General features: G+C 49.3%; 4 protein-coding genes across 17 annotated transcripts; 1 reads left to right on the top strand and 3 right to left on the bottom strand.

Annotated features, from left to right (window-relative positions):
* Positions 1-1,270: 1,270 nt before the first annotated feature.
* IMPA2 (inositol monophosphatase 2) lies at positions 1,271-22,857 on the bottom strand. Of its 3 annotated transcripts, XM_042239291.1 has the most exons (9): positions 22,687-22,857; positions 15,830-15,963; positions 12,814-12,918; positions 10,874-10,919; positions 8,978-9,086; positions 4,037-4,127; positions 3,728-3,836; positions 3,098-3,249; positions 1,271-1,766 (listed from the first exon to the last, which is right to left on the bottom strand). In XM_042239291.1, exons 1-9 carry the CDS (start codon positions 22,780-22,782, stop codon positions 1,676-1,678), a joined length of 933 nt encoding a protein of 310 aa, XP_042095225.1. In that variant the 5' UTR covers positions 22,783-22,857; the 3' UTR covers positions 1,271-1,675. The 3 variants fall into 3 exon arrangements, with proteins under 3 accessions (XP_042095225.1, XP_027816544.1, XP_060261232.1); XM_027960743.2 differs by lacking the exon at positions 4,037-4,127; XM_060405249.1 differs by lacking the exon at positions 4,037-4,127 and having other exon boundaries at positions 1,271-3,249.
* An 11,692-nt stretch (positions 22,858-34,549) lies between these two features.
* Positions 34,550-48,915, top strand: MPPE1 (metallophosphoesterase 1). Of its 11 annotated transcripts, XM_060405257.1 has the most exons (14): positions 34,550-34,836; positions 35,163-35,225; positions 37,756-37,863; positions 40,472-40,545; positions 40,970-41,103; positions 42,153-42,535; positions 42,955-43,063; positions 44,919-45,022; positions 45,558-45,632; positions 46,280-46,388; positions 46,501-46,566; positions 46,651-46,773; positions 47,258-47,398; positions 48,303-48,915. In XM_060405257.1, the coding sequence occupies exons 5-14, from the start codon at positions 41,065-41,067 to the stop codon at positions 48,483-48,485; spliced, it is 1,332 nt and encodes a 443-aa protein (XP_060261240.1). In that variant the 5' UTR covers positions 34,550-34,836; positions 35,163-35,225; positions 37,756-37,863; positions 40,472-40,545; positions 40,970-41,064; the 3' UTR covers positions 48,486-48,915. The 11 variants fall into 11 exon arrangements, with proteins under 11 accessions (XP_060261240.1, XP_060261241.1, XP_027816786.2 ...); XM_060405258.1 differs by lacking the exon at positions 35,163-35,225; XM_027960985.2 differs by lacking the exon at positions 40,472-40,545.
* GNAL (G protein subunit alpha L) lies at positions 47,389-116,919 on the bottom strand. 2 transcript variants are annotated; one of them, XM_042239290.2, is made up of 13 exons: positions 96,868-96,927; positions 96,052-96,295; positions 95,765-95,837; positions 95,043-95,097; positions 94,645-94,764; positions 68,264-68,361; positions 55,182-55,236; positions 54,326-54,399; positions 53,853-53,911; positions 53,474-53,594; positions 52,630-52,760; positions 51,386-51,453; positions 47,389-50,905 (listed from the first exon to the last, which is right to left on the bottom strand). In XM_042239290.2, exons 2-13 carry the CDS (start codon positions 96,191-96,193, stop codon positions 50,759-50,761), a joined length of 1,143 nt encoding a protein of 380 aa, XP_042095224.1. In that variant the 5' UTR covers positions 96,194-96,295; positions 96,868-96,927; the 3' UTR covers positions 47,389-50,758. The 2 variants fall into 2 exon arrangements, with proteins under 2 accessions (XP_042095224.1, XP_060261244.1); XM_060405261.1 differs by lacking the exons at positions 96,052-96,295; positions 96,868-96,927 and adding an exon at positions 116,728-116,919.
* Positions 59,566-62,520, bottom strand: CHMP1B (charged multivesicular body protein 1B). Its single transcript, XM_004023505.5, has one exon. It carries the CDS (start codon positions 62,421-62,423, stop codon positions 61,824-61,826), a length of 600 nt encoding a protein of 199 aa, XP_004023554.2. The 5' UTR covers positions 62,424-62,520; the 3' UTR covers positions 59,566-61,823.
* Positions 116,920-121,896: the final 4,977 nt, after the last annotated feature.

Here is a 121,896-nt window from a genome sequence, read left to right as displayed (position 1 = left end):
GCCAGGTGGCCCAGGCCTTTTCCTTCCTTTTCTGCAATGACCTCATTGCCAACTAGAAGTCTGTTGTAGCCAGAGCAGAAACAGGGCACCCACACCAGCATCAAGCTGTGGCAGTGAGCCAGGTAAGTAGAAACTCAGGCTTTTCTCCAAGTCGAGAGATGGCAAAAGCCCAGGGATGCGACCCTGGACTGTCAGGAGTGAGGGTCCAAACCTCTTTCCCCACACATCTACCCTGGCCCTATCTGGCTCTGCATGTGGTCTCCACCCCAGGGATGGGGAGGGGACCAGCCCCCAGCTCCAACAGCAGTAAATGGCCCTTTATCCAGCTGCTGAGGCCTCCACGCCCCCACACAGCCTGTGGCTGTCACAGGTGGGTCTTTGTGCACAGGAGTGGGAGATTCTTTAGCCCCAAAAGAGACCCCAGTCCTCACGTGTCTAGGCCTTTGACCATTGTATCTTTTGGGGGTTCACCTGGCAACCCATTCAGATAGGGAAACTCCTTCCTAAAGATACAAACTTATCAATCCACCACCCAAGGGCAGGTGGAGATAAGCCCCCTGGGGATTGACTAGGGAGGGGATTTCCCGGGAAACCCTCTGGGGTCCATCCTCCAGAGGTCTGAGTGGGCACCTGCCCTGTGAGTGGAGGGCAGTGGATGGTGAGGGGGAGTCAGCGTGCAGGGTTGCGAGGCTCCGCGGAGTTCGCAGAGCTCTCTGGGCGTGGTTTGGTGACAAGGCCTGTGTCATCATAAGGGCTGAGCCCCGGAGTTCAGGTGCCAGAGGCAGCAGCTGTCAGGCGGCTCTAAATGCTCTGTAAGTATTGTTGACGGCAAATTAGGAGGACACGAGGGAGGAAGTTAAGCATGACTGGAACTTCCTCTGTCCTAAGACTGACTTTCTTGATTCTCAAACCTCAGTGAATGTTTAAGTTCATCCAGAGAACATCCTCATTAGAATTGTTGTTATATAGAATTCCTCTTCCTAAAGAGGAAAAAAACAAGGCCAAGAAAATACTTTTCTTCATTAAACTGATCACAAAAACAACAGGATTTTAGAGGTTTGATTTTGGTTAGGTTTTCTTCAGTCTGACCCACGCCCTGGATTTTAAATACAGACACGATAATGACTGAAGTTGTCCTCACCAGTGGCAGGCAGACAAAAAACCACGTGTGGACTCTGGGCTGTAATGTGCCAACAACTTCCCTAAAGGGCCTGTGGATTTTGGGGTCATTAGGGGAAACAGGAGATACACTTGTGGAGGGAAACATAAGCAGAGTGGCGTCACTTGGTTTATTGTATTCTGAAGTGTCATGGGGGGCCGGGGAGGGGTGCTGAGAACAAGCCTGCTTTATCAGCAGTTCTAAAGCCTTATCACCTGAGATTTGCATTCTAGAAACAAAATCATGATTGCAATATCAGCACATATGTCCTGTGAGATCTGGGTTCCGGTCCTGGTGGACGGCTGGACTAACCTGACGTGAGGTCATAAAGAGAAGACACCAGACAGCAAAGGCACCCAGACAGGCTCAGCCGGACAGCCAGGCTCGGCCTGATGGCTCCTCTGGGGATCAGGAAATCCTGCTGTTTAGGGTCTTGCCAGCTCCAGGCTCCCGGTAGGCCCCCATCCAGGGTGGCCCTGTGTCTGCTCCCCTCACCGCTCATCGTCCCGCCCGTAGTTAATTGTCTGCAGGGCCTGGGCAATGAGCACCGCCATCTCCCGTGTGCCTGCAGCAACCACCCTGCATGACATGAGGTCCAGTGGCCCACCTGTGGACAGAGGGACAGGGTGTCGGGTGAGGGGTGAGCCCCAGCCCTGCTCTGCTTGACCCGGTCCATTCAGCCTGCAGGCCCAGCATGTCCTAAGGCTGTGCTAGGGGATACCAGCTTCAGGTGCAGTGCCTGAGGCTCAAGACAGGAGGCAGTTCTCACCCTCCGTGTGCTTGGGGCTCCGGGGACCCCGCAGGCCTGGGGAGTCTGGGGGTATCCTTTCTGACAGGCCCCTGAAATGGATGCTCTAGGCACTGGATATCTAGGGCAGGCTGAAGGACCTCAACCTCCTAGAGGTGTGAACAGGCCTAAAGGACTCGTTGGCGACCTTGGTGCACACATGTGTTTGTGTGTGTTCACGTCCAGGAGCCCCTGGTGCACGTGGGTATTTTCAAGTGCATGTGCTCATGTGGTCACATCCAGGAGACCTTGGTACACACACATTTGTATGTGTCTGTGTTTGTGGTCACGTCTGGGAGACCTTGGTGCACATGCATGTTCGTGTGTGCTCACATGGTCATATCTGGGAGACCTTGGTGCACATACATTAGTGTGTGTGTGTGCGTGTGCACATGTGTATGTGTGTGTGTGCTCACATGGTCATATTCGAGACCTTGGTGCACACACGTGTTTGTGTGTGTTCACGCTCATGTGGTCACACCCAGGAGACCTCGGTGTACACGTATGTCTGTGTGTATGCATGCTCGTGTACTCACATCCAGCACCAGACAAGTCTTCAGCTGAGATGGACCTGCCTGTCCTTGATGCCCAAAGCCAAAGTGTCTTCACGTCCTGCCTCACCCCCCTGCAGTTCCACCAGGCCCCGAGGAGAAGGAGCAACAGGGAAAGGGCAGAGCAGGCCCCAGAGGTTATTTGGGAGGCTGGCATGTCCACAACAGGCTCTGGAGCAAAGGTAGGGGAGAACAGGCTCCACAAGAACCCTGACGTAAGAGGTGGCTGCATGGGCATCCCTGGGGTAGGACTTGCCCCTGTGGGGCCAATCACTAGGGTGGTGACCTCCAGGCAGAGGGATAGGTCACCTCTTGGATCACCACCTAAAACCTCGTCATTAGACTGGGGTGCACATGGCCAGCTCTGCAGTCTTGGTGGACATTAGAGCTTAGAAAACACTGCCCACCCTCCCCCAACCCCACCCGAGTCCTGACCCTGGGTCCATTTTCACACCAGGAAGAGGGAGAAGCCCTCTGGCCTGGCCCACTGTCCTCCCGACCTGTCTGTCAGGAGAGGTGGGAGGATGTCTGTCTGAGCTTGCGGGTCTGTCTGGGGGACACACCCCTGGGGAAGGAGAGCAACCTGACGGCCAAGCTCACCTGATGTGTCCATCACAATGCCCCCGGCTTCCCTGATGATGACCGTGGCTGCGGCCAGGTCCCAGCAGTGCAGGCCAAACTGGTAGTAGGCGTCGGCGGTGCCTGCAGCCAGGTGGCAGAGCGCCAGGGTGGAGCTGCCGATGACACGAACCCTGTCAGAGAGAGAGGGGGTGAACACACTGAATGGCCCTGCTCCAGTACTGCCCCCTGAAGGTCCCCTGACTCAGAAGCTGAACAGGAGCCCAGGGCCTCTTCCCACAAGCTCTACTCTGAGCTCTGAGCCCAGAGCGGTGCTGCCCAACAGAACCACCTGTGCTGACGGACCAGCCTCAGTTGTGTAGCCTTAAGTGTGGCTGGTGCTGCAACGGAAAAACTCAGCCTGCACTCTGTGGACCCTTGATGACCTTCGATTTAGACCACGTGGAACGGCTGCTGTCAGGGCAGACCCAGGGGAGACTGAGGGGGAAGGGCATCACTGATGTCACGGAGGACGCTGAGCCTGGGGCCCTGCCCCCACCCGGGGCTTAGGAGCTCCAGGCTGTGGACTGGCTGGCATGTGTGTCCCCTGCTCCCGCCCAGGGGGTAGCTGGCTGCTGTGCCTGCCCGGAGGTCCTGGGAGGGGAGGCGTACCCGTGGGCACCCGCGTGGAGTAGCCTCTCCATGTTGCTCAGGAACAGCTTCAGGGTTGCGGGGTCTCTTCTGGGTCCGATTTCTGTTAGAACCAAGGCCTTGGACAGGTCTGCATGGAGAGAATATCCCCCCCATTAGAAATGTCACGGTGTGGCTCCCACCACACAGTCAGGGTGCTCCCCGAAAGGAACGTTGCACCCGCCTTCTAATCCTGCTCACACTCCATGTCCTCCCTGTGTGGCTGACACTGCAGAGGTTTCTGACCTGGAAAAGGGAGGTCAGGCTGACCAGTCACACCCTGACTCTTACCTCCCAGGCCCCAGAAAGGCCTGATGCCAGGGGAGCAACCTCCCAGTCCTCTCGTTCCAGGGACGCATAGCATGGAGGAACTCGGAAGGGTCTGGGGGTGGTTACAAAACCAGCATCACTCAATCACAAACAAAAACAAAGTGACTCCAAATGGGGAGGAAAAAAATGCCTCATCAAATAAATCTGCCTTAAAAGCCTTTCTCCTGCTGCTGTGATGACAAAGATGGAAACATCATCCCCGAAGAGGAAGTGACATCTAAACAACATCTTTGGAAAGGGGTCCCCAAGAATAACCCCCCCATACACCCCCACATGAGGGAACGCTGCTGTGTGGTCACCAGATGTAGGCAATTGGCTGACTCCCTGTGGGGCTGTAGCACTGTCCCTACTTGGCTACAGACCCTCTCACACCCAGATTTCATGTCCTGTGCCCTCAGGCCTCGGGGCTTGCCTGCCTGTGTGTTCGGTTGAGAGAATGAAGCCCCTCCATGAAGTGGAGGAAAAACCTGCCCGCAGGTAACCTCACTCCTGCAGTCACCTCGCACCAGGGACAGACCGCCTGCAGGAGACACTGATACTGTTGTCGTCGTCCAGTCTCTCAGTCATGTCGGACTCTTTGCGACCCCACGGACTGTAGCCCACTAGGCTCCCGTCCTCCACTGTCTCCTGGAGTTTGCTCAAATTCTTTTTGCCTTTTCATACTGTTCATGGGGCTCTCGTGGCAAGAATGCCGGAGTGATGTGCCATTCCGCCCTCCAGTGGACCATGCTTTGTCAGGACTCTCCACTATGACCCATCCCTCTTGGGTGGCCCTGCTGGGCATGGTTCATAGCTTCAGAGAGTGACACAAGCCCCTTCGGCACGACAAGGCTGTAATCCACGAAGTGGCCATGACTTCTAACCATTTGAAAACCTTTTTCTGGCTGAGGATCAGAGTGAGGGTGTCTTGAGAGAGGTTTCACAGCCTAGAGGCGAGGGAGGCAAGTCCTCTGCCCTGAAACGCGGCCTTACTACTCCGAGCCTTTACCTCTGGGCAGCGAGCACAGGCCTGGCAGTTCCCCGTGGTGCCTTGGACCATCGCCTCTCACACACATGCTCCTGCCTCCAGATCCTTACAGGCCATGAGCCCCTCACGTGAAAATAAATGTTAGCCGTACTACCTCACTGAAAAGCCCAGAACTAGACAGAAAGCACGCGGGGGGCTGGGAGGAGGGCCACCCAGACTGAGCCCAGGACCACAGAACTGCTCAGTTTATAGCAGTTACTTTCATGCCACGTGACCGTCATCGCAATGCTTTCTGTTCTAAAGAAACAAGTAACTGAGGGGAAAAAACGCTGTTGAGAATCCTAGAAAGACGGTCGTGGACACCCACGTGACTTCTTCCAAATACCCTCTGACAGAAACAGCAGCTTGGAAAAAGTAGACGAAACCATCCACAAAACCTGGCCACCCGGCACTTCCCCACCCCGACACCAGGGGGCGGCAGACGCCCGTCGGCGACACGGCCCCGCGGCCGGAGTGGGGGCGGGGGAGTTGAGAAGGTGGCGGGTCTCCTGGACCCCAAGCAGTGAGTGCCCTGAAAGTCGCTCAGTCATGTCCGGCTCTTTGCGACCCCATGGCTCCGGGCCAGAATACTTGAGTGGGTAGCCTTTCCCTTTTCCAAGGGATCTTGCCGACCCAGGGATAGAATCCAGGTCTCCCGCATGGCGGGCGGATTCTTTACTAGCTGAGCCACAAGGGAAGCCCAAGAACACTGGAGTGGGTAGCCTGTCCCTTCTCCAGAGGATCTTCCCGACCCAGGGATCGAACCGGGCAGGACCCCGAGCAGGAGACCCTCAAAATCTGCAATAGACTGAGGGGCTGGGGGAGCCCCTGGCAGGGGACGAGGTCTGAAGAGCGGGAGTCGACAGCCCCACAACTTCTTGTAACTGACGTTCCAGGGCCTCTCCGGGCAGGACCCAAGGAGCAGACACTCATGGGAGTGAACCCCACGCTCACTGGGCTGGAATCAGCGGCGCAGGACCGAGGAGATGACGGCCGCCGTGGGGAAGGGGCAGAGCCAAGAGTCCAAGGAAGAGCCAACTTTGCAGACAGTTCACAAACACACCAGGAGAGGGAGCCCCAAAGCCACTAAATGACAGAAAGTGCCTTCCCCGCCTACCCCATTCCCTCAACTTCTAGAGCTCATGACTACAAATTTCAAGTAGCAAGAATGTAAAAGAATGATATTTGAATCTCATACGCCATTATCACAAGAAGAAAGAGCACAGGAAGCAGAATAACATCTCTCCAGTCTGAAAGATCTGCCAACAAAACAGAAGCAGCTGTAAGTAAAAAATGGAGAATGCACAGGAGAGCATCATTCACAAATAGAGGGGAGGGGTCCCAGGAGAAATCAGGGAAGAAAACTTTCATAAAAGAAAGTCAGACTAAATGAATAAGATAAACACAAATGATGGGGCTTCCCTGGTAGCTCAGATGGTTAAGAATCTGCCTGCCATGCAGGAGACCTGGGTTAGATTCCTGGGTCGGCAAGATCCCCTAGAGAAGGGAATGGCTACCCACTCCAGTATTCTTGCCTGGAGAATTCCATGGACAATTCCATGGAGAATCCCATAGGGTTGCAAAGAGTCAGAGATGACTTTGAGTGACTAAACACAAACAAACACGATAGATCATGCTTTACAAGAAACGGACTGTGAAAAGGAGAAAATTTTCAAAAATTAAAAAATTGGTAGAAAAGGTGAAAAGGTTTAACAGAAAGTGACATATTGGAATGGACATGTACACACTGATATATTTTAAATGGATAACCAACGAGGACCTACTGTATAGTACAGGAAACTCTGCTCAGTGGCAGCCTGGATGGGAGGGGAGTTTGGAGGAGAATGGATACATGTATATGTATGGCTGAATCCCTTCACTGTTCACCTGAAACTATCACAACCGTGTTGATCGGCTATACTCCACTATAAAATAAAAAGTTTAAGAAAAAACAATGCTTAGATAAAAAGTGACAAAAAGATGTGTATTGAAATGTTGGCTAAGGGGCTTCCCTGGTGGCACACTGGTAAAGATTCTACCTGCCAATACAGGAGACAGTATTGATCTCTGGTCCAGGAAGATCCCAAGTGCCACAGAGCAACTTAGCCCGTGCGCCCCAACTATTGAGCCTGGGCTCTAGAGCCCAGGAACCACAGCTATTGAGCCCACACACCCTAGAGCCTGAGCTCTGCAATAAGAGAAACCACCACAATGCCCACGCACCGGAACGAAGAAAAGCCCCTACTTGCTGCAACTAGAGAAAGCCCGTAGAGCAATGAAGACCCAGCACAGCCAAAGACAAATATTTTAGAAAACGTTGGCTACAAAGTGCCTGCAGAAATGCATCCCAGCCTCAGCAACAGGTCACAGCTGGCTGATTCTGTGCAAAGACTCAAGTTCCTCCTTTGATTACGACTCTCATTCTGGGCACCAGCCCCAGGGCTGTTCTCCAGTGCTAGGATGCAGGATGTAACGTAACCCTCACAGCTGTCGTCGCGCCTCCCTGCATGTATGAACACCGAGGTTCCAGGAACACAGCTGACCAGTCACACACGTAAGGCATCACAGTTGGGACAAAGCCAGGTGTGTAGATATCCAAGGGTTGTGCAGCTGAGAGGAACATCCCGTCACCTCTGGGGTGGAAACCAAGTCACCCGGCACACAGAGGACAAGCAGGGCGGAAGCTGTCACCCTGGACTGTATGAATCAGAGTCTTAAAACAATTGCGGGAGGGCTTTGGAACAGAGCATGGAGAGACTTGGGCTTCCGTGTTGCCGAGGGGGTGGATGGTGGGTGTGAGCCGTGGGAGGAGGGCTGGATACGGAAGGGTCTAGGAGGGTCGTGAGTGAGGGGACTGAGCCGCCTGTCATAGCACATGAATGTGGAACAAAGTTCACCCACGAGTTTAACAACACGCTCCCTCACCCCAGCGTTACACAACCGACTGCCTGGCTGCCTCTGGCAGGCGAGGCTGTAATTAACGCTGCTGTCTACGCAGGCCAAACCAAACTGTCCTGGGGCGGGAGCCGGGGGCCAGGCAGCAGAGGCAGTGGGCGGTCCGTGGTCCTACCCCACCCACCCTGCCCAGCCCCTGTAATGTTTCTCCCATCCCCACCCACACTCTGGGCACTCATGACCTCTAGGCCGCCTGCCTGCCCTTGGTCCTGCTTGGCCCCTTCTCCATGTGGTGGTCATCTCCCCTGCAGACCTGCTGCTTATGGTCATGGTCATGGGGCTGCCACTCCCTCTCCCCTAGTCTGGGGATCCACATGGTCTGCTCTCACTGGAGCTCAGCCTGGTGGACCTGGCCTGCGCTGGAGGCCCATCTCCCCACTACTGTGGGGAGCCGCGGGCAGGGACACCTCTGATCCCTCTCACTGCCTCTCAGGCCAGCTTGCCACACAGACTGTAACTGTAGCAGCAGCCCCTCTGTAAAGGCCACTGCGTCCTCTGTCCTGCTCCAGGAATGACAAGGGCTGGCAGCACCTGTGCAGTGTATGACACGGCTCGTGATAAGGCTTCCTCGGCCATCCGTGTTCTCACAGGAACCAAAGTCAACTGCATCTGGGAGCCACAGCCCCTACCCAGGTGATGTCACCTGGGCCACCGAGAGGTGCTGAATGCCAGAGCATGCCTCCGACTCTGCCCTCGTCCTTGCCGGCTCACTGGGACCACTCGGGAACAGGTGGCTGGGTTCCTTCCCTCGTTTGGGAAAAAAGGTGAGTGAAGAACAGACCTGGCCCATCAAAGGGAAACACAGAGACCCAGGCTAGCTCGACGTCCAGTCCCCCAGGGATGCGCGGTCCCCAATGACACTAGACCTCAGCCAGGGACCCCCGTGGCTGCCCGGAGGAGCAGTGACTCTTGACAAGTCCCTTTCCCATGAGAGGGCCCACCTGTCTCCCCGGAGACGCGCAGTCGCTGACCGTTGCAGAAGGCACCCTGGCCCCTCCGGCCTGTGTACAGCCGCTCCTCCGTGCAGTGGTAAATCACCCCAAACTCCAGCTGTGGACAGGCAGGTGGGACAGAAAACAAAGAACGACACAGTGACCAAAGGCCATGAAGCCCCAGCTGTGACACAAACGCAAGGGGTGTGGGTGAAAATTAGCTTTCAAAAGGGAGCTCAACAAATCAGCGTCCGCAGTCAAACCTAGACCTGAATGTGAAAGCAACTGTTCTTTTCTTAAATCACTACATTTAAAGATATATTTAAAGGAATAAAGACTATATTTTAAATTGATATCATAATTGAGCATTTCATTTTGATATGCTCATAACTAAGCGTATCATTTCAGCATTACTCAAAGTAACTGGAAAGGCTTCATTATTCAAAAAGATCTCGTTTTTTTCCTGGGAGGTGAAAAAAGGCTCTTGAGACTCCAATCAAACCCCACAAGAAACTCAAAATTGCTGACATGTGAAGAACTCAGAATGTCTCTGGACAGCTGAGGGCATGACAGAACCCAGAGTTGCGGGGAGGGGAAGCCCAGGAAGAAATGTGGATCCCCGGAGGGGCTGGCCGCCCCCCCACACACATCGGGGCACACAGCCTCGGTCCCCAACAAGCTGGTGTGCAGAGGAGGTGAGCCTCCTTACGTCTCTTTCCCTACCTCTCTGTTCTGGGTTAAGAACAGCATGTGTGCCTGTCCTAAGGTGAGGAGGGCAGCCAACAGAGAGAGAAAATGGGAGAGCTGCTGGCAGATGCCCAAGAGGAATCTGGGCTGCAGGAAAAGGACCCACTCCTGGAGGACCCCCAGTCAGTGCCCACCCAGAGCCAGCAGCAAGTGACGTCCCCCCTCCCCTTTCCTAGGACCCTGGCCTTATAGGGCTCCCCAAGTTCAAGTCAGTCCTGGAACTGGGCTGGCCTCCCTGCACCCATCAGAGGCCAAGGCCTGGCTGGTCAGTGACCCTGAGGCTAGAATGAACCCTCCACTCCTCTGTGCCTACCGCTCCACATGCACATCTCAGTGACCACGTTTAACACAGAAATAACGTGAGTGGCTGATTCCCTAACCAGTATCAACATTAAGACTCTCGCTTATTGTCACCTCCAAAACTAAGCTCTTTCTCACAGGCAGGACGCCCTTCCTGCCGGCCATCCGCACTCATGCCGAGACTGAAGACAGGACACAAGACTCGAACAAGGGCTCCTTCTGCACAGCTCGAGCCCTCGACATAGGCAAGGGTAACTGTGCAGAAAGAAAGGTCCTTCCTGCCTGTAATCTCTGCAGTTAACTAATGAAGCTAAAGCCTGCATCCCGGCCTTTCCCGCAGGTCCCACAGTATGGCCCAGTTCCAGGGTCTGTGGGAACGGAGCGACAGCCACGCTCTCACCCAACAGCGAGAGGAGGATGAAGGCCTAACAGAATATTGGGACTAGAGATGTCCTCCCAAAATAGGAGCTTCTTTATTGTGTGACTTGATCACACGCCCCAGGGGTCAGATGGAGACTAACTGGGAACATGTGCCCAGAATGTTCCCTACACTGGGCCCTGCTGAAAGCCCTGGGGGGTGGGGCCGGTGGAGCCCCGAACCCTCACAGCCCAAACCTTCAAACCACAAACCCTCTCGCCCCAACTCCTCACACCCCAACCCCTTATGCTCCAAACCCTCATGCCCCAATCCCTCATGGCCCAAACCGCTTTGCACCTGTTTCCTTTCTTGGATTTGAAATCAATACCAGTCACAATGAAGGCTTAGGACAAGAACAGGAAAAAAGGTTAGAACCATGAAGTGAGATAAAGGAACAGCAGCCAAGGGCCCAGGCAGCCAGGGCCCCATTCACTACATACCTCCTGGTTCACAGCAAAGCCAATGCTCACCGCCACAGTTGGGAACCTGCAGAGGAGACAGATGGTTGACGCTGTGACATCATGGACTCATGCAAACTCAGCAGCCTCTGTGCAGCTGGAGGCACAGAAGACCTTTCTACAGAGTGGCTGGGTTTGTTTTGTCAGAAGCTACTTCCCACAATGGCACCGAGTGCTTCCAAGACAAGCAGGCCAAGCTGACCTGTGGGACAGCGACCTTGACAGACAGCTGCACTGACAGTTGTTAGGACGGACAGTGACCACAGAGGACCCGGTTGAGAGATTTTAATAATCAGCTTTCTGGTTCTCAGTGGCCAGTGAGATGGAGGGTCCAGGTCTGCGACAACCAGGCCCTCCTGACATGAATCCTGGGTGAGCCTCACACAGGACAGCAGGCATGGTCATGGCACGGAAGGCAGGCAGTGACCTCGCAGCCTGCCTGTGGGTTTATGTCTCCAGAACAATCTCTCCTTTATGTGAAGACTGTCAGAGCTGAACAGGCAGGAACAAGGAAGGGCTGGTTCTAACCCAGGAGTCTTGGGACCAACCATTCCCAGGCTGTGAGGTGCTGTCCCCATGGGACCACTCATGACACCCCATGGCCCAGCAGGGGTCCCCACCCTCAGAAGGCCCTTCCCCACTTTCTTTACCCCTGACACTGCAGGACACGAGCAGGATAGGTCCTGTGAGAGCTGCAGGGTGAGGAGTCACCACGGCCCTGTGGCCCTGGACAGTGTCTGGAGACTAAGAGTCAGCTGCAAAGCTTGTTTCCTAAATGACACTCTAGTCCAGGTTCTCTCTCTGGTCCTGGGGTAGACATGTGGCCTTTGTCCACCATGGGGCTTGGCCCCTTCTGTCCCCAATACCCACACACGGGCTCTACTCGGTGACCCACAACTTGATTCATGTGCCCCAGTCCCACACGACTCCCCAGGGTGTCACATGCTAGTTAGAATTAGAGTCTGGTGGCACTGCTGGGGTCACCAGATCGCTCTGTTCCACTGCCTCCAATAGGGCCATGACCAAATTCTCAAGGTGACCCTCATGCAGGAAAGGGTGACGATTCATGTGATGGGCAAAATCACTTTCCACACTTACATGTAAACACTCCAAGTGAAGGCTCCACACCCCAGCCCAATCACCTCCTTACTGTAAGGAAGGAAGTGGGGTGTCTGGGGTCATCTATAGGAGGCCCTCCCTAAGCATTCAGCTGAGGGGGATGTAGGTCACGGGACACCCCCCAACGCCCCGACTGCAGGACGGGGACCTGGGCCCTCCCTGAGTGTCTGGCTGGGGCGATGCAGGTCATGGGAGCCCCCACTGCAGGACAGGGGCCTGGGACAGGGCAGGAGCTCTGAGAGCTGCACGCATGTCCTTGTGGGAGAGCCACCCTCTGTGGAAACCACGGCAACCTCAGTGTCATTAAGCCCCTGACCAGCTGCACAACCCTGACACCTGCCCCCGGTCAGTGCTTCTAGGGCCAGGTTGCGCCATCATTGCCCCAGCCCACTCCCCTCCCCACCAGGGCCTCTGACCCCCCGAAAACCTGCTGTTTGGGGCCGATATTTGCCATCAGATCAAGCTGGCAGCTGGCAGGCTCCTCACCCCCAAGGCCACTGTCCACACTGCGTGTTCCTGAGGCTACTGGACCAGACACCTTGTGTTACTTACAACCCTGTCTGTCTCTCCAGGGAACTCCTTAAGGGTTCTTCTTAATTCAACCCAACGTTTAAATGTGATAAACAACAATTTTTAAACAAGTGAAGATTTCCTACATGCCTTGAATGAATCTCACAAATGGGAAACCTTAAAGTATCAGGATTTGATCACCTTGTGAGTGAGATCAAAGCCCGCTAGAGGTCTGCTGACCGGCTGCTGCCTCAAAAAATGCCGCTTCTGAAAAGATGGGTGTGCCTGCTCACCTGTGCACAAAGTTGCAGGTGCCGTCAATGGGGTCCACGATCCATGTGGGGCTGGGTGTGAGCACGCACTTGGCCCCGGCGGCCGCAGCCTCCTCAGCAATGAACCTGCAGTGGACAGAGCTCAGCCTGGGAAAACGCGCCAGGTACCCAAGACACAGCATTTCAAAGCCCAGCTGTGAGACCAGCAGGCTTCTCTGGGTCAAACAGGGGCAGGATCTAGTGAGCTCTAGTTCTCTGACCAGGGATTGAACCCCAGGGCCCTTTGCACTGGGAGCTTGGAGTCTTAGCCCCTGGACCACCAGGAAAGTCCCTCATAGGCCTGTGGGAGGTACAGAAGGAAATAGCCCAGGAATAAGGTTCACCGCTCGAGACAAATTAGACCAACCCATTTTACTTTATTAGTTTTCTCTGAGAGTCGTAAAACTCTCCTTGTGATTTTTGACGGCCCAGTGCACCCCGGCCTTCCCTCTGGCCAGTTTGTTGACTCTGTGACAAGGTCACCTTCGGTCCACCAGGGAGCCAGCTCATGGTCCTCGGCCTCAACTGTCAGGCCACAGCCCAGCTCCGCTGCCTGATGACACAGCGTAAAACCAGGGAGCCCATATCAGGTTGTTTCTTATTTTATCAAAGTCAAAACAGCTGCAATCTATCTTTAATACTGTTTTGTGAAAGACTAAAAATGAGGAAGAGCAAACGCTCCAAAAGAAAGTCCTTCTTAAGAAAGAGTGACAATCTTACACCAACTTGGTTAAGGGACATATTTAAATACTTATATATGCAGAAAAATGACAACATACCATTTTATCTTACAATACATATGCAACTTTTCTCTCATCACAGATTTTTCAATTTGTCTCTGATCTAAAATACATTTAAATGCCCCCAAATTCTGATGTTTAGCTAAGTGCTAAGTCACTTCAGTTGTGTCCAACTCTTTGCGATCCTATGGACTGTAACCCACCAGGCTTCTCTGTCCCTAGGGGATTCTCCAGGCAAGAATACTGGAGTGGGTGCCCTCCTCTAGGGAATCTTCCTGACCCAGGGGTGGAACCTACACCTCTTACCTCTCCTGCATTGGCAGGCGAGTTCTTTACCACTAGTGCCAGTTCTGGACTTTCTCTTAAATCTTAGTCATTGGGAAAAGACCAAGCCTGGCTTCGAGCTGCTGAAAGATGATCTCAGATATCTGAATCTTCTAGGCAACAGAGCAGAGAGCAGTGTCCTGGAGCTATCCCAGAGCTGAGGAGGGGGCAGGCAGAGCCGGCTGACCTGGGCAGCCAGCCCCCACCCCTTGCAGCCTGCAGCTGGGTTCAGGGGGCACTTGCATCCCCCAGGGCTTTGTCAGGGGGGCTGGAAAAGCTCCAGGGAGCTTGACACCCACTGTGGGTGGGGGCCACTGCTCTGGGTGGACCAGATAGTCTTCTGAAGAGGATCCCCCATGTGACATGCTGACTTCTGCCCTGATACTCGGCAAGGAGTATGGAAATTCACATCGTGCAAATGGATACCAGGCCCCACATCAACACAACAGTGGATCCAAACCACCAGGAGCTGGAGCGTGATTCCAGGATTCGGCCTGTCAGAGCAGTCTGACCACAAAGTGCCAGAAGCCCTGGTACCATCTCTATGCGGAGCCCTGGTGCCATTACCACACAGAGCACTGCAACGGCCAGAGCCTCTACCTGGACCCCTGGAGGCCCAGCCCAGACGCCTCACTGCTGTTGGAGCCTCTGGACGACACATGGATGGAAGGAGCCCCTGGACCAGAACTGGTGGTGGTTCCTGAGCTGCACTCTCTCGGACTCCAACCCCCGGAACATGGCGGGGCTGGGGCGCTGACCTGCCGGCACCTCTGCCTGCATCTGCAGTGTTAATACTGAGTGACTGACTCCACGTCTGCGTGGACCTGCATGGCTCAAACCCATACTGCTTAAGTGTCAACTATGATTCCTTGGAGGCTGCCAGTTAATTTAGATTTTTATAAACTAAGAAATCAAACATTTCAGAGCCTGTAACTATTATAACAGATGTCAAGGTCCTGGCTTTACATCAAACAAGGAAACAGGAAGAGACGCTGAAACACAAGAGCTGCCAACAAGAATATGCATGTACACACCTGCATATACACATCACACAAACACACTCACACAACACACACACACACATACCATACACGCACACACACCATACACACATACACATTTACACATACCACACACACACAAAACATACATATACCAGACACACACAACATACATACACACCCAACACACACACAACATACAACATACATACACATACCACACACACACCACACAAACATACACACACCAAACACACACAAACACACCATACACACATACCATACACACACACCACACACATGCACACCACACACACCACACATGTACACACACACCATACACACACTCACACACATACATATATACACACATACATACACACACAATACAAACACATGCACACATAGTACACACCACACACACACAAACCCTAGGTGACGCAGGTTAAAGGGAAGCAGCAAGGAAAAGGTGCGAGTATGGACTGGCCTGTCCCTGAACCTTGGTCACTCGCTGGGCAGCTGAGGAGGGAGCCCCTCACTGGTCCAGATGGACAGCGGCCAGGCTGACACATCGTCTATACCCAGGAACCCGGTGACTGAGCTCTAGGATAAGTGATTCCCTAAGGAAGGAGAGGACCTTCCTGCTCAGGAAGCCCCCCTCCCTCCCCAAGGTCCAAGCATCCCCTGGGGCCCCAGGTTCCCCCGGAACTAGATGCACAGCATTGGACGAGTGCTAGTCTTTCTCAAGGAAAGGATGAACAGTTGCATCAGATTCTTCACGCAGTGACTTATAAGGTCGGGGACACCTGTCCTGGAGAGCAGGTAGCCCTGGGGGACAGCCTTCCCTGGCTCGGGCTTGGTGCTGCGTCCAGGCAAGTCTGTGCAGCCTGGGGGGACCTCGGGGGTGGGGTGGGGGGGGCGGGGTGCGCCTACCTGTGGGAGGGAAATCTGGTCTGCAGCTCCTGCAGGATCAGGGCCTCCACCACGTGATCCGTCTCTGTCACCAGGTCTGCGGCTGACGTCTTGGTTGAGACACGTTTTTCCTCAGAAAGGGCTTTTCTGATGATCTGCAATGAAGGGTGGGAGGTGGGTGACACTGGCCACCCCCTCCTGCTCCAGGGTTGGGCCCCTCCCCCATTGCCAGTGGACACACAGGACAGATAGGCAGATGGGCAGTGCCAGGCTCTCTGTGGGCTCTTGGGAGCCTTCACTGCAGCGCCCCCTTCTCACGAGAAAGCACCTCATGGCTCCCATCACCCCTGATGGTGGCTCACAGTGGCCTCAAGGACTGGCCTGGAGCAGAGACAACCGGGCCTGAGAAGCCGGCCCTCCTTCCAGGAACAGAGCCCAGCCCAAGGCTGGCAGGCACCGAGCCACCTGGCAGCCCTGCCTTGGCCTCCTGTGAAGGCAGGTGTGGCCCTGGGCCCAAGGTTGGCCGAGAGGACATGAAGGGCATCGATGTGTGACCTCTGAGTCACATCCTCAAAGGGCCACGATTCGCTCAGTGCTTCCTCCAGCCCATTACACTCCTCTCTTGCCGTGATACGGGCGTGCTAGGGGGTCGGCTTCTGTCTCCTGGGTCAGTGCCATGGAGATGGGGCCCTGGGAGGCTTCAGGAAGCAGAGCCTGCCCCCAGACTCTAATTGGATGGGGGTGAGGAAGGACCCCCACCTCTGACCCCCTCTCTGCAGGAGCCAGGCCACCCTCCCACCTCTGCGTCCTCAACTTCCCTGTCCCTTCTGCTCCACTGAGTCATCACTCACTCTCCAGCCCTCTCCCATGGGGGTCCTGTGGTCATCTGGGCTTTTTCTTTTTTGATGGGGGGGCGGTGGTGGAGTCAGGCCCCGGGCCACAGATCACGCAAAGGACTGTGAGTCGAGGAGGATGCCAAGCCTGTCCTTCTGTAAGGACTTCTTTTCCATTTCTACTAGCGTTTACTATTGCCATCCTGTGATCGTTTCACTGCGGGCCCCTGTCCTTCAGCGCAGGGCAGGCCATGCCACACCTGCATCCTCCGCCACCCGTGGTGCTGCTCTGGCCAGCCCTCTTCACCGGCTGCTGCTCCCCAGGGCCCTGGACGTGTCCTCTCATCCAGTTACACTCCCAGATATTCAGACCTCATTTCTGAATCATTGCCCCAAACTACACTGCCCTTCAGACAAGCTGGCCACCACTAGCCCCAGGTGTCCTCTGTCTCCCTCCTCTGAAGGTCCATCCACCCAAGGGGCTGAGGCCTCACAAAACTTAACAACTTATGGCAAAACCCCCAAATCTACCGTACACACGATGTACAAACCTTAATACTAGGTTAACAAAGTTCAATTTCAGACATTTTCTACACGGAGAGGAGAGGTGGGGACAGTGTCTTAGAACATAAATCCTTATCAGGCTCGATCAGTCTTGCCCTTTAGTGACAGTCCCATCCTTGGGGGATAATCTGTGGTATTCCAGGTGAGTTACCCACCAAAACCCTTGACCACATCTGCTTCCTCCCTGTCTAAAGGATTTTAAACATGCCCATTCTGCCAGTAATAAGTTAGTGTGTGCTGTTTTTTAATTGATGTTTTTCAGCTACTCACTAACTAAGCCTGCACTTCACAGACCTCCTGGCCTGGGTCTCTCCCTCCAAATAACATTCTGTTAATGTTTAATAGATAAAATATGGGCCTTAAGTCACTGAAGCCTGATTTTCAAACCCCATCAGCTCCAGCATCTGGGGCTATTATTCAGAGCCACGTCCAGACATCTCTTTCTTGTCTGTGCACCATCTTGGTTCTGTGCTAATGTCTCCAAGTTGACCATACGGTTATCACCCATCCCCAAGGAGCAACTCATATGAGCTCCAGAACTGTAAAGTATACTCACAGAAGCCTGAGCAAGCGGGGTTTGGGCCTGGCAGTACCATCACATTTCAGGTTCCAGACTTATGAGTGTGATGAGATGGTTAATCTTATGTGTCAGCTGGATACCCAGATACTGTGTCAAATGTTATTCCGGGTGTTTCTATAAGGGTGTTTTTGGATGAGATGAGCATATAAATCAGTAAAACAGCTTGCCCTTTGGAACATGGGTGGGCCTCATCCAGTTAGTTGAAGGCCTGAACAGACAGAAAACACAAACCCTTCTCTGTGTGAGAGAGCTCTCTACAGACTGCCCCTGGGCCCTTGGCCCACATGTGCCAATAGGGCTGCTGCTGCTTCTGTCAATAGCTAGCTCACAAATTCTGTTTTGGCTGAGTCTTCAAATGTTGGCCAAAGTGTTATAATTGTCAATGTGGGTCACCCCTCACCCTGTGGAAGCTGGGGGTGCCAGTGCAGGTGGGGCCAGCCGAGGCCAGAACTGGCAGCAGAAACACTGAACTCACCAGCTGCCCCCTCCATCTGCAGACAGGACAGATGGGGATCTCCCAGAGGAAATGCCAGGGCTCAACCTGTGATCCACCTAAGGAGAGCTTGGGGAGGACAAACCTGCTCATCCCTGTTCCGGGGCAGGACCCGGCATAAGACACCAGCCCAGGCTGACAGCTCCCAAACTCTACCCTCAGCCTCTCCCATGAACTCCCCACAAACAGGGCTCTACACAAGAAGAGATCCACTGGCAATTCAAGTTCAACTGCTTACGGCTTGGAACACAATATCTGACCTCCACCTCCAAACCTGCTCCCCACCCCCCCACAGTTCCAACAAATCCATGGACCAGTTTTTCAGGCCGAACCTTGCAGGCACCCCTGGCTCTTTTCACATCCACCTCCCATCTGGCAGCAAATCTCCCTACAAAATTCAACTGCTTTACTGCCTTCTTCATCATCTGCAGTCAGACCCACCCTCACCCCTCACTTGGACAATTCTCATAGCTTCCATCGGAAGCTTCTGCCCGCAACCCCTTTGGTGTTGTAGGCCCCCCACCCAGCATCAGTCAGGGTGAACTCCCCTTCACCTTGTAGGACTCCACACAGAACTCCAAACTGAACCTCAGTCACACTCAGAGTAAAGGTTAAAGTTCTTTCCAGAGTTACTGAAATATTTGTTAAGTGAATGAATATATTTCTAATTAGTTTAGCACCATTATTTTAAAACAGAGGATCTCTAGGAAGTCAGTAAACACATAAAAAGGCACTTAAGTTCTTTAGTCATATAGCATATACAGTTAAAACTACCATAAAATACCACCTCAAACCCATCACAGAGGCTAAAATGGAAAGACAGACAACACCAAGTGTTGTCAGAGAACCCCCAACTGCTGCTGGGGAAGCGGGAACCCATGCAGCCGCCTTGGAAAAGCACCTGGTGGAATTTCCTACCCCATGACACAGCAATTTCACTCTTAGTGTTAATCCAGCTCCAGCATAAATGCATATGGACGTAACCAAAAGACACATGCAAGAGTGCTGGATGAGCAACGTCATTCCTAGTAATTCCAAACTGGACACTGTACAAAGTCTCAAGAGTTGAGTGAATGAACTGTCATATCCTCACTCACACAACAACGTACTACGTACAGCAGAGCCTCTCAACCAAGAACACCAGCTGGGGATTTGGTGGAGGTGCTTATTCCTGGCCCCTCTCAGGACCGAGCAGGTAGGAACCTGGGGGTGGACTCAGCTGGCCACAAAGGCCCTCCTGGTGCTTCTGATGCACTTGAAGGTGTGAGGACCACATCTCCCCGGGAGCGAGACCCATGAGTATCTACACCGAGGAGACCATCAGAAATTCTGTTGGAAGATGGAAGTTGGTAGGTACACAGAAAACTAAGCAAAAGAAAAAACCCCACTTTTTTTTAACTTTAAGGGAAAACACAAGTTGAGTAAGAAAGCAAAGAATGTGTAATACAACTATGCTGCTCGGCTTGACCTTGCGATACGTGTGGTCACGGCATGTGAGCCCAGGCACCAATGGGACTGACAGGGAATGCAGCTACACGACACAAGAGCGTCTAATGTGGATGATGCAGAAAAGAGCTACTATTTAGAAGACGGGTGTAACTATCAGAAAACTGAAGACAGCGAGCTCTGGGGAAAAGGATGAGGATGACATGGGACAAGACACTGTCCTGTCCACTCTATGACAGTCCCCTTAGTAGTATCTCACTTATCAAATGCCCCCATGTGAATAACTGATAAAAAATACAGTCACAAACCAGACAAATGGGGCTGCTGGGTGAGAGTCCCCGCTGTGCCCCTGTGCTCCAGGCAGCTTGAGGTGGACAGGGGGCACCCCACCTCAGAGTACACCAGCAAAGTTTTCCCTGTCTGACAACTAGAATGTTAAAGGAAACAGGATTCTCAAATTTGAGGGCAAGCCTAAACATTTATAGGAACCCACCAGTGACAAGTCTGAAGCCTAAATAAACTTTTCAAAGCTATTAGTAATCAATTTCAATGAGCCACCTTACAGAAAAGCTTGAATTTATCTTTCTAGTCTCTGCACAGAATGTACTACTAACTCATCGTCGTTTGAAGATGCACAGTATGAAGCCAAAATGTGAAAAAATATTACAGAACGTTTTGAGAAGCAGTTAAAAAGTTATTTGTATGTATTCTGTTATATTTGGGAGCATCATAAAATGTATACTGTTGTGACCTTTTTTATTCTAAATAAACAATTTTTATGTTGAATTTTGTATATTTTTTCTTATAGAAGGCCCCTAAATTATTTAAATTTCAGCTTCAACAAAACCTGGATCTATGCTGCAGGACAACTTAAAAAACATAGTTTTCTTAGATACTTTTGCTCACACATCACATAAAAGATGATAAATACTCATTTCGATGAATATCCCTCTCTGTACTTGCGGTGGTGATGGGGGGGGCGGCTGACGTCACTCTGTCCCCCAAAGCCTAGCAGCCAGGGCAGGGCTCCTGCAGCTGTGGGGCGGTTGGACTGGCCAGGATGCCCCCAACCCGAGGCACCCCAGGACTGGGCGGTGGAGAGGCAAGGACACAGGGGGTCCAGGAAACCTCTCGGGATGGGCAGAGGGGAGACAGCAGCAAAGGGTTCAGGCTGCCGTGACCTGAACCCATGACTGAGAGACGGAGGGCCACACAGTCTCCTGGGAACCAGTCCTTCCTCTGGCTCAGGACCTGAGCACACAGAGCTGCGTCAGGGCAGCAGGATGGGAGGGGCAGGCACCCCTGTGCTAGGAGGCCCTGGGACCTACACCAAACATACCTCTAGCTGAGGAGGACTCAAGGGTGAGCGCTCAGCACCCTCTGTCCTCCCCACCCCAGGCTCACTGGCTACAGGCCAGGCTTTCTCCACTCAACGCCTTGTGATGTTACTGTCAGAGCATCACTAAGGCACTCTGTCCCTCTTCACACAGGACAGGATGACCCTGTGTGGCTTCTGTCTAGTCCCAGCCCCAGATCAGACCACTGGCCCCTCTCTACCCCCCTCCTCTAGTCAGGGAGGCAGAGAGCAACAGCATAAAGCCCAGGAGGGAGGCTGCAGTCCTGGGCCTCCTGACTAGACCCCTAAGGGCAGAATCCTTACTGCACCCTCACCCTACTGTCAAAAAATGCTTTTTCTGTTGTTCTTGGCAAGTTGCAAAAGCAGAAGAGATCTCTTAGATAAGTTAAAGTTCCCAAGACCCTTAGAACGGGGCCTGCTATGTTGCAAGTTTTGTGTAAGCATTTGCAAATTTATTAAAAAAAAAAAAAGGGTTTCAAAAACCCTTCTGTTTCCTCAAGGATCTAAATTTGAAAAACCACAGAAACCCTGTAACAGCCCAGCAGGGTTTACACAGTGGTGTCTGAATTCTAGACTGGCTTCTTCTCCAAGGTTGAAGGAAGAAAGTTGTATGGTGGAACCTAAAAGTTACCATTATACCCGGAGGACGCGCCTCCGGAGAGGAAGTGAGGGTTGGGGAGGGGCGGGGCAGTGCCCCCGCACGCCGGGGACCTGCTCTCCAGGAAGGACGTTGGCCCTGCAACCCCGAGCTTCCTCAGGGTAGCAGGCGGGGTTGGGGTCCTCCTTCTCCCCAAGGATCAAGGCTCACAGCGCCCCTTTGAGTCTTGAGTCCTTCAAACTGCAGAAGGAGGGCCCCCAACACAGAAGGCGTCAGGGGGCCGGGGGACCGCACGGTGACTGTGCTCTGGGGACGCACTTCTACTGCAAAACTGGCGACAGCCTGCCTTTAGAAAAGGAACTGCCGCAGGGACAGGGCTCCTCCTCTGTCCACCTTCCATTCGGATCGCCGGAACTCAGCCGTGCGCCTCGACGCGCGAAGGGGGACCTAGCCTTCCCTGCGTCCGGCATCCCCCAGCGCCCCTAACTTGGCGCCGCACGTGGCCTGAGGACCCCAGGCGCGGGGCACCGAGGAAGGGAAGAGCAGAACATAACGAGAGCGCGAAAAGAGCGCTGCCCTCCGCAGGTTTCTTCGGCTCCGCAGCTCTATTTCATCCTTCTGGTGCGGGCAACAGTTCCTCCATTCGCTCAGCGGAACCCTCTCGACTACCGACACTCGAGGACAGACGGTCCGCCCTATCTCCACGCGCCGGGTTCGAACTCCGGGCAACCGCAGCGCGTCCAGCCCCCTGGGTCAAATCCGAGGCCGTCCGCGCGCCTGGACCCCGTTCCCCTCGCCAGGCCGTCCTGCGCCCCTAGCCCGAGGGGCCCCGGACGCCAACCCCGGCGCGGAAGCGGCAGGTGCACAGGTGTGCCGGAGGCGCTGCAGCACCCCTCGGCGGCTCGCGCCCAGCGCCTTCCTGCCCGCAGGGTCTCCATCCGCCACGCCCTACACCCGCTGTGCCCCAAGTCCCCGTGCGCCCGCCGTGCGCCTTGGGCCGCTCTCACCTGTCCCGCCCGCAAAGCCAGCTGCACCGCCGCCTCGAAGCACTCCTCCCATGGGCCCCCGGCCGGCGCCTTCCCGTCTTCGCCGCTCGCCTTCATCGCGGCCTCCGGGCCAGCCGGCGCTCCCGGCCCCGACGCCAGGCTCCACGCTCGCCCAGCGCCTCTGGCCGCTCCGCTCCTGGGCCGCGCCCGCCCGCGGGTGCGGACCTGCAGGGGGCGGGGAGCGGGCGGGGGCCGAGCTGGACCGGCGCCTGGCTGGGGAGCAGTGCCCAGAGCCCCGCCCCGCCCCGAAACGCGCCGGGCCCCGCTCTTTCACGGCTCCGCCCCAAGCCCCGCCCCGCCCAGACCCCGGCCCCGCCCTCCTCCCCGAGCGCCACCTCACCCTGTTCCATCTCATCTGAATCCCAGTAGTGGGCCCAGGGTGACCTCTGGCCATTATCTCAGCCTCGGGTGTGCCTGGTCGTCATCTGGACCACCCTCCTCCACACTGACCTGTGGACAGTGTATCCCAGAGACACTGAGACCATCCTAGGGAAGTGTTTGTTTGATATAGAAGCCGTGCAATGACAGGGTGGGCTGTCAGGTGGGCGTGGAGGAGGGGGTGACGTGTGGTCCGGGAAGGCCTCATAGAGGAGGGGGAAGGGTAGAGGACCGGAGTTGGGAGGGGTACAGGAGGCATCCACAGATGGAAAAGGGGAGAGTGTTGTTTCCAGGCAGAAGACATATTCTAAAGGCGATGCCGAAAGGTAGCAGAAGCAGACCCGCACACAGGGTTCTGAGCATCTCTATTTCAGCGCTGTCATCTTGGCAGAGCTGCCCCCAGGGGACATTTGGCAATATCTTGGGACTTTCCAGACTGTTGCAACTGCTAGCACCTAGTGGATGGAGGCCAGGGAAGCTGCCAAATACCCACCGATGTACAGGACACCATAGCAAGGAATTGTTCAGCCCAAAAGGATAATAACCCCAGGGTTGAGAGATCATGTCCTACTTTAACTCTCTTCCCAGGAGTTTGGCTCCAGGTTAAAATTCCATGTGTGATGTTTCAGACCTGGCCACAGGCAACTACAAAGCTTTACCTGGCAAGTCTCATGAGGGTGGGGTCTACCTTCCTCGCACTGGGACCCAGCCAGCACACTACCATTTTCTGGAGGGAGTTCAACCCAAGACTCAGAAGCCTCCCCCCAATTCCCCCATCCCAGCCATGCTCTGGGGCACGTCTCCATGTCCGGCTCAGGCACTTCCCGTCCCTGGGGGTGGGGCCTCACATGAGGCCTCTCCCAGGGTCTCTGCCAAGACCACCTTGTCCAGGGGCCTTGAAAGTGTCTCCTCCCCTCTGACTGAGGTTCAGTACTTTTCCACTCCAAGCCTTCCCAGGCCCCCAGGTCCCAGCAGCTCACCTACTGGCTGCAGACCTAGTCACGTTGTGCAATTATTTGCTTTTCTTTGTCTTTGAATCTAGTAGGTACTTGATTTTAGAACTGAATGAACAAAAGCATCTGTCAGTTTTGGCTGACAAACCAAAGAGAGATAATCCACAGTAGATGACAGAATAAGGCCTCAAGGAATTTTGTGGACAGCTTTTCGTGGCAAAGGAGAATGCACCTGGAATTGAAGTTAGTCTCTGTTTTGATCTCAGAGAGTCACTGCAAGTGTGAAGCCTGGGCTGAGGAGTAGGCATTAGGACCCTCGATATTAGAGCCACATCAGCTAGCATCTGGGGTTCGCTGGTAGCTCAGCTGGTAAAGAATCTGCCTGCAATATAGGAGACCCTGGTTCAATTCCTGGGTTGGGACAATCCCGGAGGAGGGATAGGCTACCCACTCCAGTATTCTTGGATTCCCTGGTGGCTCAGATGGTAAAGAATCCGCCTGCAATGCAGGAGACCTGGGTTCGATCCCTGGGTTGGGAAGATCCCCTGGAGGAAGGCATGGCTACCCACTCCAGTATTCTTGACTGGAGAATCCCCATGGACAGAGGAACCTGGTGGGCTACAGCCCATGGGGTCCCAAAGAGTCAGGAACGAATAAGCACAGCACAGCACAGGTTAGTGTCTAGCTGTGCTCTGGCAGTCCTCCTAGGGTATCTTGTTCAGTTTTTAGTGTGTTCCAATAGTTATTTACTTAAACATGTGATTAAGGGCATTTCGGAATGGGCTTCCTCGCACATATTCAAACCAGGAGGAAGATAGTTGGTTTAGTTTGCAGAGGACTCTGGGCCCTTGCATGTTGACTTCTCAAACTCAGCTGCAGGGCCCCCACTGCCCACCTGGGAATGTTCGTTGCTGCCCTAATGGTCAAGGGCCACAGCCACTTGATCCTTGAGACAGGCTTATTGACACTTCATCACAAGGAAGCAGGGGTGGTCATCTGCCTGACAGTGATGCCACTAAATGCCATGGTCACTGAGGACCACTTCTCAGCATCAGGGAGCCCTGCACTGCACTCAAGGCCCAACATGCCCACATCAGTCCTGTGACTTGACCCACAAGTCCGCTTCCTGGGATCAGTACTCCCAGCAGAACATCAGTCAGGGTCAATCAGGACAATAGAAACCACCCTGAGTGTTTCAACAGAGAAAATTGAATGTAAGAAATTGAATAAGCAGAGAAAAAGGCAAAAACAGAAAACCAAGGCCACAGAGATAGTAAGTGCAGGCAGCAGCTGCCACTCTCAGGGTTGGGGTTGCCAGAACATGTCAGCCGGAAGGGGTGCCAGGATTCACGGCCAAGAGGGGCCTGGAGGCAAGGCTGCTGCTGTGGGTGCTACTGCCTCTGCCAGGTGCAGGCAGGCTGGTTCAGGGTGCAGTGCTGTCAAGACCAGCAGACAAGTGGGTCCTGCTCCTGCCTCCAGCCGCCCAGTTCCTCCGGGCCTCCTGTGGGTGGAGCCTAATGGAGCCAGCTGGCAAAGGGGCCTGCAGAGCCTTAGCCCCATGTAAAGCTGCAGAGCAGAGAAGGTGGCTCTGACAGTAGCTCATTGTCCAGCACAGCCTCCCTATCCACCTTCCTCAAGGATTGCCTACACTCACCATTGGGGTCCCCTACTCCCCTGGGAAGCAGCTCCCCATGGCTCAGGTGGAACTGGTGGTACACCCTCCCTCACGCTGCTCTGAATCTGCAGGGGGAACCAGGAAAGTCCCTGAAGACTTATGTTTATGTTGACATGTCTGTTCCCTCAATTAAAGTTCCTAAGCCCTTGAGGAAAAGAATGACTTATCATTATTGAATCTCCAAAGCCAGCGCTATGGTTGGCACATAGTAGGTGCTTGAAGACCATTTGTTGAATGAATGTCTCTTAAGTGTTTGCCCAATTATAGCACTGATATTCTCATCCTGAGAGGCCTTTTAAAACATCCATACACAAATTGAAAGTCTTCAAAGGAAAGTAACGGATATGGGACTTTAATTAAAAATAAAAAGACTTCCCCTGTTAGCCATCCAGTGCAGTGGACAGCTCTTCAGGAAGCTTGATTCTCTGGGCATCTAAAAGCCTCCCTCTCTGCATGAGATGATTAACACATGGAAAATGCTGGCGGTCTGAAAGAAGGAGGTGTTTCTGTATAGGGTAAGTCTTTTTTTCACATTCCTTTGGGAAAGATGATAGAAACAGCCCAGCCCTACTAAATTTCCAGGAAAGGCAAGACCTTCTCTTGTCTGCTCCCTAGAGAAGGACTCTGATGTCTTTGGGCTCAAGACTGTCTCAGCTACAGCTGTGGAGGCAAAAATATGCTGACTTAGTAATATTTTGGAAGGCATGCTTGTCAAGGGGTACGGATCCTTTAAGGAGAATGCTTCTGCCCATTCGGGCCAGGAGGCCAGGCAAAGGACTGGACCGCACAGGGAGCAGGTGTGGGTGATGGGCAGTAGGTGGTAAAGCTGCGTCGGGTGAGCATAGGTCTCCAGCAGGAAGCAGGTGTGAGCGAGTCAGGGCTGGCCATGCAGCCCGATCTCGGGCTGAAATTCCCAGCCAGGAACCAGTCTGCCCACAGAGACACCCACCCCACACAACAGTAACATGGCCACGCCTAGGAGACGTCCACTCAGCTAAGTGTCATGCAAAACACTGTCCTTAGCTAAGGTAATGTCCTTTCTGCATTTGAGTGATAAAATATTGTTTCTGTAATAAAATGATTCTGGGGGGAGATGGCAGGTTTTATTCTGTTTTTCCTTCTCACTTGGCCACATGAATGAACAAATTGACAAATCTATGTAGGTCACCAATAAAAAAAATTTTTTTGAAGCAGTTGTTTGTGTGTGGGATTGAGAAGTCTGGAAATCATGGAAAAGGGCTCGTCCCCAGGGCCCTGTCATGTGTCTTTTCTTAACCAGGATGGGAGGGATCTGAGGGTCCAGGAAGGGTGCGCTGCATCTGTGTCTGCTGAGAGGAGAAAAACAAGTTGCTGAGAGTCCCCAGAATGCAATTAGCTTTTCCAAGAACTGAAGAGGGAATGCTCTTACTCTCAAAATGCCTTTTCAGCAGGAAAGAAAACACCCATTGGAAAACATGACTGTTACATAAATGTTTCCAAAATTGTCTTAATCAGAAAAAATCAATCATGCGATCATCAGGAAGCGGGAGCCTGTGCCTTTTCTGGGGCGTGAGTGGTTCCATCTCCTCTGCTTGTCTCAAATGTGGCCAGAGGCCTGTCCAATGCATGTGTGGTAGAGAGGGGGTGTTGTGCTCAGAAAAGAAAAGAAAAGAAGCTGGTGTTTTGTATCAGTGCTTAATGAACTAAAATCATAAAATTCAGGGAATTCTCCTGTCACCTAGGGGTTAGAGCTCTGGTCCAGTTCAATTCCTGGTTGGGGTATTGAGATCCTGCAAGCTGTGTGGCATGGCCTATGTTCTTCAAGCTTTTTTGGGGGTGGCATGTGGCATGCAGGATCTTAGTCTGCAACCAGGGATTGAACCCGTGCCCATGCCTGCTGCAGTGGAAGCATGGAGTCCTAACCCCTGGACCTCCTGGGAAGTCCTCTTCGAGCTTTATGAAACAAGACTCATTTTGTGAGTCTTGTTAATCTATCCGATGGCCTGATAATGTCAGCAAGTCCAATGACTGTTTTGTAATCAACCCTCAACTTGTGCATAAATTAGATAGAGGACATTCTCCCAGACAACAGCATTTCTAAACTTGACCAAGTTACTGTCAAGTAGTTCAGGCTGTAATGATGAATGTAGCACCTGATTCTTTCAAACACTTCCATGGGGCATGTTATAAACGTCAGGGTGGAAAACCCCTGTACACGTCCCTGTTCTTTTCCACCTGATGAATCAGACTTAAAAACCCACCAAGTCAGGTGCCCTGATGCTATCAAACAAGCTAACAGCAGTTGAAGCAGCATAAAACAGCATGTGACTTGACAACTGGCTACCACAACTGTACAGACATAACTGAAACTAGTCCCATATAATATGGGCTAGACTCCTTTCTTCATCCCAGAGTTAAGTCCCAGAGTTAAGCCTCTAGCCCAGGGATGGGGTCCCAGACTCAGGTCCTAGACCTGAGCCAGTATCTGCTGAATCTTGGGTAATTCTCCTCTACAACTTTTCAGTATTTTCAAACGTCTTGTGGTTAACATATTACTTTTACATTTTAAAAAATCTTTAGAAAGAAGTTTCAGGGGCGAGCTGACAGTAAAGGCAGCTGCAGAGAGTTAGCTACATCAGTAGATGGGAGGGGACAAAGGCTGCTGGTGACGACAGCTTAGCTGTTCACTGAAATTAGTCACAGTCATCAGCTTCCGAACTTTCTCTGGAAACTCATGAGGATAGATGTTTAAGAAGTGGATTAACAAAGCTCTACTTTCCAGCTCAGATTTGAGGATGATTCCAAAGAATACACGTCATGTTCCCTGCCTCCTGTGCAGAGATGTCAATCTTTCCATTCTGCTGTCTGCTTGCTCATAGACAACGCACAGCCCAGAGCTCAGGATGCAATAGCCAGGGAAGCAGCAGGAACACTGACTGGTCCCAGTAACCCCCAGTTAGTGTCACCTGCCCTGAGGTTTCCTTCAGAACTGGTTTATCTGTTACGGGAAACCTCTCTTCACTATGAGCCCTGCACCAACTATCCTGCCAGGAAAAACTATTTTCAGATGTCTTAACTCCTAGTACTTTGCTGTTCTTTGGGGCTTAATTTAAAGCTGTATTCTGGAAGAATTCTTAACTTTTCCAGAGCCCCAAATGATGTGAATGGAACAGATTATTGGTGCGGTCAGTACATGTTTTTAACAGTTTAACATGAGAAATAAGTGTAAAAGCCTCCAGGTTTTGTCTTCTCTACTTGGTGTTTCCTGGGGTCCTGCTGACCAATTTCTTTCCTAACCCAGCCTCTTACCTGGTTAGGGTCCATTGTCTCCTCCATCTCAAGAGGAGAGAACATGTTTTGATACTAACCGAGCGCAAGGTGAGGTCCCATCTTGGCAGAGGGCAGCTTGCGCCATCTGCTGGAGACACTGAGTCTTTCCTTTTGGTCGTGAAGTAATGGGCTCCCAACTAGTAAGTTCATGACCTGATCGCCTTACTGCTTCTAACAGACTATTACTGGTCTTGAACCCCACTGTCTTTCAGAATATGTTTCAGAGAAAAGCAAAGAATAGTTGAGCCTAGTGAAAGTGAAAGCTAGTCCCACAGTCATGTCCGACTCTTTGCAACTCCATGGACTGCAGCCTACCCTACTCCTCTGTCCATGGAATTCTCCAGGTAAGGGTAATGGAGTGGGTTGCCATTTCCTTCTCTAGGGGATCTTTCCAACCTGGGGATCAAACCCAGGTCTCCTGCACTGCAGGCAGATTCTTTACCAACTGTGCACTAGTGGCAATCTCTAGCTGAGCCTAGAGATACAAATAATTCTAACCCCAAATATGCAGAGTTATCCCAACCATTGTCTTTGGTTACCCTAAAGGATGTTTCAGGAAGGGCTAAGATAGTAAGTGTAGCTGGAAAATAGCTGATTTATTTAGGGTGATCGTAATGTGGTGTGTGAGGTGTGTGCAGTGTGTGGGGTATGTGAGATATGTGTGTGTGTGGTGTGTGGTGTGTGTGGTGTGTGGTGTGTGTGGTGTGTGGTGTGTGTGGTATGTGTGGTGTATATGGTGTGTGCATTGTGTATGCGTGGTGTGTGTGGTTTGTGTATGGTGTGTGTGTTCGAATCAGAATGATGTCCCTCCCTCCCTCTCTTTTTTTCAGCTGTCTCTCTTTCATTTCTTTCCATTCTTCCTTGCTTTAATCGGTCTACTGTTTTCTCTCCCCATCCCCCTCCTCCCACCCCTCCTCCTCTCTGTCTGTCAGTCTTTCCCTCTCCTTTCTAATTAACAAAAAACATTTCTGGAGAATCTGCTGTGCACCCAGAAGAAAGGTGTGAGTGAGAGAGCTATGTGAGTGTCCTTCTGTTGACAAACATCCCACCTTCACAGGTGGCAGAGGGTGGTGATGTGCTCTGAAGAAGGACACCTGCCAAGGGACTCAGGCCTCTTGTGGTTCCAGTGCTGGGCTGGGAACACCTGTCACTGCCCAGTCTGGCGGGGCCTCTGCTCCCTAAAGAGACAGCACAGGTTCGGGCTGGGACCTGTATTGATCAACTGTTCCCCTGATGACTATCCAGTCTGCAGAGATGCTGAGCTCCTGACCTGCCTGCTGTCACCTAGATCCCTGCCCCCACCCTGCCTTGGGAGCAGCCCCTAGTGGCAGTGTGGACACTGCCTTCACTGCTCGGCCTTCCCTGCTCCCCCATCCCAGGCCTTGGCCAGCCCCTGCGCCATGGACCAAGTTAGCTCCCTGTTCCTCACAGAGGGATTTGGCCAGGGTGTGACACCCTATGGGTGCTGGGTCCACTGGTGTTTCTGTTTGTTCCCAAGCGGTTGCCCTTCTCAGCCCATGCAGCTGCTCTGGCTGAGAGAATTCGAACCCTTGCTCTTCTCCGGATGTCACGGCAGTGTTTCCACAATGATGACACCGGCAATTTCTACCTACAGAGATTTTAGAAAATTGTCTAATATGACCTGGAAATGCAGTGAACCAAGCCTAGAAGCTCTGGGTCTGCTTCTGGATTGTTTGTGTCTGTTTATAAAAGTATAATCTACCAAATTGCTATAAATTATAGAAAGGTTAAGAGAGAAGAGAAAAAGTTTCCCTGGATCTTTAAAGAAAACATTAAAGAACCAATTACACTCATTTTTCATCAGGGCCTAATAGAATTACAATGAAATTGAAAGTGGTAGTTGCTCAGTTGCGTCAGACTCTTTGAGACCCCATGGGCTGTAGCCCACCAGGCTCCTCTGTCCATGGAATTCTCCAGGCAAGAATAATGGAGTGGGTTGCCATTGCCTTCTCCAGGGGATCTTCCCAACCCAGGGATAGAACCCGGATATCCTGCATTGCAGGCAGATTCTTTATCAACTGAGCCACCAGAGAAACCCTCAATATCCCATAGTTATAATCTGCTTCATCCCCTTATACAAGCAACAGTGTTAGAATAACACTATTAATAACATTGCTACCAATATGCTATTGAAAGTAGGAATTTGTTTCTGCATTTTTGCTCTCCATTCTTCCTCTGTCAATAAAGAGCTGTATACATCTATTTTGTCAGAGCGGATTTCTTTGGAAGGAATGATGCTAAAGCTGAAACTCCAGTACTTTGGCCATCTCATGCGAAGAGTTGACTCATTGGAAAAGACTCTGATGCTGGGAGGGATTGGAGGCAGGAGGAGAAGGGGACAACAGAGGATGAGATGGCTGGATGACATCACTGACTCGATGGACATGAATCTGAGTGAACTCCGGGAGTTGGTGATGGACAGGGAGGCCTGGCGTGCTGTGATTCATGGGGTCGCAAAGAGCTGGACACGACTGAGCGACTGAACTGAACTGAACTGATACCATTACATACCACTCTCTCTCTTTTAACATGAAAATGGTCTTAATTCAAATAACACTATGACTTTGATGTTCACCTCCTATTTTTATAGCAATATCTCTCCCTTGTCATTCTGATGGTCTGAAGCTTGTTTTTTGGAAGAAATCACGGAAACTAAATTCTCTGAATTCCTGCATGTTGGTAACAGTTGTCTATGATCTTTATATTTGAAATTCAAGTTTGCTGCATGTAAAGTCCTAGGCTCATATTTTCTTTCCTCACAAAATCTTAAGTATGTGTACATATTCTCTGCTGGCATAAAGCTCACAGTCTGAAAGTGAAAGTGTTAGTCCCTCAGTTGTGTCTTTCCCACCTAGGGATTGAACCTGGGTCTCCTGCATTGCAGGCAGATTTTTTTTTTTTACCATCTGAGCCACCAGGGAAGTTGGATAAACTAAATCCTATTCCTTCATAAGTCACTTGCTGTTTTTTCCTGGATGCCCAAAGATACTTCCTTTTTATTTTTATTTAAAACTCAGTAGTTTTACTAGAATATGTCTTGGTGGTGTGCACTCTGAATTGATATTCTCTGGTATGCAGTGTTTCCCTTCCTTATATTTCAAGTATGTAGATTTTATATTTCAGGAACATTTGTTTCCTTGAATTGCAGGTTTTAGAACTGTTATCTCATGTCACTTTTATCTTCTGGGACTCCTGTTATCTGCTGGATGCTTTTGGCTGTCCCCAGTATTTGTTCTCTCTGAAACTTATTTGCCTTTCTTCATTTTTAAAAAAAATTTAAAATGATTTTCTTCTTTTCAGTTTCCATTTCTCCTAAGGTGTTGTTGGTTATGTTTAGTTCCTCTCATTCCTTTAGACTTTATTTTTTTCTTTTATTTCTATTTCTTCCTAATTTTGATTCACATTGTCTCTCACTCTCTAAATGTCTTTAGTTTGTTCTAAAATAGTACGTGACAGCTTTGGTCTGTTTTGTGGGCATACTCCTGTGGTATGCTTTCATTGTCTGCAAGAATGTTATTCTACTTCTTGTTCTTTTTTTTTCTGATCACTTTGCTGACTCTTGACCTCACTTCTTTGCTGACGCTCATTCCTGAATTGACGTCAGCTGTCGCAGTGCCTTCAGTTGCTGTCATCCAAGGACAAACGTGTGAGGGCTTGCCTTCTGCAAGTCCCTCGTGCCCAGTGTTATCAGCATGTCTTCCTTACTGTCTGTCTCTCCTCCATGTCCTGCAAGTGCTCATTCCCCCAGGGGGTCCCCCTCCATGTGGGGTCTTGTCCTGGAAGAAGCATTGCTCCAGCCCCTCAGGCCTAGAGGGGGAAAAACCCTTCCTGTGTTCAACTGCTGTTCCCTGCTGTTCTGCTGTTGTTTCCCCAGAAAGCTGTTCAACTTTTTGGGGAAATTGATGCTGGTTCCCTGTCTTCAGGATCATCAGGTTCCTCACTGCTCCTGTTTCTACCTGCACACACACTGATGTTACCTAGGCTGCAGCGCTCTGTGGTTCATCCTCACTCCCCTTATATCTAGGGGTCAATGGGGACAGCTTGTCAGACTGTTTTCCCATGAGCTCTGTCTGTGGGTTTTGAATCTGCTACCTACTCATTTAGTTCATAGAGCCTAATGGATAAATGAGATGAGACGGTGAGATAGCATCACTGACTCAACAGACATGAATTTGAGCAAACCCTGGGAGATAGTGAAGGAAAGAGGAGCCTGGTGTGCTGTAGTCCATGGGGTTGCAAAGAGTTGGATACAACTTAGCTACTGAACAATAAATAACAATCACCTGACATCCATTCCAAATCCAAATTTTCCAATCTTTTATTACTTTTTTTTTTTTTTTTCTGTACAGTGCAGGTGGAATGTGGGATCTTAATTCCCTGATCAGGGATCAAACCTATTCCTCCTGAAGTGGAAGCATGGAATCCTAACCACTGGGCCTCCAGGGAAGTCCACAAATCTCAAAAAAAAAAAAAAAAAAAAATTTAAGCTAGTTTGTCCCACACATGACCCAACAACCCAGGCCACGATCTGCTTTGGCTGCCTTGTTTCCTGTCTGATTTGCAAAGACAGATCCTCCTCCCTTATGCTGTGATGCTACTTGTTCGTGGAATAAAGACAGTGGGCCATCTGCTCTGTACACTTACCACACCCTGGGTTCACTGCTCACTTTCTGCTGTGTCACATAACAGTTTCATTTGGTCCCTGTATTTCCTTAGGCTTGTAGTTCTAGGCTTGGCCAGATTTCATATTTCCCCCTTTCTTTCTCAGTGAGAATACTTTGGGGTGACTGATGTCTACCTCCTAATTGCATCATGAGGAGTCCGGTTGTGTTGGTGTTCTGGAGATGTTGAAATTGTTCATCTGGGCATATTTGGAAATACTACACAATTTTAATTAATAATACCACTTACTGCTTACATATACCAGGCATCTTGCTAACTGCTTTCTCTGTGATTTCTCATATTACATCTCAGTACATTCACTGTGTTCAGATTTGAAAATCGGCCCAGACTTCGTTGTTTGGAAGATTCTGAATCACTGCTCTGAGCTTCTGTTTGTTTGACATAGTGATGGTTGCTCTTGATTTACAGGGTCATTTTGCGGATTATTGGAAGTCATGATGTGTGAGCATTTTGACAAAGGAGAACATGACAGCTTTATTGTTATAAAAAATTTAAGAACACCCCAGATAAACAGTGACTGTGATGTCTGTCTCACTTGTTTCACATCTGTTTCTTGAAAGCGCTGAGCCACGCAGACCAGGCAGAAAGCTGCCGGGTGCCAGAGCCGAGGGGAAGCCCGGGAGCTGCGGAGGTTTTGTAGCCAGTCCAGCGCCCGGCGCAGCCTCTTGCGCCAAAAGCCCACGTCCTCCCGCGCGCCCCGCCCCCGCGCCTCTACTCCCCGCCCCATGTCCCATACTCCCTGTCTCTGAGCTCCCCGCCCCTACGCCCGTACGCCCCGCCCCTGCGCCCCGCCCTCCCGCTCCCCAGCGGTGCTCGGGCCCCGCCCTGCGCGCCCGCCGCTGGCCGCCTGCTGTTTGCGGGTCCGGATTGGAGCCAGCGTGGCGCCGCGGGCAGGTCTCGGCACGCTACCCTTGGAGGCCGAGTGAAGGAGGCGCACCGAGCGCGCGGTGGAGCCCGCGATCCGAGGTCGGCGCGGGGCTGGGCCTCTGGGACCCCGGATCTGCCCGTCGGCCCGGGGAACAGGTTGCGCGCCGCGCTTTTGTGCTTCGGTTCGCTGCTGTTCCGGCGCTGCGAGCTGCGGCCCCCACGCAGGTTAGTCAGGGCATGAAATATTCGGCCTCCCGTGACGGACGGCAGCTACTACTCCTTGAGTGTTGGGCCACACAGAACGATGTTGTATATGCGCTTTTTATGAAAATATTTACACTGTAACTTAAGAAACTGTTCTTGACCAATCACGTAATGTGGGTCATCAGCTGCTAGATTATCAGCGCATTTTACTTCCCTCTGGCTCAGGCTCGGTGTCCTAGGTGGGGTGGCAGCCACTATGTCCTCCAGAAAGTGATGCATTTTCCGCTTTAGTAATAGTTGACGAAAAATTATTCAGCCATAAAACACACGTTTGTGTTTTATTTCAGGTAAAGGCGCACTGATTTGGGGAAGCCCAAGTCAACCTTTAAACAAGTCTCATTCTTTAAAAGGTGAGAAAATGACTCAGTGATATTCCCTAAATCCAACTTCTGGAGACTTTTCCTTTTTTTAAATATAAAAGTAGTGAGTTTAAATCAGAAAGAAAGCCTTTGTTATAGGATATTGTTAACTTAAAGGGTCCTCTGTGTGCATGTGTTTGTCTTCTTTTTAAAAAAATTGTGGCAAAACCTCCATCAGTTCAGTTCAGTTGCTCAGTCATGTCCGACTCTTTGTGGCCCCATGGGCTGCAGCATACCAGGCCTCTCTGTCCATCACCAACTCCCGGAGCTTACTCAAACTCATGTCCATTGAGTCAGTGATGCCATCTCATCCTCTGTGGTTCCCTTCTTCTCCCGCCTTCAATCTTTCCCAGCATCAGGGTCTTTTCAAATGAGCTGGTTCTTCGCATCAGGTGCCCAAAGTATTGGAGTTTCAGCTTCAACATCGGTCTTTCCAATGAATATTCAGGACTGATTTCCTTTAGGATGGACTGGTTGGATCTCCTCTCAAGAGTCCCCCAACACCACAGTTCAAAGGCATCAATTCTTTGGTCCTCAGCTTTCTTTATAGTCCAACTCTCACATCCATACACAACTACTGGAAAAACCATAGCTTTGACTAGATGGACCTTTGTTGGCAAAGTAATGTCTCTGCTTTTTAATATTCTGTCTATGTTGGTCATAACTTTTCCTCTAAGGAGTAAGCGTCTTTTAATTTCATGGCTGGAGTCACCATCTGTAGTGATTTTGGAGCCCCTCCAAAATAAAATGTCTCACTGTTTCCACCATTTGCCCATCTATTTGCCATGAAGTGATGGGACCAGATGCCATGATTTTAGTTTTCTGAATGTTTTAAGCCAACTTTTCCACTCTCCTCTTTCACTTTCATCAAGAGGCTCTTTAGTTCTTCTTCGCTTTCTGCCATAAGATTGGTGTCATCTGCATATCTGAGGTTATTGATATTTCTCCTGGCAATCTCGATTCCAGCTTGTGCTTCATCCAGTCCAGCGTTTTTCATGATGTACTCTGCATATAAATAAGGGTGACAATATACAGCCTTGAAATACTCACTTCTCGATTTGGAACCAGTCTGTTGTTCCATGTCCAGTTCTAACTGTTTCTTCTTGGCCTGCATACAGATTTCTCAAGAGGCAGGTCAGGTGGTCTGCTATCTCGTAAGTTTTACCATTTTTAAGTGTACAGTTCAGTGGCTTTTAGTACATTCACATTGTTCTGCAACCATCAACTCCATCCATTTCCAGAGTTTTTTCCTCTTCCCAGATAGAAACTCCACATCCATTAAGTAATAACTCTCTATCCTCCCCCATCCCATGCCCTGGCATCCACCATCCCACTTCTGTATCTATGGGGCTGACTGCTGTAGGGCCCTCATGTACCCGGCCCTCATCTAGCGTTTGTTGTTTGTGACTGGCTTATTTCTCTTAGCATACTATCCTCAGGGCTCATCCACATTATGGTCTGGGTCAGAATTTCTTTCTTTTTTTAAGGGCTAAATGATACTCCATTAATAATTAGAAGTTTATGCAACATTTTATTTATCCATGATTCATCTGTCAGTGGACCCTTGGGTAGCTTCCGCATTTTGACTCTTGTGAACTGTGCTACTGTAAAGTGAAAGTGAAGTCTCTCAGTCGTGTCCAACTCTTTGCAACCCCATGGACTGTAGCCTACCAGGCTCCTCCCTCCATGGGATTCTCCAGGCAAGAGTACTGGAGTGGGTTGCCATTTCCTTCTCCAGGGGATCTTCCCGACCCAGGGATTGAACCTGGGTCTCCCGCATTCCAGGCAGATGCTTTAACCTCTGAGCCACCAGGGAAGCTTACTGTAAACATGGGGTAAAAATATCTGAGTCTCTGCTTTCAGGACATTTGGGTGTGTTAAGAGTTGTTACTTAATGGATGTGGAGTTTCCATCTGGAAATGGATGGAGGTGATGTTTGCAGAACAATGTGAATATACCAAAAGCCACTGTGTACCCAGAAGTGTGTTTGCTGAATCATATGGTAGACTTCCCTGGTGGCTCAGATGGTAAAGCGTCTGTCTACAATGCGGGAGACCCAGGTTTGATCCCTGGGTTGGGAAGATCCCCTGGAGAAGGAAATGGCAATCCACTCCAGGACTATTGCCTGGAAAATCCCATGGACAGAGGAGCCTGGTAGGCTATAGTCCATGGGGTTGCAAAGAGTTGGACACGACGGAGCGACTTCACTTTCTTTCTTTCTTTCTATGGTAGTTCTACTTGTAATTTTTTGGGGAGCCACCATACAGTTTTCCCCAGTAGTGGGAGCCTATATGGCAGCCTGTATGGCTCTCCTGCTGGGTTAAATTTGATGAGCTTAGTAAAACTGACATATTGAACATGGAGACAGAAAGCAATAATGTTTTATTAATTTTGCCTTTTGAGCCCAAACCTGCTAACTGAAAGGAAACCTAATATAGACAGAATGATTCATCATTTATCATGAGAAGGCAGTACACAGAATATAGCCTTTATCCTAACCTCCCTCTTCCTCATTTTACAGACTGGTGATAAAGATGGATAAGCACATGTTTGTCAAGTAGACAGGAGGGGTCAGTGGCATCTGGGCCCAGGCAGCTCTGAGGAGGGATCGGACATCCCCACAACCCAGGTTAGTCTAGAAAAGGACATATTTACTCTGCATTCGCCTCTGAGGGCCTGGACGTGAAGGGGACGGTAGTACTTGGTGGTTAAGGCAGTGGCTGTGTTACAGAAGGGGGGACCCCTCACAGGCCTGAGGGTGGGCTCTTATCTAACACTCAGAAGTGAGTTGTCTGAGGAGACAGTAAGAGTCAGGCTCACACCCTGAGGCTGTGATGAAGGCTGATGAAGCAGAAGGCTTTACTGGGAAGGGTCACCCAGCGGGAGCACAGTGGAGTCAGGGAACCCAGGAGACCTGCTCCGCTGTGTGCTCCCAGTCTCAGGGTTTATGGTAATGGGTTAATTTTCTGGGTCGTCACTGGACAGTCATCTTGTTTGGCCCGTGTTAGGTCCAATTCCCGGTGCTGAGGGCATCTCAGACAAGGCTCATCCCAGCTCGAGGGCTTCTGGGAGGTTGGAATGTATTATGGGCTGGCATCTCCTCCCTCCTTTTGGCCCCTCCCAAATTCTTTCTTATCCTTATCGGGACCTTCTATTGTGAGATAATTCATACAGGTGGTCACTGTCCTTCCTGGCCAGGTGGGCGGCTTCAGTTATTGGTTCCTGAACCTCTGTGAGGATCTTAGGTCATTGGTTTTGTTACGGTTGAGATAAAACATGAGGTTTACTTTCAGTGAGTCAAGCATCTGGGGCTTCGGGTGTGAAACGTGAAAAGGGCTACGCAGTGAATGGTGGAGAAGTGGGGTCAGCCCTGTGGCCACGGCTCCTAGGCCCTCTGGTCACTGGCCTTTCCCTGGACCCGCTGGTTCCTCTTACCAAGCTGGAGGGATTCCCTCAGGGTGTGAGCCTGATTCTTATCTCATTCTGATAAGCCTGCCTCATGGAAATGAAATAAAATTCATAGTTGATGGCAAGATGAGGAAAACCTCAAAGTAAAATTTTTCTCTGCCCATTTGGGCCTCCTCCCCACTTTAGTGCATGCTCTGCACCTACACGGACCAGCCCTCCTGAGAGAGAGGCTTCTTTCTTCTTCCTTTAGGGGGCCTGGTGACCCACCATTCACCAGTTGTACATGCTGGTCTGCACTGTGTAAGCTGTCAATGAGACATTTGATGCATGACCCCTTGCTCAGAAGCAAAAGACTGACTCCCAGGCTGGCTCCAATAAAATTCTCCATTTTTTTCTTGGATGAACTGTTGGCTAATTTTCCCATCAACAATAGAAATACTTTTTTTTTTTTTTTAAAGAAAGCACTTTTTTGAACATTCTGTCAGTGTCCGAAGCAGCAGTGGGGGGTGGGTGCTGTGACCCTGTGAGGCCCAGGGGGTCGGGGACTCACTGAGGACCCTAAGTGGAGCTGCAGTCAGTTCTCACAGGTCAGTGCGGCTCTCTCTGTGTGGTGGAGGGTGAAGCACAAAGAGGAGCCAGGGCTGCTCGGTCTTGCTCTTTGCAGCACTGCTGGCCGCAGGGCAGTGACTGGGCATCTGGCTGCAGGTTCCTTCCAGTTCCGCCAGGTGGTAAGGCTGACTATAGGTTCCATGAGAGCAGGGAGCTGTCAGAAGCAGCTGTGGTGGGAGTGACGTCCGGGCTCCTAGTGTGGGATTTGGAGTCGAGCCCAGCCGCATTCTCCTACCCCATCAGCCCGGGAAATACTGCCTTCACTTCAGAAGGTGAAGAGGGTGAGCTATGGCCAACGTTAAAGACGGTGAAGTGAACTTGACTTTGATGGAAATTACAGTGAGTTTTGGAAGGAGGAAGAGCCATTTCCAAGATTTGAGGAAAAGGAATTCTGTTGGAAGGATTCTGTGTCAGAAGTTGTCAAGTATGGTTTCACTCTTATGGGGAGTTCTGTGTATTTTTCAGTGATCACACTGTACCAGGGTCACGTGGCCTTAGGGTGTTCTTGAGAAGACATGTCTCAGTACCAGCAGGCTGGCCTGCTGCCCCTCCTTCCTCCTTTTCTTATTCCTTCCCTCTAGGTCCTCTGGCTGAAGGGCTCTCTATGGAGGAGAGAACATGGAGCCTGGGGAAGGGCAGGGCTCTGGGCCCTTATCTAAGCTGACAGCAGTGGGCGGTGCCCAGTCGCAAACTCTGTGTCCTCCTGCTCCTGTCCCCCCACTCCCGTGTCCCCCGTCTCCTGTGTCCCACCCTGTTCTTGTGTCCACTGCCCAGCTGAGCAGCTGGGATGTCGCCTCTCTGTACTCTAAGGTCTCCGTCCCCAACACGACTGCCGGGAGCAGGGTTCCATGACAGAGCAGTGGGCGTGGAGGAGCCACTCGACTTGTCTTTTAGGCTTCCTCGCTGGGAAGCCGGGAAGCACAGAGCAGAGGCCACAGGGATGGACTCCCTCCCTCCCAGTTCTTGTGGGACATCAGGTCTTCGGAAGTTTCAGCTGCTGCTGGGCCTTAGCTTTCAGGATTGTAGGATATTCTAGGCCTTTTGAGAGAAGATCTTTGCCCTGTCTTTTTAAAATTAATATATTTTTAAATTGAGGGATAATTGCTTTATAGAATTTTGTTGTTTTCTGTCAAACCTCAGCATAAATCAGCCATAGGTGTACATATATCCCCTTCCTTTTGAACCTTCCTCCCATCTCTGTCCTCATCCCATCCCTCTAGGTTGATACAGAGCCTCAGTTTGAGTTTCCTGAGATGTACAGCAAATTCCTGTTGGCTGCTCTGTTTGGTTTTAGGTGAGGTTGTGCAGTTTTCTGTGTCTTGGTGGTTGTGTGTTACGAGCACTGCTGTGGAGCAAGCTGGGCTTTTACTGGTGCAGGGGGCCCGTTCTGCAAGCTGGACTTAGGGGAGATTGTTTTAGGCCCAGAACAGTGTGTCCTGGTCCCTTTGGTGTCAACCAGATGCAGGTTCCTAGATCATCCTGGAAAATCACCTCCCCAGAAAGGGTTTTCTGCATTTATTGGCTCAATTAGGACCCGTGGTCAGTGTCTCCACAACCCAGCCACCCAACCCCACCAGGCTTCTGGGGCGTCTCCCATGTCTGAGCTCTCTGTGGCCCTCAGGTCACCATGTGCAGGATCCTTGTCTTGACCATCAGTGTAGGACCCTTCCATGGAGGACCGGCTCTCAGGGGCCCCCTTGTGTTGGCCTTCACTTCGGATGTGTCAAAAGTGGATGCAAAGCTCATCTACAATGAAGGCGAATCTGAATGTTTGAAAGGCTCCTGAAGAGAAACCACTGCATATACATGTTTCATGAAGGAGGCTCATCCAGAGCATAAGGCTGACGTGCAGGTGAAAAATCATGTTTGTGGATGCGTGTGTAATCCTAACTCAGAATTCATGGCTGTGGCTCTCTCCAGCCCTGACTCTGAGCCAGCGAGGGGGCACCTCGCCTGTGAACATCCACTTCTTTTGTGGAAAACCTGTGTAGCTGCTGCTGCTGCTAAGTCGCTTCATGTCCGACTTTGTGTGACCCCATGGACGGCAGCCCTCCAGGCTCCCCCGTCCCTGGGATTCTCCAGGCAAGAACACTGGAGTGGGTTGGTATTTCCTTCTCCAATGCATGAAAATGAAAAGTGAAAGTGAAGTCACTCGGTCGTGTCCGACTCTTCGCAACCCCATGGACTGCAGCCTACCAGGCTCCTCTGTCCATGGGATTTTCCAGGCAAGAGTACTGGAGTGGGGTGCCATTGCCTTCTCCGGGAAAACCTGTGTAGAGAAGTGGTGAATTCACACCAAAGGCAACACCCTATAGGGGGCTACATACAGCCTGTTGATTTTTGTGGAGGTGGCTGGAGGGGAACCCTGGAATTGGCCCTTACTTGTTAATTGTTGACTTTTCCTGTTTTTCTTGTCTGAGCTTAACAAACACCCTTCCATCGAACGACTTCTGAAATTGAAAGTGTTAGTCACGCAGTCCTGTCTGACTCTGCGACCTTGTGGACTATAGCCCGCCAGGCTCCTCTGTCCATGGGATTCTCTAGGCAAGAATACTAGAGTGGGTTGTGATTCCCTTCTCCAGGGGATCTTCCCAACCCAGGGATGGAACCCGGGTCTCTTGCATTGCAGGTGGAGCCTTTACCATCTGAGCCACCAGGGGAACCAAATGATATTAAAATATTGATGAAACTTGTCATCTTGTTGGGAGAACCATTCTAATAGCTCCTCTGGCCCTTGCAGATGTAGAGACCTTGTATGGAGCCATGACAGGTTGTCCTTGTGAAAGTACAGGAAAGTGGGTCTGGGAAGGTTACAGGCTCTGGAAGTCACTGGTTCTTCGTGGCGGTGCCTGACGGTGGCTCCTCAAGGGAGACATAACCTGGTCCTTCCCTTCCCTGCAGGTACACAGCGGAGACGCGGACATCACCGCACCTGGCCAGAAGCCTAGCTTCCTCGAGGAAAGTCTCTGGCTGTCAGCACCCCTGGGCAGGGATATGGCCTCAAGCTGGCTAGAGGCCAGGCGGCAGTGCCTCCGTTTGCTGAAGACGAGGGGCTTCTTGCTGCTGAAGCTCTCGGCCGCCGTCTTGGCCGTGCTTCTCTTCTGTGAATTTCTGATCTACTACCTTGTTATCTTCCGGTGTAGCTGGCCCGAGCTGAAAACCCCTGAAGATGCCGGCACCCCTGGGGCCCCCAAGGCCCCTGAACCTGTGCTCAGGGCCATGTTCTTGGCTGACACCCACCTGCTCGGGGCCATAAGAGGCCACTGGCTGGACAAATTACGGAGGTAACTTGGGCCAAATTCAGTTTTCTGCAGGTCTGTAGGCCTCTTCCCACAGGTGGGGTCTCATGGTCCCCCATATATTTCTAACTCCACCACCTCAAGGGCTCGTGGGCACTGGGTTGCTTCCACCCTTTGACCTTTGTGGGTGACGCCACCAGAGGGTTGATGGGGGCACCTCCTGCCCCGGTGGCCCTGTCTATGACCCCTTCTTGTCACTCTGGCTGCACTTGTGCCTCCCTAAATAAGCCTTACTCCTGGGGTGGGTGGAGCGTCCTGGGGCACTGGGACATCCCCGGGCGGGGGTTGGGGAGGGACAGATGAAGGCAGGGCTACTGTATTTCCTCTCAGAGCTTTAAACCCTGGGAGGTGTGAGGTAGACAAGAAATGGAACATACCACCCCTCCTTTCCTCTTGGCCTCCAGGGAGTGGCAGATGGAGCGAGCCTTCCAGACAGCGCTGTGGCTGCTGCAGCCGGAAGTTGTCTTCATCCTGGGGGACATCTTCGACGAGGGGAAGTGGAGCTCCCCCGAGGTGGGCATGCACCCCCATGCCTGGGGCTGCACTGAGGTTCAGGGAGCCTAGGACGTGCGGAGTCCTGGTGCTGGGTGCAGGGGCTCCAGTGTCCACAGTCGTAGGCTCCATGTCCCCACCGGTTCTGGGTCCTGTTTGTCTGTGTAAGAGATGTCTGAAGGTTGGCAGATGCTTCCCACGACCCTCTCAGAAGGGAAGATCCACAGAAGGGAAGTGTCTGGGTTGTCCCCAGAGTTCAGGATGCACGCTGAAGTGTGGTTTGAGTTAACACTTATGAGGCTGGGCTGCCTATGAGGTCATGGCCTTCTTCTAAGGAAGGTTGGGGGGTTGCTGGTGGGAGGTCTCTCTGCCCTCAGGGGTGACACCAGGTGCTGTGAGCTTTCTAGGAACCAGAGGGCAAGGCTGTTCTCACCTTGGCTGGCAGAATGGTTGGCTTACTGCATTCTTGGGATTAATGGGGGAAAGAAAAGCACCGTTCTTGCTGCTTAGTTAAAAATGTTCAGTCACTGATGGTTTGAAAAGTGAAAGTGAAAGTCGCTCAGTCGTGTCTGACTCTTTGCAACCCCATGGACTATACAGTCCATTAAATTCTCCAGGCCAGAATAGTGGAGTGGGTAGCCTTTCTCTTCTTCAGGGGATCTTCCCAACCCAGGAATCGAACCAGAGTCTCCTTCCTTGCAGGTGGATTCTTTACCAGCTGAGCTATTAGGGAAGCCTGATAGTTTTGGAAGATACTTGAAAAAAGTTTCAATTAATTTTTAAAAAATATCTTCCAGATGGTTTTGGAAGATATTTTAAAAAAATTAATTGAAATTTACTGGGACACTTCAAATGCTGTACAAAGAAAGTCCTGGTTCAGATCTGATGGGAACCTCTGTTCATGGGGTTGAAGTATTGGTGGTTCTTCCATCACTAAGTTTTGCCTGACTCTCTGCAACCCATGGACTACAGCACATTAGGCTTCCCTGTCCTTCACCATCTCCCAGAGTTTGATCAAATTCATGTCCATTGAGTTGGTGATGGCATCCAACCATCTCATCCTCTGTTGCCCCCTTCTTCTTCTGCCCTGAGTCATTGGTTTCATCTAGTCCAGAACTAATTGTGAAACCATGGAAACACTGTGTGTAAAAAGCAACTGGTTGTAGAGTGAGCTTGGATATAAATGCTGCTTTAGAAAATTAAGGGGAACATGTTATATTTTTCTAATTTTATGTTATTCTAACTTTAAGTATTATTTGTTAAAGTCTTTGTAAAGTACTGAAGGAATCTGTCCAGTTTATTTCCCTAGGTTGGGCCAAATTTAAGACTTTAGGACAAAGTTGACTACTGTTCAGCTAGTTATCATCCAGCCTAGAGTGTTTGTCCAGTTTGTTTTTAGGCTTAATAAAAATAAGGACTGAAACATCATCTCAGGCTTAAACAGTAAAGTCAGAAAAGCCTGGAGAGAACTTTTGGTTTCTCTCTTTCCCCCACGTCTTGTCGGTTCCCACCCCGCCACCCAGCCTCAGGGAGCGTAACCCTGAGGGAGGCACTGGTCCTCATTCCTGGGGGGCCCACCCTGAGCTGGATATTTCTGCAGCCATTTTTAGGACATGTCCCGATCTGAGGGGATCCTCAGCCTGGGGATGTCTGTGACATTGAAGTAGCGGGTGTGTGAAGAGGATGGTTTGGGGAGATAAACTGTTTCATTCAGACGTGGCATCAGGTTAAATACTTAGGTTAGTCTTGGGAAAAGACTGGTAGAAATTCTGCACATTGGCTTTATGGACGCCTGATCCCGGCAGGGAGCGACCTTCCCACCCTCACAACCTGGCAGGGCGGTCCCCCGGGCTGAACTGTGTGCTTCTCTCTGCAGGCCTGGGCGGACGATGTGGGGCGCTTCTGGAAGGTGTTCCGACACCCGCCCCACGTGCAGCTGCGGGCCGTGGCTGGCAACCATGACATCGGCTTCCACTACCAGTGAGTAGTCAGTGGAGGCGCCTTCCCCCTGCCCAGCCCTGGGGGGCCTTGCCTGTGGGGTCAGGTTCTGGGGGCTCCTGCATATCACTTCCCAGCCCTACCACCAAGCTGTATGTGCCTCAGAGTGGTTCTCACTTGAACTTAATGTTTTGTGATGAGTTTTCTTTGGGAATCAGAAAACAAGACGGTTTGGGCTTTAATAGCTGATCTTTACATGGTGCTGGCCTGTTGTGAGCATAGCGCTTCCATACATTCAATCTCTTTACCTGTTATTTTTTTTTGCTTTACCCACTCTACCAGTGAGGGAGCTGGAGCTCTGGGGATGAAGTCGATCACCCTGGGCCCCAGACTCCAGACTCCAGGCTCCAGGTCAGACAGTGGTAGCAGCACCCTGCTTACCCAGGGCGAGTGGGAGCTCAGAACCAATGTGCTGGTTGGGCCTTCAGGTCCTAGATGTTATTTTTCCTGTGTTCTTGATAAATCTTAGGATGTTTTAAGAATGCTGAAAAATATTTCTTTTCACAATCGAATGTAGGATGGACACATACAGAATAAAACGATTTGAGAAAGTTTTCAACCCTGAAAGGCTGTTTTCTTGGAAAGGAATTAAGTGAGTATTATCTGTGAATTCTTAACAAAGACCCCTAGAATGTGACTTAAGAAAGTGTAAACACGATGGTCGTCTTCCTCCTGACCTCTGAATTCTTTAAACACCAGGCACCTCTTTGTGGCCAGTGGACATGTGTGCAGGACACGATGGCACATTTAACGGGTCTGTGACAATGTTCCTGAGGGAGGAGGTGCCAGGGCACCTCAGCTGACCTGCTGTCATCTGGGTTTGGGGTCCTTGGCCCAGTTAGCTTTGCAGGACCCCCTCCCCACCTACCGCCCCCCATCCTACCCGGCCTGGTCTTAGGCTCTGCTCTGATGTCTTATTCCACGTCACCCCCACAGGAAGCCGGGGCTATGGGTGGCCGTCATCTCCCTACCTTACCTCCCAGGCCCACGGACACAAGGTCAGGTGCTGAGTGTAGTGGTCACCTGGGGCCTCTTACTAGTTCAGGGTGGAAAAGCATTTCCCATCTTGGATTCGACTCCCAGAGATGCTGTCTTGTCCTCTTAGCATCATCTGCACCTGCAGGCACAGTGCAGCAGGACTGGGATCTCTTCTCTGTGGGGTATAGCTTCCGGGTCCCAGAGCACAGGTGCCCGCAGATAGTGCCAGTGCCCATGGCTTGACCTCCTGTCTCTCGGCAGTTTCGTGATGATCAACAGTGTCGCGCTGGAAGGGGATGGCTGTGACATCTGCTCCAGGGCAGAGGCTGAGCTCCTGGAAATCTCTCACTGGCTGAACTGCTCTCGGGAGGTAGGACACCCCTCAACCCCTGCCCCACTCCAGGGGCACGGCCATCCCTGCTTCCCCCTCCCTCCCACCATCCAGTGTCCAGTGAGTGAAGAGCCTGGCCTCTGACCTGTAGGAGCATCGCCCCCGCGGGTGTGGAGACAGGCAGTGGCTGCCAGCCTCGGCCCCCATCCTGCTACAGGTGAGGGGACCCCACCTGGCAGCCTGCGAGTGTGTGGGGGAAGCGCTGGGTCTCACGGTCCCGACCCCTGTCTGGTCTTGACAGCACTTCCCGCTTTACCGGAAAAATGATGCCAACTGCTCCGGGGAGGATGCAGCACCCCTCAACGAGAAGTACACCCCCTTCAAGGAGCGCTATGATGTGCTGTCCTGGGAGGTCTCGCGGAAGGTGTGCGGGGATGCAGGGATGCAGGGTGGGGTAGGTGGCTCCTACACAGGTGTTTCATCCTCTTCCCCCCTGGGAAACCCACTCCTAAGATCTGGGTGATGACAGTCTCAGCTCTTGTTTATTCTGTTTCCCACCAACATGTATCTAGGACAGTGAATGAAACTAAAGAGTAGAGTCTTAAGACTTAATTAGAATGTCCTTCCTAAATATATACACACAAATATTAATATACTGTATGGTATATATAATATATAAAACAAAATATAGATTTATGAAATGGATTTATTAAAATATTTATAAAAAAGAAAATATAATTAAAACCCTGCAATCGGGGATGGAAAAATAGATTCTCCCTGAGAGCCTGGGCTTACTTTTGACGGAGTCTGAAAAGACTGAAGGACTTGAGGGCAGAGGGAGCTGCTGGGTGTGTGTGTGTCCCCAGGCCCCGGCGACCTCTCACTGCCTCCACTCTCACTCACCACAGCTGCTGTGGTGGCTGCGGCCGCGCCTGATCCTCAGCGGCCACACGCACAGCGCCTGCGAGGTCCAGCACAGGGCAGGCACCCTGGAGGTCAGTGTGCCATCTTTCAGTTGGAGGAACAGAAACAACCCCAGTTTCATCATGGTATGTGAATGTTTATTTTCGTCACAAAGCTTCTACAGTATTTAAATCAGCACAGTGATCACCTACTGAATTGCAGCATGAATTACCGAAATCTGTGAAAACATACAGAAGCTGTAACCACACCCCTCTCAGCACACCCAGCAGCGTGAACCCCTCTCTGGGGACAGTTGTTTCTGGTGGGGTGCTGAGGGGACCATCTCATGGTGTCTCATCCGGCAAGGACAGCAGTGCCCCGGGAGCTCTGCCTTCTATTTTTTAAGGAGACAGGGTCATCTTGTCTTATTTTCCACACTTGCCTATTTGTGCTAACAGACGGATGCTGTGGGTCTTGCACGTTTGTCAGGGATGTTAGTGATGACCTAAAGCTTCAGCTCCTTTCTTTGAGCCCTGGGTCCATGTCCAGGTTATAGTGCTTTCACATCAGGAGCTTTTACTTAATAACAGGATGGGGAAAACCTTCTGCTTTCAAATTCAAAGTAAATGAATGTTCCCCACTGTCATACCACACAGCAAAAATGTCTACCAAAAAAAAAAAGGTCCATTGAAATGCCCCATGCACATGTATTTCTAGGTGATAGGTTGCTTACTTCAGCATCAAGTGGCATGAAAAACAGCCGTGTCCTGTTTGTTCCTGGATGACCACTGATCTAAGTCTCCAGGCCTTTCTGAATCCTCTCCTGCATGGCCTCTGGGTTTAGAGGACCTCCCCAAGAGGACCTCCCCACCCTGTATTAGGTGCTAGATTCAGTGGGGGATCAGCCCCCGGGACCTAGCATGTGGGATGGGGGCAGTGTGGCCTGCAGTGTCCTTGGTCTCAGGTTCGTCGGGCCCAGCGGCTCACTCCCTTGGTTGTATCTGCGGGTTGGTGCCATCCACGCAGCTGATGGTCTTTCTTGCTCCCCAGGGCAGCATCACGCCCATGGACTACGCCCTTGCCAAGTGCTACCTGCCGTGTGAGGACATGGTTCTGACCACTTACTGTGTGGCAGCCGGGTGCCTCATGCTCATCATGTTAATCCCCACTAGGCTTGTGTCTGCACCTTTTCATTTTGGTCAGAGGGTGCTCAGAAAATTTAAGACCATGTGAGTAGCAGCAGACTTTTGCTCTCAGCAGTAGTAAGTCCCAAAGCCAAAAAAAAATAAACTTTGGGAAGTGCTCATGGACGGTGAGACTACAGTGGGCCGTGATCACCACTCCTGGGTTCCGGATCACTTGTATCAGGCCCTGCAGGATCAGTGTTGTTCCCAAGCTGCAAAAATGGGACCTGTCTCTACACCGGGTCTGTCTGCTTGTTTATCAAGTATGTGTGTTATCAGAGACTCTGTACAGTGTGCAGAAGCTGCGTGTGATCACTGGCATGCACTGGACAGCCTCCCTTCCCCAGGACTCTTCCCCAGGATGGAGGGCCAGCTGTACACATATGTGGGGTCTGTGTCTGTCCTCCTGTGAATGTTCTCAAGTTTCTGTTTTATAAAGTCGTGTGCTTAAAATAAAATACAGATGCTACAAGCAAGAATATATTGTTCTCACAGACTTCTTTATTTCTGTGCTAAATTAATGGAATCATATTTTTAGATGAGTGTAATTTCCTCTCCAAGTTGTTAAATCTGAATTGAATGCCTGTCAGTAGAAAGTCGAAAAAATGGCTGTGATAATTTTAAGCCTTATAAAATCTGTGTGTGTGTGTGTGTTTTAGAGAATCTAGCTCTTCAATCAGACTTATCTAAATAGGAAGTTTAGTTACAGGGGAATTGTTGAATTATAATTCATATAAAAATACAGTTTCATTCTTTTGGGTATATATTGGGGCTGTAGCTCTTCAGATTCTCTTCATGTTGTACTGTGAAAATGCAATGGAAACTGAAGATTGTTTCCCCTTTGTAAGTCTCAGTTCATCTGAAAGTTTAATGGAACAATCAAGGATGGCAGGAGCCCAAATTCAGTGATAATGATTCAAAATATGTGATGGTGCACTGTATATAAAGCTGTCATCCTTTATTTCATGGAAAACTAGTGTGTAAATGTGGATGAGTTTACAAAAGATTGTAAGATGCTGCTTTAGAGAGTAAACTTTAAAACATTAAAGACCATAAAGACGAAATGGAAGTTAATGTCGGCATCCATGTTGTTAAGATATGACCTCAGACAGTTTTAACAGGTTATCCTTGACCTGAGAGCACCAGCCTCGGGGCGGTGGACAGACGAGGCCGGCTTTTGAGGTCTTGTGCTGGATGGCGCTCACAAGGCTGTATTTGCAGATGTTTCAGGGTTGAGGAACAGCTGTATTCGTGTTTCAAATAAAGGTTTTGTCGTGTTTCTTCTTCAAAAGGCAAATCAGAGTCTGTCCTTTGACTGTCCCCAGGCCAGACACGGCCTGAAACCCTTGTCTTTTCCTTGCTATTTATGATGGGACCTGTGCTCAAGGAAGTAGTTCAGAAACTTTGACTAAGGGAACAGGTGGCCTTGAAAAAGTCATTAAATAGCCAGATAATGGAGAAACATGTTTTTTGACTAGAAAAATGTCCCTGGTTCCCTGAAAGAGGCTTGTGGGCATGGCATTCTGTGAGAGGTGGAGGATTACTGTGTGTTACTTACAAATATTTATATAAACGTATATACACATATCTATTGATCAATGAGTATTATAAAGACTACCAGCCTGATAAACCCCTAAGCTCTACATACACCATTTGTTCTCTTCCTCAAAGCAGTGCAGTGATGAGGATGACTGTTCAGCACAACAGAAACGCGTTTCTTTACAGGGACAGCCACAGTCAAGGCACGAAGATCTATAGGGATTTTCCTTGAGTAGTTAGTTATCAAAATAATATTACATCTTGAAGTCTGTACAGTGTAATAAACCAGCAATAAAACAGCAACAGGAAGAACCTATTAAAGGAGGCGCTGCCACAGCAGTGGAGCCTGGGGGACCACAGTGGATGGGACTCATGTGAACTGGAGGAACGTGGCCCCAGTGAGTGGGGGCTTTCTGCTGACACGTGGAAGGTCAAGGGGCTCCAGCAACAAGGCTGAAGCTGGCCTCCCCTGGAGATGGAACTGAACCCCACTGCAGCTCAGGGTCTCCCCTCAGTAGGGGGCTCATCCGGTCAGAAAGGCAACCCCGGGTCAGGCCTGAGCTAGTGTGTCTCCCCATCTTCCAACTTCTCCACGAGTCAGGGGGCCCCTACCCCTACACAGACCAGGGTTGGGGGAGAAGTGAGGGGACAGAGGTGGCTGGGGGCCCGGTGGTCACGAGAGCCCCGAAGACAGCCCCAGGGCGGATGAGCAGGACTCCTTGAGTGGTGCCTGGCGGGCCTGGGATGGGCGGGGCGGGGGCGGGGCAGCGGGGGGCGGGGGGCTCACAGGAGCTCGTACTGCTTGAGGTGCATTCGCTGGATGATGTCCCTGCAGTCGTTGAAGACGCGGCGGATGTTCTCCGTGTCCACGGCGCACGTGAAGTGAGGGTAGCAGTAGTGTTTGCCGTCGCCGGTGGCCGTGCTGATGCGCTGTGGGGACATGGCCGGCCGTCAGCTCCGGGGTGGGGGGCGGGTATAGGGGCTCTCTGTGCCAGGGTTGAGCTCCCCAGAAACCCTTTCTATGCAAATTTGAAATCAGCTCAGAATACAAAGTTTCTTTTCAAAATGAGGACATTTGAACCTGAGTGGGTCTGTTTCTCTGTGACCCCTGAGCCGAGGGGGAGTAAACCACCCCCCCCCACACACACACACCCCGTCCCTTTGGGAAAAGGCGACATGCAGATGGGTGGCTGTCTCGGGGCCGCCCCGGGGCCTGCGCCCTGACCGGCGCTGCTGACAAGCTGTGTGACCCGAGGTCGTGCTGTGTGACCCGAGGTCGTAATCCACCTCTCGGAGGCTAGGCGCGCTCATCACTCCTCACTCTGGGGAGAGGAAAGGAGCCGTGGGAGGCTGAGCGCAGAGCAGCGCGGGCCGAGGCAGCGGGAAGGCAGACAGCGGGGAAGTGCTTACCAGGAACAGGTCCCGGATGAAGAATTTCGCCCTCGTGACTTTGGGGTCTTCTCCCGCGTCTGGCGTCGCTGTGGGAGATGAAAGGAGCTTTGATTTAAGAGCCGTGAGACGAATACAGCTCTACGGAGGGCATGAGAGGTGGAGGGCCTTCGGCCATGCAGCCGAACTCTTCCTTCCTCCTCCCAGGTCATTTTGATTTTAGCAGCGGTTGGCGTCTGCTGCTGGGAGACGACGTCCACTCACATCAGATGAAGTGTCTCACTGGCCAGGGAGTCCGGCCCTCCCGACCATCTGCACCTCCAGTCATCCTCAGGCCTCATCTTGAGACCTTCCCAGGAAACATGCTGACCAGACAGCGTGAGCGGGGCAGGAGGCTGGTTCCCCAGAGAGGTCAGAGCAGGCCCCGCCTGTGAGGTGAACAGCGACCCCACCACACAGCGGGCAGTGTCGGGCCGGGGTGCTGCCTGTGGGCAGCTGCTCTCCGGCCTAGGGAGCCCCTGCCAGGCTGGCTGAAGTTGGTGCAGAGACCTAGACAGGTTTCTTCCCTTCTAACTGAAGTCTCTGGGAAAGCCCCCTTCATTCTGCTTCACCCCCTTTGGGACTAAACCATGCGGACTGGGGGTTATTGTGCTCTAAGCAAACCCCTCCTTGCAGACTCTGGGGGCGGGAAGGGGGGTGGCCTAGGAAACTCAAAACCCAGAAGCAGCCCCTGAAAAGGGGCGTGAATCCTCCAAGGTTTGCCAGACGGGACCTTCTAGGCTGTAGCACTGCCGGCCTCCTGGGACGGTTGGTTGCCTGATGAAGTCACCGTGCTGTGGCCGGAGTCATCGCTGGGGACAGAGGCTTCGACATGGTGTGGTAACGGCAGCGGGTAGCTCAGGACAGAGGCCTGGCTAGGGCCACTCAGACAGTGGCTCCCTCTCAGTCTGTGCGGGTCAGCAGGCAGGTCCACTTGGACCGGCCCACACAAGCCCGGGAGGCAGAGAGTCTCCGTCAACCCTCACTCATACCAAGCTGCCCTCCCTCCGCCTGCCCAGTGTGGACCAAGTCAGACTGAAATTTTCACACATGGGACCCTATGAACACTTGAATACTCTAGTAGCTTAGAGTGAGCAGGGATCAAGAAGACTGATCTAAATTAACTGAATTTCCCAGATTCATCAGAATTGGGAATTACAGTCACAGTGCTGTTAAAAGAGCAATTCTTTCCCATAATTCTGAGACAACTTGTTTCAGAATCTTACCGTCTTCAGGAACAGTATAATTTGCGTACTCTGGGAAATAGTCTTCAATTTTTGATTTCCCCGCTAACACTTTTTCTGCCAGCATATCTTGTTTGTTCAGGAACAAGATGATAGAAATGGTGCGCAACCACCTGGAAGGAGAAGCAAGCACACAGATGCGGGTCTTTGGCAGGAGCAGGGTGAGGTGACCTGCCGCCCTCTGGACGTGGTGAGGGGCTTGGATTTCTCGACAGCCTTGCACCTTGGCCCCCACTCCATCTGCACGCTTGACACTCCCATGAGGATAAACTCTCCACCAGGATAACTCTGCTCCACCAGGTTGTACATTTACTGGCACCAAAACTAAGCTTCATGTAGGGAATAAGTGCACTTGGATTTGTGTGGTGTAATTTACTAGTAAAGGGTTAGAAAAGCAGAAGTTAAAGCTCCAACAACAGAACAGAGAGGTAGGCATCTGGGGCTATTGGTCGAGGAGCTGGCATGTGGGGGGTCTGAGTGGGGACCCATCACTTGGCTGACAAGCCGAGGGAGGGGCTCAGGGGTCATCTGGTAATCAGTGGATGCTTTGGAATGGGTGTTTTCTGAATGTTAAAACCCAAACAAAGCCAATTTTGAACAATATATATGATTTGGAGATATCCAATGTAGAGATCTGGATTTTCCTGACCAATTCCTATTCGTTCCACCCTCATTGAAAATCTCCACATTAGATGGGCTGGAAGGGACGCTGCTTATGGTTTGAGAAGATTTATCATGAGGAAAGACTCCCTCGGAAAACAAAGATGGCCGTGCTGAGCGGTATTAGCTCTAAACCCAGGGCGAGGTCGAGTTCACCACCTCTCACCTGTTGTTCCAGATGCTCTCGAAAAGGTCCAGTGACTCCCGCAGGCGGTTGGTGTTGTTGTCTTCCCGGATGACCATGTTGTAGCTGCTGCAAGCGGCCACATAGATGATAGCAGTGACGTCTGGGTGGGGAAGAGGGGAACCTGGGTGACTCTCAGCAGTGATGCTCCGTGTCTCCAGGGAGAGCTCCCTCGGTGATGGCACTGGTGACCCCGACCCCCAAAGCAGCAGGGACAGTGTGACTCAGGATGCCGGACTCCCGTGTCCAGCGGACCCTTGGTCAAGGCGCTTGATGATGAGCTAATGGGAAGCAGCTAAGACACGGCAGTGAGAGTGGAGGTGGGTTCATTCCCATTTTCTTGAGAGAGCGGAGAACTCACCATTGAAGCATTGGATCCATTTTCTTCTCTCATCCCTCTGGCCTCCGACATCAAACATGCTTGGGAAGAATGGGGTGGGGGGTTAACCAGAGGTGGTGGGTGCTCCTCCTTTGCTGCTCCCCTAGCCGAAGGCTCTCCTTGCATGGTGACACTGTGGACTAGCCCCATGGGGCCTCCCTGGTCTGGCCCAGCTGGGTGTCCACACCCAGTGTTTCTCTCTTCCCGGCCCTTGCCCTGCGGTTAGTCAGTGGCTCTCGGCTCTTGTCCCCCCAGCGCAGCCCTCTGCCTGCGTCCTCCTCTTTTGCACCTGCCCAGGCTGCCAGGCTGGCTCACCCTCTCAGCCATGTGGAACGCAGGTACCTTCCTCCTTGCACTGACCACCTGCACCCCAGGGTGTGCACGGGGGTGTGGCAGTGCCTGCCCGCCCAGGATCACCCACCGTCCAGGCCCAGGGGTCCTGCCCACACACTTACTGGAAGTTGACTTTGTCCACTTGGAATCTGGTCTCGAAAATCCCTGAGGTCAGAACTCTGCACCTGAGGAGGTCCTGAGGGCAGAGAGAGGAGAGCAGACCCAGTGACCCTGTCCTTAGGAGTCATCCTGGGGCAGAGAGGGAAGCAGACCCAGAGACCCTGTCCTTAGGAGGTGGCCCCGGGGCAGCCTCAAGCCGTAAGGTTCTCTCCATCAGAAAAGAAAAGGAAATTAAACACTTGACAAACATTCTCGGTCTCACTCCCCAGAGAAAGTCACAGTTATGTATTGGTCTGGTTTACAGTCTTGATGGCTCAGCTTTCTTTCCTTTAGGAATTTCTTCTAATCTCTCCTGAGCGTCCTCTACTGACAGGTGTCCCTGACAGCCGCCTGGGATCTGGGAAGCTGGGCCCGTCCTGCTGGCTCTTGCTCTGGGTCAGATTCCCGTGGGTGCTCGCTGGTTTCAGACTCTGTCTTCTCCTGTACTTCTAGTCTCTAACATAAAAGATGCTGTATTCCCAAGGGGATGAGAAGGCCGTACAGTTTCACAATCTGACACCTCTGCAGCCAGTCAGGTGTCGGTGTTTCCTTGCTGGTGACCAAATCCATTAGGATGTCAATCAGCCAATGCAGATTCCAGAATTGGGGGGACAGTGGCCCCTCTGAACTGATGAGGAGTCTGAAGACAAACTCCAGGGGCGGGCTCAAGGCTCAGGTAACAGCTCCTGGGTCAGCCTCACAGAGGGATGGATGCTGGGGTGGGTGAGGAGCCCGGACCTCTGGGTGGTGGGAGGCAGGGAGCAGAGACCCTCCAGTCTCTCCAGGTTTGGGCTGTAGTCATGGCCCGACCCCACCTACCTGGTCTGTGGGCGTGTAGTCCACCAGGCTGACGCTGTCGATTCTCTCCAGGAAGCTGGAAAGAAAGCAAGACATGCTCGGAACACCTCCAGGTTGGGAGGCAGGTGCTCATGTTTTGGGGGTGCCCCCTTGAGCCCAGGGGGACCAGGCAACCATGGACCAGCAGGTTCATGCTTTATTCCTCAACACATGTCTCCCCAGCAGGTCAGTGTCCTCACGGTGCTGATGGGGTGCCAGACCCTTCCCTCCCTCCCCTCTTCCCTTGTGCAAGGCTGGGGTCCTTGCAAGGTTGAGCTGGCGGATGGCTGCTGTGTAAGCACATAGCAGGCCAGACCGTCCCAGTAAGACTGGGGTTCAGAGGGAGTCATGTGTGCACAGGCTGAGCCTGCCTGGGGGGTCAGTCTGGTCCCCAAGGTCCGACGCTTCACTGGTGGAGGGGTGGAGAGAGGGCAGGACACGGCATGTGTGGGTCCTCCTACCCCCTTCCACCCCCGTTGACGTCCACCCAGCCTTCTCTTCCTACATAGCACTTAACCACCACCTGACAAGTTCTACACACATTTGTCTATTATCTGTCTCTCCCTCTGAATTCAGGACCCACCACTCTGTCCCGTTGGATGGGTTTCCCCAGCACCTGGCTTGGCCCCTGCGTGTCTGTGGGATGAGGCGAGCAGGTGCTGCAAGGCCCAACCTGGACCTGGGAGGACACGGGGGTCCTAGGGGATACAGGGGGGCCCTGGAGGACACAGAGCTGGTAACCAGTGAGCACGGGACCATGTTCCAGGTGGGAGGAGCAGAGTGTGTGAGGACCAGGAGGGGACTTGCCCGACATTCCTCCTGGACGGCTTGAGTCCACTGCTCTGATCTGGAGTAAAGCCATGGAGTCTTCCCCTCAGCCTATGTGCTCAGGAGCTTCTGCACAGCGATGGGTGGGTGCCTCCCCATGGCCACAGCAGCCTCCCCGGCCAGCACTGCAGGCCCTGGAGCTGCTTCCTGGAGGGAGGGCCTAGAAGGGGACACCTAATAGCTCAGCCTGGTGTGAAAACCATAGTGGGGTTTGGGCCAGTCCTCGCTGGCTTTGTGTCTGGTGCACCAGAGGGCCCTCAAAGTCCACCCCGACCACCTCATGGGGAAGGAACGGGGCAAGAGCCTCATGTCTGTGATGGAGGGGGAGGTGTGTCTGCACAGTGGTGGTGGGGCTCTGGACCCTGGGGGTTCTGGCAGGGGTTGGGGATGAGCTGCCTCCCTCCCTACTGCGGGGCTGTGATAACTTGAGGCGGTCCTCCTCTTAGCAGGGAAATCTAACATGAACATATGACAGATGCTGATCCTCTCTGAAGGGGGTGGAAGGAACTGAAATCAGACCAGGCAGGAAGTCCTTCAGCTCAGAGTTTAGGGGGCACCGCTTTCACACTGGATGCAGACAGAGAGGAGGGGGTGAGTGAGTCTATTAGATGGCAGTGACTGGTACAAGTAGAAACAATGAAATGTGGTCCACAAGAAAGACATGAAGCATTCCTGAAAGATCAGAGACCACCATCCCAAGGAGGACGCTGTAGGAGTACCCTCCTGACCCAGACAAAGGAAAGCTGTCCCTCACGTCCCCACCCTTGAGCCCGGGAGGGGTGTTAGGGTTCTTCCATGCATTCGGGCTAGGATGCTTCAGTCATGTCTGATTCTCTGCAACCCTATGGACTGTAGCCTGCCGGGCTCCTCTGTCCGTGAGATTCTTTAGGCAAGAATAATGGAATGGGTTGCCATGCCCTTCTCCAGAAGATCTTGCAAACCCAGGGTTTGAACCTTCGACTCATGTCTCCTGCATTGGCAGGTGGGCTCTTTGCCACTTCCACCTGATACTTAACCACCTGGGATCTGACAGGCATCAGTGAACATTTCCCAGGCATATTCTGAACTGTCACTGATGCAGGATGGTCCTCTGAGTTCACATTTGTGCCACAGAAGCTGCAAATCCCCCCAGATTGCTGAGAGCCTAAGGAGTAAAAACTATAGCAGTTTCTCCAGGCTTTTCGCCTTAACCTTTGGTTCAACTGGTGTACTACCCACATGGTGTAGAAGGACTTCTTAAAACTCTTCATTGCTGCATGCTGGCATTCTCTATTGGGGAGAGCAGGGGCTCCGGTTGTGGCACACAGGCTCCAGGTACATGGCATTGGTAGTTTTGGCTCATGGGCTCAGTGGTTGCAGCACTTAGTTGCTCCTCAGTATGTAGAATCTTCTGTACCAGGGAATGAACCTATTTCCCCTGCACTGGCAGGCAGATTTTTAACCATTGGACCACCAGGGAAGCCTATAACTAAATTTTTAAGGGTTGACTCCCTAAACACACCACTGCCTGTGATGCGGAAAAATTCACAAGATCTAAGGGTCCCACTTGTAGACGCTTCACTCCCACTAGACACAGAGCTGCAAGACAATAACAAGTTACTACTGTACAGTCACTTTAAGAAATGCAGTTAAAGAGCAATTTACTGTGCTTTCTTTTAACTGCTTCCTACTACAGCTGAGGATAGTTGTGTTTGCAGAGCGTTTTTACTCTGGCCACTGGGATCCCCTTCTGCTGGATTCTGGCACAAGACAGCCATTTACTGCTCTTTTCTCCTCTGTTGGCTGCCCCACCCCAGTATCTCAGAATCGCAGAATTCTTCCGGCTGGGGGGTGGGGGGTGGATTGTAAAACCATGAAACTATTTTGTTAAATGCCTTTGAACAACTGGATCCAAGGAAAAGTACCAAAGACATTTAAATAAAATGTATTTTAAATGATTTGTTTTGTGAAGAATGTAGGTGAGAGCTCGGACAAACAGTAAAGCCTTTTCTCGGTGTGTTATCAAAATTCACTTCAAGATGCTTATTTACCTGATGGAAAAACACTGGAGGAAAGTGTTGCCAGAAGTGACAGCAGCTGCAGCAGGGCTGAGACCCAGGCCACATAAGTGGTCCTCGACCAGAGCTGGGGCTCGGGAGTTGCAGCCAAGTCACAGGTGGGGTGGACAAGTGACCCTTGTGCCCCCACCCAGGTTGTCCCTGCCCCTCACCTGCAGGGCACACCTGCTGACTCACATCCTGCTCCTCTTCAGGGAGTGAAGTTCACGTTGAACCTGCCTCCACGCCCTTTGCGATCCACCCCAGTTCTTCCCTGTTCCCAGTGGTGTCAAACCTTCCACCCCAGTCAAATCCACACGGAGATTTTTCGGCTTTTCAGACCTTTATGTAATCCCCACTTTTTTTTTTCCCCCTTGGCAGCCTCAGATTGAACCCAATCTCTTCTAAGAAGCCAATTCTAGAGAACAGAATTGACAGCCTGGAAACAAACCCACAACATACAGACAACTAATTTATGACAAAGGAGCAAAGAACGTACACTGGAGAAAGGATGGTCTCTTTAAGAACTGGTGTTGGGGAAACTGGATGGCTCCACGGAAAATAATCAAACCAGACTGCTACCTCACACCCTATGTAGAAATCAAACTCAAAATGGATTAAAGACTTGACTGTAAGACCTGAAACCACAGAATTCCCAGGAGAAAGCATAGGCCATGTTCTCCAACACTGGTCTCAGTCATTTATCTTTCTGGATGTCTCCTCAGGCAAGGGAAGCAAAGCAAAAATAAACAAAAGGGATTACATCAACCTAAAAAGATTTTGCACAGCGAAGGAAACCACAGCAAAACAAAAAGACAGCCTACCAGATGGGAGGAGGTATTTGTAAATCATGTGTCTGATAAGGGGTTAATAATCACAATATACAAAGAACTCATAAAGCTCAGGAGCTAAAAACAGTCAGAAAATGACGCTGTCACTGGGAGCTCTGGGCAGGTTTGGGAGCAAGAGAACCCAGGGGATGTCTGAGTTCAAATGGACCCTCAGCCAGGAGCCCATTGAGCTGGGCACCATCCGACGCCCAGGGATGGTAACCCAGACATACCTGTCCTGTTCCAGATGGAACCTACCCATCTGGCTGTAGGAAAACGAACCTGGTAAACCAGGAAGGCTGGTCTCATTCCAACCAGTTGATTAAAAGAAGACAAGAGGCCTGGTCATCAGTGTGTTTGATGTCCACAGGCTTGAAGCTTGTTGCCAGCAGCACCTGAAGTCCTGAGCTCTGGTGCTGCAGGCGTCTTGCTCATGCTCGGTAGGTTGAGGGGGTCTGGCTGACCCCTAGACTATGTTCAGCGAATGGGGTGGTCAGACTGGTGCTTACTTTAGGGGGTGCTTTTCCAAATAAAATATGGCAGGGTGGGCATGCGACACCCCCACCTGAAGGGCACACCCGCACTAAGGCTCCTTTAGGGAGAAGCAGCTTTAGTAAGAAGGGTCTTCAACAGCACACTTCTCATCTGAACTGAAATAAACTGAACAGCTCATAAAGTGAACTTAAAAGTTTATTCTAAATCCATTTGGAAACTGTGCATTTGAAGGCAGAAAAATACAAAGGAGAAATAAGAGGAGAAACTGTACTAGTGGTTGCACAGAAGAGGAACTATTTCCTTGGTTGTGTTTGAGCTGGGCTTAGCCTAGGGCAGTTTCAATAAGGAGGAATCTTCTTGCCTTTTATAAACTATTACAGTAAAGAGGTTAACGACCTGGGCTTCTAGAAACGGGCATGCAAACAGAAATTCAGGTGCTAAAACCGAGTCCAGAAAAATACTATGCTTTCTGAACCAAATCAACCTCTGAATTATTTTTCCTTAAATAGCTTTGTAAACAGCATGTACACTCATGTGCAGTAACATGCAGTTTAAAATGATTTATTTGACAAACTTCTGTGGTTCATATCCCAGCATTTCATCAACTGCAAAAGTGAGGAAATAATTTGTGGGCCTGATATGGTTTTGAAAATATGTAAGTTTTATAAAAATGTACATTCATGTAGTTTGAAATGAAAATATTTTAAGAAAGGCCAAGCATATATAAGCACTATTTAATCTCACAAAATATATTAATTTTGTTGGGAATATCTGCACTATAAAAGGGTCCTAAATGTACCAAAGGATCAACACCAAGGTATTTTTTAAGCTGTAGTAATTTCTGCAGTCTGAGGAGGGTTAGGACTCATGATGTGCTCACATACAGCTGCTTCTGTGCAACATGCAGATGGGAGGAGACACCTAAAAGGACAGGTTCTAGAGAGGATGTGAGACAACTGGCAGGTGTTGCTCATAGAAGACTCTGGAACAACAGAGTCAGACGTAATAACACTTAAATACGAGGGTCAGTTCTCATCTGCACACACCTCTGCATTTTTTCCCCTGCTTAAAGACACACATTCACACAGGAGTACGTTATAGTGGTGAACACTTGGTTCTCTACCTTCCGAAGGGCTTGGAAGAGTCCTCTGAATTATTTCCTGAAATACGGAATTGTCTCATGGAGAAATCTTCCAGTGAAGGGAAGGGGGAATTAAAAATATCCTTAGGTATTTCACTTAGATTAATATGCTTGCTGAGGCAAAAGCAAGTTACTGCTCTCTTTGTTCAAGGATCAGAGAAAGTGGTGGCTACAGGCTCTACGTTTTCACTTTTACTTTGCACACCACCGTTCCAGAAAGACGGAAGGCAGCACAGCTGGGCTCTGGACTTAGAGGGTCTAGTCTGCACTTGTCCTTCCCACAATTCCAGACGCTGCATAAGAATGTCAGGGATTTGAAAGGCTAAACCAAATATCCCAACTTGTATCAGTATTTCCAAGGTTTTAAAGAGTTGTCGCTTTAAGATAAGATAATAAATGTAAATAACTAGAACCTAAAATTTTATTTCTAGTTTTGATTAAAATCTAAACAAAACTCACTCCCACACAGTCCCAGGGCTTCTCAAACCCATCAACAGTTCTTTGGCAACATTAGAGAAATGTGACTGTCACGCTAACTGGTATACTTTAAGATAAATCTAATCAAAGTCTAATGAAACAGGAAAATAATCAGAAATGTGTGAGAGAAATTCACTTGGAAATAACCGTCACACATTAAACCTTGTAAATCTTAAAACCATAAACAAATGATTTTCTCTTATGATATGTGGAAGCAGCATTTTCTTCCAGTTATAGAAAGGCAACTACCACAAGAAATTTTTAGGCCGTGAAAAATAAGAGTATTACACGAGAAGGTACTAAAGTAATTTCAGTATAAGTTATGAGAACAGATTAATAGTCAGCTGTAGACCGCATTTGACGGCAACAAACAAAGGATACACAGGAACGGCGCTGCCCATGAAATAAGTTGCCGAATGAATAGTAGATAGCCCGGCAATCGACCTACGTAATCACCCCTCAACTCCAGATATTACCAACCACACAAAAGTAAAAAGAAAACTGTCAATTTTGATAATTCGGGCAGAAAACTGAATACACGGGAACTAGAATTTTGACTAAATTTTTGAGAAAGATTCATAGAAGTCAAATTAACTAGATACACTTGATCACAAGCCACACGGAACTTTCAAATCCAGTTAAGAGTTAAGAGAAGGCCTGGGAATTCTTCGTGTGTCTGGAGAGCACTGTAAACCCGAAGGGAGAAGCATCTTGAGTAAGAGCAGTTCAGCATTCTGGCCGATTCCGAGGTTCTAGTGTAGAGTATCCGTCTTCGGATGGTCGCTTGTGGCCGGCTCGCCTCTGAGCGGTCCAGCAGTCACACCTGGTCCCGCAGGCGGGCCAACCTCTGGGACAGCTCGTCCTGCTCCGCCGAGGCTACGCTCGTCCCCACGGAGCCGGTTTGGCCCTGCGGCAGCTCCATGTTGAGGTCGAGGCCGGCCTCGTCTGCCATTTCCTGCAGCAGCATGTCCACCTGGCCCTGGGGAGTGGTCAGCGTCGTCGTGCTGCTCATCGTGTCCTCCATCTGCTGCGTCTGAACGTCCAGCGTCTCGAACTGGTGCTCGAACTTGTCCATCAGGGCGGAGATCTTTTCGAGGTTCATGGTCTTCAACGTCGCGTCCATCGACTTAACCACTCCGGCCATCGACTTGGTCACCTTGCCCATCGTCACGGCCGTCTGGACCCTGGCGGCCACCGCGTCCACCCGCGCGCTCATCCTCAAGAAATTCACCGCCTGGTTCTTCTGGCGAATCGCGTTCTCGGCGTGAATCCTCGCAACTTCCATATTGCCCTTCTGAATGGCCTTTTTAATCTTGGCCTTTTCGGCCTTTTCCTCCTTGTCGCATTTTTTGGCACTCCTGCCCAGTTCTTTAGCCGCGAACTTTAAGTTGAACAGGTGTTTCTCCATGTTGGACATGTTTGGACTGCTTCCGAGGGTCGGCGGCCACAGTCGAGGAGGAGGCCGGAGGAAGCAGAAAAACAGAGACCGTTCCCCGCCGCGGCTCCTTTGTTTTGGTCTCACTTCCTGTTTCTGCCGTCCTGGGCGCAGGCGGTGACGTCATCCCTAGGCGCCAGGGCGGGGCCCGCGGCGTAGCGGGTGCGGCCAGGAGACGCACGGCGCGGCTCAAGGGACGCACGACGCCAGGGGCGGGGTTTCCGGACATGGCCCGCTGAGATCAGGAGACTTTCGGGCCAGAGCCTCCAGTTGGAGGACTGCGGCCTCGCCGGCTAAGGCACTCGCCGTCTGTATCTAGTTCTCGCCAGTTGTTAAGCACTGAAGCATTAAGTGCCTGTATGCACACTTTCTTACGCACGGACAGGCTGGAGGCCGGAGGTGTCCAGTTAAAGGCTGAAAACCAGGAAGCTTTCCCAAGGTCAGCAGACTTTCTCCACCTGCTCCTGCAACTTCCACCTTCTCAGGGGAAAGTGGACCGTTAATAATTAAAAGTACAAAACACAGAAAGTTGTGTCACTGACCTGCACCTCATTCTTTGGGGACAATCTGGCTGCAGCCTGAGACATCCTTTTACTGCAGTGGATGAAAATACCTTCCAGTCCATGGACCACTTCATCTATGCCACGGCTGAAGGTCAGCCAGTAGGTGAAGTGCTAATAACGACCATCCAGAAATCATTCTGAAGTTTAGTAATAAAAGACCCATCTTTTGCCGACATGATTCTATTTGATATTTTGTAAATATCCAAGGAACTTCACTCACATTTGACAGGCAAAACTGTTATTTTACACGATGCAGGCAGATGATGGTGAAGTGCTGGGACCCACACCCATTGGCACATATCAAAACTGTCACCATGTATCATACCCTTCAGAAGTGCAGGCTTGGAGGTGGCTGCGGCCGGTGCTGTGGCTTTTTTCTTTTAGGAAGGGTCCTTTGGTATAGCAACCACAACATAAAAAGGCCCAACCTGCCCTAAGGAGCTCAGCTGAAAATGGATTCTTAGAGTAACTGTTTGAGAGAGTTTTAATCCAGAGGCTCACCACCCCTTTGGGCCTCCTGCGATAGTTGGCCATGGTGGTGTTGGCTCATACATTTTCCTAAAACACAGCTCTAGTTATATCACTCTTGCTCCAACGCCTGGGCAGAAACGCATGTGTTGACATGGTCCCCACCCTCTTCTTTCTCTCCACACATAGGCAAGTCAGACTGAGCTTGAAGGCTGAACACCACTGTGTCACTTGTCAGTGTGGATGGGAGGGGCTGGTCACTTGTCAGTGTGGATGAGGAGGGGTGGTCACTTCTCAGTTTGGATGAGTGCCCTCTGTGGACACTGTCCCCGCTGTGTGGGCTTCCACCCCGTACATCTCCTCCTGGTGAGATCCTACGCCCGCCTCACACTGCTCCTCCAGAACCTTCTCCAGGAGCCCCTCCAAGCTGCACTGTCCACTCCACACAGCATACACAGCAGACCTCCTGGCACAGATCTGGGGACCTATAATATTATGAGCCACGTGGAGGCAGAGAACAGCCTTGTTCCTTTCCCCGCTATGGAACCTAGAACATGCTCTGCACACAGCAGACACTGAACCCAAGTGATGCTTTGCTTAGCTGAATTTGACTGAGAGGGGCTAGGATGTTACTCTCATCAACAGCTTAGCGAAGATTTTCTTTTCTTAAAGTAGAACTCTTTCTTCACATGAGACCTTTCTAAAAGGTGGCTCAGATGGTAAGGAATCTCCCCGTAATATGGGAGACCAGGGTTTGATTCCTGGGTGGGGAAGATCCCCGGGAGACAGAAATGGCAACCTGCTCCAGGATTCTTGCCTGGAGAATCCCATGGACAGAGGAGCTAGACAGTACAGTCCATGGGGTTGCAGAGAGTCAGACATGACTGCTGAGCAACTAATGCTAACACAGCTGTGAATCACTTCACCTTTCCCACTATACTTTTCTTTGGGGGGCATCTTTCTTCCAGAGTATTCTAAAACCAATTATGTAAATGGACGTGACTGAAAGGTATCACGTAAACACAACAGTGCAAAGCATGAGACCCTATCTACACTGCAGAGTTTCAAGTTAGATTAAGCAAAGTCTGACTTTATAAACCTGTTCTGAAATCCAATTTTCTTTGATTTCTTTTCTCCCAAAATAGCTGTTTCCATGGCTACCTAATCACTTATTATTAGCACTTAGAGGAAGTGCATTTTCGGGGATAATGCAGTAGAGATTGTTTTTAATTTTCACAGTGGGCACCGGGGACCTCTTATGAAACAGAATCTCTGCTAATTTGCTCAGCTTGTTTGATACTCCAAAGACACTCATTTTTACCGAGAGGCCAACCCTTAAAGCTCGTAATATGCTTATTCCCAGGCTGCTCCAGCCGGGTCCTCTGTCAGATGGTGCAGTGCCCACCCATTTCGAATCATTCTCAATTTCCCCTCCCCAGCTTCCAGCAACCACGAATCTTTCTGTGTCTATGAGTTTGCCTGTTTTGGGCATTTCATACAAATGGAGTCATAGGGCATGTAGCCCTCATGCCAGGGTTCTTTCACTGAGCCTCATGTCTTCCAAGTTCACTCATGCTATAACATGCATCAGAACTTCATTCGATTTTATGGCTAAATAAGATCCCTGTGTGTGGCTGGACCAAGTCCGTTTATCCCTTCATCCTTTCATGCACATGTGGGTTGTCTGTGCTTTTGGATACTGTGGATGATGCTGCTGTGAACATGTGTACACAGTTTGTGTGTGGACGTATGTTTTTAAATCTCTTGGGTGTACCCGGGAGAGAAGCCGCTGGGTTCCTCTGTGTTTTACGTTTCTGAGGAACTGTGGTGAGACCATTCTTGGATTCTTCACTGGAAGTTCAGCTCCCTGGGAAGTATCTCCTCCCTTCAAATATTCCCATGGTTTCTGCCATGGAAGAAATGACTTAGAATGAATCCCTTCTTAGTTAGCATCTGGGTTCAAAATACAAGACTGCTGAGCAGATAACACAGTGACATGGAGTCACGCCAAGATGTCAGCAGATCTTTTCTCGAGAATTCAGAAGAGAAGGGAAAAGAAGACACGTCAGAACCCTGGACTCTGCCAGGGCGAAGCTCAGCTCCCCACCAACCCCACGCTGAGCACTGAGCTCCTGATTTCAAATAGCCCTGACTTCATGCAAAAACACCCTCCCAGGAATTGAGCCTCCAAGGAGGAATAAGACATTCTTCAAGCAGCTGGAAACCTGGGGGCTGGGCAGGTAGGCTTGAGTGACCCAGTCCCAGGGCATTCCCAGCTGGATGCTGGAATGTCCTTTCTTCCATAAACCATGGTGATGGAAGTGGAAGCAGCTACTTTCCTTCAACATCTCATTTGGCAACATTAACACTTTGGGCACCACGCATGCATCTAACGAGTGTTATGAAATGTTACTTGTTCTTGAAACCCCTTGGCCCCAGCTGCAAAATCCGAGTGCAGAGGAAAAACAAGATCATGATTAAGAGACAATGGTTGCTGATCCCACTTGAGTCCCATGCATATTAAAATGGATTAAGGAAGCCAAGCTGGGGATGTTAGGATTAACCCAGATAGTGATGTTCGGGTGGTGGTGGTGGGCAGAGTCCAGAGCAGGAGTCGTGGTGTTGATGTCTGACAAGCCTGTAGTCTTCACCTTGGGGCTCAGTCTCGCTCTCCCTAATTTGAAAGGACAGAACTGAAAGAAATAGCATATCGTGGCTCGGGTCCTCCCGGTTGGGAGTGCTGATCTCAGGCCCCTCAGGGGACCCCCTAAACCTCCGCTCCCACATGGAGACATGGTAGCAGGAGCTCAGCAAGGGCCCCCAGGTGCCAGGCATGCTCTGGGGTGTTTGGGTCTCTGCTTAGTCAATCCTACAACAACTGCACAAGAACACAGTCTGTGACTTTATTCTCATGAAGCACCCTGCCCAAGCGAACATCTGGATCCTGCCTGCCTGCCAGCAAAGCTCAGGCTGCTGCTTTTTGTCATATGTGCCTTGCATATCAGAGAAGGCAATGGCACCCCACTCCAGTACTCTTGCTTGGAAAATCCCATGGATGGAGGAGCCTGGTGGGCTGCAGTCCATGGGATTGTGAAGATTCGGACACGACTGAGTGATTTCACTTTCCCTTTTCACTTTCATGCATTGGAGAAGGAAATGGCAACCCACTCCAGTGTTCTTGCCTGGAGAATCCCAGGGACGGTGGAGCCTGGTGGGCTGCCGTCTATGGGGTCGCACAGAGTCGGACTGAAGCGACTTAGCAGCAGCAGCAGCCTTGCATATTCTATTTTAAAGTAAATCATTAATTCTAACACTATGGTGATGGGCTCTTTTCATAAGAAAGAGAAATTCCTAATGGGTCACTGAAGGGCGCTTAAGGCCCAGGAGACTTCACTCAAGAAATGCTGGAAATGGTGATCAGACATACCCCCATGAACCTCAGATGCAAACTTATATAGGTTTTAATGTTATCTTGAGCTGTGCTGGGAATTCCAGCTGCTGGCATTTTCTTAATATGACATTCCCATCTCTACAACATTGTGATTTAACATATAATTCCACTGTGGTTTTTAAGCGATGGTGACATGGCCTTAGCAAAGAGTGTGAGAGGGCCTCAGAAGGGAGATGAGGGCCCCTCTGGGAGGGGTGGCCCCCAGGACCCTCTCAGGTTGCGTTTAGCTCCACCAGATCTGTACCCCACACCACACCCACACCCACATCTAAACCCCCCAGCTCTCTGGACTTCGCAATCTGGCTGTGGAGTAAGTGAGCACAGGAAAGCAGTCACAAATCTGCGGTCTATTTACAAGGTGATATGGATTCAAGGCAAGTCTTGAAGGAACTGTTAAGCATGGCAGGAAAAGAGAAGTTTTAAGTACTGCTCTAGTTAATTAGCAAAGAGTCAGAGGCAACTGAGCATGCACAACTAATTAGCTACAGATCCCTATCAGTAAACAGACTTTCGTGTACATAAGGGAGGATCATTAATGCTGTTGGTGGTCATTCAGGGTGCCTGGGGCAGGTCTGTGGGCACCTCTGGTTAACATGGCCCTCCTGGACAGCCCCAGAGGCTCCCTGAATTGGGGCAGCTCAACCTGCCAGCGGCTGAGGGGGTGTGGCTGGCTCCCTGGCACAAGGGGGATGAGGTGAAGTAAGGTTCCACCAGCACCATCTGTCTCTCTGTCTTGGCCTCGAGGACTGCCTTCCTCCTGGGAGGATCCCCTCTCTTCCTACTCCTTCATCCTCTGCAGACTGAACATCATTGCTTAGCACTTCTCCTCTGTCTATACTCGCTCATCTTGTCCAGGCTCTACAGTCATCAGTGGGCAGGCACCGTCCACACCTGGGTCACTTCCTCTGGTCTAACACCAGCTGCTTGCTCCATCTCTGTCTCTGCTCTGGTACCTCAGCTTGGCTTCTCCAAACTGGAGCCGGATGGCATCCTGTCCTCCACTAACGACATCTCCCAGGTCTCCGTCTGAATAATAGCATCATGATGCACCTGTGGTCACCCTGACCCCCTCTTTTCTCCACCTCTCTCCTCTGATCTGTTGCCTAGCTCTGTCCCCATGGATCAAAGCTCACCTCTAAGCCCACCACCTAACCTGTAGCACCCACAGATCTTTATTGCCTCCGTTCTATTGCCTCTGAGCAGCAGCCAGAATGACCTGACAGTCTGGGTCATCACATATCCAGGTGATGCCACTTGCTGCACGGGGTGGGAGAGCTGAACTCTGAGGGGCAGTGCGGTGGGGGTGCCCACCCCAGGCTGGGCCTCGTGGGCAGACTCACTATTGGGCGCAGTCGATGAGCTGGTACTCGTTGGACCGCTCGAAGCAGGCCTTCACGCCTTCATCATCCCAGAGCTTCTTCACATGATCGAAGAATTCCTGAAATTTGAAAAAGTTATGAGTAAGAAAACATGTGCTACCCACCTTCTAAAAGTTAAAAGGAAAAAGAAAATGCCAAAACCATCTGCAGGGTAGGTCGGCTCCACACAGGGTGGAAGGCCTTATTCCTCAATCTATGTCAAACACTCTCATAGTCCCAGAGAGTTCCCAAAGTGGAAGTGACAAGTCCAAAATTAATGACATTCATCAACTATCCATACCACTAAGAATTTATAGTTCTTAAGACTCAGTGACTTGACTAGCAGAATGACCACTTCTTGTTATAATGGCAAGGTCTGTTTAAGCTGCTTCCCTGGTGGCTCAAATGGTAAAGAATCGGCCTGTAATGCAGGAGATCTGGATTCAATCCCTGGGTTGGGAGGTTCCCCTGGAGAAGGAAATGGCAACCCACTCCAGTATTCTTGCCTGGAGAATTCCATGGACAGAGGAGCCTGGCGAGCTACAGTCCATGGGGTTGCAAAGAGTTGGACACGACTGAGTGACCAACACTTTCATTTTTAATTTTCTAGGTGAGAATGAAGCCACGATCATGAACAGGCATGACTGACCAGGTGAGTTATGTTCTGCCCAGAAGCATTAGGTACATGAGAAAGAAACTTTTAAAATTACAATCTTTGGGGATAGTGATTTATTGTCTTCTGGTCTTTTAAGAAACTCTGAGGTAAGCATGAACCGGGAATTTTCATTCAAGCCCATCCATTATGGCACCAGCAGCCTCTGAAGCGGGAAGCTGGCTGCCTGGGTAAAGATGACTCTGTGAACCTGTATTTCCAAAATTACCCATTTTAAATAAGCAAATGACTATACATTAGCAGCTAAATATAAAAGAAGTTATGTAAATTTTCAAGAAACTCTTTGTTAGAATATTTATATCCCTTCCCACACCAGGAAGCACTGACTTCCACCTTCGATCTGCAGGGGTGGGTCTGAGGCAAACCCTCCAGGAAGCAGCCGAGGCCATACTCCCTAAGAATCAGCACCGGTTCTTTGCAGAAAAAAAATAACAAACTGAGTTGGCACATTTTTTAGAGATTCTCAGTTCCCTACAAGGGTGGATCCCAGTTCTGAGGGGCCTGACACTTATACAAGTTTTAGGCCCTCTAGGAAAAAGGAAACACAGAATTACAGCAACAAATTAGGTCCAGAACCCGGGAAGGGAAGTGGGGGCTCTGAGTGCAAGCATCACCAGATTCCAGTATGTCTCATCCTGACTCCTAATGTCAGGAACAATGTTTAAGCTTATGCCATGAGTCTTTGTGTCTATCATGTCTGCCTGCCTGTTGGCATCAACAACAAATCCATACTGTCCACAGGGGACAGGAGTGGACAGCGTTCATGTGAAGGAGAGGAGCTGGACTCTCAGCTTTTATCCTGCCCTGTGAATTGACACTTCCTTCTGGAATCTTCCAGGGCTGCTCCCATCTCTCCAGAGAAGGGGTCTGTCTGTGGGATTCTTTAAAAACTTTTTTCTAAGAGCCAAACAAGGACACACACACACACACACACACACACACACAAACACACACAGTCTCTTGTGCTATCATCTGCCAGTCCTGGCAGGCAGTGATGCCGCTGTCTCAGTGATGCCGGAATTTGAGTGCTGCTTTTCCGACACTGCAACCTCTCGTGCAGCGGTCCTGGAACAAAGTTCCTTCCTGTCTTTAACAAGGGTCAGGATTAAAAACAGGATTAATTAAAAAAACGAAGTATGGCAGAAGGGAACTAGGAGCAGAAAAGCAAGTGATGTGAAGCAGACTGAAGTAGGTGCCCAGAGCATAAGGCAAGGTCTATACACAAGCTCGGACCCATGCCCAGACAGGGTTTCTGAGCTTCTGTGCCATCAACTCAGTGACATAAGTGAAGTTTTTCTTTAATAGTCTGAGAAGAAGCCTTGGAGGCAGAGTCACAGAGGGGTGCTCGGTCCAAGGAACAAAATGCATGGTTCTTAGGGTGATGCTGACGACAGCAGAGACGTAGGAACCAGGATGCCGTGACCTTACAGCAAACACTGTGACCTTATAGCAGATGCTATGACCTTACAGCAGACACCGTGGATGACACCAAGAAGACAGGGGCAACTTCAATCTGCTTCATCTTCCTCCTTGGGGAACAAGACCTCAGGCAAGACCAAGGCCAGGTGCCCAGGAGTCTCCACATTTACTCTTTAAGGAGTTCTCAGACCTTTGTGGAAAATTCCAGGGTGGCTGTGGCTGTGACTTATTTACCTTTTCATCAGGGAAAACATCACACAGAAGCAGAGAGATTGCCTCCGAGCACTCACTACCCACGGGCAGATTCCACACTCATCGTGTGGCCAGTCTCTTTATCTGTATCTCAGGCCTTCTCTCCCACTTCTATTATTTTATAGGTGCTCTCTTACACCATTGTTTTATTTCAACATTATTTCTAAAAGATAAAGGTTTAGAAATCATAGCCACAATGTGCGTGCGTGCTATGTTGATTCAGTTGTGTCCAACTCTTTGTGACCCTATGGACCACAGCCCACCAGGCTCCTCTGTCCATGGGATTCTCCAGGCAAGAATACTGGAGTAGGTTGCCATGCCCTCCTTCAGGGGTATAGCCACAATATCACCACTTCAAATAAACATATACAAACCAGTAAAGAAATGATTCTGTGACATCATGAACCACTGCAGCTTCTTGAGCTGCATGCAAACATTTGTCCAGAGCCTGGCTAGAATCCTACATTTGCTAAGACAACTGGGAAGTAAATATGAGGAATAACTTTAGTATGCCTCCCTTAGCAACTGAAATGAACAATACTAAATAAAAATAATTTCAGTGTTGTGTGTGTGTGTCTAAAAAGAAAGGGTGATTCACAGTGAAGTGTCACTTGTTTTTGACATCTGGGAGTTGAGAGAAACTGAGAGCATAAAGAGAAAATTACTAAGTCATACTTCCTATTTTTCCTGTATTACAGAATATGAGAATCACCTTGTGATTTTCACACATATTTAGCAACTGAAATACATGGAGATTTATGTTACTCTTATTCAAAGAAGTTTTAGTTGTGTTATAGAAAATAAAAATGATAATGATACCAAATTAAACCTAAATTAAGGCTTTAAATTGTTACAGCATAATCTTGATGTTGAAATCAAAATTTAAACTAAAAATATTAAATACCCAACTACTCCATTTCCTAGCACAGCACTTACCTTCTGGTTCTGCTGTTTACACTTCTCTGTAGATATAAAGTGTACTCAAAGCTAGCTTGGAATTCTCAGGTGAGTAACTTTTTTTTTTTTTTTTTTTTGCTTTTAAATTCTTCATTACTGCTTTAAAATAGAAATAGATGTATGCCAGCAAGAAATGCAGAAAAAAAAAATCCTTGCATGATTTTTCTCCTAAAATAATACAATAAAACAACTGTTTGGTTACACTAAGTCTTAAAATACATTTTTTCATTTTGGAAATAAAAATCAAGTCAAAAATACTTCTTGTCTGGTGAGCTGAATGTGGTCCAGGGGTCTAGAGGGCACCCGGGTCTCAAGTGAGGCTGCTCCCACACTCCATTCCCTCTCCTGAGGCTGGTGGAAACCTTCGATGGGTAGAGTGAAAAATGTTATTCCTAGGATGACTTAGGAGAAGGCAATAGCAACCCACTCCAGTACTCTTGCCTGGCAAATCCCATGGACGGAGGAGCCTGGTAGTCTGCAGTCCATGGGATAGCTAGGAGTTGGACATGACTGAGCGACTTCACTTTCACTTTTCACTTTCATGCACTGGAGAAGGAAATGGCAACCCACTCCAGTGTTCTTGCCTGGAGAATCCCAGGGACAGTGGAGCCTGGTGGGCTGCCATCTATGGGGCTGCACAGAGTTGGACAAGACTGAAGTGACTTAGCGGGACGACTTATGGAAAAGATCCCTCTTTAATTTTAGTGTCAGGAATAGTTTTTGCATCTCTTGGGCAATTGCTGTTTCAATTTTATTATTAATTTTTAATCCTCTGGTATCCTGTGACTCTTCTTCACTTACATCACTGAGTTGATGGCACAGAAGCTCAGAAACCCTGTCTGGGCACAGGTCTGAGCTTGTGTGTAGACCTTGCCTTATGCTTTGGGCACCTACTTCAGTCTGCTTCACATTACTTGCTTTCCTGCTCCTAGTTCTCTTCTGCCATACTTTGTTTTTTAAATTAATTTGTGTTATAACCTTGTGAGTGGCACCAAATATGGAACTCGTTGAAGTAAAAGTGAAAGTGAAAGTTGCTCAGTTGTGTCCAACTCTTTGTGACCCCATAGATCCATGGAATTTTCCTGGACTTTGGGAATTCTTCCCAACCCAGGGGTTGAACCCAGGTCTCCTGCATTACAGGCAGATTCTTTACCAGCTGAGCCACAGGGAAGCCCACACTGAAGCAAAATAAATGATTAAAGGAACCATCCATGGTAACGGAGTAGACAGTGATCATTACACCATCAAGTGGGCCTTAGAAACAGGCAGTTTATTTCAGGTGAGTAGCCGTTTAAATGGAATTTTCTGAAGCTCAAGTTTGAGTCTGATTCATCTAAAATGTACCTACTCAGTTTTATCCCTCAGAAAGCAGGGTGATCTAATAGGCTTCTGTCATTTCTCTTTTCAGATATCTGCTAGATGTCAAGTTGAAAGTGGGATCTGTCATGCCTGGTTATTTATAATCTCTGTCCATCCTCAGGTATAAGTGAATACAGGATACCTCAAATTCTATTTAGAAACAGCATTCAGAAACCATGCTAAAAGGGACTTTCCTGATGGTTCAGTGGTTAAGAATCTGCCTTCCAATGCAGGAGATGCAGGTTCAAGTCCTTGTCGGGGAGTTAAGATCTCACATGCTGCGCACCCATGCTCCACAACTAGAGAAAGCCCACGCATTGCAATGAAGACCCAGAAAAAACCCAAAGCATTATCAACAATCAGGGGTCCCCAAACTTGTGTGTTTCCTGGCATGAAACACAGCCTCTGTGGGCGAAAAACCACAGCAAGAAACCAAATGTAAGGTGGGGTCACCTGGCCCCTCCTGGGGCCTCGTGTGTCCCAGGCAAGGTTCTCAGGGTCTCCTGACCGAGGGCTCACTTCGAGTCTCAAATGTCCCGCCGTGCAGGTGATGCAGCTCCCGTTCTACAGATGACAAAATGGGAAGGATCCTGGATCCTTCACACTTGTCTGAGCCCCATGATGAGGAAGCGTCTGCCTGCATCTGGAAGCAGCTCAGTGGGCTGGGCCAGCTTCCTGTTTCCCCGCCTGTAGCAGCTACTCGTGGCTGGAGACCACTGAGAGCAAACCCACGCTTGCAATAAATACCATACTCGCCTTCCCCTGACCCCCTCACCTTGGATGGCCTGCTTTATTCTTAGAATCATTTCTAGCAGCCTTTGGAAGTTTACTTTATATGCCCTAAAATTCACCCATGTAGTTATCCAGTCACACACCCACCAACACAGCCAAGTCTCAGAGCCTCTCTACCACCTCCACGCCACCTTCCCCATGACCGCCCCAGTCTCAGACAACTGACAATCTACTTCAGTCTCTATAGTTTTGCCTTTTCTAGAAACTTCATGTAAGTGAAATCACATAGTCTTCCGGGTCTGGCTTCTTTCACTTAGCCTGAGTTTTCTGGGATTCAACCATTTTGTTATTAGTAGCTTAAAAAAAAACTGCTCAGTTTTATTACATTGTATGAATAAGATCACATTTTGTTTATTTACTCACCAGTGGAGGGACACTGGGTTATTTCTGGTTTTGACAGTTATGAGTAACACTGCAGGAATATCTGGGTACCAGGCTTTGTATGGACTTCCATTTTCTTCTCTTTCAGGTTAACACTCTGGAGTGGAATTGCTGGGGTACATGGCAGGTGCACAATTAACGTTAAAAAAACTGCTAAATTGTTTTCCAAAGCGGCCATTCCATTTACACTGTCAAGAGCAATGTGTTAGGGGTTTGAGTTCCTCCAAGTCTCAAGTTCCCCAAAACCTTGGTTTTTGTCAGTATAAAAAAATTTTAATTATTCTAATGGGTGCATGCTGGCCTCTGGCTGTGGCTTTAGTTTGCATCTCCCCAATGACCAATGATGGTGGACATCTTGTCACGTGACGGTTGCCCACTTGCATGTCTTATTTTTGAAGTATCTGTTCAAATATTTTTCCCATTAAAAATTGAGTTGTTTTTCTTCTTATTACTGTTTTATTTTCTTTATGAGAGTAAAATATTCTTGGTCTTCTGAGTTTCCACGTACATCTGAGAATAGGCCTGTCAGTTTCTAGAGAAAAGCTGCTGGTATCTTGGCTGGAACTGCACTCTGTTTCTAGGCTACTTTGGGGAGAATGCTATCTTAATAGTAATGAACTTTCTATCCATGAACATGGTATATCTGTTTATTTATGTCTTATTTTCTCTCAATAATGTTTCCTAGTTTTCAGTGTACTACACTTTCCACATTGTTAGATTTTTTGCCTAAGTAAATTTTTGGTGTTATTTTGAAGGTGTATTCTTTTTAAAAAATCATTTTTGGAATTTTTCATGGTAGTACAAAGAAATACATTTCATTTCTATATTTGATCCTGTATCCTACAACTTTGTTAATTTCATGTATGACTTCCAGAGGCTTTCACTTCCTTCCTGTGTAGCTGAGCACAGAATTACCCATGTAGCTTTAGCCCCTTTCTCCCTGAAGCATGACTCACAAGGTTTGGGACAGAATCAGAACTCCCTGTGGTTCCAAAGTGCAGAGTGACTGAGCCAAAGGGGCCTTTGCTAACCACAGTGGCCAGGCTGCACTTGGGGACTTCCTGGTGGTCCAGTGGTTAAGAATCCTCCTTCCAAAGCAGGGGACATGGGTTCAACCCCTGGTTCAGGAACTCAGATCTCACATACTGCAGAGCAACTGAGCCTGCAAACCACAGCTAAGACCTGATGCAGCCAAACAAAAAAAAATGTCCAGTAAGATTTGTCTAAGGACTCTCTACATTTTGTTTCAAAATTATAGTCTCACAAAACTGATACGTATAAAGTTTTAGTAATAAGATCCATGACCCACAGTACAGTTAAATAAATCTACCTCATTTTGATGGGAAAATATAATTTGCCTTAAAGTATTCTTTCCCATAAAATTAATTTCTTAGCTTTTGATTTTTCTCATTCGCAATACTCCCACTCTTATATTTGAGATTCTCTCTCTAAAATCCTAATTCTCGTGCACTTGAAGCATGCCAAAGAGACTCATGGGAGAAACTTATTTGTGTGGGAACAGAGATAAAATAATTATGTATTTTCATTAGGGGTAAGACACTCAAAGAATCACGACTTTGGTCTTTACTTCCAGACAGGCTCTGTCAAGTTGTCTCCCCAAAGTTCTCTGTGGTGTCAACTTGATTATGCAACACCTGGAGGTATTATTCTTGGTCTCTTAGTCACTCTGAGTCCTGTCTGCTTTACATGCTGAGAGGCAAAGAGGAAGAAGAAGGCCCACTTTGGGGGAAGAGATTAAAGCGAACGTCTGTAAAAGGGTGTTTGCTGCATTCCCACAGAATTAGATACATATGTATTTGGGGAAACTTTAGTGTAGGACATAATAGAGGAGCCTAACGAGGAATCCTAAGACTACATTTGATCGTGGATTCTAGTATTGGAAGGCCTGGGTTCCGGCCTGGTTGGGTGGGAGGGCCACTGTACCCTGTTCCCTGGGGACAGGGCAGTCCTGGGCAGCGGCTGGAACATGAGGCCGACAGGTGGAGGAAGTGGGTGAGGATGTGCCTGTGAGGGGTGGGGCAGGAGGGGGTGGTGAGAGAGTGGTGGGAAGATAAAACCAGAAGGTGGGGGTGGCACAGGGAGGACAGACTTGGCACGAGGTTGAGGACTGGCCTGTGAAGTGCTGCCGGGGGAAGGCCTGGGAGTCCTTGGCTCCGGGCACCAGGACGGGACCTGAACTCAAGGGTGCAGATCTGGAAGCATTGTGACTAGGCCGCCAGGTGCCAAAAGGCCCCGACAGGAGCACACGGCAGGGAACAGGAGGCCGTGCAGGCTTGAGGACACCCGCTGGTACAAGGCATCACCAGCTGCTGGGGAGGGAGCAAGGGTTCTGAACATGGGGCGGGGGGTGTCCAGGTCACCGGCATGAGGCTGGCTATGGTGGCAAGAATGGGCCCTGGGGACAGGAGCCCTGAGGGCAGTGCTGTTGGGCTGAGCTGCACCCCAGTTCCCAGACCCTGCAAGGCCCCAGACTCCTGACTTATAGCAGGGGAGGGGTGGGGCTGGCTGAACAGAATTGCAGCCACTTTCTAGAAACAAGGGCTGAGCCTTCTTAGGAGAACATGTGCAGCCCCATGAAAAGGTGCCTGGGAGCCAAGCTCCCAAGTCTCCACACTGGCGAGGGTCCCCAGGGTCGTGGATATCAATACAATTTATAATGCATGTATACAAAGGACCATAGCAGACAAAGATGAACAGTGAGTGCATGCTCAGTCGCTCAGTTCTGTCCAACTCTTCACGACGCGATGGACTGTAGCCCTCCAGGCTCTTCTGTCCTGCAGACTGCCAGGGGATGGGGAGGAGGATGGGGAGCAGGCTGGGGGCGGGGGCCCAGGATCCCCAGTTACTAAGAGGCCTCTCTGTAATTAACTAAGCGACACGTGTACCAGGCACCCACAACAGGCTGAGGATGTCCTCAGTAGGAGCATGCAGCCTCCTCGAGAGGAAACAACAGCTATGAGGAAACACGACACCCTTGGTGCATTTCTGGAGGGATTAGGGGACTCATGTTTCCACAAAATAACAGATCTCAAAGGCGCTGCTGATCTCTGCAATTTTGCAGCAGCTGAGAATCTAGCATCTGACACAAAAGGGAAAGAAAACTGTCCAGAGAACCAGAGACCTTGACATTCTGCACTCGTGAATTTGCAAGAGATCATCTTTAAGATTTCTTCCAGTTCTGGGACTCTCTGATTCTGAGTTTTGTATTTTCCCTCTTTCTATTTTTAACGGAGCCATTTTATTGACCTTTAATGCACATACCATACAGTTGACCCATTTACAGTGTACAAATCTGGTTTTTAGTTTATTTGTGGAGTTGTGCACCTATCACCATGATCACCTTTAGAAGACATCCATCACTGGTAAAGAATCCGTCTGCCAATGCAGAAGACTTAAGAGGTGCAGGTTTGATCCCTGGGTTGGGAAGATTCCCTGGAGAAGGAAATGGCAACCCACTCCAGTATTCTTGCCTGGAGAATTCCATGGAGAGAAGAGCCTGGCAGGCTACAGTCCATGGGGTTGCAAAGAGCTGGAAAACAACTGAGCACACACACACATCACCTCAAAGAAGCCCTGTATCCAGGAGCAGTCACTCACTCCTCATTCTCACCCTCCTCTGCCCCTGAACCATGAGTCCACCTTCTGTCTCCACCGACCTGCCTGTTCTGGACATTTCACACAAATGGACTTCATACGCTATATGGCTTTTTGTTAGGCTTGTTTCATTTAACAAGTTTTTAAGGCTGTAACATGGGTCAGTGCTTCATTCTGCTTTTGACCAAATAAGATCCCACCATGTGGACAGACCACATGTGTTCATCCACTCATCCTTTGATGGACATTCGGTTGCCGCACTGTTTGGCTGTTGTGAACAGTGCTGCTATGAACGTTCCTGTACAAATATTTGTGGAAATGTGTGTTTTTAACTCTCTTGGGTTTATACCTAGGAGAAGGCCTCCTTTCCCAAGAGAAACGTGTAGAACCATTTTACAAGAGTTATTGAGCTGGAACTTTTGATTCATCGTGCTTAATTAATCTCAGTACTTAGTAGCTTTATTAAACACTTATTCATTGGAAGCATTGATGCTGAAGCTCCAATACTTTGGTCACCTGATGTGAAGAGCTGACTCGCTGGAGAAGACCCTGATGCTAGGAAAGACTGAAGGTAGGAGAAGTGGGTGGCAGAGGATGAGATGGTTGGATGGCATCACCAACTCAAAGAACATGAATGTGAGCAAACTCCAGGAGATAGTGAAGGACAAGGAAGCCTGATGTGCTGCAATCCATAGGGTCACAGAGAGTCGGACATGCCTTAGCAACTGAAAGACAACAACAACCTTAATGGAGTTGAGCAGTGAGGCCTGTGTGACAGTTTTCACTCTCATCCAGCTCTTGAAAATGATTCTGATTTAAACTTGAACACAGATGGTTGTTGTTCAGTCGCTTAGTCATGCTTGACTCCTTGCGACCCCATAGATTGCAGCTTCCCTGTCCTTCCCTGTTCTTCACGATCTCCCGGAGTTTGTTCAAACTCATGTCCATTGAGTCAGTGATACTATCCAAACATGTTATCCTCTGTTGTCTCCTTCTCCTCCTGCCCTCAATCTTTTTCGGCATCAGGGTCTTTTGCAATGAGCCGGCTCTTTGCATCAGGGGGACAAAGTATGGGAGCTTCAGCTTCAGCATCAGTCCTTCCAATAAATATTCAGGACTGATTTCCTTTAGGATTGACTGGTTTGATCTCCTTGTAGTCCAAGGGGTTCTCGAGAGTCTTCTCCAATACTACAGTTTGAAAGCATCAATTCTTTAGCACTCAGCCTTCTTTATGGTCCAACTCTCACATCCGTACACGACTACTGGAAAAACCATAGCTTTGACTCCATGGACCTTTGTTGGTAAAGTGATGTCTCTTTTTAATATGCTGTCTAGGTTTGTCATAGCTTTTCTTCCAAAGAGCAAGCATCTTTTAATTTTGTGGCTGCAGTCACTGTCCTCAGTGATTTGGGGCCCAAGAAAATAAAACCTGTCACTGTTTCCATTGTTTCCCTGTTTTTTCTTCTTTTATTGGCCACACCTTGCAGCACATGGGATTTTAGTTCCCCCACCAGGGATCGTACCTGCATCCCCTGCAGTGGAAGCGTGGAGTCTTAACCACTGGACCACCAGGGGAGTCCCATAAACATTTAAAATTTTGATCAAGTCCAATGTGTTTTTCTTTTGTTGCTCGAGTTTCTGGTGTCACATCTAAGGAATCACTATCAAATCCAAAGTCATGAATATGTATGCCTATATTTTCTTCTAAGCATTTGATGGTTTTAACTCTTAGATTTAGGCCATTGGTCCATTTTGCGTTAACTTCTGTGTGTGGTGTGAGGTTATGCATATTGTAGGGTTAGTTCAACCTAGGTTATTTCTCAAATTCACATGAATTTTTGTTGGAAAATGACATATTTCAATACTATAACAAGTCCTTACTAAGTCATATTAAAAATTTTTGTCCTGTTCTCTCTCCCACAGAGAAGGAAATGGCAACCCACTCCAGTATTCTTGTGTGGAAAATCCCATGGATGGAAGAGCTTGGCAGGCTACAGTCCATGGGATTGCAAAGAGTTGAACATGACTGAGCGACTTTCACATTCATTCTCCCACAAATGAACTCTCAAGAATCTTGCATGGAATGTTCACTGTGATAATAGCCTGTCAAAGATATCGTAAAACAAGGATAACCTTCTCCCTCAAAATTTGTCATCCCAGCCAAAGTATTTCCTGAGGGCCAACAATCAACCAAGCATTCACCAAATATTTACTGAGTTCCATTTCTGTGCCAGGTTCTGCGTTGGGGGCTGGGAGACTGTGGTGAGTGTGGAGGTGGCCCTGTCTTCAAGGAGCTTGAAACTATGTGGATTATATCCCCAGGACCCAGCGAGGAGCTGAGGACAGGGACCACCAGAATGAGTCATGACTCCTGGTCCCAAGAAGTTAACCCAAAATGACTCAGACACTGAATAACTAGGTAACAATGAAGGGCAGTAAGTCCTGGGTATAATACAGTGACCGAAGCTAGAGCCACAGGGAAGCGAAAGCTGCAGGAGTTCAGGAAAGGGAGAGATTATCCATTTCAGAGCAGACTGGAGAAGTCTCCAAAGGAGGTGGAATTAAACTCAAAGAACGTGTAGGACCTGCGCGATGAAGGTGGTAACAGTCAGGAGCCTAGAACAGGGTGGCTTCACTGACTGGGTGGGAGACCCAAAACCAGGGAGCCACCAAGTCTTGGTGGCACCTGCAAGCTAACCTGGCTGCTCTCTAACGATGACGTCTTATCTAAGTGGGTCATGTGCTCTATACATGCGTCCATGTATTGCCATCAGCCCCCCACAAGAAAATCTAGTCACTGATTTCCTTGCATGGGGGAGGGGGATACTACATGAGGGAGGGGATATTACACGGGGAGGGGTATTACATGGGGGAGGGGATACAGTACAGGGGCAGCACCTTATTTAGATTGTGTGGTGTTGGTTATAGGCTTCTGATTTCTTTTTTTTCTGAAAGCTGTTAAAATGTTTTACCAAGAAAAACACCCAGGAGAAAAATCAGCTCATTTGTTTCAAACAAACAAGCGTGATCTCTTGATAATCAGCCTTCTGCTGGGAAGGCACTTCAGGTCCCTCATGGCTCCTCTGGGACCCCCTCCCGCCTGGGTGTCTACGGCTCTGCTATGGCTACAGAAAAACACCTTGCTGGCCCTGTTCGCTCTCCTGGAAACCCTTGTTAGGGTCCCAGGCATGGAAACTGAGTCCAGCCAGCCTCTGACCCTGAGCTGCCCTTTCCAGCACTAAAGGGACACAACACCCTTTCCCTCAGGGCACCTTGCTCTGTGCATCCTGAGTGGTCCTTCCCTTCCTTTGACGAAGCACTGAAACAGTTTTGATAGAAAAACCAACAGGCTTCAAACCACAGAGCTGGACATGATAATAAATGCCCAGGGGTCTCATAGATCAAGGCCAAACAGGCTCACCCACCCTCACATGCCCCCCGCCCCACATGGAGTTGAGGATTCACCCCCAAAGACCCCGCCCCCTGCCCTGCCATAGAGGGAGGATTCACCCAGAGTCAGGAATCCTAAAGCATCTGCACGAGGATGCAGAAAATCCAGCTGGTAAACATCCCCCTCCCGGGACTCAGTGATGTCACAGTGGGAATCAGAGCCATGACAACTGTCCTGGAGGCCTCTCCCATCCCAGGCAGAGGGTGGGGTGATGGCCCAGGGTGAGCCCCCCCCCAACCCCCGCCCCGATCTCACACTCCACTCAGTGATTCTAGTCACACCATTAGAAACCATTCCCCACTTTAACTTTTTGACCTTGAACATATGTGGCATCTCACTATATTTTAGAAAAGAACACTTTCCTGGGCCCTTTTCCATCTCTAGTAAACTGAAACCTTGAACTTGTTTTCCTAGAATTTTCTTCTCATGTTCACATCAGTGACCTGACTCCTTCTATCTTTCTTACTTATTTTCCATTCAAGTTGAAAGTGAAAAATAAAAGTGTTAGGCACTCAGTTGTGTCTTGACTCTTTGCAACCTCACAGACTGTAGCCCACCAAGCTCCTGTGTCCATGGGATTTCCCTAGAAAGAATACTGGAATGGGTAGCCATTCCCTGCATCAGAGGATCTTCCTGACTCAGGAATCAAAACTGGGTCTCCTGCACCACAGGCAGATTCTTTACCACTGAGCCACCAGGGAAGCCTTGATGGGCAATCCACTTGTGTCCCCATAGGTCTGGTAGGGGTAGAAGCAGAAGGACAGGCCGAGGAGGCTCAGGTCACCCTGCCCGGGGCTGGACCACCCACTCAAGGGGGCGCAGGTGTCCTAATGGAAGAGGCGTCAAGCCCTCATGATGACCAATCCTTCATATTTATCACACATTCTGTCTTCAAGCAAAAATGCTGTTGCTGACTTTGAATGAATAAAGACCTATCCTGAATTGTAAATGTAAAAATACCTACAGGAAAGTGCAGTTATCACTGTGATGGTGAAGTATAGCTACATTTATGCCCAGCAGCCCCCATACCCTGAGTTTAGTAGGCACTGCAAGTCCACTGTCGCAGCTGGGCCCACCCGGGGCTGAGAACCACACAGGAGCCCATCTCTACCTGAGGGCTCAGCGGAAACCTCAGGGAGCTTTTCAAACACACAGATTCCTCGGACCTTCCCCGGAGAGTTCCTACTCAAAGTCTCTGAGGGCAGGCAGAGGGATCTTGCTTTAAAAGCTCCCTAGATGATCCTGAGATGCCGATCTGGGAATAATGCCTAGACCTCGGGGCCGCCAAGTTCTCAGGCTGCGTCAGAGCTCGAAGGCTTGATTATGGGGTCGGCTCAGGGTTTGATCAGAGTTATTTACTGGGGCAGCAGGAGATAAAAAGGGAAGTCTGTAGAAGACAGTGGGACCAGGGGCCCCAACCACCTTATCCATCTTTCCTGTTGAAGAGCTGGCCCTGTGCATGGGCCCACGAGCCCACTGAGCTTGCCAAGTACACACAAGAACGTCATCACATAAAAACTGACTGCGGCACGTCATCACCAACAGGAAACCACCCATTCAGGTTGAGTGTTTGTTAGTTAATGAAGCTGCCCAATGACGCTGAGGTCTTCTATATATATAAGCACATTCATACTTGGGCTTCCCTGGTGTTTCAGACGATGGTAAAGGATCTGCCTGCAACGCAGGAGACTCGACTTCAATCCCTGGGTCTGGAGGATCCCCTGGAGAAGGGAATAGCTACCCACTTCAGTATTCTTGCCTGGAGAATTCCATGGACAGAGGAGCCTGGGGGGGCTACAGTCTATGGGGTTGCAAAAAGTTGGACATGACTGAAGCGGCTTAGCATGCACACAGAGACAATTTTAGACTGGGATTTGGTGAAATCCTAGGATCTCTTGATCTGCAGCTTTTCATGCATGCTGGTCTCATCTTTCTACTTTCTAGACCATGAACCTGAGAACAGGGATTATTTTAGAAATCTCAACTCCACTCCCTGAGCCCTTAATTGGATGAGCACAGCTGGGGCTCCACCAACACAGCCTGAATAATTTCATTAGCTTGCAAAAAGGTACAAGGGATACAAAAAGGTGAGCTGAACTAACGAATTATAAAATGATGCTCATAAAATACAAAAGATTTAAATGGAGATGTGTGAGGACCATCAGGACCATACAATCCTGAGTCACGTGTGAAAGTACCATTACTTCTCATTCAGATGGGACCCCAAATCGGATTCATTTCCATTGGCGGTTCTAGGGCTCAAGGGGCGGAGACATCAACTGAGTTTCCTTTTCTTCCCCTACATTCTCCCTCCTGCATTTTAGTTATTGGGGGTCTCTGAGTCGTGCAGCCCCTGCTCTGTTTCAGGACCTTGGATTCTGAGCCGACCAGGCACGCAAGGCAGCTGGGACTGGCCTCCTCCGCCTGGTTTCCGGGGCAGATGCTCCTGACACCCCATCCCGCTCTCCCCAGGTACAGAGCAGCATGGGAGGGTCACAGCCCCCTCTTCCCTCTCCTTTTCAGGACAGGGAACAGTCATTTTTTTTCACTTTAATCATTTTCTCCCTTGAGAAACGAATTCAAACGTCTTTCACTTGCCAGCAGAGTGGGCGGGAGGTGGGTGGAAATCTTTCAAGATTCAATAACAGCTCAACACGGGGCTCAGCCGGAGGAGCAGGCTCTGTAACCCCTTCGGGGCCGACACTGCCTGATATTTTGCTGGAGGGGGACTCACTCCGGGTCTTTTGTCAGAACCACCCCTTATGGCCTTACATATGATGACGTGGATCCAATTCAAGAAAGACATGTGGCAAGAGAACCAAGACAAAACAGAAACGATGCAATTGACTCCTTTTACCTAAAATGATGAATTGTATGCTCGAGAGAGAAAAAGAAAACCCTTGGAAAGTCTGGGTGAGGAACTCCTTGGGACCAAGGAGCTCCATGAGTCCTCACTGGCTGGTTCTGGGCTGGGGTGGAAGCACCTGGGCACCCAAGCTGGCACCTCTAAGCACAGCCCAGCACCCTGTTTCCTCAGATGGTCAGAGTGCTAACATGTACCGCTGCCACATGTTCTACCCGTTGGGTGGCTCCAGGCACACAGATTTGCCCTGGAGCAGCCCAGCCCCCTACCTGCCCCAGGATGCCTCCTCCCCCCCCTCTCCACTCCCAGCACCTGGGAGGAGCTTCCCAGGGATGAAGCCAGGGGAGCCCAAAGAAGCCAGGTCTACCTACCCAAGCTGTCCTCTAAGACAGTAAAGAATCTGCCTGCAATGCAGGAGACCTGGGTTCAATCCCTGGGTTGGGAAGATGCCCTGGAGAAGAGAAGGGCACCCCACTCCAGTAGTCTTGCCTGGAGAATCCCATGGACAGAGGAGCCTGGTGGCTACAGTTGATGGGATCACAAAGAGTCAGACACGACTGAGCACACACTTTCCTTCTAGACTTGATCTCCAAATCCCACTGGGGCAAAAAGAATGATCTGGAAGCCTTTGGTGAACTGAAGCTGGGAAAGAAAGATCTCCTTTCAAATGGCTGATAAGAGACAATAACTAAGCACGGGACAGACAGAAAGTATGAATTACAGCAATTTCAGACTCTGGAGAGACTAACGATGCTACAATATCTGGAACTTTCTCTCTGCAAACACCATGTGCTTACTGTCTTCTGGGCCCCAGTTTTAAATAGTAGCGACTGAGTAATGCTTCTTGCTCATCCCCTGTTTCCACACTCGAATTCTCTGCACACTGTGAGTCACTCACTTTCTCCCACGTCTCTGACTCCCTCCTGGACAGACACCCAGCCCCGCTCACTCTCACAATCCAACTGAACAGCACAGTGGGTTCCTTTAAGGCTCAGGAACTGGGAACTGGCTTTTGTCCCCACTGAGCTGAAAAGGAATCCCCCCCAACCATGTATCCTATTCAGATTCATAACACAGCCTTTTCTAAACACACACAGACCAGAGCCAATTTTGTGGCTCATAAGTACAATGCTAATTTGTATGTTTTCAGTGAATTACTCAATGCCCTAAAAAAGCGCATGCATAAGTGACACTGAAAAGAACAAAGTCGCACAATCTGCCTCTGCTCAAGCGATCCAGACGGCGTGGCTCTTCCTTGGCAGCGGTGTCCAGAAGGACACGCGTACACACAACAGTGTGGGGTGTGTAGCACTTTCCATCACAACAGGTGTCGAAAGGCAGGTCTCACAGGTAAACCAGGCCTGGCCGCTGGCAATCCACCTACAGACATAGGCAAGGGCCACCGTGGCTGACTGTCTCTGAGACAGGCCACGGTGGACAACACGGGAGACAGAGAGGCTGGGAGATGGTCAGGGCCATGCCAAGCGGTGGACATGTGCCCCACTGCCCAACTTGCAGACAGAGAAATGCGGCCGAGGAGGCTCTATAAGAGAAGCAGCTCTGGTCAGCACTGGGAGGGTGGACAGGGTGGTGCCTACTCATCAAGGAGGACACACACTGCCAGGGCCAGGCCAGGCCCCCTCCTCAGGGGCTGTGCCTCCCCACCAGCCTGGCCTCTGACAGCCACGTGGACATCAGGGTTGCAGCGTGGGCTCGGGGAGGCCCAGTGAACAGCCAGTGGCCTGCACCTGCCACAGCACCACCGTGTAGGCTGGCAGACAAGAAACCTCTGTTTTCTCTGCCCCAGCCTCTGGTCCAGCCCCAACTGTCTGCTGCGGCCCCCACGGTGATGGGGTCCTTGGGCACCTGGCATGTGGCTTCCTCAGCTTGAGATATCTGGACATGTGCAGTGCACAACAGATTTTGAAGACTAAGAAAAAAGATGATAAAATATCTCATAAATAGCTTCTGGAGATTGTATGTTACAGGAATATGTGGGGTAAATCATGTTAAGTAAAATATATTGTTAAACTTCACTTCTTTTCATTTTGTAAAAACGTGGCTACTTGGGGGTAAAATTACACATGTGGTTTGCATCTGCGGCTCTTATTACACCTTTACTTCCAGTGTGTGGTCAGTGTGGCGTGGAGGACGTGCTGACTGAGATAGGGCTGGCCGTGGTCTCACATGGTGACGCAGCCACTCTGAAATCAGCAGAGTGTTTTGGCTTTGCAGACACATAATAAACATTTGATTAAAAAACGCTTCTCCTCTGCACAGCTAATCGGGAGTACAGAGAACAGCAAATGTGGAGCCCAGCTTTCTGCATGTATTGACTCACTCAACTCAATCTGCACAGAGTTCAGGGAGGAGGGAGCACTGTTATGCTCTTTCTAGAGACGGACACACTGAGGCACAGGGAGTGTGGCTGCCGGGAAGGGGTGGGCGGCCTCCGGCTCAGGAATGTTGAAAGTTTAAAGTACTTTCAAAATCACCTGGCTTATTATATTCATAATAAAAAAGGAATGGGACAGCATCAGCCTCTGGAATTAGTGTCCCATTAACCACAAGAGTGACTGCCAGGATGTGACATGGAGCTCCTGGAAGGACAGTTACTCCAGCACGCAGGGATTTATCTCCCACCGTGTCTCCTGCACACTCGGAGCCTGTCTTCACGAGGAAGCACCTCAACCACGTCGTGCCAGTGAATCTCACAGCATCGTTCTCTATCACAAGAAATTCAAGTCCCAGTAAAATCCTCAAGGTTCAGGATTTTCTTTATCAGGCATTTTGCTCACATGACCCCTTTGAGATAATCTCGTAAACTTCCCTCTGAGAGGGAGCAGGGCACAAAGAATACAGGCTAATAAATTAGAAAATTGATTATCTTCTAATTATAAATATGCTTGCTCCTTGGAAAAAAAGCTATGACCAACCTAGACAGCATATTAAAAAGCAGAGACATTATTTTACCAACAAAGGTCCGTCCAATCAAAGCTATGGTTTTTCCAGTAGTCATGTAGGGATGTGAGAGTTGGACTATAAAGAAAGCTGAGCGCCAAAGAATTGATGCTTTTGAACTGTGGTGTTGGAGAAGACTTCGAGAGTTCCTTGGGCTGCAAGATCAAACCAGTCAATCCGAAAGGAAATCAGTCCTGAATATTCATTGGAAGGACTGATGCTGAAGCCGAAACTCCAATACTTTGGCCACCTGATTCGAAGAACTGACTCACTGGAAAAGAATCCAATGCTGGGAATGATTGAATGCAGGAGGAGAAGGGGGGAAAACAGAGGATGAGATGTTTGGATGGCATAACCAAATTGATGGACATGAGTTTGAGCAAGCTCTGGGAGTTGCTGATGGACAGGGAAGCCTGGTGTGCTGCAGTCCATGGGGTTGCAAAGAGTAGGACATGACTGAGCGACTGAACTGAACTGAACTGAAATTAGAAAACTCCAATTTCTCTTTACTGTGGACCAAAGGTGGCCAGAGCTGGAGGGTGACACAGGTCATCACTGGTCCTCACAGAGTCCTCTTTTGCTTTGCTTTGTTATGTGTTTGTCTATAACACAGTGAAAACATTGGACCCCTTCTGTCCCCCACACCAGAACATTCCACATGTCTCTCCTGCTTCCTTTCTGTTGCCCCAAACACTGCAATGCTCATTCTCTTCTCTTTTACAGAAATTATCACAAATGTATTGGGTTGGTCAAAAAGTTCGTTTGGGTTTCCCAAACGAACTTTTTGGCCAACCCAGTATGTGTGCTGAAACAGCACAGTCCTTACTTCTGCTTGTTTCTGAAAGTCATAGAACTTTCAAAGTCAAAGAACATAGTTCTTTACATAAACTTTCATCATTTCAGTTGGTTCAGCATCAACACACGGAAACCCACCCATGTCGAGGTGCGCATGGAGTCCACTGATGCTGCACCCGTCTCTCACAGGTCCCCACAGGGTCTGAGTCCATGTCCTACGGATGGGCGTTTGGGCTGTTTCAGCCTTCGGTTCTAACAACTGGGCCACTGTGTTTCCTGTTACACGTTCCTAACGACAACACTAATTTTATTAATTAAAACAAATAATCTTGAAATCCATTGTAATCTCTGCCCCTCTGGCAGTATCCAGAAATCTCCTAGGCGTTCCTCAAAAATGGCAGCACGAAGAAAAAAAGATCTGGTACTTGGACGAGTCTATTGTGTGCAGCTCAGAGTCTCCCTCCTGTTATTATCAAATACATCTTTTCAGTCCTTGGTGGTATATAAGGACAAGGTTTATCTTCAAAGAACTTAGTAATTTGTTCATTATGCAAAATGATTTTTTTTTAAAGAATAATGCAATTAGCCAAGAACATGTCTACAACGGCTCTTTTCTTTTTTTTTTTTGAAGCAATATGATGTTTAATTTCCCACAAAATGCTGTATTTCTTCCACTCTGGATGTACTACAGTTTTAATAATAGATTCTGGGGGGTGAGGGGGTGTATGGGAGGAGAATGCTGTCACATTAAATGTGCGTATCTATTATAAGACACATGGCAGTTTCAGAAATTCCACACTTTAAAGGTATAGAGTGATAAGGCTCCCTCAGCCCTGGATGGGGCTCCCTGGCTTGGTGATGCAAAGGACCCTTCAGAGCTGCTCAGAGCTGCTCTCAACGGTTAGGCATTTCTGAGTCCAGTTTCTTATGCACAGGTCAAGAGACGCTTTATCTGCAGTGGACATGGATGTGATGTTGAAAAGATGCTTATAAGAGGAAATGTTGATAATGAGAAAGAAAACATATTTTCCCTACGTGTAAATCATAATTTGAAGCAACTATAAAGAGCCCTGAGAAGTTTTAGTCATTCACTGGTTGATATTTAAAATAGAACTTGTAGGGGACTTTCCTGGTGGTCCAGACATGTCTGGGACTCTGAGCTCTAAATGCAGGGGGCCCGGGTTTGATCCCTGATCAGGGAACTAGATCCCACATGCCACGGCTAAGACCAGGAGGAGCCAAATGAATAAATAAATAAAAGTATAAAAAAATAAAATGGAACTTGTATAATATTAATCCTGTGGTCCCGGGCTCTGAGTTAATTAAAAGGAAAGACACTTGGGAGTAACACCTGTCATCAGTTGCTTAGGCCTGGGGGTGACCCGCGTCTTCTGGGCCAGGAGGGAGGGTTGGCAAAAATATATACATCAAATTGGATTTCCAGCACATTTTTATTGTAACTAAAGTTCCTTTCTGGTTCTCACATTTGTACTTGGTCAACAGTAATAACCATAATGTTTCTTGACTCTTCCGGTCTTTAAATTCTCAAGCTTTCTCACCGGATGTGACTCATTCTCAAGTAATGCCATGAGGCTGATACTACTGTCCCCATTTCACAGATGGGAAAATTCAAAAGCAAGTCGGCTAAAAGGCTGTGTTTGGCCAAGAACTGGCTTGAGTCCATCAGATCTGGGTTCATTCTGCTGCACCCCAATTCACTGGGGCTGGCTGGAATAATCCTAAAAACTGTTTGGAGAGAGGCCCCATCCTTCTGTTTATGGCTATATTATTTTCAAGGGCCAAAGAGGTTCCCACAGCACTGAATTTTTTTTTGAAGACCTTAAAATATTTAAAGTCCCAGAGTTAGCACATCTTAAATTTGACAAAAAAAGTATCCTTTCTAAACTATCAGGGACATAATAAAAACTTTTAATACATTTTCTCTGAAAGATGGTCTTGTGTAATAGGATTCAAACACATCCTAATAGCCCATAAGGATAAATGCCTGGAGAGAAGCACACAGACGTGACAACACAAAAATGCCTCTACTTAAGGGACTGGACAGAGTAATGCCAGATATCACAGTACGAAAAGAAGCTACAAAAATTTTAAATAGAAACTTACCACAGAGATATTTTTATACTACATCCAAGCAATGTAACACAGGCTATCTGAGACCCTGGGGAAGAGTATAAACCAAAAGCTGAAAAGGGGCCCTAATGGGGTGATGTCCACGTTCTAATGGCCTATTTAGTTCAACAACAACAGGCCATTAGAGGTGTCTTTGACCAGTTCAAGAAGCTGCATAACACTTCTTCAAGGGAGTGGAAAAATAATCCCTCGCTGATATTTTTCATCTTGATTAATTAACTGACTGCACAGGTAAATGTCTGCAAATATGATGCAATGGGACGAACAAAGCTGCAAGAATGTCCCATGAAAGTGGCCAACTTGCAGCAAGAGTCTGATGGATAAACTGTTCTTTGCGGCAGATTTGCGTCCTGGTCACTGGGATGTTCCTGTTTCCAGGCCACCCTACCCTTCACCTAAGAGGCCTCTGGGAAATTCTACTTGAATGGGTGAATGACCTAGTAATTCCCAAAGTTTCATTTTCAATCACTTGCATTTTTGCTCCTAAGAGAAAGAAGTGGCCGCCAGAGCTGACTATCTCCGGCATGCTGGAGGTTGACCACAGTAACTCCAGAGACCACCCTGCTCTTCTGGGAAACTTCCTCTTGCCAGACTGTTTCAAGGGGCTGCACCCAGCCTGACTACACCTCTCCACCCACAGCTGGAACCAGGCTGACCCGGCAATGGGGTTGGACCAGTAATTCTGGAGCCCAGGAAGGCCATATGGCAGGCTTTGGAGTCAGGCCACTGGGCTCCAGTCCTGAACTCTAACTCTGGAGCAGTCAACCGCCTCCTCTGAGCTCCCATCCCCGACGAGGGCTGGGAGGATAACACAGACGTTGGGATCACTGGATTCAGGACATGGCCTGAAGCCTTCGGGAGCTGAGGCCTTTTTTTCACAGTATCAAGCCAGCAGACTGACACCACCAAAACAAGATGAAAACCAAGGAAGAGAAAATTTTTTCTGATAGACTCTTATATATTTTAACATCCTATTTTTGTTTTTCCTTACATTTTTACTATAAACTATAAATTTATCCCAGATCAAAATATTTTTTGCAGAATATAGTATTTTTGACTCTGCCCAGGGCTTCCCTGGTGGCTCAGATTGTAAAGCATCTGCCTGCAATGCAGGAGACTCAGGTTCGATCCCTGGGTCGGTAAGGTCCTCTGGAGGAGGACTTGTGATAAACATCCACTTAGGAGACGGGTGATGATGACAGAGCCCTGACTGACCTGACTGCTCTCAGATTGCACACTAAGTCTCACTTATCCACTGGCCCTTAGAAATGCTAGCAAAACACACCTTTAAGGGAGCTAATATAATACCCACATTTTGGGAAGAAAATACCAAACAAACCAATTAATACTCCAGTTTAATTCATCATTGATTGTCTATGGGATTCCCAGGTAGAACTAGTGGTAAAGAACCTGTCTGCCAATGCAGGAGTCAGAAGAGATGCAGGTTTGATCCCTGGGTCGGGAAGATCCCCTAAAGAAGGGCATGGCAACCCACTCCAGTATTCTTGCTTGGAGAATCCCATGGACAGAGGAGCCTGGCGGACTACAGTCCATGGGGTTGCAAAGAGTCAGACACGACTAAGCAACTTAGCACACTAATTGTCTGGTATTGTGCTAAGAGTTTTGGTGGAGCAATTGCAGTATTGTTCTACTTTGTAAGCGATCAAATAGTGCATGTTCTGTCATGCCCACCACCTGGCCTGTGTGTCTCCTACCACTTCCTGTGCAGACTGGCTAGGTGCACAGACAGCGGGTCAGCCAGTGAAGAGGTCGAGGCCATGTGGACGGGTGCTCATGAGCAAGCACTGTGAACAGGCAGTGGCCAGTGAGCTGTCCATTCCAGACTGCCCGGTGTCTCCATCTGGACTGTTCCAGGTGCCTCCGAGATGGTCCCCCCCCCCACTTCACCTCTCCCTTCCTAGAACCTGTTCCACTCACAGCCAGAGTGATACTGATGCAACACTCAGGTCTCCCCTCTCAGAGGTTCCAATCTCTCTCAGGTGGGGACAGACCAGGCCTGAGAGACTCCAGCACTTGCCCTGACCTCCCCAGGCACCCTCTGCTGGGCAGGCCACTAGCCAGCTTCACTCCTCTTCCTGTTACAACATTAGGGCCATTCATGGAGTTGCAAAGAGTTGGCCACGACTGAACAAGGGTTCAACCGAGATTCACTCAGGAGTCTAAGGTGAAGAGTAAACCCAGGTGTGACATTCTTAGAGGAAATTCTCAGGACCCTCTGAGATACTCTAGACTTTTCATTATAAAGAGCAACCTGATGCAGAATCTCAAATTCTTAATAATGAACAAGAAACTCCAACTTTCTTCTAATTTTTCCTTCTTAAATTAAATAGCTCTGAAATTAATTTTTAATGATAGGAAATATTTGGTTCAGAAATTATTCTAGATCTATAGGGAAACAAACTTAAGACCCTCAAGGAACTGGACTGTGACACAGAAAGATTTTCTCAAGGATTTAATCTGAAAGTACTAGATTTAGTAAATTCGTGTTATGTTTACTATTAAAATATTTGATTTAGCTCTACTGTTATCGTTTTTAAAATGGCTATGTTCTTTAAACAAGAGTGAATTGTCTTCAAATGAACCAAGTGTTATTAGTATATGTCAGACATTTGCCTTAACATCACCCTTATGAGGCTCATCAAAACATAAATTCAAGAACTATTCAATCTAATAGTATAAATGATGAATATTTCAGAGCACTATAGAATAAACATTACTGAAAGCTGTATGCATATTAAAATAAAACAGAATTTTCAGGAAGAAAGTTATTAGACACTGATTTCCTTTTTTATGTAAGTGCTGGCTCAATTGTAAACATAATCTTATTTGACACAGAGACCCAGTATGACAACAGAATGTAGGCTTGAAAACTACCAAAAAAAAAAAAAAAGTTTTGCTTCTGGAAAAGCATTACAATTCTATCTGCATTAGCTGGTTCCCAATGCTCTTTTATTTTAATGACAGTTAATTATGACCATCATTTCACAATGGCTTCAACATAGCTATATGAAAATATATGTCTTCAGTGCAAATGGTTTCTCGAGTTTTTTTTTATTATTATTAAAAATTGTTCTATAGCTCAAAAATACATTTGCAAATTAGGTGCTTTGGGTTCCTTAGTAACCCACGCGGGTGTTACTGTTTTTGGATTTCAGATGGAATCTGGGCGGCCTTGTCACGTGTGTGTTCGTCATAAGCAGAAGAAAATATGACAGATCAATCCATCTTGATGTTGATTTCTCATTATATGCTGAGAATAACATCTCCCTTCATCAGAACCACACAGAAGGTGTTTCATGATTACTTTTAGATGAGCATGCAGGAAAAAATTTAGAACTCAAATGCATAGCTATAAATATGTAAATCTGAAGGGGATTGAGAACACCTGATTTCAGTTAGGAGCCGGCAGTTGTGGGGGACTTTTCCAGTATGTAAGCCATCGTAGCGGGCTAGGAGGACCCAGGGCTCCAGAAGGCTGAAGCCCAGCTTTGTTCCCCATCATTTCCTTAAGACCTCCCCTCCATGACATCCAGTTAAAGACACAGTTAAGTAAACAGCAGTGTGCCTGCCTTGCCAGACGCCACAGTCACTTTTTCTAGGTGGTTTGCCATCACTACCTTTGTCTTCTTAGAAATTCTAGGGGTTTCATTGGCTATGTTGGAATGCTTATCAGAAACAAACGTCATGTGAGAGGATGCAGTAAAAAGCTTTCAAAAGCAATTCTTATCCTCCATCTGGACACAGAGCCTATGGGGCAACTGTGTTCTACTGAAGGGGGCGGGGACGGGGATGCACGTGGGCCCATCTGTCTTACACAGAGCCTCCCATGTCAGCTTTCCTTGGAAAAGAGAGTGCTAGAACGAAAAACATCTCAAGGCCACCATGCCAGGCAGTGGGAACTTTGAAATATTGTTTTTTTTTGGGGGGTACACCCACATACACTCTTCTGGCACAACTAAAAAAAATTGATTTTATGAGAAACTGAAGAAATATTTTCTTCTTTGAAACATGCTACATCAAATAACCAAACAACAGTATTTTAAAGAAATGTATGTCCACCAAACAAGAGAAAACTCATATTCACATCACCCTCTCACATAAGCAACAGTGCTATCCAAGTGATCAAACGAGCAGCCTAAAATTCTGTGGACATGAAAGGAATTACATTTTCCCAGGAGACAGTCGACATTCAGAAGTGATCCAGGTGTGACCTACATCTGGCCTGTGCCCCTCACGTGAGCTGAAGAACCCCCATCTTAAGAGTAATCTGGGTTCTGTTCTCTTATGCCCAAGGATATAATCACATACCATAAAGCACTTTTGCTCATACAATTTCTACTCTTCTGTTATCTGGGAAACAGCGTAATTGTTGATTTAGAAATACGCAGGGGTAAAAGCACCACCAGTATTTCTTAGAGGTATGCTGTCTTCCTGATTATCACCTGCACCAACATGCTCATTAAAACATTTCTTACAACCTTGTTGTCTTTATTACTATTTTTAACACGTGTTAATATTTTGGTATAGAGGGAAGCACTTCTCCCAGGCAGAGAGCTAGAATTTTGAAGAAATTCAATAATGAAATAACATTAACACTGGTTCTCAGTAAGCCCCCTGGTTAACAACTGTTCCATCTTGTACCGTTTAAAATACTTTGGTAAGGATTTACTTACCTGGGAATATTCAAAGTCTGTGATGGGGGCAATGCTCTTGATATAGTCTGATCGAAACTGGTTTTCCGGGTTGGCCAGTGGAACGGGGGGAATTATGGTACTCATCGCCGACACAATTGTCTACAGTAGAATGAAGGAAAAGAATGTATGAATAAATAAACCACTTAGGCTCCATGTGTGATAATCTAGTCTGTGATTTCTGTGTACACCGTTTGAGGGAGCAGAGGACACAACCTTTTCACGGAACAAATATTTAGGAAATTCCTGGGACTTCCCTGGTGGTCCAGTATTTGAGACGCCAATGCTCCCAAATCAGGAGGCATGGGTTCAATCCCTGGTAGGGGAAGTAAGATCCCTCATGCTGCACAGCTTGGCCAAAAACAAAACAAAATCCTTACCACAATAGCATCCTTAACGTTTTTCCGGATGTCCAGAATTTTCTGTTTCTTCTCTCTGTATGAAAAGAGAACAGTTATTAATTAACTTTCTGCACAGCTGGTTGAATGCTGAATGAAACTTTAGATTCCCGGATGCAGTGGGGCTAACATAGTACCACTAGATGTCAACATTAGCCCCAGGACAATAGCAAAAAGTTGTTTCTTTTTTTTCAATCTGGGAAAGAAAAATACCTACCTTTACAGGTTTGGACTCTAAATAAATTTGAAGGGACGCACCACAGACTCTAGCTCTAGACAACCACACAGGTTAAACATAACAAGGTAAAATGGTCATGACTACTGCTACAAAAAATACAGGGCTACACCTGCAAACATATCTTATTTGAATCTATCCATATGTTGAATTGAAATAGATGCAGACACAGGGAGAAGTATATATTGACACATTAAGTGAGATCAGAGCTATAGTAATAACACAGATCAACCTCCAGTATCGATTAAATCACACTTTGTTAAGTAAATATTTTGATGTAGGCACCACCAGAGGAAGGGTTTGCTTAAATATGCCAAATTCAACAACTCGCGTCTATATTTTCTGTCCTTAAAGGCTGACTCAAAGATCAAATTAACTGTTTAGAGAGAACATGTTTGGGGAGGCCGGGAGAGAAGGGACAAAGTTTGCATGCGGTTGGGAAGCAAACCCGGAATGGGTCATTCCTTACTCTGGATTAAATCCGTTGACGTGCAGGATCCTCATTTGCTTGACGATAGTGCTTTTCCCAGACTCACCAGCCCCTGAAAATACACAGAGAGAAAGCTGTGACTGGGGGCTGGAGACCGTGGCCATCTCTCCCGCCACCAGAGACGCACCAGCGTCCTGCCCGCGCGCGGACGTCTTCAGGCGCGCGCTCGCAGTCGGCGGGGGCGCTGGACCCGCAGCCCGGCCCTCTCAGCCTCGGGCCGTGCGCTCGGCTCTGGCCAGGCGCCGCCGCGCACCCCCCGGCCTTACCCAGCAGCAGTAGGCGGTGAGTCGCTTTGTAAGCCAGCCGCTCCTTTTGCAACTGCTTCTCGATCTTCTTGTTGGCCTCGCGCCGCTCCTTTTCATCGACGCCCTGGTCTTCTGACGTCTTGCTGTTGCCCAAACACCCCATGCCTGCCCGCTCGCGTGGACCTCAGGCACGGTTAGGAATTTGCACAAAAGGCGGCAGACAGCTGTAGGTGTGTGTAGACCCTGCGGCGGCCTCTCTTCCTCGCTGTTGAAAGAGACGTTCCGGTCTCTCGGTGTTTTCCGACCAGAGTAGGCGTTTCTTCTCCCTCCCCGTGCCCACCGCGAGCTCCCAACTCAGAGAACGCAAAGAAGACGCGCGGAGCCAACTGCTTTTTAAAGACAATTGTTTAGAATGATCTGCTGGATAAACAGCAGTAAGCGGAGACAAGGCGGAAAGCGCCGGTCCTCCGGAGCCGGCCGGGTGGCGCTGGCCCTCCCCGCGCCCCGCGCGCCCGGCGCGCCCCTCTCCGCGCGCCCGGCTGCTCGCGCCCGATGAGCTGCCGGGGGGGCGGGGGTGCCTAGGGTGACCGGAGCATGGACGCTCTGCCGGGTGCCCGGGCCCCGCCGGTGGCGGCCGAGTAAGGCGCGGGGGGACGGAGCGCGCCGGGTTCTCGCCAGTGACTATAGGCACCTGTCGGCCATCCGCGCCCCATCCCAGGTCCGAGCCCCAAAGGCCTCCTCGCGGCGGGGAAAGGGAGCCGACTCAGGGCGGCGGGGCAGGGGGTCCTGGGACTGGAGGGGTGGCGGCCGCCCTCAAAGGGAACCGCGGAGGCTCACCCGCGTGCGGTCCGGACGCGGCGCGCGCGGCTCCTTCGCAGCCCGAGCGGCTCTGGGTCTGGGCGTGCGCTCCCGCGATCCCGCACCGCCTCCGGCTTGCGGCGGGCGAGGCCTCGTTCTGCATCATGCATATTCCATCAGGGGGAGGGTCCGTGCCGTGCTCAGGCACCCCGCCTCCCCTCGTTCCCGTTCTAGATGGTTCCAGCGCTCCCACGCCGCCTCTCTCCCCCGGCTCTCCTCCGCGCGCTCTGAGCAGCTTGGCTACTTTTCTGGAAGACGCCGTGGCCCCGAGCCTGGCTCCGCCGCCAGAACCAGTGAGGGCGGCTGCGCGTTCCCACCTGTTGCGCGGGTGCCAGCCAGTCACTCTCCCGCTGCTGCGGCCGGTGCTCGGCGTCCTCGCTGCTGGACGCGGAGGGCCACCCCTCTGTGCGTCTCCAGGCTCGGGACCCTGCACCGCGCGGCAGTTCCTCTCAGGACTCCTCTCGGCTCTGCTGTCCAGTCCCCCTCCAGCCCTGACGTTCCCTCGCGGTCCCCACGCCTGGCCTCCGGGGCCCAGCGCTCCGCGGGCCTCACCCGGCTTCCCGCTCTTTCTTCCCTTCTCTACAGCTTTTTCCCTCCAGCGGACAAACACCGTCAACTCCGTCCAGTTTGACGTTTTGACCCCGACGGCCCTCTAGGCCATACATCCACGCCACCGTATCTTGCTGCCCACGGGCTCCGAGTTAAAACCTAGGACTGACTCCCCCCGCCCCGCGCGGTTCACCCCACCTCGGTTCACACTTCAGCTCCTGCTGTCAGGCTTTAACCCACCCTACAATGAACTACTCTCTCGGAGCCATCAGCGGACCCCGGGGTCAGACTTGCCCCAGGAACTGTGGTCATGACCTTCTCTAACTCTCTTGGAGACTCCTTCCTCCTCCCCCCGACCATGTCTTTGAATTTCCCTCCCCCTCCACCTGGAGCAGGCACCTCAGCCCCAGCCCAGCCCCCTCCTGTCCACAGCGTCCCAAGCACACCTCCACATCGGGGCCTCCCAGGATCTTCCGATCTACGGACCGAGATCTGAGCTCATTCCCTTGCCCACCCACACCTCCAGCCGCTCCTCTCTCTGTCTCTGTGAATAAGTTGCCTGATTTCCCGAACCAGGACATGGTTTGATCCCCTCCTTTTCCTTCTTGCAACCCCAGACACTGTGTTCCTTTGGGTCCCTTTCCTAAACATCGCTCCCATTCTTTGCACCCCATCTGCCATTGCCATGGTCACTGTCCAGCCTGGATGTCAGCAGTGGCCTTCTGGTCACTCCTGCCTCCCTGCACAGTTGCCACAGTGACAGTGCAGATCTGACCACATCGCTGTCCCCACCACCCCCAAGTCCCCAGCCATGGTCCATCAAGACTGTTTTCCGGTAAACTGCGCAGCTTGAGCACTCAAGTCCATGCTTCCTGGAGCTGCCCCAGTCCCCTTTTGGCCCCTTGTGCGTGAACACCCCAGGACATAATGTGGGCACGTGTGTGCTTCTCTCTCTGGGAGACTTGCTGTAATGGCTTGTTTACAGCTCTTTCAAAAGTCCACTGGACTTGGGCTCAGTGAGGGCCAGGGTGGAGCCTGGCCTCGGCACCTGCTTCACTGTACCCAGTTCAGTGCCTGGCCAAGGAGGGAGAAGCCCCATGAGTCTTCACTGGATGGATGTATAAATGAATTCCCGAAGGCCAAAGATAACTCCACTCCAAGTGTAGGTTCTTATGAAAGGAATTTCACCATCAGATTTTAAAGATACCCGTCCAGTTTAGCACCATATCCAAACAGGAATACTCTTTCAAAAACAAAAGCAGTGAAGCTTTCTTTCTGTCAGGGCAGAAGCAAAGACACAGGATGAGCTGGGTAGGAGTTTCAGCTTGTGAAAGGACACAATTCAGCAGTGTTCTGAGGCCACCCTCTTTGTGTTAACACAAATATTTACCTTATTTTGGTAAACATACACAACACGGCGTGGAAGGTGGTGGGCGGGGCAGCGCTAGGTGAGAATAGGTGCACAAACACAGCAGAGTGTGGTGGGATGTTTTAAAGGATATGTCTATTTTTTCTAATGCCAAGGTGTCTATAAAATTGTTAGCTGGAAGAGAAGGGGACAAAACAAATCCCATGGAAGCTTGCTGTGCTTAGTCGCTCAGTCGTGTTTGACTCTTTGTGACCCCATGGACTGCAACCCACCAGGCTCCTCTGTCCATGAGGATTCTCCAGGCAAGAATACTGGAGTGGGTTGCCATGCCCTCCTCCAGGGGATCTTCCTAACCCAGGGATCGAACCCAGGTCTCCCGCTTTGCAGGTGAATTCTTTACCATCTTAGCCATCAGGGAAACTGATAAAGGGGAGAAATAAGAACCTGTAACCCTAAAAAATATAGCAAAAGTTTTCACTTGTTCAAATTTAGGAATTAGAATTAAAATAACTCATTTCTATGACTTATCCAGTGGTTGCTGGCACTGAGCTAAATCCTTTTCATGGAGTGATTTATTTAGTATTTGCGATAACCCTAAAAGGAACTATTGTGACTGTTGTTTCATAGAATGCTAGAGGGTGTTTTGCCTATGTTCTCCTCTAGGAGTTTTATAGTTTCTGATCTTACATTTAGATCTTTAATCCATTTTGAGTTTATTTTTGTGTGCGGTGTTAGAAAGTGATCTAGTTTCATTCTTTTACAAGTGGTTGACCAGTTTTCCCAGCACCACTTGTTAAAGAGATTGTCTTTACTCCATTGTATATTCTTGCCTCCTTTGTCAAAGATAAGGTGTCCATATGTGTGTGGATTTATCTCTGGGCTTTCTATTTTGTTCCATTGATCTATATGTCTGTCTTTGTGCCAGTACCATACTGTCTTGATGACTGTGGCTTTGTAGTAGAGCCTGAAGTCAGGCAAGTTGATTCCTCCAGTTCCATTCTTCTTTCTCAAGATTGCTTTGGCTATTCGAGGTTTTTGTATTTCCATACAAAGCTTGAAATTATTTGTTCTAGTTCTGTGAAAAATGTGGCTGGTAGCTTGATAGGGATTGCATTGAATTTGTAAATTGCTTTGGGTAGTATACTCATTTTCACTATATTGATTCTTCCAATCCATGAACATGGTATATTTCTCCATCTATTAGTGTCCTCTTTGATTTCTTTCATCAGTGTTTTATAGTTTTCTATATATAGGCCTTTAGTTTCTTTAGGTAGATATATTCCTAAGTATTTTATTCTTTTCGTTGCAATGGTGAATGGAATTGTTTCCTTAATTTCTTTTTCTACTTTCTCATTATTCGTGTATAGGTATGCAAGGGATTTCTGTGTGTTGATTTTATATCCTGCAACTTTACTATATTCATTGATGAGCTCTAGTAATTTTCTGGTGGAGTCTTTATAAATCACAGCAGGATCCTCTATGATCTAATTAAAAATTAAAAGCTTCTGCACAACAAAGGAAAATATAAGCAAGGTGAAAAGACAGCCATCTGAATGGGAGAAAATAATAGCAAATGAAGCAACTGACAAACAACTAATCTCAAAAATATACAAGCAACTTCTGCAGCTCAACTCCAGAAAATAAACGACCCAATCAAAAATGGGCCAAAGAACTAAATAGACATTTCTCCAAAGAAGACATACGGATGGCTAACAAACACATGAAAAGATGCTCAACATCACTCATTATTAGAGAAATGCAAATCAAAACCACAATGAGGTACCACTTCACACCAGTCAGAATGGCTGTGATCCAAAAATCTGCAAGCAATAAATGCTGGAGAGGGTGTGGAGAAAAGGAACCCTCCTACACTGTTGGTGGGAATGCAAACTAGTACAGCCACTATGGAGAACAGTGTGGAGATTCCTTAAAAATTGCAAATAGAACTACCTTATGACCCAGCAATCCCACTTCTGGGCATACACACCGAGAAACCAGAATTGAAAGAGACACATGTACCCCAATGTTCATCGCAGCACTGTTTATAATAGCCAGGACATGGAAACAACCTAGATGTCCATCAGCAGATGAATGGATAAGAAAGCTGTGGTACATATACACAATGGAGTATTACTCAGCCATTAAAAAGAATTCATTTGAATCAGTTCTGATGAGATGGATGAAACTGGAGCCGATTATACAGAGTGAAGTAAGCCAGAAAAACACCAATACAGTATACTAACACATATATATGGAATTTAGGAAGATGGCAGTGACGACCCTGTATGCAAGACAGGAAAGAGACACAGATGTGTATAACGGACTTTTGGACTCAGAGGAGAGGGAGAGGTGGGATGATTTGGGAGAATGACATTCTAACATGTATACTATCATGTGAATTGAATCGCCAGTCTATGTCTGACGCAGGATGCAGCATGCTTGGGGCTGGTGCATGGGGATGACCCAGAAAGATGTTATGGGGAGGGAGGTGGGAGGGGGTTCATGTTTGGGAATGCATGTAAGAATTAAAGATTTTAAAATTAAAAAAAAAAAAAAAGAATGCTAGAGGGTGAATAAGAGGTGTGTATGGGATCAAAACCTTTGCAGCCTGGCGGCAGCATCTGCACTACCCATCCACAGAACACTGTTGTTGTTGTGTAGTCACTCAGTCGTCTCCCAACTCTTTTGCGATCCCATGGACTGTAGCTCACCAGCCTCCTCTGTCCATGGAATTCTCCAGGCAAGGACACTGGAGTGGGTTGCCATTTCCTTCTCCAGGGGATCTTCCCAATCCAGGGATGAAACCCACATCTCCTGCATTGGCAGGCATGTTCTTTACCACTGAGCCACCTGGGAACCAGTCCAGAACATAAAAGCAACTTGTTTACACGGCAATGCAACATTTCTGATGAGAAATACCAAGGTGAACTTTGCACAGTCTATTACCAGGTAGGAGGTCAAGACACTTAAAAACTAGTCATGTGGCCTTGTCCTAGTTTGGTGTAGGTGACCAGTCCTCCTTTGAGCTTTGAACCATGGGCTCAGAATCCGGAATCCCAGCTGGCTCACCTGGAACACAGCAGCGGCTGTTAGGGAGCAGCTGGGAGCGAGTGATGCTGGCATCTGTTGCCAGGCAACGGCAGCACAGCAGCATCACCACCCTTGCTGCAGCGCACGCCCACCTGCGGATGCGAAGGGCTGCTGAGGGGGCAGCCAGGTGGGGGGATGCTGGGGTGAGGGAAGGCCCCAGGAAAGGAAGAGGGTTGGGAAGACATGGAGTTTAGGGTGAAAGGGCAAATGTGAAACAAAGTGGTTTTTCCTGCTCTTGTTGATGTGAAGAGACAAGGAGTCTTGTGAAAGTGAAAGAGGCTCAGTCATATCAGACTCTTTGTGACCCCATGGACTGTAGCCTGCCAGGCTCCTCTGTTCATGGAATTCCCCAGGCAAGAATACTGGAGTGGGTAGTTGTTCCCCTCTACAGGGGATCTTCCCAACCCAGGGATCAAACCCAGGTCTCCTGCATTGCAGGAGGGATCTTTACCAGCTGAGCTACCAGGGAAGCCCCCCCAGTGCTTTGAAAGTTGAATTGTTTGAATTTCTTTTGTACTTAATTTGTGAATTTTGAATAACGACTTTGAAATTTGTTTTTTGTTTCAGCCCCTCCCCCCGCCATTGAAGCTGGCAGATGTCCAAAAGTTGACAACTATTCTCTGGTTAGCTGGACCTAAGTCTCTAATAGCAATGGGAACAAAATTCATTTTCCGTTATATAAGGAGGCCCTCTACAGAAATTTAATTGACAACAAGACGGAAAAAATTCAAACGAACTTCTCACATCACCTCAGGCCTGGATTCAGGAGATGCTGAGCTCATTTGAAAAGTGACCAGAATGCTGTGAAGCACAAGATAGCGGATATATTGAATTAAATTTAAAAAAATCAATGTTTTTTTAATAACAGGTTTAGCATTTTATGGGACTTCGCTGCTGGTTCAGTGGTAAAGAATCTGCCTGCAATGTGGGAGACCAGGGTTCAGTCCCTGGGTTGGCAAGATCCCCTGGAGGAGGTTGTGGTGACTCACTCCAGTATTCTTGCCTGGGGAATCCCATGGGCAGAGGAGCCTGGCAGGCTGCAGTCCTTAGGGTCGCACAGAGTTGGACATGGCTGGAGTGACTAGGCAGCAGCAGAAACAGGCCCTGGTGGGGCAGGGGATGTACAGAGAGCAAGAGAACAGCTATCTTGAGTGGCCTGACCATACACCCCTGTAGATCAAAGACTGTGGCACCATACAGATGTTTTAAAGGATTTCTCAGAATAAAATGTTAGAACTACCATCTTTGGAGAAAACACATGGATGTCTGATAACTGGCGCAGTCTCCTCCTTTATGGACTAACTACAGGTGTGGCTCAGATGGTAGACAGTCTGTCTGCAATGTGGGAGACCTGGGTTTGATCCCTGGGTTGGGAAGATCCCCTGGAGAAGGAAGTGGCAACCCACTCCAGCATTCTTGCCTGGAAAACCCCATGGATTGAGGAGCCTGGCAGGCTACAGTCCATGGGGTTGCAAAGAGTCAAACACGACTGAGCAACTTCACTTTCTTTCTTTCTAGCATTTTATACTGTAGAGGTTACTGAAGGTTAAAACCACACTCTAAGACATTAGGAGCAGGAATATTGAAAGATTTAAAAGAGGAGGAACAAAGCAGAGTGAGAGAGGCTAGCAGTCCTGACTCAATGCAGTGATATGGACCCAGAAAACTAAAAGCTGTGCCTGTTTTGCAAACAGACTAGGTGGGGTCAGCGTGGGGGTGGCTGAATGGCCGAGGCAGACATGGCTCTTGTGCTGCCTCTTGCCTTTTAGCACTTTGCAGCTCTTTCTTTTCTTAGGGTCTTGGTGGAAATGGTCACTGTGGATTATCTTCATTCTCTGCAGTAAAGCTTGCTCCATGACCTAATCACAACACACTTCAAACATCTTTTTTTTTTTTTTTAAACATTGTTAAATAGAAAACTAGGGAAACATTTTCACCTTTCCCTTTCTGTACACAGCACTCTGCAATCAAATATTGTAGAATTTATGGAAATAATTTCTCTTCCACAGCAGAGCACACTGCTGAGCTATCAGGGATACCCCATGAATGCACATAAGACCACTGAATTGTATACTTAAAAATGTTAAGATGGTAAATTATATGTTTAACTACAAAAACAAGAAAAAAAATTCACACTCAGGATCTTCATCATGACAGTGGTGGTTTCCACTGTTTGTTTTGAGGCAGTTAATGTTGTAATAGTTATGACCAACCTAGACAGCATATTAAAAACCAGAGACACTACTTTGTCAACAAAGGTCCATCTAGTCAAGGCTATGGTTTTTCCAGTAGTAATGTATGGATGTGAGAGTTGAACTATAAAGAAAGCTGAGTGCTGAAGAATTGATGCTTTTGAACTGTGGTGTTGGAGAAGACTCTTGAGGGTCCCTTGGACTGCAAGGAGATCCAACCAGTCCATCCTAAAGGAGATCAGTCCTGGGTGTTCATTGGAAGGACTGGTGTTGAAGCTGAAACTCCAATACTTTGGGCACCTGATGCAAAGAGCTGACTCATTTGAAAAGACCCTGATGCTGGGAAAGATTGAGGGCAGGAGGAGAAGGGGACAACAGAGGATGAGATGGTTGGATGGCATCACCGACTCAATGGACATGGGTTTGGGTGGACTCTGGGAGTTGGTGTTGGACAGGGATGCCTGGTGTGCTGCGTTTCATGGGGTTGCAACTGAGCAACTGAACTGAATGTTGTAATTAACACGGGGGCCAGTTCTTGCTTACGAACATTTCCTGCAGTTATAGTTTCTGACCAGCAGGTGGCGGCGCAGAGCCCAGAGTCAGAAGGAGGCTCCAGACACACCACTCATTGGCCATAAAGCGGGTTTCCAACCCTACACTCAGGCGACCTTGAGGTTACAAAGATGAATTCCTTGTCGCCGATCTCAAGCAGTTTAGTGGGCCAGTAGAGAGGAGCAGACTTGCAGTCAAGTCCTCAGGGTTTTGTGGAGATCACTGGGACACTGAGGGACGTGTGTGGTCAGTTATGAATGTGAAGGAAAATGTCACTTGAGAGGATGTGTGCTAACCTCTGTAAGTCACCCTCCGTTTTTTTAGAAAAGACTCTGAAAGGTGCTCTGTTTCCAGCAGCTCATCTGATAAGATCATCTCAACAGCTTCGAGATTATCCACACTTTGCAGAGAAGGCTGTGGTCTGAAGGTCCCACAGGGGCCTGACTGGGGTGGAGCCCTGTCTGACCCCAAAGCCTGAGCCCTTGTCAGAAGGAACTCTGACAGGTGGGGAAAAAATTTGCACCGTTCTGTCTTCCGGAAGGAAAAATCAAGCCCATCTCCTTTTGAACACGGGCAGGTTAATCTGCATATAATAACTGATGAATTCATTAACTCTTCGCTCAGTTACCTTAGCAACTGGTTTCTTTTAAAATTTGGCTTAGTTACAGAGTCTAAAGCAACAGTTTTCCTTGTAATAGAATGTCAACCTGTGTATGAAGTTCAACGGAACTTGAACCTGCTCCATGACAGGTGAGAACTATGGGCCTCTCCCGGGAAAGTTGGACGGGCTCTTCCTGAAGCTTGCAGACTGTGAACCAGGGAGAAAGAGCCTAGTGTGTTGTCATTTGTTATTTATTTTGTCATTAGGTAGGAACCGTTTGATGAATTTAAACAACAGGTCAATTCAAGACTGATGTTCAAGAGGTAGACTGAGTGCGGACAGATCCCAAGCCCATAGATACGTGATTGACAGGACAGAGGCATGCGTGGAGGTGGTTACTGAGAAACAGGACTTTCAGAGAGACAGAGAAAGCACAAATATGGAGTGGGAAAGGCAAGACAAACCTGTGGGATGGACTGCAATTGTAGCAATCAGAATGAACTCAGTGTCAGATATGTTTGTCTGTGATTATCTGCATGTACATGTGTGTCTGTTGTATGACTGTGTACATGTATAGCACACACATGCATCTATTCTCTTGTTCTGTCTGCTGAAAACACCCAGGTGTTAGACACACTAGTAGCTGTGAGTGTACCTAGTGCCCAATCTTGGCCCCCAGCATCACCCACCACCCAGAGGAGCCAGAACTCCTCAGAGAAATAGCAGATTCTGAGGAGGGGGCAGTGGAGTCACAAGATAAACCTGGAATATGGTTACACAGAAAGTGAAAAAAGCGACAGTCCCTCAGTTGTGTCTGACTCTTTGGGACCCCTAGGGCTATACAGTTTATGGAATTCTTCAGGCCAGAATACTGGAGTGGGTAGCTTTTCCCTTCTCCAGGGGATCTTCCCAATCCAGAGACTGAACACAGAACTCCCGCATTGCAGGCAGACTCTTTACCAACTGAGCCCCTAGAGAAGCCCAGAAAATAGGAATATGCTTTCAAATGGTGGGGCAGGTCCCTGAGAACACAGAGCCAGACCAAAGGCACTCCCATTGGACCAAATCTGGGATGATTTCAGCGCCAAAAGAGTTAAGGTCAGTCGTGAATTCTAAGTCATTGAAAAATATAGGAATACCGCATGTCCATGCCAATGAGAGACAGAGCCAAGGCAAAAACAACACCCTGCTGTGGATGTGACTGGTGATGGAAGTAAAGTCCAATGCTGTAAAGAGCAATATTGCATAGGAACCTGGAATGTTAGGTTCATGAATCAAGGCAAGTTGGAAATGGTCAAACAGGAAATGGCAACAGTGAACATCAACATTTTAGGAATCAGCAAACTAAAATGGACTGGAATGGGTTAATTTAACTCAAATGACCATCATATCTACTACTGTGGGCAAGAATCCCTTAGAAGAAATGGAGTAGCCATTGTAAGGTCGGACCCGGGGGCCATGATGGGCCACCGCTCCTCTCCCTCCCATCAGCGAGAAGGTCCCTAACGGAAGGATCCTCCCAGATCCTGGAGACCAATGACAGCACACTTTGCCGGTTGCCATGATGAGCCGCCCCTCCTCTCCCCTGAGGGCAGGGGACGTCCCTAATGGAGGGAGCCTCCTGGATCCGGGGGACCAATGACAGCACACTTGGCCAGCTAAAGCCCCCCCCCCACCCCCCCCACCCCCGCCCCAGCCGCATAGAAAAACCTATCAGCTCGCCACGCCTTGAATCCAAACCCCCATCCACTAACCCAGCCATTCCTCGCAGAGTACATATGTAAACAAACTTCTAACATGGTCCGGCGCGCGGACTTCCTCCATCTGCACTGTTCCGGTCGGGAACCCCGCCTGGGAGCGCTTCACCATTAAAGCCTGTTAGACACTCTTTCGGTGTCCTGGTCGTCTTTTACCTAACAGCCATCATAGTCAACAAAACAGTCTGAAATGCCATACTTGGATGCAATCTCAAAAATGACAGAATGGTCTCTCTTCATTTCCAAGGCAAACCATTCAATATCATAGTAATCTAAGTCTATGCCCTGACCAGTAATTCTGAAGAAGCTGAAACTGAACAGGTCTATGAAGACCTACAAGACCTTATAGAACTAACACCCCTAAAAGATATCCTTTTCATTATAGGGGACTGGAATGCAAAAGTAGGAAGTCAAGAAACATCTAGAGTAACAGGCAAATTTGGCCTTGGAGTACAGAACGAAGCAGGGCAAAGGCTAATAGAATTTTGCCAAAGGAACACACTGGTCATTGCAAATACCCGCTTCCAACAACACAAGGGAAGACTGTACACATGGACATCACCAGATACTGAAATCAGATTGATTATATTCTTTATAGCCAAAGATGGAGAAGCTCTATACAGTCAGCAAAAACAAGACCAGGAGCGGACTGTGGCTCAAATCATGAACTCCTTATTTCCAAATTCAGACTTAAATCGGAGAAAGCAGGGAAAACCACTAGACCACTCAAGTACGACCTAAATCAAATCCCTCATGATTATACAGTGGAAGTGAGAAATAGAGTCAAGGGATTAGATTTGACAGACAGCCTGAAGAACTATGGACAGAGGTTCGTGACATTGTACAGGAGGCAGGGATCAAGACCATTCCCAAGAAAAAGAAATGCAAAAATGCAAAATGGTTGTCTGAGGAGGCCTTACAATAGCTGTGAAAAGAATAGAAGTGAAAGGCAAAGGAGAAAAGGAAAGATATACCCATTTGAACGCAGAGTTCCAAAGAATAGCAGGGAGAGATAAGAAAGCCTTCCTCAGTGATCAGTGCAAAGAAATAGAGGAAAACAACAGAATGGGAAATACTAGAGATTTCTTCAAGAAAATTAGAGATACCAAGGGAACATTTCATGCAAAGATGGGCACAATAAGGGACAGAAATGGCATGGACCTAACAGAAGCAGAAGATATTAAGAGGAGGTGGCAAGACTACATAGAAGAACTATACAAAAAAGATCTTCATGACCCAGATAATCACAATGATATGATCATGCACCTGGAGCCAAACATCCTGGACCTTGGGAAGCATCACTATGAACAAAGCTAGTGGAGGTGATGGAATTCCAGTTGAGACATTTCAAATCCTAAAAGATGATGCTGTGAAAGTGCTGCACTCAATATACCAGCAAATTTGGAAAACTCAGCATTGGCCACAGGACTGGAAAAGGTCAGTTTTCATTCCAATCCCAAAGAAAGGCAATGCCAAAGAATGCTCAAACTACTGCACAGTTGCACTCATCTCACACACTAGCAAAGTAATGTTCAAAATTCTCCAAGCCGGGCTTCAACAGTACATGAACCATGAACTTCCAGATGTTCAAGCTGGTTTTATAAAAGGCAGAGGAACCAGAGATCAAATTGCTAATATCTGTTGGATCATTGAAAAAGCAAGAGTGTTCCAGAAAAACATCTATTTCTGCTTTATTGACTATGTCAAAGCAGTTGACTGTGTGGATCACAATAAACTGTGGAAAATTCTTAAAGAGATGGGACTATCAGGCCACCTGACCTGCCTCTCGAGAAATCTGTATGCAGGTCAGAAAGCAACAGTTAGAACTGGGCATGGAAAAACAGGCTGGTTCAAAATAGGGAAAGGAGTACGTCAAGGCTGTATATTGTCACCCTGCTTATTTAACATATATACAGAATACATCATGAGAAATGCTGGACTGGATGAAGCCCAAGCTGGAATCAAGATTGCTGGGAGAAATATCAGTAACCTCAGATATGCAGATGACACCACCCTTACAGCAGAAAGCAAAGAAGAACTAAAGAGCCTCTTGATGAAAGTGAAAGAGGAGAGTGAAAAAGTTGGCTTACAACTCAACATTCAGAAAACTAAGATCATGGCATCTGGTTCCATCACTTCATGGCTAATAGATGGGGAAACAGTGGAAACAGTGACAGACTTTCTGTTTTTGGGCTCCAAAATCACTGCAGATGGTGACTGCCATGAAATTAAAAAACACATACTCCTTGGAAGGAAAGTTATGACCAACCTAGACAGCATGTTAAAAAGCAGAGACATTACTTTGTCAACAAAGGTCCGTCTAGTCAAGGCTATGGTTTTTCCAGTAGTCATGTATGGATGTGACAGTTGGACTATAAAGAAAGCTGAGTGATGGAGAATTGATGCTATTGAACTGTGGTGTTGGAGAAGACTTTTGAGAGCCCCTTGGACTGCAAGGAGATCCAACCAGTCCATCCTAAAGGAGATCAGTCCTGGGCGTTCATGGGAAGGACTCATGCTGAAGCTGAAACTCCAATACTTTGTCCACCTGATGTGAAGAACTGACTTATTTGAAAAGACCCTGATGCCGGGGAAGATTAAAGGCAGGAGGAGAAGGGGACAACAGAGGATAAGATGGATGGCATCACCAACTTGATGGACATGAGCGTCAATAAACTCCAGGAGATGGTGATGGACAGGGAAGCCTGGCATGCTGCAGTCCATGGGGTTGCAAAGAGCTGGACCTGACTGAGCGACTGAACTGAACTGATAACAATGAGAAAGAGATAAAGTGGGGAGAAGGGAGATATTATCAGTCATGGAGAAGTGAGAACCCTCTCAGTTCTTGGTTCCTTTTCTTCCTCCCTGTTGGGTTTCATTTGTGTGCAATTTATCATCTGTCTCCCCAGGTGCTTATGCAGTGCTGACCCCATGCTGGGTGCTGCCCAAGGAGACAGGACTCACACTGTTGGGTTGTGGGTTCTCTTCAGTTCAGTTCAGTTGCTCAGTCCTGTCCAACTCTTTGCCCCTAGGGGTGATTATTTATCCACAGGCTGGCCAGAGGTCATGCTTGTTAGAAGCATGGCAGAGACCAGGCCAGTTTTACGTGGAGAACTGATGACAGGCCAACCTGGAGGTGGGATGCCCTGCCTGGGACAGAGAGGACAGGAGCAGTCGTGCAGAAAGGACAGGTGCATGACCTGTCTGGGGATGAACAGTCTCGTACGGGCACACAGAGTAGTTATTCCCAGAAGAGAGAAAAGGGACCGCACCAAGGAGGGGCCGCTGGAGGATCCACCAACACTGGGGGATGGATGCTGCTGTGTGGAGGTGCGCGCGGGTGTGTGCAGGTAAGAGCCCGGTCAATGGGCCCGTGCCCAGCTCTGCCACTGGTCGGCCATCCATAGCCTTCTTCTCTCTCCCAGCATCACCTTTCACACCTGGGAGCTCAGATCCAGCAGGTTTCCCTGTTATCGGCGGGCAGGCATTGAGGACCACGGTTTGGGAGCGGCTGCCCCGCATCCATCAGGTTTCCCGCACCGCAGCGCCACCTGGCGGCCGCCTCAGGAATGGCCTGAGGCAAAACTTGGCATTATTCTCTGTTGAACAGAGAACCCCGCAGGGTAGGACCGCAGGCGCAGTTACCTGCAGTTAAGAACGATAGGGTCCAGAAGCTGGAATATTGAAGAGGCTACTACTTAAATTGTTGTGTTGCTACTACTACAACACAACAGAAAGACAACCCAGTTAAAGAAGGAACAAAGTATTTGAACAGACATATCTCTAAGGAAGACATAAGGAAGTATTCTAAGGGAATTAGATCTTCCCTGGTGGCTCAGACATAAAGCGTCTGCCCGCAATGAGGGAGACCCGGGTTCGATTCCTGGGTCGGGAAGAACCCCTGGCGAAGGAAATGGCAATCCACTCCAGCACTCTTGCCTGGAAAATCCCATGGACGGAGAAGCCTGATAGTACAGTCCATGGGGTCGCAAAGAGTCGGACATGACTGAGCGACTTCACTCACTCTAAGGGAATTACATATAAAATGAGGAGACTCTGCTGACAGAGGGGATCAGGAAAGTCTTGGAAGAGGTGACACTGGAGACGACCTTTGAACTGAGGGTGAACAGGACACTCAGTGGTGTAGGGGAGAGGATTCCAGTGTAGAGGGCGGGGGAAGCTCAGGGGCCTGCGAGCAGGTGGCACAGGCTGTGTGGTGTGGCAGGTCCACCCACAGGCAGAGGGGAGTGGGCCTTGAGAAACTGGGGGGAGATGAAGGGTATAAACCCTGAGTTCTGAAACAAAGTCCCAGGATGCAGTGCACAGCACGTGACTACAGTTAGTAACACTGTGCTGTGTACTTGAAAGCCGCTAAGAAAGTAGATCTTAAAAGTCCTCTTTGCACACAACTTTTTAGGTAACTATGTGTCGTGATGGGTGTTAACTAGACTTACTGTGATCACTTCAAAATATAGACAAATATTGAATCATTTTGTTGTACACATACAACTAAGTTTTCTGTCAACTGTATCTCAATTTAAAAAAATACTAAAACAAAGTAACCTCCTAAGAAAAAAGAAAAGTTTGCTACTTGACCCTGTCCTCTTTAGCCTCATAGCAGAAACAGAAGACAATACAAGAAAGTCAGTGTCTTTTATCAAAGACAACAGGAGTGAATTTTCTCAAAGTTCGAGAGGCTGGAAGGTCCAAGAGGGAGGTGCTAGTAGGGCTGGTTCCTCTAGAGGCCTCTCTCCTTGGCTTGCAGACTCCCACCGGCTTCTCCCTGTGTCTTCACATGGTTATCCCTGTGTTTTCACATGGTTATCCCTGTGTCATGTCTGTGTCCAAATTTCTTTATAGTAGGATATATAAGGATACCCATCAGGCTGGATCAGAGTCCACCCTAATGACCTCATTTTACTTACTACTATTTTTGGCTGTGCTGGGTCTTTGATTTATGGGGGTTTTCTCTAGTTGCTACTCGAGTAGCAGGGCCTACTCTTTGTTGTGGTGCATGGGCTTTGCATTGTGGTGGCTTCTTTTGTAGCTGAGAGCAGGCTCTAGCTGCATCGGCTTTGTAGCTGCATCCCTTGGGCTCAGTTGTTGTGGCACATGGGCCTAGTGGCCCCAAGGCTTGGGGAATCTTCCCAGACCAGGGATGGAACCTGTGTCCCCTGCACTGGAAGGTGGATTCTCATCAACTGCGCGACCAGGGAAGACCTTATTTAATTAGCCCTTTCAAGGCTCTGTCTCTGAGTATAGATGTTGGGGGCAGACTGAAAGGCCATTTTATACAAGGGACTTGGGCATCCTCAGGTTTTGGTGTCTGGAAGGGCCCTGGAACCAGTCCCCTGTGGATTCCTGACGGCAGGGACCATGGTGTGACTCATGTCGTGACCACAGTCTTTGGGTAGTGGGTTGACTTGCAGGATATGGAGGTCACCATAGAAACCTGTCCTTTGTTTTCCTAAGTCAACACTCAACTGCACTTGATGGAATTGGGTACTGTTTGTTCCCAGGCTGACACACAGAAATTCAGGTCACAGATAAATGGGCAGGGGGCCTGCCCCGGGGCGCAGTGGCATCACTGAAGCCCGCCTCCCTGGATGCTCTCAGCTCCACACTTACCAGATCATGCCCTACACTGAGGCCACGGCCAAGTGGAACCAGTGACCCTGGCCTTCAATAATGAGCCCGTCCAAGCTCATTATTGTGCCCAAGCCCAAAGGGGAGCTGTTTCTTCTGAGAAAACACCACTTGCCAGAGGGGAAGTGGGTAGTATTGAATGCACATCCTCCATTAGTGCACCAGAGCAGCTGCGTCTCCGTTGCCTCTCAGGCCAGGTGGCACCAATCAATGGCTGGCTGGAGTGCAGGATGCGCTTACATTAAGAAATGACTCTAAAGCACCAGTTACTTCAGAGCTTCCGAGAGAGCGGATTACATCACCATCCTTCCTGGCCTGGGAGGGAAGGACAGACAGAAAATAGCCACCTCCCCGCCTCGAGGCTTTGCTGATTTTTCCCAGCACACGGAATTTTCTCGTATGTGAAAATCTCTAACAACCAAATGAGAGAGACTGCTCTCACCCCCTGGGGGGACACCACAGAGGTTGCTGGGGCTTTGGGACTGGACCATGGGGGCAGGGGTGAGTTCTGATGGTGGAAAACATGCTGGCATTTTGCTCTACATCTGCCCTAAGTGCAACCTTAGTACACCATTCTCTGACAAGCCCCTCAAAATGGAAAAAAAAAAGAACCCCCTGGTCCACTTTTAAAACAAATCTATTCAACGAGTGTACTTTGATGTTTCGGTGACCTCCACACCACCTCCCTCTCCCAGGCCCCACTCCGTCCTGCACATGCAGTGCCCATGGACTGGGGTGATGGTGCTGGTGTTCTTGTCTCTGCACAATGCCATGGGGACACCTCTCTGCTGACCTCTGGGCAGGTGAGTGTCCTGAAACACAGCCTGACATCCTTCTGAACACAGGCGACCCCACATCAAATGGTGGATTAATTCCAACTCGTGCTCTCCAGGGTTGTGCTTCCTTCTGACTGGGGGTGTGGGTTCAGGGTCCATCCACCCTTGCCCCGGAGGCCCACAGTCCCCCTGCTTGTTCTTTCTGCGCTGTCCCTCGGCCACACCTGCCGCCTGAGTCTTGCTTCACCTATGGAAATGTGGAGCTCTGTGTCTGAGGTTATGGGTGATGGTTTATACAACAGACTGACGCAGGGCTGTGACTGCAGCCCCTCCAGGCTGTAAGGACATGCTGTGAGTGTGTGGGTCTGGAAAAGTGAGGCACAGCCAGAGCATCTGGAATTTCTCCTGATGACAAAGTCCACAGGGCTCCAGTAGGCCGGGGTGGGACAAGGCAGCACACTGAGAAGGAGGTGTCCTGAGCATCCACCCAGCTCGGGTCCACTGCACAACTCAAGAACCAACTGCTATCTTGGTTACTGTGTGTGTGTGCTAAGCTGCTTTAGTCCTGTCTGACTGTTTGTGACCCCATGGACTGTAGCCCACCAGGCTCCCCTGTCCATGGGATTCTTCAGGCAAGAATACCGGAGTGGGTTGCCATGCCCTCCTCCAGGGGATCTTCCTGACCCAGGGATGGAACCTGTGCTCTTATGTCTCCTGCACTGGCAGGTGGGTTCTTTCCCACTAATGCCACCTGGGAGCAGGGTCATTGTATCGTTACAATTAAGGTATTTTTTTTTTAAAGTGATCAACCCCCACCCCCCCACCCCCAGTGGAGAACATTGTTTTTCTGTGATTTCACCAAGCACTCCCTCTTAGAGGAACTAGACATGGACGGGGGTCAAGCCAGAGTTCTGGTTTATCCCAACAGCCAAGTACAAGGCGATGACAGCAAACGACCCACAGAGATGGCCTCCTTCTAGAAAGATCTATTGCTGGCGGAGAAAGACCACACACACAGGAAAATAGCAGGAGATAATTGAAGGAGGCAGAAAACATGAATTCTACTCATAGTTGTCCATTTTTAATTTGAATGGTATCTGGAAAATGGATAACATCAAATGAATACTTTTCCAATCAGAGTGTAAAGTGGCACCTACTATGTTGTGGGACATCGACTATAGCGAGAGGCAGGGAGACCTGGTGTGCTACAGTCCATGTGGTCGCAAGGAGTCGGACACGACTGAGCAACAAAACAACAATAACTATGTCATGACTATGAGTTCAGCAGCTGAAAGGTACACTTGAAGTGTGGGGACCCAGCTTCAATTGCTGGGTGTTCAGACAGATGATGTATTTTGACCCCACAGCCAGTCTTGTCAACTGTGTTTTTGTTGGCAGTGGCTCATGGGCCAAATCGGGCATGGAGATTGTGTTTTATTAATATGTATGTGCTCAGTTGCTCAGTCATGTCTGACTCTTTGAGACCCCATGGACTGTAGCCCCTTAGGCTTCTCTGTCCATAGGATTCTCTAGGCAAAAACACTGGAGTGAGTTACCATACCCTTCCTCCAGGGGATCTTCTTGACTCAGGGATTGAACCTGCATCTCTTCTGACTTCTGCTTTGGCAGGCAGGTTCTTTACTACAAGCGCCACCTGGGAAGCCTTGTATAGATATAAGCTAATGGTTAACAATAAGGAGGTTTCGGGTGAAAATGAAACCTTTTCCCTCTTATTCTGAAAATTCAAGATGGGCAACGCTGGACCTGCATTTAAATTTTTTCTCTATATGGAGTTTCCTTCACTTCACATATCCTTTTAAATGTTTCTGTCTGGCTGCACAATCACATTAAAACATTAAGTTGCCAGAACTCTGGACCTTATTTGGTTTTCTCTTGTTTCTTGAGATCACAATTCTCTCCTTTTTGAGTTAATTTGGTGCATGAAAAGAAATTTGGCTGGAGTTAATTTCTAAGTGATTTCTTTCCGGAAAAATATGTGGGTGGGGATATCCTTTGAGCAATTGTGTATCTGAAATTATATTTTTCCCCTCACATAGACACAGGTACACATACACAGACATATGCATAGGCCCACAGTGGTTTAATGAGGTGTGAGCTTCTAGGATCACCGTTCAGTATTTTCAGACCCCTGGCAACATTGCTCTGTCCTGTGGGGAAGTCAGCAGTGTACATGAGAACTCTGCTTCTGATGCCTCCTCTTCCCTTTTCAGGTAACCTGATCCCTTCTGTATTTTTTGCTCTTTGATTCTCCAAAAACGTTTCCTTTTATATTCGAATTCAGATATTTCACTGGAGACAGCAGCTACGTTTGTGCCATTTTACTTGTTCATTCTTGCAATGGTGAGCCGTTCCAAACCGAAGACTTAGATGTCCTTAAAGAAAAGTCTTTCATTTGCAAGCAGGATCTTCCTCCATCGTAGGCTGGGTTCTCTCTTTGTGCCCCGCTGGGCCGAGAACAACAATTATTCCTTAGAGCTCACAAAATTGGGGTCAGAAGCCCACGTCTTACTTTTTTTCTTCCTAATCTTTAAAAGGCACAAGTATTAATAGCATCAGGGACTCAGGCTTGGAGTCACAGCGCACGTCCCCAGGTTGTTCGCTGTAAAGGCTGTTCCGTTCGCTAGAGCTACAGCTGGAAGCGCCGGCAGGCCGCGCGCTCTGCACCTTTGCGCCCGCGGCGTCGCGTTCTCTTCCCTGTGCGCAGGGGCCACAGCGGACGAATCTGAAGGAGGAGCGGGATTCTGAGGACACCAGGATTGAAGCCGACTCAGTGAGGCAAAGGGGCCGTATTCCGGGCTGTGAAATTATTTCTCAGAAGCGGACAAGCCACACCGCCCTCCGCCCCCCACCCCCGACCCCAGATGACCCCGCGGTAGAGGCCTCTGGCACCTGCTTTCCTAGGCGCGCTTGGAACAGCTGCCTCACCAGAGGAGGTGAGATGCTCCAGGTGCCGCGCGAGTGCACGCAGTGGGGAAGAAACGAGCGGGCGCGAGATCCCCGGGCCGGCCCCTCAGTCCGTAACACGTGAGCCACGGGCCGGAGGACAAGGTGTGGAAAAGAGCAGAGTCACCGGGCAGCTCGTTCGCGGCCCACTCAGGTGGACGCCACCTAGTCAGAGTTGCTCGGAACCCGAGACCGAATCCACCCGGCCCGCGTGCGCCCTTCACCGCGTGTGCGCCGCCCAGCGCCCGGTTTCCCGCGCCTCCCTTGCGCCGCTTGCGCCCTGCTCTCCGCGCCCAGTTCTCCGCGCCCCCCTTGCGCCCCCAGGCCAGCGACCAGCACCCACCGAGCAGCAGCAGCCGGTGCGTCCGCCGCAGGTCGCGCCTCTGCTCGCGGAGTCTGCGGTCGATGCTCCTGCTGACCCGCCTGGCCTCGCGCTCCTCCGCGCGCTGCCGGTCCGTGCGCCGCCGCCTCTCCTGCGCCGGAGTCAGGACCGGGGCCAGGTCCAAGTCCGGCATCGGGTTCAGGTCGGACCGTGCGCCCTCCACGGGCGGCTCCGGGTCCCCGAAGAGCAGCGGCCGGAGGCTGTGGCACAGCCCCATCTGGGCGCGGGGCGCGGGCCTCGAGGCTTACGCCCGAGCCCCCGCCGAGGGGCGGGAGGGCACTGCGCGCGGACCTGGCACGGCGCTCTGGCCCGCAGGCTGGGGCGCACAGGTGAGTCGGGGCCCCGGCCCCTCACCGCCCCCCAGGGCCATTCCGCCTTTGCTGCTGGTTCAGGGGCTGGCTACCTCTTTGGCCGGAGATCACCTGACAAAGAGGACCTCTGGCCTGACCGGCTGCCGGGAGCCCGGCCCCGGTTACCGTAAGTACCGCCACCTACCCTTACCCTGTTACCGTATTTACTGTTTCCGGCCCGACGCTCCTAACGTAAATACCACCGCCGGCGAGTCCTCCATCCCACCACGCCCGTTATCGTAAGTTCTGCCTCCTAGCCAGGCCCCCTTACCGTAAATACTGCTGCCCGAGGCCGGCGCGAAGCTACAAACAGTGCCACCCTGGCCGCGGTGGTGACGCCATCGGCCAGAACTGCCATTGCCTTCCTTGGAACTTCGTGGGTTTCATCTCCGGCAGTAGGCAGTAGGAACGCAAAGCAGGCTAAAGGGGTGGGATGCCAGCGTTGAGAGCTTGAGTTCCCCGTGTAGGGTAAGGGAGTAAGAGAAAGCGAGGTTCGGAAATAGGAGACAGGCACTTTACAGGAACAGATCACCTTTAACGAGGCGAGGCGAGACGGGGCAGCAGTCAAATCAGTGAGCTGCTTCACTAACCCAAGAAAAGAGTAAGTATATATAGGCTTATAAGTAGAAATCTACTGTCTTAAGGGGGCCTGTTCTCCAAGGCTGTTCGGAGTAGTTACCTCTTAAACGGCTGGGGCAAGGAATTCTGGAGATCGGCCAGAGGCTGGGACCAGCTGGGAGCTGGGCAATCAACCTTAATGTCCATTTTTTTTTTTCCTTCAGGTGAGAGAGTTCTTTGTTTTTCATAGAATGGTGGGAAGGACCTGGAGGGGAGTTTTAACTCCAGGCTATTTTGAGCCCTGTAACTTTCCTTCACCCCTGGGTGTTACACCTGCGCACTCCTTCACCTTCCTGCTGGTCATAAACGCCAGTGTACACACCGCCGCACACTCTTGACCCCCACCTCAAACTATTACACCTTCCATCTCGACATTATTTTCAACAAGTTCTACACTTAGTAAAACACTGAAAGCAGGTACTTAATTGTCAACAACAACAATTGTCATGTACTGTTTATATTTGCTAAAAGAACACAGAATTGCACACTGCATCCAATTTTTAATCTGCAAAGTAGTGCAGAGAGGAGCCAGGCACTTCCAGACCCAGCGCCTTCTCTCTATGCCTTAGATCCATGAAAGATCCCCGTTTTCTCCTAATTTCTCACATAACGTCCATCATCTTATAGGGCTTCTGCAATATGTGAAAATTTTGACATAGCTTTTAAGAACCCTGCTGTAACACACGTTCTTTAATTTTGATCAAAGTGGCATGGGATGTTATAATTGATAGGTAAATATATCTAATAGGAATCCCTGTTAACAGAGCAAATTGGGCTGTTTAATGCCACACAGTCCTGGGCACTTGAATTGTATTCCTCTGGGCTGCAAACTGAGGGCAGCTAATAATGACAGTTCAGTTCAGTTTAGTTGCTCAGTCGTGTCCGACTCTTTGTGACCCCATGAACCACAGCACACCAGGCCTCCCTGTCCATCACCAACTCCCAGAGTTCACCCAAACCGATGTCCATTGAGTTGGTGATGCCATCCAACCATCTCATCCTCTGTCATCCCCTTCTCCTCCTGCCCTCAATCTTTCCCAGCATCAGGGTCTTTTCAAATGAGTCAGCTCTTCTCATCAGGTAGCCGAAGTATTGGAGTTTCAGCTTCAACATCAGTCTTGCCAATGAGACACCCAGGACTGATCTCCTTTAGGATGGACTGGTTGGATCTCCTTGGAGTCCATGGGACTCTCAAGAGTCTTCGCCAACACCATAGTTCAAAAGCATCAATTCTTTGTCACTCAGCTTTCTTTATAGTCCAACTCTCACATCCATACACAAAACCCACACAATTACATAGGTTGTGTCAAGAATGATAACTGGATTTGGTAAGAAGTAAGTGAAAGTGAAAAGTAAAAGTGAAAGTCGCTCAGTCATGTCTAACTCTTTGTGACCCCATAGACTACACAGTCCATGGAATTCTCCAGGCCAGAATACTGGAGTGGGTAACCTTTCCCTTCTCCAGGGTATCTTCCCAACCCAGGGACTGAACCCAAGTCTCCCGCATTGCAGGCAGACTCTTTACCAGCTGAGGCATAAGGTAAGAAGTAAGGTGTTTGCTAAACCAGATTGGTTAGGGTCTGAAATGGTTGCGTAGTTATAAGGAGAGACCTTTAGACCAGAAGGTTGAAACTGGCAGCGACTGGCAGCTACTGTTTTGAGAAAGGCTGGTGGTGTCCTTGAGTCTGACACAATTCAGAAAATTCAGGTTTCTCAGTGATCCAGAAACGTGTCTGGAACCACATCCACAGTGGCCACCCAGCTCCATTTTCCTGAACCAGAGCTACTCCATTTTGATTTTAAACACATTCTTGTCTTCAGTGGTTTAAGCAGATGACAGTGCATGTTTGACAAGTCATAAGACAGGCTGTTCTAGTGAGCATAAAGTTCATGTTAAATGATGCATAAGCCACAATGACTTACCCACACCTCAACAGCAATTATTAGAAAAATTTGATTATGTGATCTATGCATAGAATAAACTAGAATAAAATGTTTAATATTTATATATAACTGCTAGTAAAGTTAAAGGTTTTTTAAAGTGATTTAAAGTCATTGGGTTGTATATATGAACAATTTCTGATGTCAAAGATTGATTATGAATCTGAAAATAGAAACCATGAGGGGAGTCCAGGTAAATGTAACATCACAGCAGGTTGATATAATATGTAATCTTGTGTGATCTTCACTGCTGCAGACAGGACTTTTCCATTCTTAATTTGTCTTCCTGTGAACTTCCTTTCTAAGAACAAATGGTTAGGATGTAGTGAAAGGGTGTGACTAATGTTTTTGTATGGATATATGTTTAATTGATTAATGTGGCACTTTATTAATGCCAGTTTTGCACATTTTAACACCATTCCGAAGAATTGATGCTTTTGAACTGTGGTGTTGGAGAAGACTCTTGAGAGAGTCCCTTGGACTGCAAGGAGATCCAACCAGTCCATTCTGAAGGCGATCAGCCCTGGGATTTCTTTGGAAGGAATGATGCTAAAGCTGAAGCTCCAGTACTTTGGCCTCCTCAGGCGAAGAGCTGATTCATTGGAAAAGACTCTGATGCTGGGAGGGATTGGGGGCAGGAGGAGAAGGGGACGACAGAGGATGAGATGGCTGGATGGCATCACCGATTCGATGGACGTGAGTCTGAGTGAACTCCGGGAGTTGGTGATGGCCAGGGAGGCCTGGCGTGCTGCGATTCATGGGATCGCAAAGAGTCAGACATGACTGAGCGACTGAACTGAACTGATGGTTCTTCCACTGGTCATGTATGGATATGAGAGTTGGACTGTGAAGACAGCTGAGCGCTGAAGCATTGATGCTTTTGAATTGTGGTGTTGGAGAAGACTCTTGAGAGTCCCTTGGACTGCAAGGAGATCCAACCAGTCCGTTCTAAAGGAGATCAGCCCTGGGTGTTCTTTGGAAGGAATGATTCTAAAGCTGAAGCTCCAGTACTTTGGCCACCTCATGCAAAGAGTTGACTCATTGGAAAAGACTCTAATGTTGGGAGGGATTGGGGGCAGGAGGAGAAGGGGACCACAGAGGATGAGATGGCTGGATGGCATCATGGACTTGATGGACGTGAGTCTGAGTGAACTCCGGGAGTTGGTGATGGCCAGGGAGGCCTGGCGTGCTGCGATTCATGGGGTTGCAAAGAGTTGGATACCACTGAGTGACTGAATTGAACTGAACTGAACACCATTCCATTGGAAACTTCAGTGAAATTGTAGAAAAGAGGTAGGACCAATTTGAGGTCCTCTCCCCCAGGTTGGGGCTCTGTTTGATTAGTCTGATATATAGTCTGAGAGGATTCATTAAATAATGCAATGATAAATTTTATAAAAAATATAGCCATTCAAAGCAAAAGTGGAGGCCTAACTTCCTATAATGCAGGATTTGTCAGCCTCTGCGCTATCGACCTTTGAGGCTGGATAATTTGTTGTCTTGGGGCGTGTCCTGTGCATTGTGTGATGTTACAAATATGCTCAAAGATTTCAAATAAGATGTAGGCATGATAAATGAACTGATGGAGAATCTTAGCAGAGAAATTGAAACTGTTGAAGGGAAGCAAATGGAAATACGAAAACAGAAAAGTGCAATAACATAAAAAATTCATTGGATGTACTTAACAGCAGGTTGAACATGAAAGAACAATTTGAAAACTTAGAAAGCAGATGTGTAGAAATGATTTCATCTACAAGGTGGGGTAGGAAGAAGCACTTGAGGTGAAATGAGCAGATTCCCAGAGGCCTGTTGATGAATATTATCTCATCTAAAATAAGTGTAATTAGAGTCCTAGAAAAAAATGGAAAAAAACAAGGCAGAAACAATATTTGAAATAGTGGCCTCAAATTTCTGAGATTTGATCAAAGATATTCACTAATAAATCCAAGAAACCCAGTGAGTCACATGCAGGATGCTGCTACTGTTGCTGCTAAGTCGCTTCAGTCATGTCTGACTCTGTGCGACCCCAGAGATGGCAGCCCACCAGGCTCCCCCATCCCTGGGATTCTCCAGGCAAGAACAGTGGAGTGGTGTGCCATTTCCTTCTCCAATGAGATGCAGGATGAAGACACAGAAAAATGCACATGGGCACACACGATCAAACTGCTGAAGCCTCAAAATAAAGAGAGAATCATAAAAGTAGCCAAAGAAAAGAGACCTT

The sequence above is a fragment of the Ovis aries genome, chromosome 23, assembly GCF_016772045.2.
Source record: "Ovis aries strain OAR_USU_Benz2616 breed Rambouillet chromosome 23, ARS-UI_Ramb_v3.0, whole genome shotgun sequence".
NCBI classification, from domain to species: Eukaryota; Metazoa; Chordata; class Mammalia; order Artiodactyla; family Bovidae; genus Ovis; species Ovis aries.
This window is presented reverse-complemented; position numbering and strand designations above follow the sequence as displayed.

What these genes read in the sequence shown, in the direction of transcription:
- IMPA2 (XM_042239291.1), bottom strand. Translation starts at nt 22,782, where the DNA reads ATGAAGGCGAGCGGCGAAGACGGGAAGGCGCCGGCCGGGGGCCCATGG. An exon ending in GCGCGTCTCCGGGGAGACAG is followed by an intron (nt 4,128 to 8,977) that starts GTGGGCCCTCTC and finishes AACCACCCCCAG; the next exon opens with ACCCTTCCGAGTTCCTCCAT. An exon ending in GCCTTTCTGGGGCCTGGGAG is followed by an intron (nt 3,837 to 4,036) that starts GTAAGAGTCAGG and finishes CTCTCCATGCAG; the next exon opens with ACCTGTCCAAGGCCTTGGTT.
- MPPE1 (XM_060405258.1), top strand. Translation starts at nt 41,065, where the DNA reads ATGAAGGAGGCTCATCCAGAGCATAAGGCTGACGTGCAG. An exon ending in GGCTGAACTGCTCTCGGGAG is followed by an intron (nt 46,389 to 46,500) that starts GTAGGACACCCC and finishes TCTGACCTGTAG; the next exon opens with GAGCATCGCCCCCGCGGGTG. An exon ending in CCTGGGAGGTCTCGCGGAAG is followed by an intron (nt 46,774 to 47,257) that starts GTGTGCGGGGAT and finishes CACTCACCACAG; the next exon opens with CTGCTGTGGTGGCTGCGGCC.
- CHMP1B (XM_004023505.5), bottom strand. Translation starts at nt 62,423, where the DNA reads ATGTCCAACATGGAGAAACACCTGTTCAACTTAAAGTTCGCGGCTAAA.
- GNAL (XM_060405261.1), bottom strand. Translation starts at nt 116,899, where the DNA reads ATGCCGGACTTGGACCTGGCCCCGGTCCTGACTCCGGCGCAGGAGAGG. An exon ending in CAGACTTTGAATATTCCCAG is followed by an intron (nt 68,362 to 94,644) that starts GTAAGTAAATCC and finishes TTCAAATTTCAG; the next exon opens with GAATTCTTCGATCATGTGAA. An exon ending in TTATACTGTTCCTGAAGACG is followed by an intron (nt 51,454 to 52,629) that starts GTAAGATTCTGA and finishes CATCTCCCACAG; the next exon opens with CGACGCCAGACGCGGGAGAA.